The 144,179-nt window shown below is 36.8% G+C and overlaps 1 long non-coding RNA gene across 1 annotated transcript, besides 1 other annotated feature; it reads left to right on the top strand.

Moving 5' to 3' along the window:
- Positions 1 to 23,655: 23,655 nt before the first annotated feature.
- Positions 23,656 to 128,061, top strand: CASC17 (cancer susceptibility 17). Its single transcript, NR_104152.1, has 4 exons — positions 23,656 to 23,731; positions 40,180 to 40,239; positions 93,365 to 93,445; positions 126,217 to 128,061. It is a non-coding gene; the product is annotated as a cancer susceptibility 17 (long non-coding RNA).
- Positions 113,171 to 114,361: an enhancer, noted in NCBI's record as "E1 sequence from PMID:22665440". NCBI's record gives the evidence for it as "EXISTENCE:reporter gene assay evidence [ECO:0000049][PMID:22665440]".
- Positions 128,062 to 144,179: the final 16,118 nt, after the last annotated feature.

The following is a 144,179-nucleotide window of genomic DNA, read 5'->3' as shown; positions in this document are numbered from 1 at the left end:
AATGGAATAAGGGTGATTTCTTGTATTTTATGTTTACCACCATGTCAATAGCAAGTATATTCCATTTAAATAGGGAGTAAAAAAAAGCAAGTTCAATTTTTAAAAAAAGTCTTTCTGAGTAAGACTTTTAAGGCTAACTCCCAAAAGGATTTTTTTTTTGGTGGTTTTTTTGTTTGTTTCTTTGTTTTGTTTTGTTTTCCTGGGGAGAAAGCAAATTGACTAAAAGGATTTTTGAACAGTGGTGATTAGAAAGCAGTAGCTCCATGGGGCCGCTTTATAAAGACTGACTTGACCTACAGGACTTTGGGGAGAGATGACCTTGAACACCCCAGACAACATTAAACTCCAGGTTACAGCTGACTGGAATCCTGAGGTTTTATTGGCCAAGAGCCAGTCTGCAGCCTGCTCTAACCACCCTAGTATTTTATAACATTGTAAAGACTGTATTGTTTGAAACATTTCAAAATTTTACACACAACCTGGCAGTCATCCAAAGCCATTTCCAATGGGCCAAAACTATCAGCAGCCACCCACCTCCTTGGCCATGGCTGCCTGATTAATGATGTTCCACCAACAGGGTCCTCCATTAGGACATCTATGCTAGGAAGCCCCAGGACAAATATGCTCTTTGAGACTTGTAAATTGTCTATACATTTTGCAGCTGATTTTTTTTTAAACATAGATGGAACATTAGAAAGTAGAGGTCTGGTGCAGTACGGCTTGGATTGGCTGAATGCAGCATGCTTTAATTCAATAAAAAAAGCAAAGGATGCTCTTTGTCACAGACACTGTTCTTGCTTCAGGATATTTGTTACGGCATATAGCCTTTCTAAGCTACTCAAGTTCCACCTCCTCACCCCTTCCCTTTTTTTTCCATTCCTCCCTTATCCAGACTTATGGTTTATTTACCTTGTGGGCTGAGAACTAAAGTTTTCAAGAAGCAAACATAATATTAAATATTCTTCATTGATACTTTCATTTTTGAATGAATAATTTACACATTACTAAGTGTGTGTTAGTCCTTTTCATCAGAACCTTATTTAGGTAACTATGTGCCAGTTCTGTTCTAAGCATTTTACATACATTAACTCAGGTAATCTTTGCAACAAACCTAGTTTGTTGCAAATAACCTAGTAGTTATTACTGTTATCCTCATTTTAGAGATGAGAAAATGCAGGCAAAGAATGGTGAAGAATGTTACCCAAATTTATTCACGTGCTTTATAATCGGTAGAGCTAGAAAATGAGCCAGGGTGGAGAGAACATCTATGTGATTAACCAGAACTCTGTTATGCAGACACTTGTGACTTTCAGTCTCAAATTTTCAAATTTTCAAAAGCCTCAAATTTTTGTAACAACCTTCATCAGTGATAGTTAAAATTTTTATGTTCAATACCTACTCAATAGACCTTTACTACTTCATTATGATAGAAAGTCGAAGATAGAAATCACTCATTGAGAAAGAAATTTTCCCAAAGTTGTAGTTTAGAGGAGAGAATCTGTCTTCAGACTCTGATACTAGTTTTCTAGTCACTCTGGGGGACACAGTAGTTTTGTTTGTTTGTTCTTCTGACTTAGAATATATCTTGTCTTAGTTTCTCAAATTAGTTTTAGTCTAAATGCTACAGAAACTATCAGAAACACATTTATCATTACCATTCATTACATGAAACTTTGTTTTACTTCTAGCAATGTTATTTATTAGGTTGAGCTTGTAAAAATGAAGGAAAGAGAGCTGACTCATTCCCATGCACTATCTGGAGGGTGGGAAGTGAAATAAGATTTTACCAATGCCCACTGAGACATTGCAATCATCTCCGTCAATAGCTTTCTTTCAATTATATAAAGCTTGACTGTGCATTCTTTTAAGCCAAATTACAGTGTATGACAAAGAAAAAAAAAAAGAGCCACGAGGTTCACAAGGAAGATGACCTACCACCATAAAAGGCCCCGTATGAACCCTTTATGCAATTGATATGCAAAAATTCACTTTTTTATTTGTAACATAGTTAACATAATTCCTATGTGGAGACATTGTCTTAAGGGTTAGGAATAATACTTGCAGAGTACTTAATGCAATGTCTGGATAAAAGGTAGTGAGTATGTGTGTGTGTGTGTGTGTGTATGTGTGAATTTCCTTTATCATCAGTCCTATGAAGATGAGGATACAATGATATCTCAAGAGGTAACAGGTACCATAAGTGAAGACAATATTAAGTATGGAATGTTAGTGTTATAGATACTGTCATTAATAATAAAATGAACAACACTAGAAGTAGGAATATGATACATTGTAGTACCATTCCTTTGAAAAGCTCAGATTTCATAGGCCTGAGGGAAACCATGATATAGCTTGAAAAAAAATGTGTTACCTCACTTCTTTTAGAAGGTATTTTGTATTCTGTTTTCCCCTACACTCTTATGCAAGTAAACCATGTTGCTGATGGAGATGAAATGAGGATTAACGCCTATAGGCAGAATTTTATTGCTGAAGGCTTATACACATTGAAATATGGTAGAGTCTTTTAAGATACTCTGAGTATGGAAGGGATTATCCCAACATTCTTCAAATGTTGATGTGGTACCAGCTCTATAGAAACAGGCCAGAATTAATGTTACAAGTGCAGGCATAAGATAGTAACTCTAAATCTCTATTAACAATCCCTCATATTGTTTCAGGGCTACCATTACAAGCCAGTTAGGAAACCAAGCTTCAATTTTGGTGGCTGGTGTGATTCGTAAGTTGTTTTTCCATAGTGATTATTTTGTCAGGTTAAACATTACTGCTCAGAAATTTCTGTGCCATAAGCTTGAATGCATCTTGATGTGTTTGCTTGTGCTAGATCAGGGATCACCACTCACTAAATGAAAATCTTTTTGTTATAGATGGAGCTTGAGCAAGAAGCTTACCCACTTGTTTGGATAAAGAACACTTTGAACCTTTGCTTATTACAGCCGTCTCAAAACATTAGGGTGGGAGTTAAGCCCACAATTTTGTTTTAAATTAAGTGCTCCTAAAAACCGTGAGACTAATAGCACCAACTAAAGCCAGTTATTTTTCTGGCAAGCAATATGTGAGTTTCCCCTCATTGCTAAGCCAGTAAAATTCAGCATTACTGTGGCAATTTTCCTACTGTTCCAGTTATTGAACTGTGTCTATACAGTACCAAAATAGCTAGATGAAAGGTAAAAACTTCAGTTAGTCATTGGGATGTTGCCATATAGTAGAACATGCTGTATTATAAGTTATCAAGATGTTTCATTATATTTTCCTCCTTTTACTGCATATCCTGGCATTGTGTAAATGCCAATTTAAACCTCAATCCTAAGGACATTTCATGAATCCATAACATTCAGGGTGAAATAATAGGAAGAACATTAGTTATCTGTTCAAAAAGAGTAATGTCAATGCTGATCTTTGTTTTATTCCTTTTATTTTAAACTAAAATTATTTCCTGTTTTGAGTTTGCCAAAAACCATGTATTTTAGATTTTAATCTCTACCTCACACTTTCTTTAAGCAGCCTACCATATAATTATTTATCCATTTAAGATAGTCAGCTCTCAAAGGATAGAATATGTCCATCAATAATAAGAAACGTGTTGAATATTTAGTACATTTCAAGCACTATGCTAGATGGCTAGACATATCACAAAATGAGATATAGTTCCTACTTTCTAGGGATATATTCCACTGAGGAGAATGTACTTATACATATGACTAATAGATGAATTTTAAAATAGAATCGTATTTTCTAAAATAATAAACAAGAATTGCTATTAAATGTACTGACAACCTCATGGAATGTGGCAGAAACTCAAAGACTTTGCTGAAGATGTGAGACTGAAGTTGGATTTTATAGGAAACAGGGGTCCTTGGCTAGTAAAGAAGAAAACAGAGGACCTTCCAGCCAAAGGGAAGAGTAAGGTGAGGTTGTAGAATGACCACTCATCTTAGTCTGCCAGTGTTAATATTGATAGTCCTGTGGTCCAGGAAACCTTTCAATCCTAGGCAAACTAGGAGGGTTGATCACCCTACTAGGTAGTGAGTAACAGGACAAGTTCAAGAAATAATGAACAAGTTAAATTGGAAGACTTTTGTTAGGTGGAAATGGAAGAATAAATTGGAAAGAAGTGGTTCAGGCCATACATCAAGGACTTTGGCTCTCATATTGAGGCATTTGAAATTCATTCTACATTCGGCAGAGAAAATTGCAAATGATTTTTTATAAGGGTTTCTGAAATCCATGAAGAATTCTTATTGAGAAGCCAGTTAAATTATAGTATGTTAATGTATTTAATTAATGCACTTATTTAACAAATATTTGCTGCACACCTATTATATACTATTAATTGTTGTAGACATTTGAATGCAGGAGTAAGAAAAAATTTTTGTTTTCATGGTGCGTACATTTCTGCAGTGGGAATACAACTAACACAGGATTATATAATGATACCTCAGTATAACGCAGAAAAATGAAGTAAGATGAAAAGATAGGAAGTGATGGGCAGCAGGGTACTTTAGAGTGCACCGAAAAATACCTCTTTAATAAGGTAGCATTTGAGTAGGGAGCTGAATGCAGTAGAGGGATACATCATGTGGATAATCATAAGTGTGTTTCAGTTAGAAGGAAGGTATGCACAAAGGTCCAAAGATGGGAATATGCTATATGTGTTTGAAAAACACCAAGAGGGGTTGTGTGTTAACAGAAAAACAAGTGAGGGGAAGAGTGGTAAGCCATTTGGCACTTGTGGTATCCAAATTACTCAGGTCTATAGGCTTTGAGAACTTTTGTTTGATTTTCAGTGAGTCTGGGCAGTGAGCAGATTGGAGGCTATTTCATTATTAGCAATGTGCTGGAAGAGAACTCTAGAACAGAAGGTAAGGGTGAATAATATATTACAAACAGAATGTTGGTACGATATATTTGCAAGAAGGAATTAATTTATAAAACAATGAAATAAGGCTATGCTTCCAATGAGAAAACATATTACACACTCCAATGGCCCACCCATTGAGGGGATGAAAAATTACTTTATTAAAATGAAGAAGCCAAAATTGTTGCCTATCTTATTAATATCTTTGTAAAAGCTTTCCAGTCAGATAAGGCACAAAAAATCCAAGAACAACTAATTCTTATATGTTTGAAAATATTAAATTTATTTTGAATCACTAGGTGATTTTATTTAATATATCAGAGTGATAGCCACTCCATATTGCAGATTTTGTGTGTTTGATTTTTATCTGGGGATATTTTTAATTAGATCATGAAATAAAATTTTAAAAAGCATAGCTGCACACTGCTACCCCATATCCCATTCCATAAGTATTTTAACATTTAAAGACAATGTAAATATTTACTGCTTATTTTCATACGAGTTCCATAGTTTATTTGAAAAAAATTAATTTGTACACATAAATTCATCTTGCTTCATCCTTTCAAATATATTTATCTACATGATGACAGTTCTGCTTGATTCATGTTTTAAAAGGAATACCATCCTTTTCCCTTTGTTTGTGGAACCAGTTTATTAAATTTTAGACTCACATGGCAGTGCAATTTTAAGATTACAAATTTAATCATCCATAACTCAAGAAAGTGAAACATAGGATTTGCATAACAGCATTACTTTCTCAACATGTTTTCGTTTTTTGAGAAAGAGTCTTGCTCTTGTAGCCCAGACTGGAGTGCAATGGCGCGATATCAGCTCACTGCAACCTCCGCCTCCTGCGTTCAAGCGATTCTCCTGCCTCAGCCTCCAGAGTAGCTGGGATTACAGGAGCACACCACCAAGCCTAGCTAATTTTTGTATTTCTTAGTAGAGACAGGGTTTCACCATGTGCTCTAGGCTGGTCTCGAACTCTTGACCCCTGGTGATCTGCCCACTTAGACCTCCCAAAGTGCTGGGATTACAGGTGTGAGTCAGCGCGCCTGGCTTCCCAACATGTTTCATGCCTCATAATAAAGTGTACATTTAGAACACTAGCCAGCAGCCCAAGAATTATACCTAATCAATGTTGGGTAAGTTAGTGCTACTAGGAAGATCTGACCTTTCATATTGTTTGATTTGTTTTTTGTTTGCTTTGAATTACATTTTATTTTGAGATAACTGTTGATTCATAAACATTTGTAAGAAATAATACAAGGAGATCTCACCTACGCTTTCCCCAGTTTCTCACTAAGGTAATAGTTTGCAAAACCATAGTACCATGTCACAGACAGAATATTGATACTGATACAGTCAAGATAGAGAGTATTTCCATCAATGCAAGCATCTGTCATGTGACCCTTTTATAGCCATTCCCATTTCCCTCCCAGTTTCTCTCCTCTTTCACTCTGGCATCCAGAAATTTGTTTTCCATTTCTATAATTTAATTATTTCTAAATGTTATAGAAACATTATTAAAGTACAGTGTACAACCTTCGGGATTTTTTTTCCACCAAGCATAATTCTCTGGAGATTCTATATTCTTGCATGTATTTATGGTTTGTTCCTGTTTATTTTTATGTAGCATTCCAAGGTATCGATATTCTAGTTTGTTTAAGCATTCACCTGGTGAATGGCATCAGAGTTGTTTTCAGTTTGGGGCTATTAAGAATAAAACTACTATAAAAATTTACACACAGATATTTGTGCAAAATAAGTTTTTATTTCTCTGAGATAGATGCCCAGAAGTACAATTGTTGGGTCTTATGGCAGTTACACGTTTAGTTTTGTGAGAAACTGCCGAACTGTGTTTTAGAGCAGCTGTATCATTTTACATTCCTACTAGCAGTGACTGAGAATCCCTGTTGCTCCACATTCTCACTAGCATTTGGCATTGTCAGATTTTTGCATTTTTGCCATCTTAATAGTTGTATAGATGCATTTCATTGTTGTTTTAATTTGCAAATCCTTCCCTAGTGAGATGTGACATTGAGCAAAATTTAACGTGCTTATTTGCCGTCTGTATGTCTTCTATGGTGAAATTTCTTGTGTTTTGCCTAGATGTTTTTTAAACAGTTGTGTTTTTTTTAATTCTTAACTTTTTTAACTAAGTAAAAATTATATCTATTTATGACGTACAGCACAATATTTCTATACATGTATATATTATGGATGGCTGAATAAAGCTTTTGACATATTCATTACCTCATGTACTTATTTTTTGTGTGTATGGTAAGAACACTTAAAGTCTATCTCTAAGCAATTTTCAAAGATGTATGTAATACATTATTATTTACTAAAGTCACCATCATGTATAATAGATCTCTTGAAATTATTCATCCTGTGTAACTGAAATTTTGTGTTCTTTGATCAGTGTCTCTCCAATCTCCCATCAACCTCTGTCAACCACTATTTTACTCCCTGTTTCTATGAGTTCAACATTTTTCTGTTCCACTCATAAGCGGGATCATGAGGTATTTGTCTTTCTGTGCCTGGATTATTTCACTTAACATAGTATCTTCCAGGTTCAAACATGTCACAAATGACAGAATTTTTTTAAACACTGTATAATATTCCATTGTGAATATATACCACCATTTCTTTATCTAGTAGTCCATTGATGGACACTTATTTTGAGTCCATATCGTGGCTATTGTGAATAATGCTGCAATGAACAAGGGAGTAAAGGTATATCTTTGGCATACTAATTTTATTTACTTTGATACATATTCAGTAGTAAGATTGCTGGATTATCTGATAGTCATATTTTTAATTTTTTCAGGAATTACCATATTGCTTTCCATAATAGCTGCACTAATTTATCTTCCCACCAATAGTATACAAGGGTTCCCTTTTCTCCACATCCTCACCAATACCTGTCATTTTTTGCCTTGTTGGTAATAGCCTTTCTAACTGGTGTGAGATGATGTCTCATTGTGGTTTTAATCTACATTTCCTTAATGACTAATGATGTTGAGCATTTTAAGTGTTCTTTATATATTCTAGATTCTAGTCCTTTGTCTGACGTGGTTTAGGAATATTTCCTCCTAGTCTATTGTTTGTCTTTTCACCTTTTACAGAGTATCTCTTTTTTTTTTTTTTTTTTTGAGACGGAGTGTTGCTCTGTCACCCAGGTTGGAGTGCAGTGGCTCGATCTCGGCTCACTGCAAGCTTCGCCTCCCAGGTTCACGCCGCCATTCTCCTGCCTCAGCCTCCCAAGTAGCTGGGACTACAGGCGCCCACCACCACACCCGGCTAATTTTTTGTGTGTTTTTAGTAGAGACGGGGTTTCACCGTGTTAGCCAGGATGGTCTCGATCTCCTGACCTCTTGATCCACCCGTCTCGGCCTCCCAAAGTGCTGGGATTACAGGCGTGAGCCCCCACGCCTGGCCAAGTTTTTGATTTTGATAAAATACAATTTATCATTTTTTTCTCTTTGGGATCATGCTTTTCATGTCAACTCTGAGAACGCTTTGTCTAGTATGATCCATATATTTTCTTCTGTTTTATTTTTAAAATTTTATACCTTTATATTTTATATTTAAATTCATTGCCCATTTTGAGTTAATTTTTGTATAAGGTATGTCAACTAGGTTAAGGCTAATTTTTCTGTGTCCATCTATGGATTTCTTTCTTTCTTTCTTTCTTTTTGAGATGGAGTCTCGCTCTGTCACCCAGGCTGGAGTGCAGGGGTGTGATCTCAGCTCTCTGTAACCTCTGCCTCCCACGTTCAAGTGATTCTCCTGCCTCAGCCTTCCGAGTAGCTGGGATTACAGGCACAGGCCACCACACCTGGCTAATTTTTGTATTTTTAGTAGAGAGGGGGTTTCGCCATGTTGGTCAGGCTGCTCTTGAACCCCTGACCTTGTGATCTGCCCGCCTTGGCCTCCCAAAGTGCTGGGATTATAGGCATGAGCCACCATGCCCGGCCGCATCTATGGATTTCTAATTGCTCTGTTACTATTTGTTGAAATGCTATCATTCTTTCATTGAATTATTTTTGCCCCTTTGTTAAAAATCAATTGAGCATATTTGTGTGAATCTGTTTCTATGTTCTCTATTCTGTTCCATTTATCTCTAAGGCTAGGCTTCCACCAGTAACATGCAATCTTGATTGTTGTAGTTACGTAATGCCTTGAAATTGGGTAAAATTGCTCCTTTCATTTTACTTGACTTTTTCAAAAATTAATTTAAATACCTTATTTTTTATCCATTTTCAGACAAATTTTAGAACAGTCTTGTGTATGTCTATAAAAAAATCTTACTGAGATTTTTATATGTCTGTATAGCAATTTGGGGAGAATTTTTATCTTTACTATGGCTGAGTCTTTCGATCTATACATCCATTATGTCTTTCCCTTTATTTAGAGCTTTGATTGCTTTCAGTATTTTGTGGTTGTCAGCATACAATCTTGCACATGTCTCGAAAGCTTTACTCTTAAAGTTTTTTTAAAAAAACTTTTTACTGATGGTGAATTGTATTTTTAAGTCCTCATGTGTTCTTTGCTAGGTCATATAAATACAATTAATTTGTGCATGTTTACCTTATATCCTGCAAGTTTACCTTATATCCTGCAAGTTTGATAAACTAACTTATTATTCTTAGGAGGATTTTTATTTTGTAGACTCCTTGAGTTTTTCCATGTGGATAATCGTATCACCTGTAAATAAGAACATTTCTTTCTAGATCTGTAAGTCTTTTATTTTCTTGTTCACTGGCTAGACCATCCAGCCTATGTTGAATAGGGTGATGAGAAAAGATATCCTTAACTTGCCATAGGGAGAAACATTTAGCCTTTCAACATTAAGTATAATGTTAGCTGTAAGAAGTTTTTTGTGTCTTTTTAAAGATACATCTTATCAATTTGAAAAAATTTTTCTGTATCCTTTTTTTCTGAGGGTTATGAATTAGTATTGAGTTTTGTCAAATGCTTTTTCTCCATTGATTGTTATGATCATGTACATTTTTCATCCTTAGTTTGTTAATAGGGTGTATTACAGTGACTGGTTTTCAAATATTGAACCAGCCTCACATACCTGGTATATGCCATATTTGGTGATGGTGTACAATTCCTTTTATATATTGCTGACTTCTACTTGTTAATTTTTTTAAGGATTTTTGCATATATTCATGACAGGTGTTGGTGCTTAGTTTTCTTTTCCTTTCTCTCTCCTTCTTCACGGTTGTCTTCATCTATGTTGGTGTCAAGATAATCCTAACCTCATTAAAGCAATTGAGAAAGGTTTCCTCCTCTTCTTTACTGAATAGACTGTGTATAATTGGTATTAATTCTTCTTTTAAAAGTTTGGTAGAATTGACAAGTAAAACCATTTGGGCCTGGAGATTTCTTTATTTTTTTTCTTGAGAATTTAAAAATCATAAATCCATTTTCTTTAAGAGTTATGGAGCTAGCAAAATATCAGAATTATCTTTTTCATACTGGTGAATTGTCATAGTTGGTGTTTATTGTAATTTGTGTTTTTTGAGGCATTAACCTATTTCATCTAAGTCATCAAATGCATACAATTGTTCATAGTTTCCTCTCATTATGTTTATAATGTCTGCAGGGTTTGTAGTGATATCTCCTAACTCATTTTTCAGATTAGTAACTTTTGTCTTTTCATCTTGCAAATCAAAAATGCAGCCGAGAGAATCTTTACTCAATGAATCACTGGTGCTTGAAGTTGAAAACCTTGTGTTTGGCCAGACATGGTGGCTCATGCTTGTAATCCCAGCACTTTGGGAGGCCAAGGTGGGTAGATATCTTGAGGTCAGGAGTTCGCAACCAGCCTGGCCAACATGGTGAAACCCTGTCTCTACTAAAAATAAAAAAATTAGCCAGGCGTGGTAGTGAGTGCCTTTAATCCCAGCTACTCAGGAGGTTGAGGCAGGAGAATAGCTTGAACCTGAGAGGTGGAGATTGCAGTAAGCTGAGACTACACCACTGCGCTCCAGCCTGGGTGACAGAGCAAGACTCTATCTAAAAAAAAAAAAAAATTCTTGTGTTTGTGTATCACTTTCACACCAGTGTAATGTTGAAATATGATAAGTTGAACCATTATTAAGTCATGGATCACTTGTATTTTCATTTTCATTCAGTTCATTGTGTATTTTTCCTTTGAGATTTCCTTCTTCACATTTAGATTCCTTAGAAATGTATTGTTCAGTTTGCAATAACGTATATTTTGCAGCTGTTGGTGGAGTTTTTTTAATAAGTATTGATTAGACACTGTTGCTTGATGGTGTCTTTATATTTCCTTGCTGATTTCTCTTTAGTTGGAGTATCAGTTGTTGAGAGGGGTGTTAATATTTTCAATTAAAGTGTAAATTGGTCTGTTTTTCCATTTTAATTTTTTCAGTTTTAGATTCACATATTTTGCAGCTCTGTTGTCTGATGCATATACATTTAGGATTGCTATGTTTTATTGGTTTATTGAACCTCCTATCATTATACAGTTCCCTTTCTATCTTGGATTTATTTCTTTATCTGATATCAACATAGCAGTCCTTTGTTTCCATTAATATTTTCTTAATATATATTTTTCTTTTTTTTACTATTAACTTACCCGTAGTCTTAGATTTAGATTTTTTTTTGTAGACAGTAAATGATTGTGTCATTTTTATTAATCTAATCTGCCAATTTTCATCTTTTGATTGGTTATGTCTTAGTCCATTTTGTGATATTATAACAGGGTACTCAAGACTGGGTAATTTAGAAACAATAGAGGTTTATTTGGTTCATGGTTCTGGAGGCTGGAAAGTCCAAGAGCATGGCATGAGCATCTGATGAAAGCCTTCATATTGGGTCATCCCATAGCAGAAGTTATCTTGCGATAACTTACCCATTCCTGTGATAATCACATTAATCTATTCCTGAGGGTAGAGCCTTCATAACCTAATCACCTCTTTAAGATCCAACTCCCAACACTGTTACATTATGGATTAAGTTTCCAAACATGAACTTTAGATGACACACTAAACCACAGCAGTATATTTAGATCATTTGCATTTAAAGTAATTATTAATATGTTAGAGCTTCATTCTGTCATTTAATGTTTTTTTATCTATTTGGTCTCTCTGTTTTTTGTTTTGTAGTTTTCTTATTTCTGGCCTCTTGTGGTTTTCTTGAATATTTTTAAAAATTCATTTTTCATTCATTTGTAGGGGGTTTGAGTACATTTCTTTGTGGAAACTCTTTAGAGATTCCTCTAGATATTGAATTATATGTATGTAACTTATCACAGTTTACTGGTTGTGATTTTACCAGTTCAAGTGAGGAGTAGAAATCCTATCTCCCTTTAAATTGTTTTATCCTGTTCTGCTTATAATCATCCTAAATATTTCCTCTCTATATATTTAGAACTACATGAGACAACGTTATAAATTTTACTTCAACAGTCAGATAATTTATATATCATAAAAAGAAAAGGAAAGTGTATAATATTTACCCATTTTTTAATTATGTTGTTTCTTTTTTACTCATGTCCTAAGATTCTTACTTGTATTTTGTTGTTGTTGTTTTGCTTAATGAACTCTCTTGACCCATTATTTTAGAGCAGGTCTGCTGGTGACAAGTTCTCTTCATCTTTTTTCATCTGAGAATGTGTAGATTTCCCCTTCATTCCCAGAGGATGTTTTTTTCTGGGCATAAGACTCTGGGTTAATAGCTCTTTACTTTACTTGAAAAATGGTGTGCTACTTGCTTCTGGCCTCCATGGTTTCTGATGAGAAATCCACTGTCCTTTCACATGTTTTCTTCTATGGGTAAGATATAATTTCTCTCTTATTGCTCTTGTGATTTTTTTTCTGCACCTTTGGTTTTCAGAAGTTTAATTATATCTGTCCTGGATCTTGTTTTTTGATCCACTTTGAAAATCTCCTTCTTATAATTGATATATTTAAACCATTGACATTGAAAGTGATTGCTAATATAGTTGGATTGACAGCTACCATATTTGTTACTGTTTTCTAATTGTCGCCCTTCTTCTTTGTTCCCATTTATGTCTTTTACTCTTTTTCTGCATTTCGTGGTTTGAACTTAACATTTTAATATGACTCCATTTTCACTCTTTCCTTAGCATGTCAGTTATTCTTTTTTTTTTTCTTTTTACCTTTGTTTAGTGGGTGCCCTAAAGTTTGCAATATACATTTACAACTACTGCTTCATGTATAGTGTGAATATCTTATAATAACAAAAAATTGTAATTACTCCCTCTTGTCCCTTGTATAACTGATGTCATTCATATAAATACATATATGTTTATGAATAGATAAATAGATCTATACATATATGCATAGATACATAAGCATCTGTAATTGAATATATTATTGCTATTATTATTTTGAACAAAATATTTGTTAGATCAGTTAAGAATAAGAAAAAACAATTTTATTTGCTTATTTTTTCTTTGGTGTTCTTTTCTTTGTATAGATCTGTTTCTATCCTACATAATCTTCTTTCTCTAAATAACTTATTGTAAAATTTCTTGCAAAGCAGGTCTACTGGCAACAAATTCTCTCAATTTTGTTCATCTCAGAAAGCCTTTCTATCTCCTTCACTTAAAAAAAAATTCTATAGAGTACCTAATTCTAAGTTGGTAGCTTCTTTCTCTCAACACTTTATCTAACTCCACTCTCTCCTTACTTGTATGATTAGTGAGGAAAGGCTGGATGTAATTCCTATCTTGTCCCTCTCTCATTGGGAGGGACAGGAGTGCCTTGCTATTTCTTCATTCATGACCTCCACTGATACCACAGGGTAGAGGATGGACCAATTTTTGCCAGGTAATGATGAAAATCTTGAGTCTTTATTAGGCCTTCTTTTGACCTCCTCAGTGGGGAGTGGGAGGAGCACCTTTCATTACTATTCTTTCAGAGTAAAAGTCCAGGCTCTCCATGTGTTCTCCCCTGACACCAAGGGGAAGGCAAGACTTATGACTGCCTGATGGAGATGAAACTCTTGGTCTCCTACTCAACCTTCTTTGACATCACCCCAGAAAAAGATCTGGGCTCCGTGATTACATCCAGGTTGAAGTTTAGGCTTCCCACCTGTCTTTGCTTGTGAGACGAGGGGCAGAGGCATATTATTTTCTGTGAGTTTTTACTGGAGTATAATATCTATTGTCTAAAAGTGTGTTTGTTTTGTTTTTGTTTTTGTTTGTTGTTGTTTGTTTTTTTGTTTTCTGGGTAGGTTGCCCCTTTCCTGGACTTTTGGCTAGAGAGAGTGGGCTTTTATTTTGGCCCCTTTTGCCTGTATTCATTGGCATTTCTGGATTGCTAGCTTCTTCAGCCCCAAGTCTGGGACATATGAGACACAAAGAAAAGTGAGGGAACTCACTTCTTTCTGGTTTCTTGGGTCCTAAGTTTCATAGCCAGTCTGCCTTTTTCTCTCTACCTTTCAGAGTCTTCTCATGCTTGCATTATACATAATGTGCAGGATTTTTCATTGAGCTTAGAAGGAAAAGGAAAAAGTACATTCACTCCATCTCAGAAGTGGAAATCTCTTTTATTCCTTTGGATCCAGAGATACATGAACAAAAAATATTGAATTGTGTTATTATATAGATATTGTTAAATTCAAGACTAGAAAAATATCTTCTGGCCTCACATCTTCAAATTTTACTTCCTCAAATTCTCAAATCCTGACACTTATCCCAAATTTATGTACCACAGATACAAATATCTGATAGACATATTTACCTGGATGACCCATCACCACCTGAAAGGCATCACAGTTAACTAGGATAAACATCTAAAACTGAGCTCAGTATTTCCTTTCTATCTTCAGATCACAGTGATTTATTTTCTTGATATTTCATTTTCTGTTCTTAGTGCTACTCTTCTACCACACACTCAGCCTCAAAAGTCAGATCAAATCTCAGTGATATCCCCCTTGAATTTCTCCGTACACTTATGCATGGCTTTATATTTATAGTGCCACCACATTAGTTAAGATTCTTTGTCATCTAAATATTTATGTCACTCTCAGGTACCTGTTCTGATTCACTTTACAACATATTAGTCTTCATAAGTCAAATAATCAGCCAGTGGCCTTCTTATCTCCAAATGTTTAATTGTTTTGATCTTTTGAGGATCATTAAAAAACTCTTCTGCAAAGAGAAGAGTTTCTCTGATCCTTGTAGCTATAGGAGAGCACCACTGCCAACCATAATTCTGAAAGACACAGTCCCAAATGCCATAATTCCAAATGTTGCAATTCCAAAAGATTAAAATCTCTAACATCTAAATTCCCTAATATCTAAAATCTCAAGAATCAGAATCTCAAATTGTTAAAATCTCAAATATCAAAATCCTGAAAGTCAAATTATAAGAAAGGGTTTCCTTGAGGTTGTAACTGTGTGTAGGATACTGGCTTCATATTGGTGGCATCATAGTAGGCAGAACTGTTGCTTTCTTATTGCATTTGGTGGAAAATTCAGATGAGTAAATTGCATTTGGTGGAAAATTCAGATGAGTAAATTGGCCACAATGGCAATGACAAAAATATCAGCTTAAAAATGTGTCACTTGTCTACACTGACATCCCTTTCAGTTGATAAAAATTCAGGAGCTTTTATTGAATTAAAGCCACATTTGCCTGAAGAAGTCAGCAAAGTCACTGACTGGTTAGAAAATAATTATGTCCACAGTAGGATAAAAAGGTTTTAACACAATTTTTGCTGTTTGATTACTTGTACTGTTTCTGCCGAATTTGGGGTCTCTATATAAGTACATGGGAAATGGATTCCTGTATACCCCAAACTACATAGAACCATGACGCAGAAGACAGGAAAATTTAATAGGGAATGCTCATGTTGGTATATATTGAATCGTAGAAGAATTTCATAAAGAATAGCGTCATGTAGAAAATGAATGTGAATATATTCTCCCAGGAAAGCCATGCCCTCAAAGATAAAAAGCAGCTATTCATTGCAATGCAAGACTTATTAATCATAGTTAATGATTATCAAGGCTGGCCAGCCCTTAGGGACTACCTTCATGAAATTGTTCCTAATCTATCCCTGTGATATGCATTTACATATGTCAGATTTTATTTTTAGCCAGTTTTAGGGTTTTTTGTTTTGTTTTTTTTCCTGTTATCCCCGCTATTTTAAGTTGTTAGCATTATTTTGTATAACTTTTATGCTATGTATTTCATCTTCACACCATTTCCAATACTGGTATATATTTTGTAAAGACTCTTGAGAGTTCTAAATCATTTATTCTGTTTTTGGCAAATTTGACTCCATAAAAGTACAGTATGAGAACACTGACTTTGTGTATAAGCATTGTGCACGTATGTAAAAACATTGCCACATGCTAGATAAATGAAGAGATGTCCTTTTTGTACATCTGCGTTTGTGAAAAACAAAATTTCTTGAGATCTTGGCTCTTTGGGCAACTGCATATGCAATGATGACCTATCTTTTTTTTCAATTGATCTTGTCAAGAGACTTAGGATGTCTATCATGGTATCTCAGATGATCACAATTATAAAGCTGGGGGAACATAATTAACAACCATAATGATAGGTGTTTATACATTTTGCTCTGAGTTAATAAATAAGACAAAAGAAAATAATTTGCAAAGTTTTTCTTTCTTCGTTTACTGTCATTTCTGTCTCTTTAGTCTCTTTAAAGTGATAATACTCAACCCAAAAGATTTACAAATATATTAAACTACATGACAGGATATTTATCAAATGAATAAAATGCCCTCCCATTCCCCAAATGCCCATCAATGATAGACCTTATCCCAAATGAATAAAGAAAATGTGGCACATATATACCATGGAATACTATGCAGCCATTAAAAAGGATGAGTTCATGTCCTTTGCAGGAACATGGATGAAGCTGGAAACCATCATTCTCAGCAAACTAACACAGGAACAGAAAACCAAACACTGCATGTTCTCACTGATAAGTGGGAGTTGAACAATGAGAACACATGGACACAGGGAGGGGAACATCACACACTGGGGCTTGTTGTGCGGTGAGGGTGTAGACGAGGGATAGCATTAGGAGAAATACGTAATGTAGATGACGGGTTGATGGGTGCAGCAAACCACCATGGCACGTGTATACCTATGTAACAAACCTACACATTCTGCATATGTATCCCAGAACTTAAAGTATAAATTTAAAAAAATTGCCTAATAGAAATGAGGAAGGCAAAATCTAAAAATATCTCTTCTTTCGTCAGTGAAAAGGGCAAGTATATTTCTGTCCCTCTAAGGTATGAATGGAGCATGAAGTCTGAGATGATGTAATCAGTGACAAAGAACATCATCATCCAACTCACTGGGTTCCAAGTTGTCTCTAGGCAACCACAATATAGCCACATTAATATATCAATCAAAATATGTAATTTTAGAAGAGCACATAACCTTTAAAGAGAGTAGCAGACAAGGTTTTTGCTCAACAGTGACTCATCTTAGTAGATGACTTCTTTTTTGGATTCAACCAAGGAACTCTGAGTAAGTTTGCTTTGCCACGTCCCAAAGAAACCAGGGGTAATTCTCATTCAGCCTTTGCTGTGAACAGACACTATCGGGTCACCTAAGAAATAGCAATTTGTGGGTTCCTGCTTTATGCAATGATGATCTTGGCTTGCGCAACCCAAATAGAATGTGCCCCAACTCATGAAGTCAAGGCAATGTGGTAAACAGAACCTGTGCCAGCAGGACATCATTTCAACACCCCCTGGCATATAAAGCATGTTTGGGCAGGGGCATACACATCATAAACTCTATTTTGGTATGGACAACCTGGGAACTCAGTGATGACTATGTCATAGAACCATTAGCTTCATAGAGACAGCCTCTGATGTTACTTTAAGTTAGCCACTTATTAAACTCCTGAAAAGTCTCTGGAACAAATTATATTAAGACATGAGCAATGTTTAAAATCATCTAGAAACAAAGTAGATGTAAAGTGTTAGATGAAGGGGCTTAAATAAAGCATTTGTATGATATTGTCATTGTGGCGATGATGGTTGGCTTCTAATACAAGGTCTCCTCCGCAGTCCTGTCCACTTCCATAAAATCTACCTAAAAATATCCAGAATTGCCTTTCAGGTGTCGATAAACTCTTGCAATATTTGGTACTCTGCTACTGGATATTGCTTTGTAACAATTAGAATTATTTGACCTTATGGTTTTCCCTTAAGGCCCAGATGAAGTATCTTGAAGGTTTAAGAGAAAATGTGAGTTTCTTTCCTCAAGCACGTCCACAGGATATATTTCTATTGAGCGCACTCCAGTGTGGCTTCTAACAATATGGCTAAATGGCCATAACCTGAAATGCAACACATATATATGTGTGTATATATATCTATATATATATATATATATAGATATATATCCCTAACACTTTAATAAACGAGTATTTGACCTATCACATTATAAACTTGTTTGCCATAGTAATAATTTAATGCCTACATTTTGTAGAAAACTTTTCAATTAATATTGAGTGCTCAAGGGCAGGGCCAATGAATGACCTTTAAATCTGTTGTACTTAATACCATGCCAGACACATAAAAATGCTCAATAAATGCTTGTTTAAATTGGTTTGACACTGTGCTAGGCCCTTAGGAAAACCAGGTGGTTGCAAATTGCTGACTACCTTAGTTCACAAAATGTAGTTGTGCTTGGGGTTTTCTAATACTTGTATAGATTGGATTTAATTACTAGCTACCTTCAGCTCTTTCAGACTCTGTTTTGCATGATTTCTTGATTTCTTCAGAAAGTTCACAACCTCAGATAATTTGGCTAAATGGTAGTATATTTAGGGGACATTAACATGTTAAAAATCAACCAAATGACATGGTCTTTCAAACATCATTGTTGTTTTGAAAAATATTGAGAAATGTGAAGTCAAGAGCAAGTAAAGAGAGAACAGTAGTTTCGCAGAACCATTCATCATTTTTTACCCCACCTTTGGCCCAAAGTCATTGGACAGACATCTCTATCCAGTCATTCCTATGCATTGCACATTCTCCTTGCAGTCTAAGAGCTGTTTTTTGACCAAAAAAAAAGTGATTGTGGATCTAATCTGTTCACGTAGTTACATGCAAGAAATATGAACTTAGACACTCAGACTTTGTACCTTAGTTCTTTTTATGCTTTGATTCTCAGCTTTCTGTCTTCAGAGCAGCTTTTTAAAGATGATATTACATCTCTAGGGCCTAATTCATCCTAACATTAACTTGTGATGGCTAAAACAAATGTGAGATCTTATAATAAATAAATAGCGCCATTTCATATGAACCAGAACACTAAGAGACCTAAATACAAAATACAATATGCTCAGAAACATGGGGCCATAACTGCAGACTTAAAAGATGTGCCACAATGAGTTCAGGAATATGATTTAGCAAATGATCCAGACTCAAAGGCATTTAAAATAGAGAACATTTTTGCTAAAGCAATTTCTTTTTTTTTCTATTTTATTATTATTATAGTTTCAGTTTTAGGGTACATGTGCACAATGTGCAGGTTAGTTACATATGTATACATGTGCCATGCTGGTGTGCTGCACCCATTAACTCGTCATTTAGCATTAGGTATATCTCCCAGTGCTATCCCTCCCCCTTCCCTCCACCCCACAACAGTCCCCAGAGTGTGATGTTCCCCTTCCTGTGTCCATGTGTTCTCATTGTTCAATTCCCACGTATGAGTGAGAACATGCGGTGTTTGGTTTTTTGTCCTTGCAATAGTTTACTGAGAATGATGATTTCCAATTTCATCCATGTCCCTAAAAAGGACATGAACTCATCATTTTTTATGGCTGCGTAGTATTCCATGGTGTATATGTGCCACATTTTCTTAATCCAGTCTATCATTGTTGGACATTTGGGTTGGTTCCAAGTCTTTGCTATTGTGAATAATGCCGCAATAAACATACGTGTGCATGTGTCTTTATAGCAGCATGATTTATAGTTCTTTGGGTATATACCCAGTAATGGGATGGCTGGGTCAAATGGTATTTCTAGTTCTAGATCCCTGAGGAATCGCCACACTGACTTCCACAATGGTTGAACTAGTTTACAGTCCCACCAACAGTGTAAAAGTGTTCCTATTTCTCCACATCCTCTCCAGCACCTGTTGTTTCCTGACTTTTTAATGATTGCCATTCTAATTGGTGATTTAGATTTGTAAAGAATGCATATGAATTTGTGGGGTCCCACACTGGATCCCACAAAGTAAGTCTGCTAATGAGGTGAAAATATTTTTACCATACTTGACAAACATATGTATTCATATGTTTATATACAGTAGTAATAGGTGGTACCCATGTAGTATTATAGTCTTTAATGGCATTCTATTTCAGAACAAGTAAAAATGTTGAGATTATGAGGAACTTAAATTTTTAACCAGTATCATTCACATTTATAAAATGATATTAAAACCTCATTCATCCACAGGATCACAAGGGAATGAAAGGAAAATAATAAGCTTTCTAAATAGCTGAAGGTTATCTCTTTTGGTGAATTTTATTTAGATTTCAGGATACTTTCAATTGAAACCCTAAAATGTATAAAATCCTTTTCTGTTCTTCTTAAGATGTGTTCTGGACCACATATATATGCCTTCATCTTCGGGTTAAGTATCTTTGTAATATTTAGGCCAGTGAGGAAAGAAAGAAAATTCAGTTACCTTGTGTTACAACACAGCATGCTGGTTACATATGGGTTTATTATTACTTTATTCATTTAAAGTGTGCTATCTTGTATACAACTGATTTTAATAGAAATAGTGCCTACCTTACTGGTTGATGTGAGAGTAAAATAAAAATATCAACATGCAGTGAACCTAGTATATGCTCAATAAATATTAGCTAATTTAACTGCATATTTGTCACAGGCAGGGTTCCCTGGGAAGTGTCGTAAAGGTGGGGTTTAGTGTGCAGCATATATAGTCTAAAAATATATATATACACACATATATATCCTTTAAATATTCATACATTTTTATATATTCATATATATTCATATTTATATATATTCATATATTTATATATATTAATATATTTATATATTCATATTTTTATATATTCATATATATATATATATATATATATTTTTTTTTTTTTTTAAGACAGAGTCTTGCTCTGTCACCCAGGCTGGAGTGCAGTGGTGCATGATCTCGGCTCACTGCAACCTCTGCCTCCTGGGCGCAAGCGATTCTCCCGCCTCAGCCTCCCAAGCAGCTGGATTACAGGCGTGTGCCATACCCAGCTAATTTTTGTATTTTTAGTAGAGATGGGGTTTCGCCTTGTTGGTTGATCTGGTCTTGAACTCCTGACCTCAAGTGATCCTGAAGTGGCCTCCCAAAGTGCTGGGATTACAGGCATGGGCCACCACACCTGGCCTAATAACATTTTTAAAAATCAAAATTAATGCAAACAATTCCAAGATGAAAAAATATCCAAATTTTAAATAAAGACAGACATTTGTTTGTGTGATGGATCTGTAATGGCAATAGTCATTTCCAAACCACTGGGTATTGAGTCCCCACTGGGAAGGTTTATGAGAGTTGACAGTGGTGTTCAAATAAATTGAGCAATGCAGGACTCTATTTACAGTCTTAAGATTTGGGTTCATTTTGTCTATCTTTTTCACTTAGTTTAAAATATGAGAGGCTATTTTGGTAAGTGTATATGGGGGCAGACATTTTTCCTTTTGCTTTAGGCTCCAATGTGGCTACACAGGGTGTTGCTGAGAGTCTGACCCTATGCCAGCAGCATTCCAGCTTCTGAGTCAACCAGTTCATCACTGAAACAAGATCTGGGAAGCCCATTAGCATGTCCTCTACAACTTCCTATAATCTGAAAGATTGACAATATCTTTCAACGGTGAAGTTTTGATTTATAGTAAATAATAAATATAATTGGTTCTAGATTTCAAAATTTATCCCATTTAAAACAGTGACCAAACTTGTTTATCATTTAGCAGTGTCATTTTTTAATATATTCGATATGGCTTGATGTTAGCTTTAGGTGATAAATTAGTTTCCCTTTAAAAAAATTGATTGAATGTACGTTATTCACTTAGTGGTCTCTCAGAATTTCAGTTTTCTGCTTTGTAAAATGAAGAAACTATACTAGGTAATTTTTAAAGTCTTACTCTACAACTTTCAGTTTTAACTACTTTATTACTTACTTTTTTTTTTTTTTTTTTTTTTTGGACAAGTCTCGCTCTGTTGCCCAGTTTAGAGTGCAATGGTGTGAACACGGGTCATTGCAGTTTCAACTCCAGGGCTCAAGCAATCTTTTCATCTCAGCCTGCAGAGTACCTGGGACCACAGGCACATACCATCATGCCTGGTTAATATTTTGTTTTATTTTTTTGTAGAGATAGGGTCTTGCCATCTTTCTCAGGATGGTCTTTAACTTCAGGGCTCAAGTGATCCTCCCAACTCAGCCTTGCTGCTTACATTTTTGGAGGTATGCAAAGGTCACCCTTCATGAACAGAAATTCTTTTCTGTCATCGTGAACCCAGCGAAGAATTCATAACTGAACTTCATAGAATTGTTTACTACCCCAAATGTCCCCAAACCATCACACATTATGAACTACTGCTGTTTATTTTAGTTCTCTTATGATAGGGTCATCAGGATATCAGCTGTTATTAACTGGTGGAATAATTACTCCTAACTCTAATGATCTTCCCCACTGATCTACCTTATTTTCTTCCAAATGTCTTGAGATTGGTTAATCAGCTTCTTATAATTGCCTAAAAATGTGTTCACTAAAGAGGTAAGAGAGTTCTGGAGGGGAAAAAGATCCAAATGAGTTCTGAAACAGTAACTTACTAATATCCTCCCAGAAATGCCAGAAATGTACAGAGTGAAGCAACAAATTAAAGCACCTAAGAGGAGAAACTAAGTGGCGAACAGACCTGTTAAAATTTTGTTTAGTCTTTCATTTTCTGTGTGTGTTCTCCAAGTGGATTCTTTGCTAAGTGAATTCTTTGCTATTATGATACACATCAAGAGAATCTAGTATAAAGTGAAAATATATAACATTTGAGGGAGGGACTTGGAGGCTCTAATTTGAGTGAAGTATATGAAATTCATTGTGCAAAGAGTCATCTTTACTCCATATTTATTGGATTTGCTTAGGATCATTGAGATGACCTGAAAATTAGCCTCCAATTTTGTAAAATACACAGGACTCAACTGTCAATTTTATTATAAAAAGCTAAAGTATGAAAATCGGATTAGCAACAATTGGTGACTAATGCCTCTTGCATTACTTGTGTAATCTGTGCTTGTCAGAATTGAATACCCATCAACAAGAATTGCTGTTTTTAATTTTACTTGCCTCAAAATATCATCTTATAACTTATGAATGTGTTGACTCCATTTGTTCCCATTCCCTAATCTGAAGAAGAGGAAAAATGGTTGATTTCACAAGTGGTTTTAGAAGGAAGCGCAAGAGTTAATTGATGAACAGTATTGAGTTCGTTTGTAGGAGAACTTGTCCTACTCATTACTGTGCCTGAGTAGAATGCTTTGCAGAGAGACAGGCAAACAACAGACACATACACATACACACACCGACATACACACACTTGCATACACACACATATACAAGGAAAGTGTCACAGGGTAATGTCCACCAAGAAAATCATATTTGGGAGCCCACTGTTGTGACTTCACAGTCACATCATAATCTATTGTATGACTGTTCAAAACATGATGTATGGAGTATGTTTTTTAGCCCTGGGCAATTCACCTTTTCTTTAAATACTCATGTCACATTTGTGCTGTTGCCAATGCTTCTCAGACCCTCCAGATGAGGTAAGAAAATAATTACAATAGATAAAAATTTTTCTGTTTTATACAAATAATTTATTGTGGGGAAAGTTACAAAATTAAATATGTATGTATTTATCAGTCAAATACTCATTTCATAGACGAAAGCACTTGGGTAGATATATATGAATGGGGTTATACTTGAACATAGTAATTTTTTTTTTCTGTAAGGGGACACTTTAAGCACTGTGGTTTTAAAAAGCTAAAGCCTGAGCTAAAAATACCCTACTATATTAATAGGAGTCTATTGACTATACTTAGGAATTTACTGATGCCAAAATAGTTCACCAAAATGCCACAGCGTGTTGCAAGAGAAAATAATAATTAGAACTCAATGAGCAACATAAGTCCTACATTTAGCTGGAAATAAATTTTATTTATAAATTGGAAAATCTACATGAAATATATATTATTTAACATTGGACTATTTTTAAAAAATAATTCATTTGTTTACTTATTTGTTTGCTAGAAGCATAAAATCAGAATTTGAATGATATACTTTGCATTTGTGAGTTGTACAGTAGAAACCATTGAGTAAGTTAACAGTGGAATTCCTATGTCATATATATTTATGTGCACATATAATATACACATGTATGTATATATCCATATACATATTTATATGCATATATGTATATATATAAAATCCTGTAGCTTGTTTTGTCCAAAATGACCTTTCAATAAAAATATTAAAGTCCTGGCATGATAATCAGTTCAAATTAATATCATACCAAGTGAAAATAGGCAAATTTACTCAATTACTACAGGCTGACCTTTAATTATTCTGATTATTTCTTGTTACTCTCTGAAGTAGCCTATTCACTGGAGCAAATTTTACTAAGTTGAAATCATCATTTAAATCTCATTCATATAAATTTAATTTATGCCTGATTCTGAATCAATTCCTTCCTACTATCCCCAACCCCGCCAAAAAAAAGTTATTGAATAGGGTCATTTTATTTACTTGCTTTTTTATCATTTGGGCAATAAAATTAATACTGCAGTTGTACTTTGAGCTACTAAAGCCCTTCTCAACAGACTGATCTTTTCAACATCGCAGATGTGTGTAGAGTCCTGGGCTCACATTTTTGGAATCTATCAAAAAGATGGGAGCCCAGTCTGAGTGTTCCTGTCCTTTTATGCCAGGGCCCTCAATGAATCTCATCCAATCTGGGTTATCTGAAATGATTTATAGTAAAACTGACTATATACATGTGGGCAGAGTTTGGAGAAACCATCAAGAGAAATTGCAGTTCCATGGAGCTAGTTGATGTAATAGTTAGAAGTCATTTCTGTAACCAAGAGAAAGACATTTTATAAAGAGATTCTTCAGATAACATCAGTGGCTATCTGAGTCACCAGCAAGGAGGGAGCTGGTGGGATAAATATTTAAACCCCACTTTCTTTCCTCCTTCAAATCTCTTGTCAAGGTCTCCCATTGGTTGAACCCACTGGAAGCCAGAGGTCGAGGGGACCACTGTTACAATCCTTACAGGTCAGCCTTTCTGGGCACAGAATAGAGGGTCAAGGACAAAGAGAGAAAGCATACTGGGAGTGGAGGGAAGCAAAAGCTATCTAGCATATACAATTATATTTCACTGAATTTTATTAGAAACTCATCCAGAGATGGGCTGAAACTCTTTTGGAAATACAGAGACTAATCCTTTTGAATCCAGTTTTCACTGAATCACTTTGTACAGGTAGTGAGAATGTGGATAATGATGGAAGAGAGAGAGAGAAAATACTCTAATGGAGGCTTAGTAGCACTTTGAGAGTTTTGAAAAAGTTTCTAATGAATAGCATTATTTATTGGAAATGAAATGCAAAATTTTACTCTACCAACCAAGAAACATCATCTTTATAAAGCATTTTTACCCAGTAGAGATTGTCCTCTTGACTGCAGCTCAAATGAAGAACTGGCTCAGCTTTCTTTCACCCAGATGTCCTTGAATCACCTTCACCTCTCGGACTAAAAGTTTCTTTATCTAAAAGTAGATAATATAGAAATCACCTTCATTTCTTCAGAAACTTTTTGGGGAGTAAGTGAGACAATAAATAAGGCAGCAAATAATATCCTGCAAAGGCTATACAATTTAATCAAAGTTGGTAGACTAGTGAGTGATTCTTACTAGAAAAATACAAAGAAAAAAATCTTTCTTCCTCAAACCTTGGAAGGAAGGTTTGCTCCCATGAATCTTTTTACTTGGTTTGAATTTTTCAAGAAAAACCAACATATAAGCTAAAAACAAGAAAGGTGAAGACAGGCCCTCCTGCCATTACACAGTTTCTAAAGTCCCAATTGTAAAATATGATAATAAGTTATTAATCAATCTTTGTTTATCTTAATGAGATAGCTATTCTCTGTGGGGTTTGTTCATACCATACAGGAAAAATCCTTCAGAATCTCCCACATGAAGATTGCAAGTGCAAATAATGGCCAATATTTGTGGAGTTTCCTTCTTGGCCAGTTAAAAATTTCCTCTGGCTTTAAAGAGCATGAAGTCTTTACAGAAGGTGTCAACAGTGATTTATTATAAGCTGAGTTAATTCTCTCTCAATTTAAAAACCTTGCATACGACATAATCACTTTCTTTCCCCCCACACCGAGGGAGCTGCTTATTCCACAATTCTCAAGACAGCTTCATCCAGACACTGGTCATGGTGAAATTTCAACTGTTTTCTTTGGAAATTTTTTTGTTGTGGAGGATGGGGCATGGAGTATAATTAGCAAGTATGGTGCTCACCCAAGAAAGCTTCAATATGAGAAAAACTAGGTGTATGTATGTGTGTGTGTGCATGTGTGTGTGTGCTGTGAATATATTAATATGTTTATAACTCTGTGCACCTGTATGAAACAGGAAAGCTTATCAGCAGCAGAGCAGTGAGAGGCCATACATAAACTCAGCTTTCTGTGATGCTTAGCACTAGTTAGACCTTGACTTTATCCGGTTTGTTGTGCTCTTACTTCCTCTGGGCTCATGAACTGAATAGAGGGAATCCAGAAAGGGGTCAGAGATGAGCTCAGATAACTTCATAATTGGAAAGTGAGACCCAAAAAGCAGTATTTAGGTAGTAGCAAATGTGGAGAGAAGAGAGAGACCTAGCTGGAGGTCATGACACCGTCTTTAACCACATGAACTTCCTAGACACCAGTGATCTTGTCTCCTCCAGTTCTTCTAGAGATAATTAAATAGAAGTTGAGCATTTAAGACACAGTTGTTATGGCTTAGTTGTTGGTATTGGGAGTAATGAGTACTCCTGAACTGCTCTTCTTAGGATTGTGACCCTTGTACTACAAAAGCTTAATGATTATGCTCTGGGCCATTTTAATCTGTAACAAGACAAAAATGATGATTTATCCCAATCTTCATTCTGCACCATTTAAGATGCTCAGAATATAACCTGCTTCAACCCAGATATCTATAGGATTCTGTATTTATTTGAGTATATCTATGTTTAGAAATAAAAGACATGTTCTCCTCTATATGTTTCTATAATATTCATTCAATACCAGGCAGTTTTTCTCTTTCCTTCTGAAAACTTTCTGATTTACATGGACACTAGCTTTTTTCTCAGCATCATCTGACTACTTCACTCCAGAAGGAAATATCAATATGAGAAAAATAACACTCCTGATATGATTTAAAAAAAAACCCATTACAAATACTTAAGGCATTTTCAACAACAAAAGAGAAAACCATTGAAGGCTTAGCAAATGATAGAACACGCACATCTCTGTCTCAAGCCAGCAGTGTTACTGTATATATTGGAATGTTTAAGCAGGGACATGTTATAAGAGTACATTTAAAGAAGGGTTTCTCATTCTCAACACTATTGGCTATTTGGGCTGGGTTATTCCATACAGATGTTTCCGGACATGGCCAAATGCCCTTTGTGAGGCCAAAAGGCCCTTATTTGAGAACTAATGATCTAAGTAGACGACACTAACTACTCTTATTTTGTGACTAAAATAAAATAGAAAATTTGGGGCCCTAGGTCATGATGATATGTCTTTTTGCCTTGAAACCTTTGCATCAGCAGTTATAATTATTATTAGTATTTGGTAGGCACAATGAAAAGCCCCCAAGAATCTGGATGTGAGGGAACTAAGATTTTTTCCTTAGAGAGTTAAACCCTAATATGAATGCACAGATATGCAGTCACATAGTTGTTTAATTTCCGTCATTCCAGGCAGAAAGTCCTTAGCAATTCTCAATTAAATGAAAGCCTGATTTAGAACCTTGAAAGAAGTTTCTAAATTCAGAAAACTGACTGAAACTATTTCTAGCACATGTTGTATCTGGACATCTATAGAAGTGTCTTGTGTACTAAAACCTATTGGGAGGATCTTTTAAACCTCTTCCCCACTATGCAAATTTCAGGCTGGCAACAAGATTTGCAAAGAAAATTGACTTTAAACAACATATACGAAAGCCTTTTCTACACCTATTGAGACCATCATGTGGTTTTTGTTTTTAGTTTTGTTTATGTGATGAATCACATTTATTAATCTGTATATATTGAACCAATCTTGCATTCCAGGGATAAAGCCTACTTGATCATGGCGGATTAGCTTCTTTATGTGCTGCTGGATTAAGTTTGCTAGTATTTTGTTGGGAATTTTTGCATCTGTGTTCTTCAAGAGTATTGGCCTGAATTTAAAAATTTTCTTTTTGTTGTTGTTGTTGTTGTTGTGTCTTTGCCAGGTTTTGGTGTCAGGATGATGCTGGCCTCATGTAATTAGTTAGGGAGGAGTCCATTCTCAATTTGTTGGAATAGTTTCAGTGGGAATGGTACCAGCTCTTCTTTATACATGTGGCAGAATTCAGCGGTGAATCCGTCTGGTCCTGGGCTTTTTTTGGTTGGCAGGTTTTTTATTACTGATTCAATTTTGAAGCTTATTATTGGTCTTTTTAGGGATTCAATTTCTTGCAGGTTCAATCTCGGGAGGTTCTATATGTCCAGTAATTTATCGTTTTCTTCTGGGTTTTTAAAGTTCGTGTGCAGAGAGGTATTCATAATAGTCTCCGATGGTTTTTTGTTTTGTTTTGTTTTGTTTTCCTGTGGGGTCAGTGGTAATGTCTCCTTTGTGATTTCTAATTAAATTTATTTGGATGTTTTCTCTTTTTTTGCTTTATTAGTCCAGCTAACTATCTATCTTATTTTCAAAAAATGAACTCCTGGATTCATTGATTTTTTTGTATGGTTTTTCATGTCTCAATTTAGTTTAGCTTTGATTTGGATTATTTCTTGTCTTCTGCTAGCTTTGAGGTTGGTTTGCTCTTGCTTCTCTAGTTCCTCTAGTTCCAATGTTAGATTGTTAATTTGAGATCTTTCTAACTTTTCAATTTGAACGTTTAGTGCTATTAACGTCCCTCTTATCAGTGCTTTGTGTGTATCCCAGAGATTCTGATATGTTGTATCTTTGTTTTCATTGATTTCAAAGAATTTCTTGGTTTATGTCCTAATTTATTTGCCCAATAGTCATTCAGGAGCAGGTTGTTTAACTTCCATGTCATTATATGGGTTTGAGTGATTTTCTTAGTATTGATTTCTATTTTTATCGCACTGTGGCCTGACACTGCTGGTAGGAATGTAAGTTAGTTCAGCCATTGTGGAAAGCAGTGTGTCAGTTCCTCAAAGAACTTAAAACAGAATTACCATTCAACTCAGCAGTCTCATTACTGTGTACATACCCAGAGGAATATAAATCATTCTACCACAAAGAGACATTCATGCGTGTGTTTATCACAGCATTATTTGCAATAGGAAAGATACCGAATCAACCTAAATGCCCATCAGTAGTAGATTGGATAAAGAAAATGTGAGGCATATACACCGTGGAATGCTATGCAGCCATAAAAAAGAATGAGATCATGTTCTTTGCAGCAACATGAATGGAGCTTGAGGCCATAATCCAAAGCAAACTAACTCTGGAACAGAAAATCAAATACCACATGTTCTCCCTTATAAGTGGGAATGAAACAACAAAACCACATGGACACAAAGAGGGGACCAACAGCCACCAGGGCCTACTTGAGGGTGGAGGGTGGGAGAAGAGAGAGAATCAAAAACTACCTATAGAGTACCATGCTTATCACCTGTGTAATCTTTACACCAAACACCCAAACACACAGTTTACCTATATAACAAACCTGCATATGTACCCACAAACAGAAAATAAAAGTTATTTTTTTAAAAGTATACAATGTTGAAGCTTAGCATAAACCTGCCTAAACAAGTATATTTTGCCATCTTAATTCCACATCTGATTTCCTTTCATTCTCAGCTTAAATGTATGCTCTACTAGAAACTGTATCATCAATAAATTGAAACTTGCTCCTTTCCATGTATTCATCATCTCTAGGAGTGATTCTTTTACTCCAATTCCCTTCATTATGTAATTATGGATCCCACTGTTGCCGCTCATCATTTATTTTCACAGCCTTATTGAGCCATAACAATCACTTCTAATACTGCTTCTACCAGTTTTAAACTTGATCTCTTACCACGTCTTACCTTTTGATCAATTGTCTCCATTTCCTAATGGCTTGGGTCTGGGAAGTCCAAATATTCCCCCAGAAATTAGCAACAGCAAATTTTAATCCTAGATTTCAAAAGTAGGGGCAGTCTTTACCACAATGGTGGGGTTCAGGGATTAAAGTGGAACAAATGGCATTGGATGTTTCTTTATTCCAAAATAATAAACACATGATCCAAAATGCATGAAATGTTTCTCTCCAAATACATTATATAACTAAACAGAGACCACAGCCTAACCATTGTGTTGAATAAAAAAAAAATTGCTGTATGTGTGCTCCTGGCATTGCTTCATCAGAAAGAACCATGGCTGAATAAGACAGTGTGGATGCCCCTCCTCCTCCTCTGACTTTACAGCCAGAGACTTACTACTCATATTTTGAAGTTGCCAGAACTTTTCTGCTTAAATCAAAATTAGCTTTGTTACAAATAAGAGAAAGCACTCATTATATCTTAGGCTAAAGAGGAAATGTGGAAACATGCAAGGGTATTTCGTATAACCCAAGACAGGAAGCACCAGAACTGGAAGAAGCCTTCCAAATGGTAGATGCTCCTTCCCTATGCCCAGTTGGGGCTCCGTGCAGGATATCTTCCTTTGGTCCTCCAGGTCTACTCTTTCCTCCTCTTCTCGCAGCTGTCTGCCCCTAGAGCATAATCTATATGAATGCCGTCACATGGCTTTCGTGCCTTCTGGGTTCTCGTTAGATTCAGCCAAAGGAGAGGCTTGGCAGATTAGTGATAACGAGGAGAGTGAGAGTGCAATATTTGGCACCCTTCTGTAGGTTCCTGTCAGTTGATTACTTCCCTTAACCACAGACCTATTTTCCTGATCCCTATGCAGTTTCATATGATGAATTATTAGAATCTTGCATTTCTCATTACAGCTACTACTCCTTCCACTTATCCTGCTAACTAAGCCCTCCTTAAATTAGCTGTATGTGAGTGTGGCATCTGTTTCCTTCTTGGACTCTAATTGACATACTGATAGAAACTCTTCTCTTCATCTCTATCTCTGTGATTACTGACTCTCTCTAACTCTGTGTGTGTGTGTGTGTGTGTGTGTGTGTGTGTGTGTGTGTGTGTGTCTGTGTGTATGTTTCTGTCTGTCTGTCTCTCTCTCTCTTTTTCTGATTACCCCCTCCATCACTTTTCTCTATTCTCGTAGATGGAGGAGAAAGAATATCACTTTAGCTCCTTTATATCTTCCCAGTTCTTGTGCCAACAGGACTCAACTGTAATAGCAATAATTAATGTTTTTTTTTTTTTAGTATGGCCCATTCCCTTTTTCTAAACTTAAAATGTATTCTCTCATTAATCCCAACAATAAACCACTAGTTCTATTATCACGTAAATTCACAGATGACAACATTGAGGCATAGAGAAATTGAATAACTTAATTATTCAATAATTAAGTCACATAATGCACATAACGAGAGGAAGAACCTGAATTCTAACCTAGGCAGACATATTTCAGAATATATATTCTTAACTACCATTTTTGGCAGTTTGATATTTAACTTAGACCATCTTGGGTTGAATGGTCAATATTTATTACTCAACTTGACACTGATGGGTTGATGAGGGGGCAAGATACCATTATTTACTTTCCAATGAGCTGGACCTTTGGGAGAAAACTTCCTGAATGGGGTACTAGGCAAAACAATAAAATTGACTAAAACATTTCTTATATTTCACTAGCCTGGGTATGTTATCCATACTTTTTCATATCCCTTGGAAAAGTTCCCAAAGAAAATGTGTATTCTGTATCATTGTTTTTAGTGCCTAGTATGGTGCTTCGTACATAGTAGATGGCCAATAAATATTTGTTGAATGAATAAATAAGTATAAATATAAATATATGCAGAATTGTATCTCTTGTATACACATGTCTTTAACCATTTTCTCCCTCCGGTGATGATGGATATATTATGAAAGTTATATCACAGAATGTGAGGGTATTTTATTAATTTCTCCATGTTGGGTAAAATCCAGGTTTCAGTATAGAAGAAGATGATGCGCAGTTAGGGATTATGGCATTGCCACCCTAAGATTCTTATTTTGGATCAAATCTGGAAGTAATAATAAATGCAAGACTGCACAATTATCAACAAGGTAAGATTTTTCAAAAGTGTTGAAACTGTGCAGACTTGTTCTCTCATCTTCCAAGAAAAGATGTTTATATCAACTTAAAATGAGATGAAAATGCCCCATATTAACCTGTATTATAATGAGGACATTACTAACATTTTAGGCACCAGTAATTAACCAAAGATATTGGGAAGGCAGTAGAGATGGGTGCCCATAGTGATGGGAGTGAAAATCGGTGGTGGTGGATATTATTGTACCATTTAAAAGGCAGGTCCTCTGTGCTCCTGGGACCCTGGCTGGAGTAGTGGCCCATGCCAAGTTTTTTAAGTAAAGAAGGCCACATGGTAGTTGAGTGAAATTTGATGTTTTGCTTAGTTGTCTCAGACATGTTTACTTTAGTAAAGGGTTATGGAAAGGTTGAATCAATAAACACTTTCTTTTCAGTCAGCAGACTTGCCATGGACATCAGTAGTCATGCTTAAAATGAAACTGGTATTTCTCCATGAATGGGGAGCCCTTCCTTGTTTCCGTGGAGAAAATGAGATACCATAGATGCTAAGGATCCAGCTGGAGACTTTGATACTTTTCATTTGATTCCACATAAGATTTTGAGAAGCTGGTAAATGAGAACACAAAGAATAAGGTTGTTTTCTGGTCTTTACAATCATTTTCCATAAGAAATAATAACTATATTGTGTAAATATTTTATTATTTGTATCCACTAACTTGTTCACTGTATCAAAACAAATGAGGATAATTTCTATAATCTTATAGCCCTAGTTCAAAAATGGATTTTAGGTCTTTTGTTCTAGTTTTACTTTAATCTTTCCATATAGAAAGCCTTTATAAACGAACAAATTCAATTCTCCCTGATAGCATTGTCTTGCCACATGTCTCTAGTAAAAATAAGGCAAAAATAGATAAACAAACTAGGAATTTGGAGCCTTAAAATTAGCCATAAAAATAAAAAAACATAAGATGAAAGAATAAATTTTTTCTGCAAATGCAACTATTAGACAATGAAGATAAATTGGTGAAATGAAATATATTTTTCAAACTTTTCACTTTCCTACTTTCCCAGATTTACCTAATTGATTATGCTGACTGAGTAAAAAGTTCATTTATGTAACCTTAATTCTGAACGTCATATATAAACACATGACAGGCTTGGAATACTCTTGTCTTTTGTGGGCATGACTGGCTGCTGTAATGTACATGCATAACAAAGCCACTGAACAGGGAAGTTGAAAACAATATAATTTTATGGTGTTTGCAGTTTGTTTTTAAAGAACTTTACTTCTTATTATACCTTTGACACCTACTCACCATTATTAGCCTGAGAGCTTGGTTTTCGGCAAACAAAAGCTTTCAGACATCTTCTTGGACCTAGTTCAACTTGACTATAATAAGGTGTTTATTTAATTTCTTCCCCTGTTTTGCTTATCGGGTACCCACAACACACAGGTGCAGATCAAGTGCTATAGTTTTCCCCCTTATTCTTGAATTGGAAGAAAATTATGAGGAAGTATTTAGTGAATTGGAGAAGGCCCAAAAGCTGGCGGGAAAGCTGGGCCATGACACCCAGATTATCATTGCCAGTGAAACCAACCTTGGTGGAATCATCTCATTTGTGCTCCAGAGTTAGACGGCAAAGGCAGTGAAGGCAGAAGAGCCTGGTTATGGACCAGAGATGAATGGGAGGCGTCTGATTCAGGATATGCAGAAAATCCAACAGCTCTGTTCTATCAATACGAAGAAGAGACCAAGATGTTGCTGAAGGAAATATCCTAGCCACTTGGAATGATGCTATCAGAAGAAGTAAAAAAATGATCCTGTATTGCACATTTGAAGTAGGATATTAAGTACAGTAAGAGTGAATAAGTTGAGAATACATTTACAATTTAGTTTTGTAAGCAAATGGTGTTCTCATGATAATTTTTGTGGTTCTTTTAATATTTAATTTTACTTTTCACATTTAATTTTTCTTAGTATTGGCGACAAATTGTCATAAGCAGTCAACGTTTTAGTCTGGTCTTTCTTTCTAGCCTTTCCACTGTCTTTTTCTCCATGTCGCTTTGCGAACAGAGGCTGCAGTTTTGAGGGGTTTGGAAAGTTGATGATAATAACCTAGCCGAGGGGATATATATAAAAATAATCCTGGAAAGATGAATGTGCAAAGATGTTTATGACAACCTGATAGTGAAAAATTGGAAATGTTTTAAAGTTGAATTGCTGGAGATATGTCAAATAAATCATAGTACAGTTAAATAGAGCAACACTCTGCAGCTATTTAAAACAGTGAGGTAGAGCAACATGCATAGATATGGGAATGCACTTAAATCACATTTTAATTTAGCATAGGTTTGAGTATTTTTGAAAAAAAAATAACCAAAATGTTTATAGTATCACATTTCCTGGTGGTAGAATTATGAGTGACTACAAAACTGGCCACAAATTCTTCCAATGTGCGTCCTTCTATCAAATATTGGAATCTGTTTCTCTATTCCTTGAATCTGGGTTGCCCAAGTGAATGGGTTTTCCAATAGACTGTTGGCACCAGGGACACAATCAGAGGCTTGAAAAGAGCTTGTACGTTGGAACTTGCCTTCTTGCTTCTCCTGGGAACCCTGCTACTGCCACCATGAGAATGAAGCTGGACAAGCCTAATGGAGAATGAGACACTTATGGACCAGCCACCTCTAAACAGTCCCCAGAAATGGTGCCACCTAACTTCATAGCAGTAGAAAAATCTCTCAAGTGAGTCCAGCCTAAATTTCTGACCTATGGAAAAGCAAGCTAAATAAATAATTGCTATTATTTTAAGCCATAAAATTTTGGGATGGTGTGTTATGCAGGAAAACTAATGAAATGCCTATATGTGTGCATGTGTGTTTGAGTGTTTATGTGCATACACATGTTTCTGAAAGGATATAAACCAAAATGTTAGGAGTATTTTTCCATTATCCTAGGTAGTGAAAATATGGGTAAATTTTACTCTTCTCTATCTGGGCTTTCTACCTCCCTCCTTCAATAATCAGAGTTTACCCATGTGATTAAAAACAAAAAATTTTTTTTTTTTAAGAAAAAAACTAAAATTGGAACAATTGCCTTAGGAAAAGGAAGACTGATTAACATGGGTTTTTTTTAAGTATTTCCAAAATGCTTTTTCTTGATAGTCTTATTATACGCTGGCAGATGTTATTGTTTAAAGCATAGGAAAAAATAGATGCTGAGCCTACAGTAGTGCCAATTAAGTTTCTCTCTATGACTACGTCTCTTTATCTCTTTGCCTTCTTTACAACAATGAGAAAAATAAAAAACTAAGATGCCTAACACAAATGATGTTCTATAAGTGTCGATGCTCATATTTCTCATGCTTTGGTTTTGAACAATCATTTATTAAACATAAAACAAAAGTGAGAAAGAGTGAAAATGAAAAGCAATTTGATGCCTGATGGGCTTGATACCAGAATGATAACATAGGTGACTGGAGAAGGTAATGGAACATGAAGTGATATGGTTTAGATCCGTGTCCCCACCCAAATCCCATGTTCAATCGTAATCCCCTATGTTAGAGGTGGGGCCTGGTAGAAGGTGATTGTATCATGGGGGTGGACCCTTCATGAATGGTTTAGCACCATCCCCTCAGTGCCGTTCTTATGACGGTGAGTGAGTGAGTTCTCATGAGATCTGATTGTTTAAAAGTGTGAGGCACTTCCCCCCTCTCTCTTCCTCCTTCCCCGGCCATGTAAGATACCTGCTTTCCCTTTGCCTTCTGCCATGTTTGTAAGTTTCCTGGGATGCCCCAGAAGCAGAAACCACTATACTTCCTGTACAGCCTGCAGAACCATGAGCCAATTAATCCTCTCTTCTTTCTAAATTACCCAGTCTCAGATATTTCTTTGTATTTAGCAGCGTGAGAATAGACTAATACACTAGGCAATGGGTTAAGTGGTGAAAGAAATTTTCAGAAGCAGAAGGGACACTTGCCAGATAAGAACTGGGTAGACTTCTTTTGCACTGGGCCTTGAAAATGGATGTAAAGCTTATTACACTCATCACATTTTTTAAGGATGAGAGAGAATAAAGAAACCACAATAGAAACTCCAAGTGGCCTACCAGTGAACCACAAATATCTTCTGAGTGAATAAGTATTCACTTTTATACTTTACACAGTCTGATTATGACTGTGTTTTTTAAATTCCCTGAAGATTTGCTATCTCATTCTTCTTGCAAGCTTGATTTGTATCTTGAATGTCCAATTGCTACTTTACAGGCTGGATTATCAGCTCGTTGAGGAATAGTCCCTTCCCAAGGTAATTTTGAACAGATTTCTTCACTTCTGCCTGAACCCTATTTTTGTATTATCCATGAGGCTTAATCTTCAATTTATATAGAATATGTAGACTCTTTCAGAGTTTAGGAATGCACACTTACCAGGTGCAGGAGGCTGAGTCATTTGCAAAAAGATTGAGCCTAACAGAGAACATCCAGTAATTATTGTGTGGATAAGAGCTGAGGGCAAATCTAGCCTGTGCGGTTGGTTTTTCAAATCCTATTCTTAAATCTCACAGTTAACATTTCTACTTCTTATTTTGGTTATTAGGCCAGTATTGGGGGTTGGAGTATAGGTTCATTGAGCCAACTACTGTATGCTGCTCTGCTGGGAACATCTTGAAGATTTCATTGCATATACCTCTTATGTCACGGTGTTTGTTTTTCAAACAATTTGACATTTTAAGCCTTCAGCAGCCTGGAAAGTTTGCCTTCCAGATGCAATTTCTCTGAACGCCAATTTCCATGTGGTCAATTTCTGCCCCCCTTTCAAACTGTGGGACAAATCCAAATCCCTAGCTGACCATGCTGACTGTCTCTGAAATGCAATTGCCTATCAGGGTTTCACCCAGAGACCACCAAAGACAGTTTTCCACAAACTCACCTAGCCAGGCTGGTGGTGTCTAAAGGCTCAGCCAACAGTGAAACCTCACTTATTTTCTTACTGGTACCAAGCCTTTTTATTCCCCCTCAATGTCATATAGGATCCATCTTCGTAGGCTGGCACATCAATCTTTTAGTTCTTGGTTTATTTCTTTTGAACATGGAAAACACTAACTTACCACAAGAAATATCTCCCATGCTGTAGACATTAGGTTTCTGGAATCATATACTTCATGCTGTTGTTGTTGTTGTAATTTTATCATGATTTTCAAAGACATTCTGTTTCCTATACTGCTTGCTAATAAGGGAAATTTAATTCAGAACTAGGTGAACAACGAAGTCAAATTTACTCAGATGCAAAATGGGCATAACATAGTACGTGCTGAAAATGTATAGAGAAAGAAAGTAGGTTATTGGTTGCTTGGAGCTGGAAGTGAGGATGTACCTTGATTATAAAGGTCATGCATGATCTTACCAGGGTGATGAAAATGTTCTAAAACCATATATTATGCTGATGGTTGTACACAGTGCAGTAAATTTGCTAAAATCATTAAGTCGTACATTTAAAATGGGTAAATGTTTAGGTATATACATTATACCTTAATAAAATCATTTCATAAAGGGAAAGTTGTACCTGCATAAGATTCTTTTGATAATTAATCAAAATTGTCTATGGAAAATATCTTCTGGGCTTCAGCAAGTACCCAGTAATCTTAACCAAAATCAGTACCATGTTAATAGCAATAAAAGTCATAAAAGTATTAATAGTCCATAAAAGTCAACTCATTTTCAAGATTCCTCTGGCCCTTTGGCAACTATACGTCACACATGCATACTCACACTTACACATACCTTGACCTGTAGATGTGATTCATTTAGGTGCTCTTGGAGTTTAACTTGTTCTCAGCTGTCATCTCTGTTATCTGCTTTCTTATCACACAGTCTAGCACCAAAAGTCTATTATTGGAATGAAAAGGCTTCAATTTCTTCCTTTTAATCTGTGATGGTTAATATTGTATCAACTTGATTGGACTGAAGGATGCAAAGTATTGTTCCTGGGTGTGTTTGTGAGGGTGTTGTCAAAAAAGATTAACATTTGAGTCAGCGGACTGGGAAACGCAGACCCACCCTCATCAGTCAGGGTGGGCACCATCTAATCAGCTGCCAGTGCTGCGAGGATACAAGCAGGCAGAGGAGCGTGGAAGGACTAGACTGGCTTAGCCTTCCGGCCTCCGTTTTTATCCCGTGCTGGATGCTTCCTGCCCTTGAACATTTGACTCCAAGTTCTTCAACTTGGTCCAAGGGACTCTTGGACCTTCAACCACAGACTGAAGGCTGCACTGTCAGCTTCCCTACTTTTGGGGTTTTGGGACTCAGGCTGTCTTCCTTGGTCCTCAGCTTGCGGATGACCTATTGTGGGACCTCACCTTGTGATCGTCTGAGTCAATACTCCTTAATACACTCCCCTTTAGATATACATCTATCCTATTAGTTCTGTCCCTCTAGAGAACTCTGACTAACACATAAACCAAATCTTATCTCTTCAAGAATTGTGCATGATTTTTGCTAGACTCAGTCACCATTTTACCAACATACTTTAAAAGATGAGCGGCCCCTCTAGGTTATTTTTCTCACACTCAAAGCTTCAAAGATTTTCATAGCTTTAAACTCCACAAATGCGAAAGTGGATTTCTCTTCATTTCACCTATCCCAATGTTTATTAATATTTTTTTCTCCAGAGACCTCAGAATTATCTTTGACTTGTTTCTTGCTCCTGACTTACAGAAAGTCCCACAAACCCATTAAGTTTGCTCTTGAATGACTCTCTGTCTCCCTTTTGACTCCTTCCCCACTCTGTTTTTTTAACATCTTGTGTAAGGGTGATAGTGAGAAGAAAATGCTAATTTCATTGCTCTACCAATTTTGTCTACAATATCCTGATTCCCTTGCCAGATTAATGCTCCTAAATGACAGACTTTTGTCATCTTTCTTCTTCTCATTAACCTTACTTATTCAGTATTGTACTCAATCTACATTTATTAAAAAATGTTAAATCTAAAAACAAAGTCTGAAAACCCTCTTTCTCTCTCTCTCTCTCTCTCTGTGTGTGTGTGTGTGTGTGTGTGTGTGTGTGTGTGTGTGTGTTTGTTAATGTGCAGGTATACAATATTTCATCCCTCCCTCAAAACTCAGAGTTCACCATAGTAAGGTAGAGAACCTGAGACATCTGTGGTAAAGAGACGCTTTACATGCAGTTTCATACAGAATTTATTACGGTGTTTTGAACACAGAATACTTTAAAAGCATCTTCAGAATCATCTTGTGCAGGACTGTAGAGTGAAATATTAGGCTAAAAATTATTATCTAGGCTGGGCACGGTGGCTCATGCCTGTAATCCCAGCACTTTGGGAGGCCGAGGCAAGCAGATCACTTGAGGTCAGGAGTTCAAGACCAGCCTGGTTAACATGGTGAAACCCTGTCTCTACTAAAAATATAAAAATTTTCCAGATCTGGTGGTGGGTGCCTGAAATCCCAGCTGCTTGGGAGGTTGAGGCAAGAGAATCATTTGAACCCAGGAGGTGGAGGTTGCAGTGAGCAGAGATCATGCCACTGCACTCCAGCCTGGGCAACAGAGTGAGACTCCATCTCATACCCCCACGCAAATTATCTAAATATGAGACTCAGTAGGTGAGGAAAATGATTAATTTGACTTTTCTCTATCCCAAAGTGGAAGAATTTTGGTTCACCTCATTCAAATTTGCCCCTGTCCCTAACAGGTTTAAGTCTTTCGCCCTTATTCAGCTTGGTTGCATATTTTTTGGAAGTTTTATTTCCTTCTCATCTTTTGTGTCCTTGAATCATTTCAGGACATTTCCCTGAGGAGGTGGCTATGATGGTAGAACTTACAAGACTTCAGTGGACATAAGGTAAGTATTTTTTCAAATGATTGTTCAAAATTGATTTTTCCAAATGATTGTTCAAAAATGAGCCCAGGTAATCATGCCGGAGTGTGGTAATACAAATACAGAAAATTTCATTTTTGACCAGAGATCCACTCACTTTTTCTAGGTTGGCTACAGATAGCTTAAATTTTAATTAAGTTAAAATTTAACTTAAGTGTCTGCTCTACGCCCATTCATATTATGAAGGTAGCATCAATTGTGTAAATACGTGCAGCCAAGGCCAGGTATTGGCCAGATCACTGATGGAATAAAGTGATATCTCACACTGAAAGCAAGACGTCATTACTACTTAATCTTTCTAGGAAAACAGTGTCACACAAAAACATTTGAATCTATAATTGGCATCTTTAAAGATGCTTGCCATCTGGACCTCACTCGGTTTAATTAGTCATTGCAGGGTGGCGGTTCTCTTGTAAAAACCTTGCACTCCATTAACCTTGACTTTTCACACATTGACATTTCAAGCCCCTTCTTTGCTTTCATATGGTGGAGTGGACACGTTTCCATTTAATAAGAGTCCACCTCGGGATTCATGAGCCAGACGCTTGTTATTTGGCAAGGCCACTCAGCCCAAGTCTATAAATTCTGGCAGCCAGGAAAGGTTTCAGGCAGCTAAAAATGGCAAGAGAGCAGGAGTCATGGGATTCACCCCACCCTTCCTTTAGAGATTTCCAAATAGCATGGTGAGCAAGGATTGAGAAGGGTAGCCGAGAGAAATAACACATAGTAATGAACCTGAATAAAACCTAAGAGTGATTCATGCACTAAGGCAATTTTATTCAGCTGTGGACAGCTACTCCAAGATGGATCATTTAGAAATTTCTGTAGCTGAGACATTTTAGACTAGTATGCCTTTTTTTTTTTTTTTTTTTTTTTTTTTTTACCTTTTAAGTGAAGTACTGTTAAACTTGGGGATAAGGAAATAAGGTTTCCTATATTTCAGGACAGTCTGTAACATTCAATATTGTCCTTCTTATCATTTTTCGATTCCCTTTGGTGATTGATTATTTTCTGCAGGTAGATGTCAGGACAATAACCATGGTTGTTCAATAGAATATCTGTACCTGTTTTACACAGTGTTTTTGTTTGTTCCTTTGTTTTTAGTTGGAAGCTATGTAGTGGAAATGGCCATAAGATATGGTAAGAATGATGTCAAGGTAGTTACAGAAAGATTAACAGTCTTGCCTTTTGTGGTCCAAGGAGAATCTCTATTTGTAGATTGTAAGGGTTCTCTTGGGCCTTATTGAAACGAAAAATGTTTTCTCTTATACTTATCTTCTAACACTTTATTTCTAACATTATTTCTATGTTTTATTACTACATTTTTTCATCATGCCTAGTTATTAAAGCAAGTTATGTCTCTTATAGGACATAGAATTGTTTCTTTACATTTTTCCTTAATTATTTTATTCCTTTAATAACCACTTATTATGCTAGACTTCTGACCATAATCAAAGTTAGAAAATTTAAGTTTTAAATTTTAACTCTATTCACTGAATCCTGTATATGGAATAACATCAATAGAGACAGTTGCCAGTTAGCAATAGTGTGGTAGAAATTAAATTTGCTAAAGTATGCACAGGATACCTTTTTGCAGTAGTTCTCCAGTGTGCATGGTTAAACCTATCAGTATCCCTAAAACATAGCTATCGTGCTGGGCATAGATGCAGCTCTAGCAATAACATATTAACTAACCAGTTGATTAATTAGCTCTAGCTGTGGTAGCCAGTTGGGATATTTTAGAACTGAAATATAAATATACCATGGACCTCCTCAAATAGGCTCCGTGCATTATTTAAATCAAGAGGCTAACTACTGCCATGCACTAATGCAATATGACCACTAAGGCAGTATGTTCCATCTTTATTTTGTGGACATAATGGCCATGCTTGAGTACATTATGAGGTATAAGTACCTGAAGCAGGGTCACCAAGCAGCTAGGGAGAAGCATGTGAGCATTAGGTGGCTTGGAGTATGGACTTCAGTAAAATTGCAATCAAACCCTAAGATTATTAGAAGGTGTTGACACAAAAACCTCTTTACAACTCTTTACAGAGTGTATATTTTTATAGCAGCCGCCTATGAAGGCACTTTACTTTCAGTTTTATACCAGTTATCTATTGTCACAGCAATACTACATAGCAAATCATATCAAATCTGTGTGGCAAAAGAAGATAAGAATTTTCAAAATCGTGAGTCTTGGAGTTGATGGTTTAGTTGGGCTGGACTCACCTGGCTGGATCCCTTGCCTCAGATGGGATCACTTTCATATCTGGCAGTTAAGTGACTGTCAGCCAGGGCTAAGATAGCTACTGGGCCTGTTTGCTCAATCTCTAGCAGGAGAGCCAGGCATGTTTTTATGGCAAAGGTAGAAAAAGTAGAAGTGCACGTGACCTCTTGTGGCCTGGGCTCAGAACTAGTGAACCATCACTTCAATAGCATTCTATTGACTGAAACATGTCACGGATTCAGAGTGAGCAAATAGAATCTATAGACGTCACCTACTTAAAGAAAGAAATTGCAAAGTTACATGGCAAAGGGTGTGGGAACAACATGGAGTAAAGAACTGTGGCTGATAATTATATGTGTTTATTCTTTATCAGAAATACTTTTATCAGAAAATCTTAATTTTCTCCAACTGTAATTGATTAGGATGTCAAGCTACAGGTAGACATATAAGATGTCAAAAATATAGAATTAGAAAACTTATTAAAGAAGTATCTGTAGAGTTGACATACAATTCTGCTCATAGAAAGGGAGAAGAATGCCTTTTCTTAGCTCAATATAGTAAAATCTGTGCCAATTAACAGTAAAATATCAATCAATTTTGGAGATGCCTGGTATCATTTTTAAGAAGAATTGCGAATGTATGCTATGTTAGAACCACGTTCTGGCAGAAGGCTTCCTCTAACCTTGTCCTTTGCTCATTCTCTATTTTTTTTAACATCCTACATTGTTTTCCTTAAAGCAAAGTCCTGGTAGGACAAGTAGAGAAACGATCAATCAGTCAATGGGAAACTGGGATAACTTTTTCTATCAGCCATGAAATATTTTTCAGTGATATAGCTGCAATTTAAAAACTTGAACATGATGCATGAGTTAACCATATTCTAAGTCTTTTATACTAAAGACACCACACCCACTGGAGAAAATAGATTTCAAATATGTGGAGTCTATTGATTATAAACAAGTGAAGTAATGGCAAAATTTTCCTCAGAATAATTTACAAACACACTTTTATGAAATATTTTATAAAACAATGAGAATAAAGTAAATTACCTTCACAAATAGATAAGTAATTGTCCCTGTTTGCCCAGGGCTGAGGGTTTTCAGAAACATGGGACTTTCAGGGCTAAAACTTGAAATGTTTTGGGCAGACTGATCGTCAGTCACCCTATTCACAGTATGACTTTTGGAAGAATAGTTAATAATCTCATATTTTGCATGGGTCAAACAAGTTTGATTAAACTGGGTATTAAAGGTATCTATATATCTTTTGCAAATATAGTAGTTTTATTTCATTTTATATGGACAATTCTAAATTATTCTACTTTACTTTGTTGCCCAAGGTACAAAGTGCAATAGAGCATCTTTTACTTACAGGAATATTGACTAAAGGAATAAAAATAAATACTTTTATAGGTAAATAACAGAAATAAGATGTCATTATCTTTAGTAATTAAAAAACTCAGTCTAACCCATCTATTTTTGTTTTATTCTATGTCAAGTAGGGAAATTGTGCTGAAAGATTTCTAAGATGCTTTTGCTATGATGTTCTATAACTCTAAGCTTATATTAAAATGTATTCTCTATTAGAGGAAAAGGTACTTAAGAATTCAGACTCACTTTTAAAGAGTTAAATAGCACTGCAAAATGTTGCTATTTTAACAGAACATTTTAAACCAACTAAGTGTACTAACTACTGTTATTGTTTATTTTCTTTCTAGTCTAGAGATTTTTTTTTCATTTTAATCTGCCAGAAGGGACCTTCAGGATTTGAGCCTTAACATTGTTCCTAAGACTTGAATTTATTTTTTAATTAGGGTTAAAATAAAAATAAATGTTCACTTTCTAGAGCTATGCAAGTTTGGGGAAAAAAAGAAACTTCCTCATCTGAAAAGATTTAATGGTAATCTATGCTGTAAAAGAGCATTTTGAAAAATATAAAACAAAGAGCTTTCAAAGTGGTCAAAGGCTAATGTAAAGTGATATATTTCAGACCGGAGAGATGGTGTAACTTACTCCTGTCACTGCTGCCTGTTTATTGTGTTTGTCTGGTTGGCCTGGCAACCAGCTCATGCCATTTCACTCATTTTATAACGTTCCTGTAAATGTTAGGTAGGCCTGGATTTATTATACACTGTCAACACCTAAAATGGAACCCACTGCTTAACGTAGTTTATTTGGCTGGATGCCCCTGCCTCCTTGAAAAAAAATGGTGTGTGTGTGTGCGTGCGTGTGTGTGTGTTAAAAAAAAAAATCTGTAGTGCCTCCAAAAGAAATGTAGCCCAGGCAAAATTGAAGTTGGGTGGCATGGGCTGTGTCAAATGAGCACTTGAGCCCAGGAGCCGTTGTGTTGTTGGCTGGGAACATCTGACTCACAATATTTGTGTCTTGGGTTTACAGGGACAGAGGACCAAAGCCATGTTTATTGCTGAATTTATCATCCCCAAAGAAACCAGATGGCAATCACTGTTGTCCAGAAAGGCCTCTGAGCCATTGGAGGGTGAATCATAAGACTATTAGAAGTTGGACAGATTTCTCTTCTTCTTATTAACATGCTAGTTTCTTCTACTTTATGACAAGGCAGTTTTGATGGAGGCTCAAGAGATACAGTCCTGGAAAGGCTGCATTTCGGATAGCCTTAATTAACTTTATATAAGCTATTGAGATGATAGCTGGAGCATTAAGGCAGAACCGATAGGAAGCACCAATCTGATTCAGAAATATTAAAGTGAAATGTGGTCCTCAAGCCAAAACCAGTGACGGCTGACTCAGCCCAGCAATGATGAAAATCACAGACAGGTACCTCTGTTGCTTTGCTCTTGGTCAATCACACATTGAATTAGTGTCCTATTCATTTATTACCCTGCAGGCAGAAGGGGTTCGCTGTTAGCTAGAGTGGACATTTGTTGATAGCTCTGTTCAGTACAAGGGAACAAGTCATTGAATTTTATAATCTTTTTGGCTACCTAGGATCAATATGGTCATTCAGTCTATTCCCCTGTCACTGTGCATTTTAAACAGGATGATTGTGTGTCTAAGTCAAATCGAAGGTTTGATGGAAATTGTGACACCCTCTTGTTAGGCTTTGCTTGAGGTAATAGTTTTCCAATTTCCTTCCTAGTTGTGCATCTGATCATTATTTAAACATCAGAACAAATGAAAAAGATTCTAAGGAGAAAAATTACCACAAGCATTCAGGCAATTTGAAACCAAAGCTGTTCCAGGTAATTGTTTATTTTTATTAGTTGAATAATTATTCTGACATTGCTCAATATAGTTTGAGATTATAAATCATCTTTTAGAAGAACAGCTTAAAGCTGATTATATCAATTGTTTAAACTGCATTTTACTCCCATCCCCACATCCAGCTTACATGTTTTATGAATTAAATAGTGAAGGCAAGTTTTTCCTATAAAAGAACATTTTTCCCTCTAATCTCCAGTCTCCAAACCTAATGAACGTGGCATAAACTTTCTGAAGGAAAATTGGAAAATTTGTGTTTAGAGCTCAAAAGAGTATATGTGCCCTTTGACCCAAGACAAATAGACTTCAGGGAATTATCTTAAGGAAAAAATAATAATGTGTGTATGTCTCATATGTGTGATATATGTATGTATGTATTTGTAATATATGAATCTATTTTATTATTCCATATGTCAAGTAGGTTTTTCAAAGTATTAATTACCTTAGACATATATAGAGAGATTTTTCTTTTTACTTATTCATATGACGTGTGATACTAAGTTTTTACTATAAGTCTAGTTTAAATTATTGGGATATACCTTGCTTGTTCATGGTCATTGGTTATTTTCATGAGGATGTAAATCTTTGGCATTTGTTTTCACTAATGTATCCCATAACCCAGAATGGTAGCTCATAGTACGTGCTCAATGAACATTTGCTGAATGTGTGAATATTGACTGAATTTACAAGAAATGCCCATTCATGAATGGATAAAATATCATCCTGTATAAAGTGAATTTTTTTATAGGTCATACATAGTTCGATCACATAAATTTCTATTGTAAAATTCAAAAGTTTTGTTTTGCTTTATTTGACCATATTGGTCTTGCAGCTGTTTTTTGTTTGTTTGTTTCTTTCTTTCTTTCTTTTTGAGATGGAGTCTTGCTCTGTCACCAGGCTGGAGCGCAGTGGCACGATCTCGGCTCACTGCAACCTTCACCTCCTGGGTTCAAGCGATTCTTGTGCCTCAGCCTCCCAAGTAGCTGGGATTACAGGCACACACCACCGTGCCCAGCTAATTTTTTTTTTTTTTTTTTGTCTTTTTAGTGGAGACAGTGTTTCACCATGTTGGCCAGGATGGTCTTGATCACCTGACCTTGCGATCCGCCCGCCTCAGCCTCCCAAAGTGCTGGGATTACAGGCGTGAGCCACCGCACCTGGCCGTGGCTGTTTCTTCTAAATGCTTGGCCCACCATCACCTTTAGTCTCAATGCGTTGTTCCCCGTCTGACTGGGATACTGTACTTCTGGATATCCACATAGTTAACCCACTTCCTTCATTTCTGCATCTTGTCAAGGAAGTCTCCCTTGACCACACTATTTGAAATTGTAAGTTCTTCCACCCAAACCTCCAGGCCTTTCTTACCATCCTCTATTTTTTCCATACAATGTATCACTTTCAAGGCCTTTATTTAATGGACTTACTAGTTGATTGTTTGCTCTCTATCTGATTTTATTTTATTTTTATATTGCCCACATTGAGAACAGTATGTGGTATATCATAGATGCTTAATAAATATTTACTAAACAAATAAGTTTTGGAAAAAATACTTTAAGTATTGACTGGTACTGTAAAGTATAAGAAAAATGAAAAAGTTCTGTCAACAGAAAACTAGTTTAAATATTGGTTCTAATAGTAACATGACTTTGGACAAATTATTTAAACATTCTCAACCTTGTTTCTCTAATGCCCACAATACAAATAACAATCCTCACTGCATAGAATTCTTGTAAGCATGAAATAAGGTGAATGGATGCCCATCATCCAGTGTAATGTCTTGTGCAGAGAAGACACACAATATATATAAATTAATTTTTACTCAACATGTAATAACATTACATTTAATTCCTTTAAAAATGTCATACTTGGGGCTGGGCGCGGTGGCTCACTCCTGTAATCCCAGCACTTTGGGAGGCCAAGACAGGCGGATTGCCTGAGCTCAGGAGTTCACGACCAGCCTGGGCAACACGGTGAAATCCCGTCTCTTCTAAAATACAAAAAAACTGGGCGTGGCGGTGTGCATCTCTAGTCCCAGCTACTCAGGAGGCTGAGGCAGGAGAATCGCTTGAACCTGGGAGGCAGAGGTTGCAGTGAGCAGAAGTCATACCACGGCACTCCAGCCTGGGCAACAGAGCGAGACTCCATCAAAATAAAAATAAAAAAAAAAGTCATACTTGGAAGAAAAGCATAGCATATAAATTAATAAAAAGTTACAAATGGGAATGTACAGTAATCAGATAAGACATTTTCATACATTAATATGAGAGAAGATCCCTACATATCCTGAGAGATCCATGGAATATGACTGATCCCCATCACACGTTATTGTTTCAAGTATTTGAGGCTAACTGGCTTGTTTTCTCAACCTTAAACAATTCTATGACTTCGAATTTATTTTCCAAGTAATTTTCCCTTTAAGTTATTCACCATTCTGGCCAAACATTACCTGTTTTGTTTGTATCCTTCTAAAAATCATGGACATCAAGGGTCATTTGAATAATCTTGCATGTGCAAAAATTTGAAATCAAGGAATCAATCAAAGTTATAACTCCTTCCCCTTTCCGGGTGGAGATGCAATTTATCCTAAGTACAACAATATTACCGATTCTTTCGGAAAGCTCATAGGATGGCATTGAAAATACGTTCACTTTAAGAAAGAATCTCGGAAGGCTGAGACAGGAGATTCACTTGAACCCAAGAGGCACTGAGCCAAGATCACGCCACTGCACTCCAGCCTGGGAGACAGAGCGATATTCCATCTCATTAAAAAAAAAAAAAAAGAGAGAGAGAGAGAGAATCTCATTACATCCTATCTTATCTGCTGGCCCATTCCATTTTGGTTCTTTGTAATTTCTTCAATAAACATGATAAAGAAATTTCTGCAGCTCTACATTAACGACCACCTATATAATGAGATCAAATCTTAATTCTTGGTGACAAACAGAGTAAACATATGGGTAGTTTGTTTAGGCTTTATTTTGAAATGACTAAATAGCCTGCGAAAACAAAGTTTAACAGGCTCATAAAAGTATGCCGTCTACATAACTAATGTGGACTTTGTTTTTATGTTGCCTATTACAGACTATAAACAGTAACAGTGGAGTCTATCTTTTATTCCACACTGTTGTAAAATATTCTGGCTGTGACAACATATATACTGAACACACTTTGCAAAGATGTTGCATTTATTTTTGTATTTAAATGAAAGCAATACACTTAAAAATGTAAGATACAGATAAACTTACATTTGAAATGTACTGGAAATAAAATAGGAGTTCTAGGTTCATAAATACATTGCTACTATATACGGGAACATTCTTGCACCAAAATTTGCATGTTTCAATTTGCTCTTTAATTGGTCTATACACAGAAAATCTGACAGCACAGTGGCAGGGCAGTGTCAAGGGAGTAGTGACTGCTCCTTTTAAATGACCTCACAATTTGCTCACTGGTTTTGGGTAATTGGAACAATTTGCTTGGAGAAACCTGTGAGGAATCAGATGTTAATTGACTTTGTCTTTCTTAATTATCCCCTCAAAAAAACAGGCCTCATTTTCCTGACTGTTTCTTAAGCTGTGTTCTGTGTCCCGTGATACAGTCAAAAGAAAACACACAGGCAGTTGCCTTGGTATCAACTGGCCAAATCTGATTATGACTCTAACTCTGAATGGAGAGATTCCAGGCATTAGCAGAGGGGTTTTTAAAAAATACTCATAAAAGTGAAATGATACTAAAAAAGTGATTCTATGATTTACTTACAAAGCAGTAAAAAGGTAACACACATTTAAAATCAGGGTTCAAAACATATTCCGGTTCCATTACTGTGATCTGGAACCATTCAAATATAATATCGAGCTCAAGTTATTTGAAAGACCCTTCTGTTTGAGTCTTTTAGATCATGATGTGTATCAGAATTAAGCATGTTTGATATACCTTGTCACTTGACAATAGCTTCCAAATTTCCGCTTTCCCTTTTTGTCCTGCCCCTCTCAAAGCCCAACAAACAGAGTTAAAGACGTTCTACATTGTCTAGAGTCTAGTAGATAGATAGATCACTTATTTTAGGCCAATCCTATAATTAATATTCTTCCTTTTTCCATACCTGTAATGCTACAAACCCAAGAGGTTTGGTGAAGGATGAAGACAGGAGAACAGGGGAAAATATAGACTAGTTTAAATAATACTGTTTTTTATTCTAAAATAAGTAGATTATTTTGCATATATCGGCCAGTATCCCTTATGTAATTTATTTCATGTAATTTTCGTCTTTCTCGTGTGAGACAGTTACTATTTTATCTTTCCCATGTAAATCCCACTTCGGCCACTCAGTAGATCCAAGTCTCGGGGCAGCTGCCTTAGCCTCTCTCTGTCTCAGGTACTTTTAATTCGTATTGTACAGTTAGGTGAATTTACAAATTTCAAGATGTTAAACAACCCTTTCCATTACTAGATTAAATCTAGTTTGATGGTAGTGTGATCTCTGTTATGCAACGTCAGATCCAGCTGGCTAGTACTTTCTTTGAATTTTTGCATCCATGTTCATGAATAAATAACTTTTTCCTTTCTTTTCTCCTTCCTTTACTCTTCTTACATGGCTTTAATATCGAGATTATATGGGATTTGTGGAGTGAGTTGAGATTTAGGCTGTTCTTTGGAAGATTTGAGTAAGAGTGTTATAATCTTCTACTTGAAATTTTGGGAAAATTTACAAAACACTGTTTTCTTGGTATTTTCTTTGTGAGAATATTTTAATATGTACCAATTTTAAAGTCTAATTATAAGGCTTTTCCAGATAGTCTCCTTAAGTACCAATATTTGCAAAATTATCCATTTTATCTAATTCTCAAATTTATTGAAAAAGAGTTGTTGGTTGCATATTCTTTTTAAAATTTCCATTGTATTTATATTTATGCATTATTTCCATTTATAATTATTATTTTTGATTGATCTTGAATTCATACAACAATGTGACAACCTTGTAAGGACCTGATATCCTCCAATTTACATGCTATCAATTTCCTGTGTTTTACTACCACCCTTTAGAAATTACTTATTTTTATAAATGGTAGCATTAGTATTATTGCCTCAAACCAGATACTGTTTGTTTAGATTTAATACATGTTCACCTTTTTAAAAAATATATATTTGTTTTTACATCTTGAATTTCCTCCTAGAAATATTTTTCTTCTCCTTGAAGTATATTTTTAATTTAGTCTATTAGTGGAAAATTTGTTTTCCTATCTGCAAATATTATTATTTTATCCTTGTTTCTTAAAGATGGATTAATTTAGTGGAGTATTCCAGTCTGATGGGTACTTTCTCAATCCGTTTATTTTGAAGATTCCACTGATTTCTGACCTCTATGGTTGCTTTGAAGAAATCTGCTCTTGGGCTAATTCTCTTTTTTTCTCTCTCTCTTTGCCAATTGTGCTACAAATTTACGATTTTAAATTTTGTTTAATTTAGGGAAGCTCATCTATAATTAAGGGTGCATTTTACTTTCCTTCTCTGTTGATTAGTAAGAAACATGCCATTGTTGAATAACAATAAAGAAACAACTTAAACCCCTGTGAAAAAATAATGATTACATGCCTTGTTTAATTTTATATAACTAGATATTAAATATGTATTTAGTATAGTGTATATATACACACATACATATATGTATCTTAACTATTTTTACTATATTTACTTAAGCAAATAAATAGTGGAAATCATAAATAGCTTTAAAATACCTGGTGCTGTGGTGGACGTACTTATTTGGGGGTTTCTGTAGTTTAATATTATGCCCAGAAGAATTTTTAAAAATCGTCACCCTCATGTAATGCTGTATGAACAGGCCATTAAAACACTTTTGAGCCACAGCCAAGTTTTGTGCTACAGGGTTGGGATACTCTGAATAAGTATTTGTGAGTTGGGTGCTTAACTCAATCAAACCTCACCACTTGGTATGGTTGTCCATGACATTCCTCTGCTGTTTATCCAGCATAGTAACTAGTTGTAGAAGTAAGTAAAGAAGGGCATGGAAACTTCGGAGGGAGTTCAAAGAAACAAAATGATGATTAAAGGCTTAGAAAATCAGACCTCTGAGAAAAGCTAAAATGAACTGGGTTTATACAGCCTGAAGAATGAGTAATTGAAGAGATATTTAATAATAGTTCTCAAATTGATCAGGAAACTTAATTAATAATGATGGTGACTGAGAGTCCCCTGCCTCATGAAGCACAGTCAGGGAATATAGCTTGTGAGTTCAGCACGGGGATATCATTTAACCGTAATGAATTGTCTAATGGTAACCATTGTTTAATATGTTAATTAAATTCAAGGCTGGCTCAGAGACCCCCTTTCTGTAGTTTTATGTGAGCCACCATCCCTAATTCCCAAACAGAATAAACTAGGTTTCTCTAGTACTTTGTATATTACCATTATAGCAATAGCTGCAATTCTACAAATACCCCATGAACAATTTAGTGTGGCACATCCTAGAATTTATTTCCTTATCATAAGTGCCTTGCAACCAGAAGATACTTAATAGACTGTTGCTACATTGAGTTGAGTGGATTTGGAATTACTCTACTAGTGTTATAACTACTGCACCCCACATGTCATAGGAGACTGATCCACCGTTTGAAGCTGGAGCTTTACAAAGTCTTCATAAAAGAGTTGGCAATTGGTGGAAAGGCAAATTAGTAAAACCACTAAGAAAAACAGTATGGACATTCCTTAAAAAACTAAAATTAAAACTACCATTCAATCCAGAAATCCCACTACTGGGTGTCTACCCAAAGGAAAAGAAGGCATTATATGAAAAAGACCCATGTACGTGCATATTCATAGCAGCACAGTTCACAATTGCAAAGATATGGAACCAACCTGTATGCCCAACAACTAAGTGGATCAAGAAAATGTGGTATATATACACCATAGAATACTACTCAGCCATCAACAAGAATGAAATAATATCTTTTGCAGCAACTTGGATGGAGCTGGGGGCCATTATTCTAAGCGAAGTAACTCAGGAATGGAAAACTAAGTATTGTATGTTCTCACTTATAAGTAGGAGCTAAGCTATAAAGATGCAAAGGAATAAGAATGATATATTCAACTTCGGGGACTCAGGGGAGGGGGGAAGGTTGGGAGGGGATTGAGGAATAGAAGACTACATATTGGGTACAGTGTACATTGCTTGCATGACAGGTGCACTAAATTCTCAGAGATCACTGCTAAATAACTTACCCATGTAAACAAAAACCACCTGTACCCCCAAAACCATTGAAATGTTTAAAAAAGAGTTGGCATTAAATTGATTCTAAAAGGATGAAATATGATATTTTCTTAAAATTAATGAATAAAAGTTATTGGACTGGCACAGTGGCTCAGCTCTTGGGAAGCTGAGGCGGGCAGATCACCTGAGGTCAGGAGTTTCAGACCAGCCTGACCAACATGGTGAAACCCTGTCTCTACTAAAAATACAAAAAAATAGCCAGGCATGGTGGTGGGCCCCTGTAATCCCAGCTACTCGGGAGATTGTGCCACTGCACGATCCACTCCAGCCTGTGACAGAGTGAGAGTTCATTCAAAAAAAAGTTAATGGAGGGATAGTAAGAGTGGTCAGAGAGAATAGACTGAAAAGTGGACGGGCCTTCCTGGGGATGACCATGTCCACGGAGAAGTAATGGAATATAAGACTGGACAGCAAGGACGTGATTATGAAGAAATGTGTCAGGCTAAGGAGTGCGAATGCTATGATTCTCATGAATGTTTCCCAAAGTATGTATGTTATTTAAAATATTCAATCTGAGAAATGTTAATAATGTTTACATAAATTAAAAAAAAAAACAGGTTTTCGTATTCAACTAATTTGAGACATGAGTGTGTTAAGTAAAATGAAGCAGATTTTTCTATTGGGAGATTTATTCAAGTCATTGTTGTGCTAATGAGCATTGTGAATTTTTTTAAGAGGCTAGGGCAGGCAGTCATTTCAAAATGTATTTAATCACATGACCCTTTGGTTGTTGAACTCACCACCAGCTTGTTTCACATGGATAAACGCAAGGCAGAGACTCTGAAGACAAATAACAATGATCAAAATGATGCTTAAAGAAGGTTGATCTACTGGTGGAATGCAGGGCCACTTGGATGGAAAAAGAGTCCAGTTACAAGGATCCTGCAAATGAACATGCATGAAAGGATAATGGGTTTGAATTAGGGTCTTGCAAAGGACAAGCAAGATAGGCTTGGATGGGAAAGATATATAAAAGGATTGAATAGAGTTAGCAAGTGACTGGGTTAAGCTGTAGGAAGCCAAGAGAATGAAAAATAACTACAAAATTTTGAGCCTGGGTGGCCGGAAGAATGCTGGTACCATTGACAGAAAGAGGGAATCTAGCCAGCGAATACATTTAGTTATGTGTTTGAGGTGATAGCAGGGAATTAACGACAACATTTCACAGACTCACAGGGTCATAAAAGACCTCACAGGGCTTCCAGTTCATTTTCCTGTAGGCTAGTAAGCCCTCGGTTAACTTACCTCAACTGGTCATGGACCTTTTTTACATTATTCTCTGAAAAAACAGGGATTGTACAATATTGCCTTGGGTAAGATTTTGTCATGTCATCTAAACTAACATAATTTTCTGCAATTACTCAAGGTCTTCTGTTTGTTACTTACAGTAATTTCTGCTTTATTCAGGATGAAGAGTTAGTTATTACTTTTCACATATAAACTTTGGATTGAAATTGGAGGCAGTTATAATTTTTCTCTCTTCTCCCTCTTTTTGGAATCATGGAATTTCTCAGTCCTTTCATAAGTTGTCATTGATAGTTGTAGTGATTAAAAACTGAGTCATATAGAGATCATATTATGAATAACATACTAAATAGGCTAATAAATGGAAATCTGTTGGAAACCAACACTGAGAATGTAAGTGCTCCTCTTAGTTCAGGAAATTCACACCATTTCATTAGAGTTTTACAAAAATATATTCCCTATCTTTGTCAATGGTGATCTAGAGACTAAAGGTTTCTAGACAGATTAATAACAGATATCTTTCTCATAAAGTATAGTAATCACAGACATCTAATATACTTAATGATGAGAACTTCTGGGCTCACGTACATAATATATGAAATAATTGTATAATCAATTCATTTTTAAAAAATGTTCTAAGTGTTACTGAACACTAACCACATGAAATAACAATAATAGGATTAAGTAAATTAGATGGTTAAATGTTTTATACCTGCCTACAAGGTTTACTATTTTAAAGTACAACTTTGAATCACATGTGTCCCAAAATTGACTAGAAAGTTTATTGAAACTGGCCAAATTGAAATCGAACACTTAGCATCACCAAAGATAACACATAAAGAAAATGTCAAAGATAGGACTTAATTCCCTACTTGAATATTCAGTCAGTATTTAAGATTTTGAAATAAATCATCATTATAAAATGTGTATACAGTTTGGAGTTGTTTGAAGAAATTATCTTTTTTTTTAATAAAAGGAGGGGACTATCTTAGTAATTTCCATGACTTCAGGGATAGGATTCATAGCCACCTTGGGCCTACACCTAAGGGCACATTTTGCACTTGGAATCTTTTCTGGTCCTCTCTCCTTTCCTTCCTATTGCAGCAATGCTAGATCTGCCAAAGGTAACTAAATTTTATCCAGAACTAGAACCAATAAAAGAGAGCACTGTTGGATGCAGCTGGAGGAATGCTATCTGATATGTCTGTGAGCACATTAAACTTTAGAAACCTAAGAAAGCATCATGCTTCAACTTTCCACCTTTTCTCAATAATGGGTGACCCATGTGTTTAACTGGACTTTGTACCTGGTTTCTGGCTTTTATTGCCTTCCACCTTTGGCCTGAGACCTATTCCTGAAACCTCATCTCATCATTCAAGGTTCTGAAACTCTTGATTGGTGCCCACCATACTCCTTTCTACCAAGGCAATCTGTGTCTTCTATCCTTTTTATCAACTCATAGGGATTGTCTTGGTTTAAAACTTTCATATACCAAACTCAGAAAATCAGTTCAGTAACACAATAGGGTGTCTATAGTTAATAATAATTTATTCTGTATTTTTAAATAACTAAAAGGATGGAATTGGGATGTTCCTAACCCAAAGAAATGATAAATACTTGAGGTGATGGATACTCCAATTTCTCTGATTTGATTATGGCATGTACCCTATAAATACGTAGAATGATTCGTTGTCCATTATAATAATTTTTTTTTTTTTTTTGAGGCAGAGTCCTCGCTCTGTCATCCAGGCTGGAGTGCAGTGGCGTGATCTCAGCTCACTGCAAGCTCCGCCTCCCGGGTTCACGCTATTCTCCTGTCTCTGCCTCCCGAGTAGCTGGGATTACAGGTGCCCGCCACCACACCCAGCTAATTTTTTTGTATTTTTAGTAGAGATGGGGTTTCACTGTGTTAGCCAGGATGGTCTCGATCTCCTGACCTCGTGATCTGCCCACCTTGGCCTCCCAAAGTGCTGGGATTACAGGCTTGAGCCACAGCAACCCCTTCCAAAAGTTGGTCCCTTCCAAAAGGCACTGTGGTGAAGCCTACCATATCCACTCAGATGGACTGTGTTCCTTAATTCAATTATCCTGTTATTGGAGACCCACCATGAGGCTATTAAATATGAAAGTCAGCCAAGTTCAAATTCAAGTAGTTTGTATTGGCCAGGTGCAGTGGCTCACACCTGTAATCCCAGCACTTTGGGAGGCCAAGGTGGGAGGATCGCCTGAGGTCAGGAGTTTGACACCAGCCTGATAAACATGGTGAAACCCCATCTCTACTAAAAATACAAAAATTAGCTGGGCGTGGTGGCATGTGCCTCTAGTCCCAGCTACTCGGGAGGCTGAGACAGGAAAATTGCTTGAACCTGGGAGGTGGAGGTTGTAATGAGCCAAGATCATGCCACTGCACTGCAGCCTGGGCGACAGGGCAAGACTCCGTCTAAAAACAAAAATAGCTAGAAGAGAAAACTTCGCATTCCCAATATGAAGAAGTGATAAATATTTAAGGCAATGGGTACCCCAATTACTTGATTTGATAATTAAAATTTGTATGCTGATATCAAAATATCGCATGTACCGTATAAATACGTGCAACTATTTTGTATCCATAAAAATTAAAAAAATATGTAAAAATCGAGGTTGTTGGGTCTAATGTATATTCTAGATCTTTCCTCATCATAGGAAAAGAGAACACTGGAAGGCTGAATTACATTATAATCTTCAAGAGTTGTACTTCTGTTTTAAGAAATAATATGCCTTAGTGGCAACAAAACATTAGAAAAAAATACCCTTATACTCTGGCTCTCTGTGGTGTCCAGATTTATAACTTTGGTTCCAATATTTTGATTTTCTAATCTGGCATTCTTTTATAGTACAAGTATCACACAAAGACATTCTGGAGAATGGCAGAAAAGTGAGCGAAGCCAGAAAAACAACACTTCAAAAGGTCTGTGGAGGTAAATGATAGAGAAAACTGAAAGCTGCAGAGTGCATGTGATTACCAAGAGAGTATTTGGCATTGTGCCATTCTGGAGGCAGAGTGAGAAATGGACCCAGGCAGGTCTGTCCTGCAAAGTCTTGGTGGGACACCTCAACTCTGGGTCCAGATGACAGAGCAGTTCCTTTGAAAGTTAACTAGAAGAAAACCATGCCCTCTTTTCCTTGCAGAAAGATTTTTAGCTCAGCAGTTTTCTACAGTATAAAAATCACCATGTACCGTATGTGCTTACAGGCACACACACACACACACACACACGCACACACACACACACACACGCACGCACACACACACACACACACACTCTCACTCTGTGAAGCACACCATGCTATTGCACTTAAATCCCCTCTGATTAAGCCAATCCAGTGACACAGAAAATGCTACCAAATTAACTCAATTGAAGAGCAAAACCCATTAAGAACTCAACAGACAGAAAATGATGCATTTTTTTTCATCAGCTTGCTCCATATCACCACTGTCTCTCCTCATTTTTTCCCCTTTGTCTGTAGTTTAAATGAGAATCTTTCTTCCTTTATATAAGAAAGCGGTAAAATAAAAAGTTTTAGGAAAAAGTCAGTTTGTTGGCAAAAACCAACAAGACTTCTGCAATACCAGGGCCAGCCTTTGCATAAGCTCTTTCTTGTGCCCAGAAACGTGTAAAACAACAGAAATCTCTGACAGAGTCCAGTCCTGGGTGAATAAATGAAGCCCTTTTCCCAGAGGGTTAGCATAAAGGGTGGCAAGAAGGGAAGACGAAAGGTTTGCTACTGTGAGAATGTTAGGTTGGGCGATATTTTAAGACTTCGGAAAGTGTGAAGAAAGACTGTTTTTTCCATTTCTTCTCCTTCTCTCTCCTACTCTGTTATTTCTCCTTTCCATTGCTTTGGGTTTGGGGGAACAAAATAAACATTTAACAGTACAGATGTTGCAGTCTTGAAAGTTAGTGCTCAGCAGATGTTACGCTTTTACGAAATTTATCTAGGGAAAAAAGACAAAGATCACCTCACAGACAAAGCTGGACCTGAATATCTGTGGTGAATTTTAAGAGAAGTTCCTGATTAATTCGTCTGTGTCAACATATTTGAATTTTTAAGTGTCAACAATGTTCTTCAGTTTTAACTTTGACTAATGGGTGAATTGCAGACAGTAATGTATTACTGGAAAATAGTATGGAAAATTAAGTCTTTTTTTTTCAAATTAAATCCTTTTTCTCCATTAGCTCACTTTATTATTCATGAGATGGTTTATCTTTTATGTCTTTTATCATTATTTGTCCCTACTTGGCATTGACCACTAACAATCCAAGAGTAAACCATTCTATCTCTTTCTACCCTCTCCATCCCAAGTTGATCTATAAGAAAATTCTTATATATACTAAAAGCAAACAAATAAAAACTAGGAATCCAGCAGAGAATATTTGGCCAGAAGAGTCATTCTGTGGTGATAAAAGATTCTTTACTTGCTCACAGTTTAGACTTTAATATACTCTCAATTAAGTATTCGAGCTTTTTTAAAAAAATATCTTCCTGAAGGTTTTATAATAAAATCTGATGATGAAAACATCATTGAACTTAATTCTTCACCCTCTAACTCCAAGATCGAAGTAATAGGAAGAAAAAGTATTCTAAAGCACTTAAAGGAATTGTATTGTAATATTTTTAAAAATTGTATTCTCTGTTGTATTTGCTCTTCCAATTTGAACCTCGCTCTTACAGTTTGTTTTACATCATGATTTTGAAATTATTATTATTATTAATGTCTGAGGAACTGCTTAGCAGATGTGTAACTGAGACTTGCTTTTAGTAGACACGTGTCCTGGTGGCCTTGTTTTGGTATTCATAAATATTACAGCCAGACTTTTAATAGACATTCTAAACGAAAATAGAACTCAACTGCTAAAATTTAATTTTCTGTGTAAAATAAAAGAAGTAGCAAGAGACTAAAACATTGGCTGGGGCTTGGGGTTCATTTGGGGAGCTCCCATAGGCTATATATCACCATGTGTGGCTTTCATTTTCTTAGTGCAAATTGATTTAATGTGCAACATTATTAGATTAATCAAGTCCCTTTGGAAGAAATGATCTTGCCAAAGAGATTTTGTTTAACTCTGTTCCTCTGCTCCACTCTGACCTTGGCAGTAGTTTTTGATCATTAAGAGAAGAATGGGAAAATGGCTAGGGCTGTAGCCATCAACGTCCCCTATTCTTAGTAAGGAAACAAGTCTCTATCCACCTTTACCCATAAAAAGTTGAAGATTTCCCTGAAAAGCCATATGCTTCTTGAGTTCTAGGAATGATTCATTGCTCCCTTTTGTTTTCTAAATTGGATTTCTTCTCTGTATATTCAGTAATAATACAGCTGAAAATCTTGCTCATTCTTGCACTCATTAACTTCAACAATCAGTTCCTCTTCAAGTTTAGACACCGAAAAACACCTGTTTATCCAGATAAATTTTTATGTTTATTTTTATAACAGACGGATAAACCTATATAACCAATCACTCCCTGTTTACATTGAGAGAGAGTAAACCAAGGGCAAATTCTAGTTTTATTTCTTGACAACCGTCCCTACAGTGCAGTGCCTAAAAATGCAGCCTTTGGAGCCAGACTGCCTGGGTTCAAAACCCAGCTTCTCCAGTAACTAGCTAAGAGCTCTTAGGCAAGTTAGTCAACCCTTCTGTGCCTCAGTTTCCTTGTTTATAAAAGGGGAGTAATATGGCAACTTCATTGCATGGTATGAGGATTAAATAAGTTAATATATGTACGATACTCAAATGAGCACCCAACAAATGGTAAGACTATTATTATTGTAGAACTTCATTTCATTCACTTTTCATCTTTTTTCATGTTATTTACACCTATCTTAATACTATAGGTTGCCTTAAACTTATCTTGAATGGAGATTTGATTGCCTGAATTATCTTAACACATAAGTATTAATCTATTAAAACAATCAAATGGCAAATTTTAGCATGTAAAATTTGAAATGATAGAAAATCATAGAGAAAAAATGAAATAAAAATCACCTATAATTCCACTGAGTAGAAATAGGTTTTTAGCTTTTTGTGTATATATTTATTTTAACCTCTTTATCAAATATTTTATTGTAAGATTTAAATTATATATCCTGATTTTTTTCACTTACAATATATCAAAACTTTCTTTAGTCATTAAATATTCTTCAAAAACATGTTTTTATGGTCTTCAAATTTCTTTATATAAATGTACCGTTAATATGTTTAACAAGAAGATATTATTGTAAGTGAATTAATAACAAAAACAAATCAAAGTTGCAACTTCCAGTGAGAAAATTATGTGGCATAATATACCTATAAACTGAGTCAAATGAACACTTCTTCAATATCAGGTTTCCTTTTTTATAATGCTGTAAGTGGTTGTGAAAACAAAAATAAGTGCTATCAACTGCCTCTGACTCTCCAAATCATCAGGTTCTCAAGCTTCTGATCACATATTTTTTCTCCACTCCTGAGAGAATTTTATATTGAGCAAACCTTGCGCATAAGAACAGATACTTGTATGTCCGAAGACAGCACAATGCAGAATTGCTTAAGGCTGAGTTTTCTCTGCCATTTACAGTTTCCAGGAAAAAAGAAAAAAGAAAAAATCTCATCACTGTGGCTGACCTGTCTTTTATTTCTCAAAATATAGACTAGCAGTCTTGAACGTGGTGTTCATCTCTTCTGCCTATACTGCATTGAACAGAATGCAGTTACAAAGAGACAGGGCTTAGCTGTTGGCCCAAGAGATGACAGAAGTGATGTGATAGGCATTTAGCAGAATCTCTGCGGCAAGAATGAGGCATTTTCGATGCAAATGATATACAATACAGTCTATTCCCAGGAAGTGGAATTATATATTTTACATTTCATCCTCCATTTGAGGAGCAAAAACAGGAATGAGAGAGAAATAAGGATGGAGATATTTCTATGGTGAATTGTTATATATTTGACATTTCTATGGGCTGGTTTTGGTTTCTTTCTTTACATATTTATCTGTTTGGAATTCCAATTTATTTTTAAATTTTACTTCCTGAAAAAGAGTTTTAGGTCACTTTCTCAGAAACAAGATACTAGTGCATTTTCTCTATGATCCCAAACTTGTAGATTTCCTGGAATTTATATTGAAAATCCTCTACATTTAGTGTTAGATGAAATACAGGTTGGTCTTATCCAAGCAAATGATTTATCAACCTATTGATGAACTAAGTATAAGAGCACATTTATTCTTTAAAGGAAAAGAAGGAAAGATAATTTCTGAGAATATAAGAATGAATTAAAAATTGTTCACTCATCAAAGGACATTTATTTTAGATGATACTTCTTTATTCTAAAGAAGTAAATTAAATAAAGAGTTCAGAATAACCTAAAGGTTTATAATTATTAATAGTTTATATGTGAACTCTGCTTCTTACTTTAAAAGGCAATTGTTTCTTGCAGATTGCAGAAGGGATAAAGAAGTCTGTATATAGAATCTATTTTTCTTTATTTTTCTTTTTCCTGGATGATACAGCGTGTAATTCATGATCTAAGGAACAAGTGAAAAGTCGAGCTGTCTGTTTTCTGGCCTCTCGGGTTAAAATCAAGATCTCTAACATTGCTTTCATGAAGGGTGTTGTTATGTTTTCTGAGGTGAGGCAGGGGAAGAAGTGGTGGACGGTTAATATTTCAAAAAGGTAGCAATTACCTGATAACAGAAAGCGGCGTGGACTGTGTCTTGTTACCGCTCGTTTCAGAGGTGCCAAATCTGCTGTGGACATCATCGTCATTATAGCTTCAGTTGGCTGAGGTCACCTTGGTTCATGTGTTTTATACATTGGTAGCCTTCTCCTTATTACTTGCCAAACAAACCTTTTTATTTTTGCACACGTTTATGTTGATTTTGTGGTTTCTGAAATTGGATTCTGGCTCCTGGAGGCCTGAGTTTCCACAGCAACTGGAGGCCTTATCTGCTACTGGTTTTTGGCAGGCAGACAACCAGGTCTTTCAGTTTACTTTGGATTTTTTTTTTTTTTTTTTTTTTGCTTTTTTTTTAAAAAAAAAAAAAACTTTTTCTTCTTCTCTCTTATTTTTCCTATACCCTGTCATTTAAGCATCACATAATTAATTGTGTACATCCTGTGCCACATGCAATTGCCACAGCTTTGAAGTCCCAATAGATCATTTTATAGAGCAGTGGGTGCCATTTTAAAGAAAAAGAAAGAAAAAGAAAAGCAAAGGCCTGGCGCCAGGACACGGCTGTGTGGATTTGAACATATCCTTCTCCAGGTATGATAAAGAAACTCGTGCACCTTCTGTTTGTTTTTCTGCATTTCCTTTCCACACTGGCCTTTTCAATATATAGGAAAGACCTCAGGACTGAGTTTGTTATTTTTCTCTCTGGAGCTAATTCCTTTTCCAAAACCAGCACGAACTGCCTCATTTGGTGCTGAGGTGAGGTTTGCTTTTTTTCTTTCAAATTTGGAAAAAAAAAAAAAAAAAAGGTCTGATTGAGCATCATGTCATTTAGTGGCTGCTACTGACCCAACAGGAACGGAAAAAACAACAGCCCAATAAGAAAAAAAGTGCCAAGCCCCTTATCTAGACACCATTAAAGTTTAACAACAATAAATGACCTCATCATCTTCATCTTCTTAATGTTTTTAAAAATATATGTACAATTATTTTTTCAGTGAAAAGAATAAATTAACACAAACTTTCAGCGTCTTTTTGGAAAAGATATACTCTTTGGAAGGCGGAAAATATATAGGTTTTGAGAAAAACATAGAGTCTTTTGTTGAAAGTTTAGTTAGCCTTCACTTTTCTTTACAGAGAGAAAAATGTATGGATATATTTTATTGGCAGTTTTGGTGTCTTCTTAAGGGAAAATCACCCTAACAATGATCTGTCTAGAAAAATAAAGTGAGTCCCATTTTCTTAATAAAGTAAATGTTGCCAGATTCTTTTATTGGTAGACATAAACATTTAACATAGCTAGAATTTAATATTCAGTATGTCTACGTTTTTATTTTAGTATCTTCTTTTTTATATTAGCATTTAAAGAATCTTTTCCTCTGTGTAGATTCTGGATTATTAGCCCTTTGTCAGATAGAGAGATTGCAAAAATTTTCTCCCGTTCTGTAGGTTTCCTGTTCACTCTGATGATAGTTTCTTTTGCTGGGCAGAAGCTCTTTAGTTTAATTACATCCCATTTGTTAATTTCGGCTTTTGTTGCCATTGTTTTTGGTGTTTTAGTCATGAAGTCTTTGCCCGTGCCTATGTCCTGAATGGTACTGCCTAGGTTTTCTTCTAGGGTTTTTGTGGTTTTAGGTCTTACGTTCTATTTCATGGAATAGAAAATTCCATGCTCATAGCGTGAGATGCTCACCCCGTATGCTCATAGCATGGGATGCTCACCCCGTATTCTCATAGTGTGGGATGCTCACCCTCTATGCTTATAGCCTGGGATGCTCACCCCATATTCTCATAGTGTGGGATGCTCACCCTCTATGCTTATAGCCTGGGATGCTCACCCCATATTCTCATAGTGTGGGATGCTCACCCTCTATGTTCATAGCCTGGGATGCTCACCCCGTATTCTCATAGCACGGGATGCTCACCCTTTATGCTCATATCTTGGGATGCTCACACCCTATGTTCATGGCACGGGATACTCTCCCTGTATTCTCATAGCGTGGGATGCTCTCCCTGTATGCTCATGGCATGGGATACTGTCCCTGTATTCTCATAGCGTGGGATGCTTTCCCTGTATGCCCATGGCATGGGATACTCTCCCTGTATTCTCATAGAGTGGGATGCTCTCCTTGTATTCTCATAGCATGGGATGCTCACCCCCTATGCTCATGGCATGGGACACTCTCCCTGTATTCTCATTGCGTGGTATGCTCTCCCTGTATGCTCATGGCATGGGATGCTCACCCTCTATGCTCATAGCATGAGATGCTCTCCCCCTATGCTCATAGCATGGGATGCTCTCCCCATATGCTCATAGCATGGGATGCTCACCCCCTATGCTCATGGCACAGGATACTCTCCCCGTATGCTCATAGCGTGGGATGCTCATGGCATGGGATGCTCACCGCCTATGCTCATAGCATTGGATTATAGCCTGGGATGCTCACCGCCTGTGCTCATAGCATGGGATGACCTCCCCATATTCTCATAGTGTGGGATGCTCACCCCCTATGTTCGTGGCATGGGATGCTCACCACCTATGTTCATGGCATGGGATGCTCACCCCCTATGTTCATGGCATGGGATGCTCACCCCCTGTGTTCATGGCATGGGAAGCTCACCCCCTATGCTCATAGCATGGGATGCTCATAGCATGAGATGCTCACCCCACATGCTCATGGCATGGGATGCTCTCCCTGTATGCTCATAGCATGGGATGATCTCCCTGTATGCTCATAGCCTATGGCGATTCCATGGGCAGGCTCCCTCACTCCCTTTTTTGAAAATTTTTAAACAGGTTCCTTATCCAAACTTATTTGCCCACTGTCTCATTTCCTCAGGGAATTGCTTCTTTCTTCCAGAGAGAATATAACGAACAGATTATTACTTATTAGCAGTTGGCCTTTGACAAGTTATTAAAATTCTCAGAACCTCAGTCTTCTTTCTATAAATGGAAAGAAATAATGGGTCATACTTCAGAGGGCTCTTATGAATATTGATTATCTTAATGCTCATAAAGTGTGTGGAGTATTGCCTAGAACATCATTTGTGATAGTTAAATATTCAGAGGAACACTGATGAAGTTATTTTTAAGAGTTAAATACTTAATATTTCCTTAATATACCTCAGACATCATTATAAATACACTACCTTCCATCTATTGCCGATAAAAACCCTAGAGACTAGTAAGTTCTATTACTTAATCAGCTATTATTATTATAATTATGTATCACATTTCTAAAAATCATTTTAACCTAGATAACGGCTTAGTGTTAGAATTCAGGCTTTATGACAAAGCCCAATAGACATAAACATTATAAACACGTAACACAAATGTGCCATCACCCAATGGATACCTACAAATTTCCAATTATAGTATAGCATATATCAACTATGTATCAACCAATTCAAGAGATCCCAGAAAAATGAGGATGCATAAAATAACAATAATCCTTTGCCATCAGATTATCTATTTTCTAGAGACATAAAATTATGGAAGAGTAAAGGAGGGTCAGGGAATTATAAAGACAATGGTAACATGGCTTAATAAGTGTTAGAACATAATAGTTGCAGGATATGATGGGCAACTGGAGCCTTTCTGGATCAGGGAAAGCTTAAAGGAGAATAGGATGCCTAAGCAGAAACCAGAAATGCAAATAAAAATTACCCAGGTCAGAATTGGGGAAGATGTTTCAGGTAAAGAAACTAGGATTTCTAAAACCTCCAATCCCAGATATAAGGGAGTAAAAGAACACTTTGGTTAGTTCAAAAGGGCTAGAACAGAGACAGTAGGAAGGGACTGGTAGTCAGTGAGGCAGCGAGCTATGTAATGAAGGTTCATTTATCCCAAGCTACAGGGACCCATTTAATCTATTAAACAAGAGGAAACCATGATCAAGTTTGTATTTTGGAGATTAATCAACAAAAGATGTTTTGAAAGAAGAAAGTTCTAGAGGCATGGAAAACAGGCATAAAGGAAAATAATCCAAGAGAGATAAAATAAAGGTAAGACTCAACTAGGAAAGAGGCTGTGGAGAAAGAGGAAAGAAATGTATAAATGTTAAGAATGATTTGGGAAGTATCATGGTGCTCATTAGAGATGAGAGAGCAAAGAATCTGATGGCTTAGAGTCCTCATTGAGTTATGTTTATTCTATTGACATTAGGGATGGTTTTCAGAATCCTATTAGATAATCCATACTAATATCAATTTGATTAAACCAAATACCACGTTAAAATATAAGGTAAGAAGCTATAGAACTGTCTATAAAGTAGCACTTGCACTTTATTAATGAAAGAGAAGTAGGCATTCCATTTTGTTAAGAGCTAAGAAAAGAATTTGACATTCCATATTAAGAGGCATTTTTGATGTGAAAATATGGAAACGTAACTGTTTTATTCCATTTTCACACTGGTAATTTATAAAAGAAAGAGGTTTAGTTGACTCACAGTTCCACATGGCTGGGAAGGCCTCAGGAAACTTACAATCATGGTTGAAGGGAAAATGGGCACCTTCTCACAAGGCGGCACAAGAGAGAAGAGAAAAGCCCAGGGGAAACTGCTATTTACAAAACCATCAGATCTCATGAGACTCACTGACTATCATGAGAACAGCATGGGGGAAACCACCCCCATGATCCAATCACCTCCCACTGGGTCCCTCCCTTAACACCTGGGGATTACAATTCCAGATGAGATTTGGGTGGGGACACAAAGCCAAACCATATCAATAACCTTCCTCAAGCAAATATAGATGTTTGATTTTTAACCAGTGTACAAAACAGTTAACTGCTTTGTATCCTTGTCCCTATTAAATCACTTAGAAGAGGGTAGATCAGGGACGGTGTCAAGTTTTAACATCATGTTTGATACCATAATTTATAAGAGGTTAATGGATTCAAATTTGGGTTATCAAATAATTTTCTATTCACAATAGGGCACTTTGAAGTGAGAATGCATGCGATTAATAGTAACACCAGGGCAATAGATACAGACACAGTAATATATATGATCGTCCTAGTGGGTGTTTTTCATAGTATATAAAGTAAGATAACATTTTTAAGTTTTTCACTATCCGTGACGTTAATTGTATATGTGAACCTGACCGGGCCACAGGGTGCCAAGATATTCTATTAAACATTATTTCTGGGTGTGTTTGTGCGGGTATTTCTGGATGAGATTAACATTTGAACTGGCAGACTGAATAAAGCAGATTGTGCTCCACAGTGTGGGTGGGGCCTCATGCAATCTGCAGAAGGCCTGAAAAGAATGAAAGGCAGAGTCAGAAAAAATTCTCTCTCTCTGTCTGGGACATTAGACTTCTCTTGACTTTGGGCTTAGACTTGGTTTGGAACTGACCTCATTGGCTCTCTTACTTCCTAGGCCTTTGAACTGGGGCTGGAACTATCCTGTTGACTCTCCTGGTCTGGATTTCTCAGCCTCCATAATCACATTAGTAATTTCTTATAATAAATATCTTTCTATTCATTGTATTGGTTTTGTCTCTCTGAAGAACACTGACCAATTCAACATCCTCCCTGGCACCTAATAAGTACTCTCTAAATATTATATGAATCAAAATAGCTGCCACAAAGTATTTGCATCTCTGTTGGATATAATCTTGAGAGTGGAATTACTGGGTTACAGAATAGGTGAATATTTGACACTATAAGAGGCTGATAAAAATTTTCTGAAATAATTGTACCATTTTAAATTCTCAGCAGCACTGCATGAGAGTTCTATTTTCTCCATATCCTTGCCACACTTGGCTTTATCTGTCTTATCAATTTTAATGGGTGTATAGTAATGTCTCAATGTTGTTATAATTTGCATTTTGTGGGTGATGACCACTTTCATATGCTAATTGGTTATTCCAATAACTTTTATATTAAAATTGTCAGCTTTGGAATGCAATGGATTGAAGGAAAATCTCTGCCTTTAACCTTCTCATTTATAAAACAGAAATAGTGCTTGTGTTTTCTCATAGTTTTCTTGTTAATTTAGTAAATGTAAAATGTCTAGAACCTAACCCATGGGAACCTGGCAAAAAATACTAGCTATGATTATTATCATTAAACCAAGAACCAAGGATAAAATATATTTAACCAGTAGAAATACCATTAAGCAAGAACCCTATGGATATAGTTTCTGGAACAGATATTAATGACTTGCATTTGTTCTTATTTCTTGAAATAGAGAATAAAACCATGAGCTCTGAAGACATCAGGCAAATACCTCTGGTTTGCTTTCCCAGACTGCTACTTCCTGACTTTTTAACTTTGAGCAAAGTACTTAACCAAATTACTTAACTCTAGTTTCTTTCTATATAAAATGTGAAAAAAGAATCTAGCCCAGGAGGTTGTGAGAATTAAATGAGGTCATCCATATAAATCACTTGAAAAAGAGCTTATCTTTTGGTAATTTTAGCAAGCATTTTTTATATGCTTACTAAATACATATTAAGCCCCGTGTTAAGAGTCAGGGACATGGTATTCAAATTTATACAGTCGAGTAATTCTTAATTTCTCTCTGCCTCTCACTCTCCAATCCTATTAGCTATACCTCTAAAATATATACCAACTCCAGCAATTTCCCTCCATCTTCACGCTTTATCTTGATCTCAACCAACATCTTATTTCACCAAATGACTAGAGTATCTCAACCATCATTTTATTTCACTAAATGACTAGAATAACCTGAACAATTTCCTGTTTTTTTTCCATTTGGGGGCCTCAACAGTTCATCCACCTACTTAAAATTCTCCAATGTCTTTCTCTTTTGCCCTTGGCTTGAAAACTCAAACTCTTCACCTTGGCTCAGAAAGACCTCTGGGATCTAGTCCCTTGACTCCTTTTTTTACTTCATCTTATTCTATTCTCTTTTTCTAAAATCATCTTCTTCTATACTCTCTTTTTAAAAATCATCTTATTCTTTTATCTCCTTTTTAAATCATCTTGTTCTATTCTGTCCTTTTTAAATAATCATATTGGCTTTATGTTGTTCCTCTAATATACTAAACACATTCCAGACTTGGGGATTTCACATTTTCTATTTCCTCTGAAGCCCTCTTCTCTGAAATTCACACCTGTCTGACCCTTTCACATTAATCATGTCTCAGAAGAAACATTGCCACCTTAGCAAGGGCTTCCACAAATATCTCATATAAGGTAGTACCCCTCAATCCCTTGCCTCTCTCTTGCCTGCTAAAGTTATGAAAAGAGCACAGCTAACACATCTTGGGGTGTGATCTCTTCTCATTTCTATTACTTTGGCAAAAGCCATTCATATCAAGGAGTAAGTACATGTCAATTACTTGTATTCACCAGATAAATTGGTGATTGATTGGGGTGTGTGTGTGTGTGTGTGTGTGTGTGTGTGTATTACACTTCTACATTTATGGACTTTCCAACCACTAAGTAAGGTCAGTATTACAAGGTACATCAGTGGGATTCGATTTTATTAACTTTGGCATATGGATGGTTAGCATGTGGCCATATGTTTCTCACAAAATGTAACTTATAATCTGAGCATTATAACTAAACAACACACGTCGTTGCAATAATTTCTTCCCAGCAACAGTCCATATCCCATTTCTTTCTCAGAGGGTCTGCTTTCATTTCTGTTTCCACCCAAGGTTCACTTGTCTCTAGCAACACCTCTTTTTTTAAAAAAAACAACCTGGAAATATGGGGTGTTATCCTGAGGCTGAAATATTCCATATTTTTTCTTCCACGAAACACTGATTGGCAACAATCTGTGATTGTCTGTCTTTTCCAACCTAGCCTTGAGCCAGGATCAAAATCTTCATGAATAATTCGCAAATAATTAAATTCTTTAGGTTTTGTTCTTATTCAAAGGAGCAAAGTAATTTTGGTCTCCTTATGGATTAGATTATCCATAAAGGTTGTGATTTAAGCAGTCTCTTTTCAAATGTGATTCCTTTGAATGTGTGGACTGATAGGACTCTGGGCAGAACAGGGTCTTGTTTTCTCTGTAAATAAAAACCTATGAAATTTCAACAAGTCAGCCCTTTTATGCCACACGGAGAGATTGATGACAAACCACATTATATTTCACCTTAATACAACAAGTCCAAAATCACAAATGCACTTTCTTAAAATACTGATTTACTTTTTATTCAGAGCTTATGAGATGTTAGATGACGAGTCAGTTATCTCCTGAATGAGTTCAACCTTCACAAAGGACAATTGTTTTGGTGTAAGTTATTGTTTTTTAAAATCTTCCAATAGAGAGAACATTTTCAAAATAAACTTTACTAATTTACATTAATTAAAGCAAAAATAACATAGACAGTCAATTATCTACCTGTGTATACACCACTACTCACACATATTAATATCAATACAATCATTTGCATTGTGCCTCTTCAGAATCACACATAGAGAAAAAGAAAAGCAAAGACAGAGTTTAAAATATAAGGGAAGATAAGCAGATAATTACATTACAGAGGTGATATTATTAGCAAATTCATAATATCAGGTTTGAAAAGGATCTATGTTTCTTTTTCTATAGTAGCGTATTAGTTTCTTCTCACATTGCTATGAAGAAATACCCAAGACTGGATAATTTTTAAAGGAAAGAGATTTAGTTGACTCAGGGTTCTGCAGGGCTGAGGAGACCTCAGGAAACTTACAATCATGGCAGAAGGCAAAGGAGAAGCAGGCACCTTCTTTACAGGGTGGCAGGACAAAGTGAGTACAAGCAGCGGAAATGCCAGACGCTTATAAAACCATCAGGTCTCATGAGACTCACTCATTATCATGAGAACAGCATGGGTGAAACTAACCCCCTGATCCAATTACCTCCACCTGGTCCCACCCTTGACACATGGGGATTATGGAGGCTACAATTTGAGGTGGGATTTGGGTGGGGACACAGAGCCAAACCATACCAAGTAGTGTTTTAATTTGTGTTGTCAGACTTAAACAGCTGCCAGTAATGTGTCCTGCTTTAATCAACCACTCATGACCTTACAAAAATGACCTATACTTTTATCAAGTCATTAAGCCTTTACCAAACCTATGTATTCACAGACTCTACCAATACTTTTACCAACTGACACCTATAATCAAAGTAAAGTTTGAAAGTGCTATCTAGGATAGTTTTATCTTTTCTATGTTTTTGAAATTAAGTTATTAATCTTGGAATATTAGTGAATCATGGTTCTGGATAAAATATCTCTGTGAAGAGTTATCTTTACAGCAAATGTAGGCTTTAAGGTACTTCTACACAAAATACATCCTTCATTGTCCTGCCAAAGTTCTCCAAGTTTCTACTTCTTTTCTACCATCCTTTTGTCTTCAAGTATCATATCAAATGATAACAGAAGAGTTCCACTGATGTCCTAGCATGAATGCTTTTATCAGATTAGTTAAATCTGAGGAAAGAAGAACACTGAAGAAGTTTAATATAGGGTGGAGATGCTCTGATTACAAAGAAAGTGATTCTGCAACTAGAAAATCCTGGCGTCTGACAGTTGACAGGGTCAGGGTTTAGACACAGATGCTGATGTATATGCTATAGACATAGACATAGGTGCAGACATAAATGCAGACATCAATATATATAAGAGAAGGAGTGTGTGTGTGTGACAGAGAGAGAGAGAGTGTGTGTGTGTGTGTGTGAATAGGTGTGAGTGTGTGCATTTGTGTGTGTCGGGTGGTGGTAAGAAAATGGCTGAAATTAACAACTATAGCAATTTCTGCCTAGCAAGGAGACCAAAAAGAATCTACAAAATTAAAAAATACGTCGACATACTTTGCTCTCCTGCCAAGTCTATTAGATGGAGTTTGGCTTTCTTTAGAGACAAACAAATCATAGAATTATTATTGTGATTCTGGGTTGTAACTATTACGACGGGATTAAAAACATTTTCATGCGGTCTGTTACATTTCTTGATTTCATTTTACATGAATACTTTCTAGAATGTCTTCTGAATTTTTTTAAATGAACTCTAAATTTTATATAAATGTTTGCCTCATATTTTCTTAAAATGTACTAACATTTTGAACTTGTTGAGAAAAATAATGTTCCACAGAAAACTAAAGGTAAATAAATGTTCAAGAAAATATATTCTATTTCCCACAAAGCTGCTCTTTTCTTATGTGCCCAGGGAATATTAGTAGTGAGGTCATAAAGTTTGGAGCCTCACTGACTGGATTTGAATCCAGGATTGGCCATTTGCTAGTAATGTTAATGTTGGACAAGTGATATTATTTCCACATGCCTCCATTTTCTTATGTGCTTTAGGGATATAATGGCGATACCTATTTCATAGGAAGTGTTATTGTGATAAACTGAGTTAATATTTGTAAATTGCTTGCCATAGTTCTTCCCATACAATAAGGGCTACTTCAGTGTTCGTTAAATAAATCACAGCATGTTCTAGGCCCTCAGAGCAAGAAAATAGAAATCTGATCATTCTTTCTAGATTTTTCATTCTAAATTATCTCCCATATCAAATGGCAGTAGCTGTCACACTTTTCCTTCTCCATTTCACTTCTATTGCTTTAGATCAGGCTTCATTATTTTTCACGTGTAGTATTAAAATCATCTTTTTCTTTTCTTTCTTTCTTTTTTTTTTTTTTTTTTTTTTTTGAGACAGTCTCATTCTGTCACCCCGGCTGGAGCTCAGTGGTGCAACCTTGGCTCACTGCAACTTTCTACTCCCGGGTTTAAGCCATTCTCCTGCCAAGGCATCCCAAGTAGCTGGGATTTACAGGCAAGTGCCACCATACCTGGCTAATGTTTGTATTTTTAGTAGAGACAGGGTTTTACCATGTTGGCCAGGCTGGCCTCGAACTTCTGACCTCAAGTAATCCACCCTCCTTGGCCTCCAAAATCATCTTCTAATAGGGCTCTCAGTCTCCAACCTCACCCACCTCAGTTGTTAATAGTCCTGCCACCAGTGTGCTCTTTCCATAAAAAAACATCTAACCATATAAAGTTGATTCCATCTTGGCCAATAGCATATCCCTGACTCTTAGCACGGGGCAAGGTATGTGTTAGTAAGCATGCAACACATGCTTGCTACAATTACCAAAAGATAAGCTCTTTTCTAAGTGATTTATATGGATGACCTCATTTAATTCTCACAATCTTATAGACTAGATTCTATCATTTTCCACATTTTATATAGAAAAAAAGTAAAATGATTTGGTTAAGTATTTGCTCAATGTTAAACAGTCAGGAAAGCAAATCAGAGATAGTTTGCTTCTGACTTCTTCAGGGCTCATGCTTTTATTTTCTGTTTTTGGAAATAAGAATAAATGCAAGCCATTAGCATATTATTCACTTGACAATGTCTAAAGCCACTTTTGGTTTCCATAGCTTGGTGGGCGCTACTGTTATCTGTTGCTAAAGATTTATCATGCACAGGACATTTCTAATGGCAAAGAATGATTGGACCCCAAATGTCAGCGGTTCTTAGGTTGAGAAACCTTCGTCTGTTAAAGTAAATCTCTGAGACACCAATAAACTCTCTCTAAGAAGGCATGTTATGAATGCTGTCTCATTATCTGCCATTCAGTGTTTTTCCTGACTCACTTATTTTTTATTTGTGATATGTTGTGAACATCAAGTAACCAACTAAATGTCTAATATCTAGAAAAATCATATTTGGGCCAGGTGTGGTGGCTCAGGCCTGTAATCACAGCACTTTGGGAGGCCGAGGAGGGTGGATCACGAGGTCAGGAGTTCAAGACCAGCCTGGCCAAGAAGGTGAAACCCTGTCTCTACTAAAAATACAAAAAATTTAGCTGGATGTGGTGGCAGGCACCTGTAATCCCAGCTACTTGGGAGGCTGAGGCAGGAGAATCGCTTGAACCTGGGAGGTGGAGGTTGCAGTGAGCCGAGATCATGCCACTGCACTCCAGCCTGGGTGACAGAGCAAGACTCCATCTCAAAAAAAAAGAAAAATTATATTTGGCTATTCATGACTTTCAGAAACAAGTCAGCTTTTGAATATATTCTCAGAATTATTTTGTCCAGTGTTCTGATGAATTAAGGAATGGGTTAATATTGTGTGGACCCCAAGTGTATTTCAGCCCCCAAAACTGTATTTGTTTTGTTCCTGAAATTGTTTTGTGACTAATATTCTCAGATATTAGAGCCCAAAGTTGTAAACTGAGCATGCAAGTTTTTTTAAGTGCATATAATCAAACATTTTTCAAAAATTGAAATCCTTGATCGCCCAGAGTAGTCTAATCTGGGACCTCCACCTGAAGACTGTCTTGTTATTGTAGAAGAGACTTGCAGGAAAGGTAGTGAGATGGAGGTTTTACTCAAACATTCTGCGGAATACTAATGTGAGTCAAAGGAAGGAAAGATCTGTGTTGTGCTTCTTTTTCCGCCCCCCCAAAAAGAAGGGAGACTAAAAAGCAATAAAGCAGAAGGCATTTCCTACAGGTAGCCTTAAATCATTCAACACAGAGGTCTTCAGGGAGCTACCCGGCTCCTCTTTCCCTTCCAGAATGAGCTTTTTGGCTAAATACTCCTCATCCAATGCTCAGTGTCTTCACCTGGCTCTCCAAGGGTTTTCATACAGACTTATCCTGGCATAACAGCATCCCCACTTCGTCAGAAATAGGTCTTGACCCATGCATCACATTCAAAGACTCTTTCAATTGCTCCCCAGTGGCGGAGGCTGAGGGCTCTGTTTTGCTTGTGATAATGTGCTAATCTCCAAGACCCAACATAAATTCTCTTCTTGCATTGTCATTTGTCAAAGTCGCAATAAGGGGCTGGGGCAAAAAAGGAGCAGGAAAGGAGAGGGAGGAAAGTAATGACAGAAAGAAAACTTAGCCTTAGTTTTGTTTTCCCTTGTGCAGAACTTTCCCCTCCAGTCTTCTTAATCTGTAAAACATCTGATGGTGCAGAGAGGGCATGGCAAACACAAATAAATAAATAATCATCCATGAGTCTCCCTTATGGTTTTGTGTTGGGTCAACATTTTAGACAATTAGTTAAATATAAGCAGGAATGAAGATAATTTAAGTCCCAAAATGGATGCTTGAAGCTTTGTGAACCTGCGTTCTCCACTCGTCATTTGCTCCAATACTATCAAGCTGAGAGTCACATGGTTGTGTGAGGATACTCCATAAGCAACAGTTCAACAAATCTGATATCACATATATGCCTCTAATGACTAGTGCTTTCCTTATGATTTGCCTTTTACAAGTTATCCTGTTTTGCTACTACAAAAATATTTAGGACAATGATGCTAAACAAGGTAGTGTTTTCTCTCATTGGTGTTAAAACTGAAAAAAAAAAAAAAGAACAAATGTGAGATTTTCATTGCTGTTGTTGAACAGCTTTATTAAGGCATATTTTATACACCATAAAGTTTAGAAATTTTAAGTTTCCAATTCAGTGATTTTAGTAAATCTATAAAATTCTGCAAGCATCACTGCAGGCTAACTGTAACATGTCCATCATCCCCATGAGATCCCTCGTGTCCCTTTGCACCCACTTCTTTCCACTGCCCTTCCCAGGCAAGCACTAACTTACTGTCTCTGTAGATTCACATTTTCTGAATATTTCATGGAAATGGAATCCTGCGCTAAGTACTCTTTTGTGTCTAGCTTCTTTCACTTTGCATAATGATTTTAAGGGTTATCTATGTTGTTCCATGTATGAAGTAAACGAATGAAGTAAAAAGGTATTTCATTCCTTTTTAAATTAACAAATAGTATTTTATCATAATACCTATTATGCTTAGCCATTCATCAGCGGGTGGGCATTTGGGATAAAGCTGTTTTGTAAAATGTATGCAATGGCAACGTGTCAACATGATATTAAATCAGAGAGCTTGTTTAAAGAAAAACACTTTTAAGCTGCTGAGGCAGAAATTGTTCACTGCGGAAGCCAGCAATCCCTCACCTCCGTTCTTGGCCTGTGGGTGGAGGTTTCTCTGAATATACATTTCCAAGAAACCCAAAATACTTACAGTTTAGTTAGTACACAGTGAAAACTAAGGATAGTCCTAGCTCACAGTCCCAGCTCATGGTTGTTGGCACCAAATATCAGTGATACGACCAAAGTCTGTTTGGCAAATTTTACATGGCAAATATTCTCTTACTGCCTGTTCAACACTCTTCTGGGAGTTCTAAGAGTATTACATAAATAAAAGAAAGGGATTCCAATCAAATTTGAAGCCAACCAAATAGAACTCAGGAAGTTCTATGCTTAAGCCCTCATTTTTATTACACTTAGAAACCAGACAGTTTGTCATTTATTCTAACAACAAATATTATTGTGATAAAAACAGCTTGCTCTAGATTCCCAACACAGAACTTCTGATGGCATAAAATGATTATTACAGGCATTTACATTTTTGTTATTAATATTGCATTAATATTTCTAATATTGAGATACAGGCATCACTGAAAGACAATATACCTTCTCAACTGTACTGGGGTAAGAACCTGTCTTCACTGGGGTAGTGAGTCTGTGACTACAGGAAGCTGCTTCTGGAAAGACGATTCTATTTCTCTTCATATATTCATAGAGACAACAGACTAAAAATTAGATTCTTTTTTTATTCTTAATCCATGGAGAAGTCCTTTAATGTCCAAGCGACATTAGGTGTTTTAGTACAGAGAAAAAGGATCAAACTCAATTTCATTACATACTGAAAAGGCCAAGAATAGAAATAACCCCGATATCATGGTCCTTGAAGTCAATTCTGCTTCCAAATCCCTGATACTCCTACTATTAATAGCACTTACATTAATTTTCTCTTATGGAAACATTGAGAATTCAAGCCTTAATATCTAGAAGTTGCCACTGCAAAGACAGATGTGCCAGGATTATCTCTGTTTTGTTGCCCAGGCTGAGTGTAGTGGTTTGATCTCGGCTCCCTGCAACCTCTGCCTCCCGGGTTCAAGTGATTCTCGTCCCTCAGCCTCCAGAGTAGCTGGGATTACAGGCCTGCACCACCATGCCTGGCTAATTTTTGTATTTTTAGTAGAAACAGGATTTCACCATGTTGGCCAGGCTGATCTCGAACTCCTTGCCTCCAGTGATCAGCCCGCCTTGGCCCCCAAATATTTTGGGATTACAGGCGTGAGCCACTGTGCCTGGCCATGCCAGGATTGTCTTTGACCCTGTCTGATGGAGTTTTATACAGAGTGGAAAAGTAAAAATAAATGTTTTCTATGTAATTTAGTCTCTATTCGCTCTTTTAATCCTCACTAGTGTTGCATAATTTTTTTACATAATTTTTTGTAGGCTAAATATTTACTCCAGTCTGGTTAAAAAACAACCTTTTTAATCACTGATTGGTTTCAGGCATAATATACCATTGAGTGTACAGTGCTCTTTTTTTTGCTAAGAAAGCATGGGAAGCTGCTATTTGCATCTCTTCCTATGTCTTCTATTTAACCATGTTTGTATGCATCATATTACCACAATGGAAACCCAGTTTGTGAAACATAATTTAGTTTATACCGTTAAATGGATGGTTTTGTAGCTCCTGTTGGCAATACCAGAGCTTCCAATAATGAACAAAAGGCAGCACAAAACTTTGAAGTCAGCTAACCCAAGCAGTCGACGTCTCTCTAGCAGGAACCTTTGTTACATTTTGTCATTCAATATATGGCTGTTAATGCACATAAATGTGATATTTGATGTTGGTTAGTTCCTCTCTATTGAGGAAACACAGTTCTATTTTCTAATTCTTAACAACCACGGATGCTTTATCATCAGAGCTGAGCTGAGCACATGGTATCTTAAATCATGGTGTGAAATCGAGCCTCGGCCCTGACGGCTTGCCATGTATCAGCCTGGCGGGCACAACTCCTCGCCTTTGGCCTCATTTTTCAGGGGCCAACGTGCCAATAAGATTTTTACCTCAGGTAATGATTCAAAAGAAAAGCCTAATCATGTTAATGGGATGGGCGACATCTTAGGGGGAAAAATAACAAAATTAAAGTTGATTTTAACCTGCAATGAAAAACAAGCCATGGGGTGTTTCCATGTGAAATCTTGGATGTCATACAACAGATGAAGGGAAAACAACCAAAAGCCAGAGAGGAAAAAGGGAGGAGGGAGGAAGGAAAGTTTTCGGCCAAGTCTGCTTCTAAGTAAAGGTTCATGGAATGGGTTTAGAATTTCATAATGCTGTGAACAATCAGCTACACTTGGTGTTAGGGCCTTGAGAAGAAAACCCTTAGAAAGAATCCTTCCTTTTTATTCCTTAGCCTATCTTAAAGGTCAAGTAATCATATCAACAATATTTGAAAGAAAAATGTCACTTCCCTTATTTTTTTTCTGTTGTAATAAAATCATTTATTCGTGGCAAAGAACCTAAAGAGAGAGACAGGACTCCAGTGTTCAGGTCTGCAATGTGATTTTTGTGGTCATTAGAAACATAACTTTTCTTTTAAAAAGGAGGAAAAATGGAAAGAAATAGAAACAGAGAGAGGGAAGAGGAGAAAGGAGAGAAGAGAGTAACAAAGACGGTAAGAGAGAAAAGAGAAAGGGAAGAGAATAGATTGGGAAGAAGGGAGAACGTGGGGAAGAAAAAGAATAAATAACGTGGAAAAAGAAGCCACCAATACTGTTTCTAGATTTATTATTTTTCCCTTTCATTTTGACTGCTATAGGGGAAAGTGTGTAAAATTATTTTTCTCTCCTTGGTGTAGAGTACAGAACAAGGCGTCTTCCGTCAAATGACTGATTTGTGAAACGCAGAAGAAAAGAATGCAGAGACAAAAGAGTGTTTGTTGAACTAATTTTACAATCAATAAATGAATATTTTAAGTTCTTTGGGATCCAACCAATTCAACTTTGGAAAATGGAAGACTTTAGGTTTTAATTCACTTACACTACAAGGGAAATCTCTCTTTGGTGATTTTATTTTACATTTTATTTCTAATTTTATGATACGATTTTCTGTTGAATTGGCATGTCTTACAATGCTTGCTATGGAAAACACTTGGTGGAAATGTAAGGAGATTTGCCTGTTCTTATTATGCCTCCCATAAACTATTCATAGAGGGAAGCTTCTGCTGAATTCACTTCGTGATTCATAAACTCCACAACACAGCTGGTAGCCTATGCTTGCCGACAGGCCTCAACTTTTTATCACCCAGAATTCTACACATGTGTTCTTTGGATGCCCTTTCTCTGGTTCTCATTTTGACCTTTCCCCTAAGTGAGTCTGAATTTTAATTTCCTTAATTCTATTCTGGTTCCATGCAATTAATCACATTCAAAATAAGAATTCTCTAAATGGACCCCTTAAGTTTGTATCATTGCTACAAGCAAGTGTGCTTTGTTCTTTACCTATGAACTGTGTTCACTTTGTGTGCAGAGATATAGAAAAAAAAATCCGGCTACTTCTTTAGAAATCAGCTGTCATCTGGGATAAACCATTGAAAAGCCTTTTATTTTGGCAGACTGAAACAATCATGGATCTACGATGGCTATCCTTTCCTTGGTTTTGGTCTTTCTTGATATGATTTGCATGGAGACCTTTTGCCTTAGTAGCCCATCTGTTCTTACTGCTTATTCCCCACTGAAGTCAAGCTTAATGAAGAATGGCTCTCCATAGGTTCATAAGTTTGATTTGCATAGCCATTCAGAGTTTGGATATCCATCAGAATTTCTCTGGCCTGGAAATCAGGTTAGAAATATCAGGAGACTGTGTTCTCATTTCTCATGGGAGATTTCTCCAAGTCTCTCTCTCTCTCTCTCTCTCTCTCTCCAGTCCAGCTAGAAATAAATTACAAGAAATATCTCTTATTTCTCCTTTATTTATTTCATTGGAGTTATCACTCTTGGATGAGACTTGTTTAAACATTTAACTTGATTAACCTGATTATAAATGTGTTAGAGCTTATTAAGTGCTGTCAAATACAGTCAAATATTGACTTTGAGTATCATTTGAGGTCAGTTTTATTCCACTTATTTTGGCCTTACTTTTTTGGGAAATGCAAACAAAATAAATTTAAGTTATCAAAGAAGTCCTTTATGTCTACATAACCAATTATCTTAGAAAAAACAATTAGAAAGGCAAGTCATGATTTTACTAGGTATTCAAAACCTTGGATAGCGTATTCTTCCCTGGCTCTCTTCCTGAAAAATTAAACCAAAAGTATTGTAGGAATTTTGAGGACTGACTTATGAGTTTATAGACACAGAGGCTCTGATTTTCCAGAAAAGTCCTTGTTAGGCTAGGTATTATTTGGAACCACGATAGGTCATTCGAGTTATTTTTTGTTGGTTTGTTTTGGCTTTCTCTTATGCTAACTTGGGACTACATGATTGATGGTTTTTAAGGAAAACTAAACAATTATCAGTTATTTGTATTAGTGATTAACTTTTTTTCCACATATGATTATAGGACTTAAAGAACCAACAGGAAGTTCATTGTGATTCATCAGGAGTGAAAATTCAGCATTTTTGTCTTAAAGATTAGCAATAATTTTTAAAAGCCATCATTACATCAATGTATATGTTTTGATTAATAATAATGCTAGGTCAGGTGCTATGGCTTATGCTTGTAATTCCAGCACTTTGGGAGGTCAAGGTGGGAGAATTGCTTCAGGCCGAGTGATTGAGACCAGCCTGGACAACATAGCAAGACCCCAGCTCTACAAAAAATTAAAATATTAGCCAGGTGCAATGCTGCATGCTTATAGTCCTAGCTACTCGGGAGGCTGAGATGGGAAGAGGATGAGCCCAGGAGTTTAAGGTTACAGTGAACTATGATTGCCCCACTGCACTCCAGCCTGGCCAACAGAGTAAGACACTGTCTTAAATAATAATAATAATGCTAAATGTTAGTTCTGATATTATGATTATATTTAGTAAAATTAAGAGTAATAAAATGATCAAAGTAAATTGTATAAAAATTTTATCATTATTATTATTTTTGAGATGGAATTTCACTCTAGTCACCCAGGTTGGAGTGCAGTGGTATGATCTTGGCTGATTGCAACCTCCGCCTCCAGGGTTCAAGTGATTCTCCTGCCTCAGCCCCTCAAGTAGCTGGGATTACAGGCACCTGCCACCACATCCAGCTAGTTTTTGTATTTTTAAGAGAGACAGGGCTTCAGCATGTTGGCCAGGCTGGTCTTAAACTCCTGACGTCAGGTGATCCACCCGCCTCAGTCTCCCAAAGTGCTGGGATAAAGTATAAAGAAATAATTCAATTTTCCTAAATGGATAAACAACAACGACAACAACAAAACTCAAAACAAAACAAACACAAAACAAAAAATTTTGTTTTCCAAAACCCCTTCTCACCTTGGTTCTGTCTTGCCCCTCAAGCCAAATAACATCACTACAGAATTATTTTCAAATAAGCTTTTCTTCACACACTAAAATAGAGACCTGTCGTTTGTCCTTGATTTATGATTAATTTTGAAGGAAGAGTGCTCTAGGATAGCTTCCTTGTTAGGGTTCTAGATGGAAAAAAGTAAATAAGTACACTGAAAATTGCCCTGAGGATATCCTTGTCTGGTTTCAGACAAAAGCACGTATTCTATGTATTTTCTTAAAAGTAATTTACTTAAACAAATTATATAAATGTACTGAATTACATGTTTACATAGTAAATTAAATAATAATACTCAAATTCCCAGATAAGATGTTAATTGCAGCCTCTAAAATATAATTTAAAATAATTATTTTCTCTAACAATTATTATCAAATTATATGGTGCATGCTCTATCTCATATAACAGGAAAAGTAAAACTTAAATATTGCTAAACAACAACCAAAAAGTATCATATCCAAATAACCCTTATAACTTTGTAACACAGGAGCTGTTTCAGTCTGTTAGAAGATGGTAGTACCTTAAACTGACATAAACTCAAATAATGTTATGCATTTTGTTTTTGTTTTTATTTTGTAATCATCTATAAGAAAACTCTTAACTTTTTTTTACAGCCCATTAAAAATGTGTTACATTTATAGTCGTTAAATGGTTAAAGAACAATAATAATACAAAATAAGTAAGCTATAAGGAGCTGAATTTTGGTTTAAAACACCAAATTGAAATAAGAAGGTATTTGTAAAAACCAGTGGTGTCTCGTCTTTTGGCTTCCCTGGGCCACGTTAGAAGGAGTATTGTTTTGGGCCACACATAAAATACACTAACACTAGCAATAGCCGATGAGCTAAAAAAAAAAAAAAAAAAAAAAAAAAAAAGAGTCACAAAAGAATCTCATAATGTTTTAAGAAAGTTTACGGATTTGTGTTGTGTCACATTCAAAGCTGTCCTGGGTCACATGCAGCCCATGGGCTATGAGTTGGACAAGTTTGGTATAAACCTAGATACTGGGGACTAATGTTTGTAGTGGGTTCTGAAATAACATACCTTAAGCAACTTTGTGGCTGAAGTCCATTAGTATTTTTTCTTTTTTCTTTTTTTTTTTTTTTATGAGATGAAGTCTCACTCTGTTGCCGAGGCTGGAGTGCAGTGGCACAGTCTCGGCTCACCACAACCTCCACCTCCCAGGTTCAAGAGATCCTCCTGCCTCAGCCTCCTGAGTAGGTGGGATTACAGGTGTGCGCCACCACACCCAGCTAATTTTGTATTTTTAGTAGAGACGGGGTTTCTCCATGTTGGTCAGGCTGGTCTCAAACTCCCGACCTCAGGAGATCCGCCCACCTCGGCCTCCCAAAGTGCTGGAATTACAGGCGTGAGCCATCGTGCCCAGCCTAGTATTTTTTTAGGCATAATAGTCTTGCTTTCCCCTGACCTTAAAAGAGATAGCTTAATGTTCCGATGTGGCAATATTTCCTCAATTAAATGCTTAATTTAATGAAGTCTCCTTAAAAATTAGTTAATTTATAAGGAGTTAATTTATCATCTAGAGTTACAACTCATATCTAAGAGAGCTAATATTATTTTTTTCAAAACTCACTGTTTTATCAATGGATTTCACTCTACACAGTAAGTAATGCTATATTTTGTCGACTGTGAAAAAATTTTCCTCTGTCTATACTGCACATATCTTTAGCTTTGTAAACACATGCTTCATTCCAACATCTGTATGGCCAGCATTGCAGAAGCAAATTGACTGGAAATGTGTAATCACCTTTTGTCCTGCATAAAATCTGTGCGCTCATTAGGTGTGGGAGATAACTGTGCAACCACACCACATATGGGAAGAAAGAAGCATACACACACTTTCCACATTCTGACAGTGTCCTGATGAACTGGGAACGGGCCCTAGGAAAAGAGTGAAGACAGAAAAATAGTTCCCCATGGAAGAAGTTAAGAATTTCTCTAATAACAGAATGAGTGAGCAAATCAAGAGAACCACAGCTCTGCTACTGTTTAAGAGACTGTAGATAACAATGTAAACACTTCAGGGAAAGAACCATTTATTTCCTCTATTATCTTACTGGGTAATAGTTGTAGTTTGGTGCAGTTAGCAGGAGTCCTTTCAAACAGCTTATTTTTTTTCTTGCATTCTACGTCTCTTAATCAATGAAAGAAATTTACTATATTTCTCTCAGTGAATAAACTGAATTTTAAAAACGTTAAATACTTCCTGATAAGAACCTTAGAAAGTTACAATTCAGGAAAAATGGACTATCTTCTTTCCTGGGAATATTTATTTTGAGAAGACACCGACAAGCGAATATGCATGTTACTTATTTGAAGGAAGAAAAGGAGCTTTTCTCTCTGAGTTACGGATCCCAGGTTTAGCTTTGAATTTTATCAAAACTCATAAGCCATAGTGTGCCTAAAACAGACATCATGTTGGTTAATGAATAGTTCCTGAATCTGGGGATCAGTGGACATTAATTAGAGTCCCATTCAACTGCTAACAAGTTAAAAGGCTTTAGATACATTATTTAATCTGTTTAAGCATCATTTTAATAACATGAAGAAAACAAATCTCAGAGATGAAGTGTGAGTAATATAAAAAGAGAAAGCTATTTTGAAAAGTTAAAATGCCTATATCTGTAATCTATGTGCAGACTATTACAGGTTTCTAAACCTGTAATACTTTAGAAATCTAAGACAGTAATCCATAAATGTGTTTATGTTCTTCAACTTTATGTAGACAAAGCTTTTCCTCATCTGGGTGAATTTCACTACCATGTAATGCAAGACACGTAAAATTCATGCCATAAATACATGGTATATTGCACAGGAAAATTTACTTTCATTTTTAACTGAAAAATATTAACATAAAATCCATATACTTATTAGACAGATTCGTAAACCCCAGGATTTCAATATATCTGTTGGCCTAATAATCACAATAAGAAAAAAAGTTGTAATCTATTTATCCCACTGGCCCTATCTAGCCCACCCAATGATTATAGCAGATGTGAATTAAATATAGATATATTTGCAATTAGAGTGAAAGACGACACTGACCATATATGAACACAGACCCGCCAGCTTCGTAAACGTTAATGCCATAATAGTCTCAATTCTGCAGTCACCATTGCTGGGATAACATTCGTTTGCTGTCAGCACTCCTATGTTAAAACAAATTAGCCAGATGATTAATGAATATCAAAATCAGCATGTGGATTCTCTGTGCTGAAGTCTTACTCAGTGTGAAATCCACTGGTTTCCAACTTAGTGAGATAATTTCTGGATCAAAATAATTCCCCTATGAACCTCGGAAGCATGTGGAAAAATGCTTCCAACCAACCACGGAATTGCATGGGATTGCGGGGCAGAGTAAGCCCCTTTCTTCGTAACAGAGATGAGGGTTTTGTTGTTGTTCCCGTGACGTTTTTCGGACAAAACAGAAAGGGGTTAGTTCATCAAAAAATAAGCAGATTCAATACAGAGTTAAAAAAAAAATTCTGAAGAGCAAAAAACTGTAATCTTATAGAATGTTTTTCAAACAAATCATATTATGGGCTTTATTAAGAGCTAAAGGCGAAAGTTCATGGATGCCCCATTACCCCACTTGCACTTGCCAAAAGCCAAAGCCTTTTCTTTTTTTTTTTGACTTGGAGTTTTGCTCTTGTTGCCCAGGCTGGAGTGCGATGGCGTGATCTCGGCTCACGGCAACCTCCGCCTCCCGGGTTCAAGCGATTCTCCTGCCTCAGCCTCCCAAGTAGCTGGGATTACAGGTGCACACCACCACGCCCAGCTAATTTTGTATTTTTAGTAGAGACAGAATTTCTCCATGTTGGTCAGGCTGGTCTCGAACTCCTGACCTCAGGTGATCCACCCGCCTCAGCCTCCCAAAGTGCTAGGATTACAGGCGTGAGCCACCGTGCCTGGCCAAAGCCAAGCCTTTTCAATGTTCTTCTTTGAAACCAATTAGCATCCAGAGATATAATATAAAAAGGCAAATAAAATTAGCTTTGAGATAAGATTCATAAGCCTATATTATTCACATTTATTAAATAGACATACACACATATATATGTATATGTATGTGTGCATATACAAAATTTTATACATATCAAACAATAGTATATACATAATTATAAAATTATATATTAAAATAAAATTATATATAACTATATATAATTTTGTTTCATATGTATAAACTTTGTATATGTACACATACATATACATATATAACCATATATAACTTGTTATATATTATTACATAAACATCTACATAAATATTGTTTTATATATGTATATAAAACATTGTTATATATATATAAAACATTGCTTTATATATGTACAGACACACACAAAATTGGTTAAGGTTATCCATCAGATATCTCTACTATGATTACTGTATTTCCTTTTACAACAAATAAGTATATTGTGGAAAAATAATTTGAGACTATGCATATATCCTGTTTCTCATTATAATTTTCCTATTATTTTTAACATCTATTAATGATTCTTGCTTGTAACAGTTGTTATGTGTGTGCACGCTAAATACTGATTTTATATTTCCAACGTTCCTTCTATGTTTATTAATTGGAGTTCTAGGGTAATTAAGAGCTTTTCTTTTTCCCTTGGTTATTTATATGTTCCATTATTTATATTAGTTTGAACTTACCCACATTTATTGCATGGGTTATAATCCATCACTATTTATTTTGTTGTTCATAATGCCCCACATTCTACCATTGGGAGCTCCCTCCAGTTGGCTCCTGTGTCATTAGACATGCCTCTAAAATTCTTTGAAAACCTCTGTATTTTTCAGCCCAAGAAGACATTCCAGGTTCATCTTATACTTTCCCTATCCCACTCCCTGCTCCAAGGAGTCTTGGTCCATTTTACTTGAAAAAGATATTTAAAAACCAAGACTTGGGCTTTAGATATTTAAAAACCAAGACTTGGGTCTTTGACATACTCCTTGGTCCTGGGATATGATTGTTTTGAGGCCCTCTTAGTTGGTGGAGCTAGGAAATATGTGTATGTACATGCATATTTGTCTGTCTAGATTTTTAAAATAAATTCACACACCTCTGATTTCAGTCCACCACAAGGCTTATTCTTGCCTTCCCAACTTTCCTTACTTATAACCTATTTCTCCAACAGTATGAAACCTGGCTCCCATGTTCCACAACAAATTAACCTATTTTTCTGAATCCTATAATACATATAAAGTAACTTTTGTGTTACTAACTTGTTTACTAACTACAGTACAATATTTGCACAAACTTCTTTTGTCTTCAGCCTTACAGTACAGGTACTGGTTACTGAAGTTTGTTCTCTTCTTCCCACCACATTCATTGTGGTTATGTCATTTATTAGTAATAGTTATAGGTTCATTTGTTACTGTTTGTATTCCATTTGGGATTCTTCCAAAAAATATGGTTGGTTTTATTTGTTAATTCATTGGGTGTGCATATACAAAAAGGCATACTCAGAGAACTGTCACTTTGTCATCTCTAACGCCCTCTCCCTAGACCCCAATCTTTCCATGCTGTTTAAACCCACCCTCTTTAGGTGATCAGATAAGAATGTTAAAATAGTGATTAAAGCACTCAAGAAATGAAATGACAAAATGGTGAATATCAGCACAGACTGGAAGTTCTAGCCAGAGGAGAATAAGTCATTATTTGAAAAAGATACTTGCACACACATGTTTATAGCAGCGCAATTCACAAATGCAAAATCGTAGAACCAACCCAAATGCCCATCAATCAACGAGTAGATAAAGAAAATGTGATGTATAAATATATATACATATATATATGATGGAACATATATACACACACATATATATGATGGAATACTACTCAGCCATAAAGAGGAATGAATTAACAGCATTTGCAATGACCTGGATGAGATTAGAGACTATTATTCTAAGTGAAGTAACTCAAGAATGGAAAACCAAAGAATGGAGAACATCAGTGTATGTTCTCACTGATATGTGGGAGCTAAGCTATCAGGATGCAAAGGCATAAGAATGATACAATAGACTTTGGGGACTTGGGGGGAAGAGTGAGAGGGGGTGAGGGATAAAAGACAACAAATATGGTGCGGTATATACTGCTCGGGTGAAGGATGCACCAGGATCTCACAAATCTCCGCTAAAGAACGTACTCATGTAACCAAATACCACCTGTACCCCAATAACTTAAGGAAAAATAAAATTTTTTAAAAAAGAATTAAATGGGATTATAGAACCAAAAGATAGAAAAACTGAAATTAAGAATTCAAAGGCTGAAGGGATTTCACTACCGATTAGGCTGTTGAAACTGTGAAACATCATTGTTTCTGCCCAAACAATGATGTTAAACTAAAAATTCCTCTTCTTTAATGACATTGAAGGTCTGTAGACACAATGAGGTCTAAATGATTGATGTTGCAGATCAGGGCAAGCTCTTTCCGGCTGAGGAATGCCCAGCAGTCATTTTCACGTGAGGGGAAGGGGTAGTTGTCCTATCTGATGGCATGTGTGTGCCCTGCAAAAGCCCCTTGAAGTAAGACCTGTTGGTGCAGCGGTTGGGAATGCCATCAGATGACAGATTTTGGCTATTAATCCCTTCAGGGTTTGCTTCAGCTGCAGAAAGCCAACTCGCTCAAAAGCATGCTTTTCTAGGGGTGGTCCATATCCAATGACTGAGACATTTTGGCCCAACCCAGGAAAATTGTGACTGGCCATTTTATTCTCGAACTCTTTGTGGGGTTGGTTGAGGCTATTGGGTCTACATTGTAGGTTGACTTCCCTTTCTGCCTAAATCTGCTTTTTCCTTCTCCCTTCCACGGATGTTGGTTTCTAATAAACATTCTATCCATTAGACTGTCTCAGAGATTGCTGCCTGGGGAACTTCACCTGTGGCAGTTAATGCCTGGAGTGTCCAAGAAAGCGAATATTCAAGTCGGGTTTTGGAGCTCAATTGCCTTCTTCCCAGGTGGCAGTGAGGACCCTATCCTTGGTGATAAGTGGCACGTAGCTTGTGGCACAAGGTGACAGTCCAGTTGTGAAAACTTTCACTAGTGATGAATGCTGATGGTACACACAGAAGGGAAAGTTCTAGCTGGTGAAATGCATCAGCCAGCCTTTGAAAGGACCAGAGAAATAGTAACTAAAAAGACAATGGTTGGGAGGCCAAGGTGGGCAGATCACCTGAAGTCAGGAGTTCGAGACCAGCCTGGCCAACATGGTGAAACCGCATATCTACTAAAAATACAAAAAAAAAAAAAAATAGCCAGGAGTAGTGGTGGTCACCTGTTATCCCAGCTACTTGGGAGGCTGAGGCAGGAGAATCGCTTAGACCTTGGAGATGGAGGTTGCCATGAGCTGAGATTGCACCACTGCACTCCAGCCTGGGCGACAAGAGCGAAACTCTTTCTCAAAAAAAAAAAAGACAGAGGGATTAGATGTCTGTTGCTAAACTCATTTGACACTTAGAAAAAGATAAGGAAAGACTAAAAGCAGTTAACTGGCAATTGAAAGACCAGTGTAAACATCAGGGTATTTTTTTGTAGGAAGCAAGGAGGCTCTGCAAAGTAGTCTGCAGTGAAAGTGCAGAGAAAGCTGAAGATGGGGCCCAGGACTTAATCATCAGAGCAGCAGAGCACCTAAAGTTAAACTTCCAGCCATGCAGGCTTGAAATGCCAAGGTCAGAAGAATGAGACACTGACATATGGGATGAGATATCTACATTGAAAACCCTGAACCCTGAAAACCTTAAATATGTACACTTCCCAGAAAGTTCTGGGCCTTCAGAAGGGGCCCATCCTTCCCCATGAAGAACCCCTTCCCCATAAAGATCCCCTTCCCTTGTAGACAATCCAAAGGCCTCTCCCTTGTGAGGCAGGGATGTGGCTGAGGATCCGACCCCTCCCTCCTCCCTTGCCATTAGGTGTATCACTAGGGAGAGGTCACAGGATGTCTTAGGCTGAAAATACAGACAATACAGGGCCTGAAAATGGAGGAAAAGGCCTATACCACAAAGGATTGCCATTCCCAGAGAGTGCGTTCTGGCAGGAGCCAGGGGCGCATGTGTGGGGCTGGATTCTGAGTGTGCTTGACAAGGGGAGCTCTGAGCGTAAGACTGGATAAGGGAGAGTTTATAATTTATTTGCACTCTTCCAAGATACAGAATTTACTACCCTGCAAGGACTCCTAGAAGCATGGACAAAATGATGTCCTGCACCTCCTCGCTTCCCTAGGCTAACTGAGGGAAAATGCCAGAACTACTGTAGCAGACAGTGGAGGAAGGGCTAAAGAACTCAGGGTACAGGGCTTGCCGGAGTGGATATATTATGTAAGGATAAGAAACTCAACAGATGATCACGTTGGATATAAGGCATGGAAGTTCTGCTATTTACTGAGGTCATCAGGAATGCACTGCATCACTAAGAAACTCAGCAGTGTCCCCTCTCTGCAGACCATGGCTGGTGGGAAGCCATTATAGAAAGAGGCATGGCTAGCATTGCGGATGATAAGGCTCTAGAAAGACAGATGGCAGGTCAGAAGCCTGGTGCATGGTACCATAATGAGAGGTAAGGTTGGAGGAGCTGTTCCCGACTGTGTATGAAGAAGCAGATTTTAGCAGCTCAAGAGTAGATTCCAGTGAACCTGGAGATGTAACGTCCAGATTCCCTTTCAAAGAAGCACTGCTGCTCCTGTTGTTGGGAGCACTGTCAACCCTCTAGAAGTTGCTTCAGCTACAGTCACCTTGCCCTTCCCAAAGCAGCCACATTTTATGACTGACTGAGGCAGGAATATAAAGGTCTGGGCATTTTTGCACGATGTAGGAAAAATCTAACAGGCATTTCAGTCACATAGCTCTCTGTGTGGCTTGCTGAGGCAGTTGGGCCTGTATTGCAGCTCGACTTCTCCTTCTGTCCAGTCCTGCATTCCATCCTCCTGTACTAGATTGAATGGTCCCTATCCCCCAATCCCCCCAAAAATGTAAACTCACTTCCTAATCCCTAGAACCTGTGAATGTCAGCTTGTTTGGAAAAATGGGTCTTTACAAATGTGACAAAGTTAAGAATTTGAGGTGAAATGATCCTGGATTATCTGGGTGGGCCCTAAATCCAATGATATGTTCTTATGAAAGACACACATGGGAGAGACACACAGGGAAAAGAGCAGGCCATGTGAAGGCAGAGATTGAAGTAGCAGCCACAGGCCAAGGAATGGTGGTAGCCAGCAGAACCTGAAAGTGGCAAGGCACAGAGTGTTCCCCGGAGCCTTTGGAGGGAGAGCAGATCTTCCCACACCTTGATTTCTGACTTCTGGCCTCCAGATCCATAAGACAATAAATGTCTGGGGTTTTTTGTTGTTGCTGTTGTTTCTTTGTTTGTTTGGAGGCAGAGTTTCACTTTTGTTGCCCAGGCTGGAGTGCAATGGCACGATCTTGGCTCACTGCAACCTCCACCTCCCAGGTTCAAGCAATTCTCCTGCCTTAGCCTCTGAGTAGCTGGGATTATAGGCATGCTCCACCACACCTGGCTCATTTTGTATTTTTAGTAGAAACGGGGTTTCTCCATGTTGGTCAGGCTGGTCTCAAACTCCCGACCTCAGGTGATCTGCCCGCCTCGGCCTCCCAAAGTGCTGAGATTACAGGCGTGAGCCACCGCATCTGGCTCAAATGTCTGTTGTCTTAAGCCACCTGGTTTGCGGTACTTTGCTGCGGCAGTCCCAGGACACTAACACACCTCCCTCCACAGGTACGAGCCCAAGGGCACGTCCAATGAACATACTGCACATTGGGCTCCATCTCAGAGCCTGCTTCCCAAGAATTCGACCTGTGGCATGGGTAGGGCAATGGCCAGCCACAGTCACAGAGATTTTTCCATAATGAGAAGACTCTTGTTGAAGGTTTACCCTAGGCTGGAATGACAAGAGAGAATCTGGAAGGTACCAGGGTAGGTAGAACAGTAGCCCCTCAGGGATATTCAGGTTCAAAACCATGAAACTTCTGAATATGTTAGGTTCCATGGCAAAGGGGAATTTAGGTTGTTGATGGAATTAAGGCAACTCATCAGCTGACCTTAAAATGCAGAGATTATTCTAGTTAATTCAATGTAATAACACAGGTCCTTAAAGGTTGAAGAGAGAATTAGACAACACTAGAGAGATGGCAGCGTGAGGACACACATTGACATTGTCGGCTCTGAGGAATAAGGTAGGGGCCATCAGCTAAGGAATGCAGCACTAGAAGTTGGAAAAAGCAAGGAAATGGATTTTCCCTCAGAGCCTCCAGAAACAAGTGCACCCTGCTGACATCTTGATCCTAGTCCAGTGAAATCTCCATCAGGCTTTTGATCTACCAAACTCCAAGATAATGAATCTGCGTTGTATTAAGCCATGAAGTTTATAGTAACTTGTTATAGCAGCCAGAGGAACTGGCTCTGTAAAGTTAGCCCCAAATGTAAAGCTAGACCCTCCAGATTCAACAATTCTTTCCTACTTTTTCTGAGTTAGTGGTGATTAGAACTATCTCTTAGTCCCACTGTGCCTGTGTCATGGACTGGAGAGGTCAGACTTCACCTCCAAAACACTTGAAACTAAAAGATAACTCAAGTTCATTAAATCAGAACCCCAAATACCACACAGATGACATCCTGAGGAGATCAAAGAGCCTGGAGAAGCTGGAAAGGAGAAATATATCTTACAGTCTTTAGGAGCTTGGTGAAACATTTGTAGAGCCCTGATGGAGGAATGGGTCTGACCTCACTCTCAAGAGAACCAGTTCTGAGCTGGAACTAACCAAAGCTGCTACTGATCCACTACCCAGCTTAACTCCTAGTGAGATAGAAGAGATTACCCCTTCACTTTAGCTGTTTGACACAAAAAGGTATACCATTTTGGGGACAATTGTTATTTGATTCAGTCTCTTCTCTTTTGTCCATAATATATATCATAAAATATAAAAAGTATAAGACATGTGAAGAAGCAGGAAAATGTCATCTATAATTTAGTTTTGAAAAGCATCCATAGAAGCAGACCTACAGATGCACATGACATAGATTTTGAAATTAGAGACATGACCTTTAATAATCTCTTTTCTTAGAGAGATATTTAGGAAATAATCTCTTATTTATTTGAAGCTTGTAATTCCCTCAGTTTTTTTTCACCTATCAGATTGACAAAAAATCCAAAATCTTGACAAGATTGGCAAGATTGTAAGGCAACAGGCACTTTCATACATTGCTGGTTGAAATATAAAATGCTATTATCCCATGGAGGACAATTTGGCAATACTGAGCTAAACTACTAATGCATGTATTTTTTTTTTTTTACCTGTGGATTTCATGTTTAAGAATATACCCTGAAGACACATGTTTAACAATGTGGAAAAGCATATGCAAAAGTTATTCATTGCGGTATTGTCATTGTAAAATATTGTAAACTACCTAAAGTGTAGAATGAAAAAGACTGCTTTCACTGGCCAAGTCTGAGATAATTTAAGCATTAAGGTAGATAAGAAAAATAATAGTTGGTAGAATAAACTATGGTACATGCATACTATGGGGTACTATTAACTGATTTAAAGAATGAGAAACATCTCTATGAACTGAAAGAGAGATGTTTCCAGAATTTATTTTAAAGTGAAAAATGAAAAGGGACATATGCAGTATGCTACCTTTTGTGACAGAAAGAACAGAAAAAAAGAAAATGTACACATATCTGTATAATTTCGTAAAAAAAAACAAGACTGATAATATACAAATGAATGAAACTTGTTACTAATTAGGGAAGGAGATGAAAGGGTAGGGCTGCAGGGGAGGGGAGGAAATGATGTTTCTTTGAGTATACCTTTCTATACAATTTTGACTTTTAATTGTATGCTCATCCTTTACATATCCAATAAAATGAAATTACAAGGGTGGGGGAAAACCCCAAACTAAATGCAAACAGTAACAAGTGAACTTCATGGCTTTCAATGAGTAAAGTAACTTCCCTAAGGAAATTAAAAATTCTTTTTATTGTGGTAAAATATACATAACATAAAGCATATCATTGTAACCATTTTAAATCTCTATCTATTGAAAGATTTTTCTTTTTTAGGAGACGGGGTCAAGGTGGCAGGCAAGATGGTCAAATAGAAGTAGCTTCAGTCTGCAGCTCCCAGTGAGATCAACACAGAAGGCAGGTGGTTTCTGCATTTCTAACTGAGGTACCCGGCTCATCTCACTGGGACTGGTTAGACAGTGGGTGCAGCCCATGGAGGGTGAGCTGAAGCAGGGTGGGGTGTCGCCTCGCCCGGGAAGTGCAAGGGGTCAGGGAACTCCCTCCCCTAGCCAAGGGAAGCCACGAGAGACTGTGCAGTGAGGAATGGTGCATTCTGGCCCAGATACTATACTTTTCCCATGGTCTTTGCAACCCACAGACCAGGAGATTCCCTTGGGTGCCTACACCACCAGGGCCCTGGGTTTCAAGCACAAAACTGGGCAGCCATTTGGGCAGACACTGAGCTAGCTGCAGGAGTTTTTTTTCATACCCCAGTGGCGCCTGGAATGCCAGGGAGACAGAACCATTCACTCCCCTGGAAAGGGGGCTGAAACCAGGGAGCCAAGTGGTCTAGCTCAGCGGACCTCACCCCCACAGAGGCCAGCAAGCTAAGATCCACTGGCTTGAAATTCTTGCTGCCAGCACAGCAGTCTGAAGTCGACCTGGGACACTCGAGCTTGGTGGCAGGAGGGGCGTCCACTACTACTGAGGCTTGAGTAGGCAGTTTTCCTCTCACAGTGTAAACAAAGCCACTAGGAAGTTTGGACTGGGCGGAACCCACCACAGCACCACAAACCTGCTGTAGCTAGACTGCCTCTCTAGATTCCTCCTCTCTGGGCAGGGGATCTCTGAAAGAAAGGCAGCAACCCCAGTCAGGGGCTTATAGATAAAATTATCACCTCCCTGGGAGAGAGCACCTGGGGGAAGGGGCAGCTGTGGGGGCAGCTTTAGCAGACTTAAACATTCCTGCCTGCCAGCTCTGAAGAGAGCAGTGGATCTCCCAACACAGCGCTTGAGCTCTGTTAAGGGACAGACTGCCTCCTCAAGTGGGGCCCTGACCCCCATGCCTCCTGACTGGGAGACACCCCCCAGCAGGGGCCGAAAGACACCTCATACAGGAGAGTTCTGGCTGGCATCTGGCAGGTGCCCCTCTGGGACAAAGCTTCCAGAGGAAGGAACAGGCAGTAATCTTTGCTGTTCTGCAGCCTCTGCTGGTGATACCCAAGCAAACAGGGTCTGGAGTGGACCTCCAGCAAACTCCAGCACACCTGCAGCAGAGGGGCCTGACTGTTAGAAGGAAAACGAACAAACAGAAAGGAATAGCATCAACATCAACAAAAAGGACATCCACACAAAAACCCCATCTGAAGGTCACCAGCATCAAAGACAAAGGTAGATAAATCCCACGAATATGAGTAGTCCAGGAATTCTAAACAAGCCTGGGCAACATGGCAAAATCCCGTCTCTACAAAAAAATACAAAAATTAGCCAGGCATGGTGGTGTGCACCTGTAGTCCCAGCTACTTGAGAGGCTGAGGCAGAAGGATTGCTTGAGCCTGGGAGGTCGAGGTTGTAGTGAGTTGAGATTGTGCCACTGCACTCCAGCCTAGGTGACAGAGCAAGATCCTATCTCAAAAAAAAAAAAAAAGTTATACAAACATACAAATATTAAACTCATTCACACCTACTAACAATATATGCCACACTGAATGTGTGCTTTAGCTGTATCAATGTTACAATATTATGTAACATTACTACACCTCGTTAAATATCTCATATTGCTTGTTCTGACACATTATTTTACACCCAGTATTTTCACTCAATTTAGCCTAAAAAGTGAAGGTAAAAGATAATTTCATTTCTTTTATGCTTGTGTTTATCTGCTATAAAAACCTGCTAAATTAATAAGTAAGAAGAAAACATAGTGTATCTTTTTTTAAATTCCTGGATTAGCTTTCCATCTATTTTATTTTTAGGCTGGAGTGCAGTGGCACCATCTTGATTCACTGCAACCTCCGCCTCCCAGGTTCAAGCAATTCTCCTTCCTCAGCCTCCCGAATAGCTGGGATTACAGGTGCTCACCACCATGCCCAGCTAATTTTTGTGTTTTTAGTAGAGACGGGGTTTCACTATGTTATTTGTTTTTTTTAAAAAAAGTCAATGCATACTCATTGTAGGAGATAAAACCATCTCATTGCAACATTGCCTTCTTAAATATTGCTCCTGGTAACTATACCCTGGTGCCTATTAGGTGGCCATGATGTTTGGGCTAAAATCTCAATGGTGTCACGAGTGAAATGAAATAAGAAAGACATGTGTATTTTCTCTGCTAATGAAATACCCTAAATACTTAGGCCCTTTTCATCAAAATATCTCCATTAATAGACAGAAAATATGCATATGTCCGGCTGTTCCTTTACACTTTCTTCTTTATTGCATTTTACTTTTTAAACATCTATCTTTTACTACTTCCTAGATCACATACCTGAATGGAATCAGAGTAAAATTCAACCACAAGTCACTGGCATCTGTAATCCAAATATACCTCTAGAGGTTTCTTGTTTGTTTTTCTATCTGTACATACGTGGTCTAGAGACTTGTGGTATTTAAAAGCATGTATGGGTAAAATACCCAGCTCAATCATTTTTGCAAAAACATCTCTGTATTCCAGAAAATACATTCAGCTCTATCCATGAGGCAATCTATTTGCATAAATGTTTTGCTTCATCCATAAACACATATTGCAAATAAACAAAAACATATTTAAAAAACATAAAATTCATCAGCAATGGTGAACATCCTAGATCGGGCAAGTTGTTAAGAATCAGTTTTTATTATTAACTGAATTATGTGAATTCTGAGTCCTCTCTCACTGTCAGAACCCTCTAGAGTATTTAAAAAAATAGAAATATATTTTTTAATGAGGACAACCAGCATTTCTGCAATCATAGCACAGTGTAATAGTTTGAATGATAATGCCAGCATATCTGTATCCTAGTGAGAATATAAGATGTAAGCCACTTATTTAGATACCTAGTGTAATATGATCAACTCCAATATATCTTTTTTGCTAGGGGGAAATCAAGTTCCTGTTAATCTTCTTTCAAGGCATAAAGAATGAAGAGAAAAACAGTCTTCCTAAGACGTTAAAATTTTAAATCGTATTTAGTAGGTTCTACTGTATTTGAAATGCCATATTCTCCCTTCCCACACTTCACTTGAAGTTAGGAAATAGATTTACAATTTTCAGTGTTTATTAAACTAATGCTGGTCAAAGTTAAACATATTCTTTGTAAAATATAAGTCCCTGGTTCCTTCTGAGTGATTACATAAAGAACTCTTTGGTCCTTTTAAGACATTAGCTTCCATTGTAGCAAAGGTTTTACTTCTCAAGGCCACTAAAGTGTGGATTGACTGTTCAGTGGATCTTAAGCCAAATTAGTTTTAATTTCTATTTTATCTTAAAGTGTACACATCCAGAATGTTGTATAGGAGCATCCCTTATAACACTGCCACCACGCACATAAACACACATTCAACCCCACACACACCAAACCTGCTATACCTAAGAGGTAGCCACAATCCAATGTTTTTCCTCCCACATTCAGTGTTCAGCTAGGTCTCTGAGACTTTCCTAATTTCCACTACACACCTTCCTCACTTCAGCTTGTTTCTGATTTGGAGACACCACAAAATCTTGGGAGAACCGTGTTTGTGTACAGGATTTAGTACTATTTTGCTAGCATTCTTTTCCCATCGACCAAGACACGTTCATTCTGACAAACGCCACCATCCCAACTTAAAGTACATAAGATGTTGTTACTGTTGAAATTTGTTTCCTTAAAATAATATTTTACTATAATTTAGGCAAACAATAAATATGCCTCCTCCCAGGAGTAACACACCAAAGTTATGCACAGAAGAAAACTGATGATATTCTCCTCGGACTCTCTGTCTGTTTCACACCCTCTCTTCCTATAGTCTGTGCTACTTGTGCCTTAATTTACACATTTGTCCTTAGGAACTGGTGCTTGAGAGTGCCTTTTAATATTTTTTATCTTAATTAATCACATTTTTAAATCAAGAAAACCTAAACTTGCCAAAGAAAAAGCAGAATTTAAAAGGTTATGAGGTCTGCAAAGGTCTTAACTAACTTCAGAGTTTAGGAGAGATTAGATTTTTTTTTTTAAATTTGATTATTATACTTTAAGTTTTAGGGTACATGTGCACAACGTGCAGGTTTGTTATATATGTATACATGTGCCATGTTGGTGTGCTGCACCCATTAACTCGTCATTTAGCATTAGGTATATCTCCTAATGCTATCCCTCTCCCCTCCCCCACCCCACAACAGTCCCTGGTGTGTGATGTTCCCCTTCCTGTGTCCATGTGTTCTCATTGTTCAATTCCCACCTATGAGTGAGAACATGTGGTGGTTGGTTTTTTGTCCTTGCGATAGTTTGCTGAGAATGATGGTTTCCAGTTTCATCCATGTCCCTACAAAGGACATGAACTCATCATTTTTTATGGCTGCATGGTATTCCATGGTGTGTATGTGCCACATTTTCTTTACAGAATATTGCCGAATTCCAATACAGAAAGTGTTTTTGTTGAACTGTCTGATCACATAAAAAGGAATGTGCAGGGATTTCAACATTAGCTATAAGTTAAATGAGCAATTAGACAAAACTCTTGAGAATACTGTTTATCTCTGTTTCCTGACTTTGTTACTTCGAGCACAGTACTTTATCTCTGTGGTTAGGATTTGTCTCTTACCAAAATATAGAGCAGGACTAGATAAACTACAAAGACTTTTCTAACACTAAGACTATAATACTATAATTTACTTTCAGCATAGGCATATATACGACTATACATGCTGCTTACCCAAATGACTAATGACATAGTAAATGCTGATATAATCTGGCTTATTGCCTGGATTTGGAAATATGATTGGTCTATCACAATATATTAGGTATCTAGAGAATTTATGTGGGCATACTCATATAGCTTAGTTTTATTTTAAAGCAGATGTCAGTCAATTCTTAATGCTATTGGGAGTAAATGTCCCATCCTAAAGAAGAAGCTGAATTAAATGACAAAGCAGCTCTCTTGATTAGTACGGTTCCCACATGACACCTAAGAAACCTCCTCCACTCTATTTATTTGGACTGGATTAGTCTCTACTAAAGTCAGAAATGCCTGAAACTGTGTGCTTGCTCTTGAATGATCAGTTTTTTTGAGTAAAAACTATTTCCCGTGCATTATATTTCACTCAGTGACTTACACGCATTGAGTGTGTTTTGAATCAGAAACTTTCTCAGAATAACTACCATGTTTTTAAATTTCATTAAATGAGTATCATTATTTTAATGTTGAGATAGAAACCTGAGTTTTAGAAATATTAGGAACCTACGTTAAGGCCATGCAGCCGTAGAATGGTTGAGCCGGAATTTGACACTTAATCCTGGGTTTCCTCTATCTCACTACACTACCTTTAGACACACAGAGGCTGACAGTCTTCTTTGCTCACCAGGTAGAGACTAACAGTCATGTTCTTCCATTGAACTTACCAGACTAACTCCACTTGAGGGACACACACACACACATGCACACACACACACGCAACAAGCAAATTTGTTTATCTTTCAACCCATCTGGAAACACCATGTTATAAGTAAAAGAGAGTTATCAAAAGTTACTAAAGATATGTCTTGCAATAAATCCCTTTAAAATCAAATGTGTTTTTATTGAATTCTGTGTTGCGCACATTGAACAACATCAGAGCCATTCTTCAATGCAGTTAGCTTTTTTGGTGTTGCAAAAGTATGTTTTAAAGAAGAACCATTTGGAAACTTTTATTAAAGCAAAGCAAGCAAGACTGGAAATTGAGGGGAAGCAGGTTGCAATGTTGAGGTAGAAAGGTATCCCATGTAAGCTCATTTATTTTTTATTTGTTTTAATATTTGTTTATCACAAAATCTGGAATAATGGGGCTTTGAGGGCCTATGCTAAGGAAATAGAAGGAAATTAGAGTGCATTGTGTCAGGGGCACACATTGCCACCCTCACCAGGAAAGGAAAAGGAATCTGAGAAACCTCAGGACAATTAAACTTTGATTTCCACATCCTTACTGACAATGTGCTACTTACCTGCTATGGGAGTTACGGCTCTTGTCATATCACTGCTCCTACAGAAAGAGAATGGACCAGATGTATGCAATTTAATAAGTTTACATAGGTAACTACTTGGTTATTGATGGCTGGGTGGTGCTGTGTCATTTTGAATAATGAAAAAGCTTGCATTATAAATTAAGGTAAGAAAGAAAGTTTGGATGCATAAGGTAGTAAAAAGAGGTTGAACATTTTTTTGGCATTTATTGAGTTAATTGTGTTTTTCCCCTTAACATACCCTGAATAGTTATATAATATAAAAAGCTCTTTTTCATATCCCTCAGTGTGTGTTGGGACTCCACATATAGAATACCCCCACCCCCTGCAAAAAAAAAATTTAGTCGGTGCCAAAATCTACATTTTCATTTGGCGAACTAGTTAAATCTATTCATAATCTGGTGCCTGAATCAAATTTCAGAGCCGACTAGACTGCCTTGGCTCCTGGTTTCTGTTGCTCGACCTGTCTCCAACTGAATTTAGCTATGATGTTACATCTTTAGCTGTAGAAAATTTCTAATAAGGGTGGCCTGTTTTCCTTTGCCACTGAAGGGTTCATACACGAGATTCAGCATTTCCGAGTAGGGGCCCAGTTGGAGCCACCATGAAGCATTCTTTGGAAAGAAACTCCCTGTTTCTTTAACTTTTTCCCCTTTTTTTCCCCCTCTAAATGTTCACTTTAACGGCTCTAACACTACATAAAACTTATATACTACATAGTGAACAAATTGTATAGAGAGTGTGGTCAGGAATTATGAGAGAAAGCATAAGGATCCAAGGAATTTGTTGTGAAATTGTGCAGGATTTTTATGTTTGTAACACAGGAAGTGCAGGTGAAGACCGATCAGGAGCGAGCTGGGGTGTCCTCTTATCTAGAATGCGAGTAACTTTTTCCTCAAGACAGATTCAGATGAAGATGGAAAGAGAAGCAAAGTAGAGAAGAGGGAGAAGATTGGAACATCAGTTGCCAGAATACAATGCATTTGGAGACTTAGTTAAAATGAGAAAATAATGAATGGATTGTTGAACATTAAGAGGGTTACTGTAGATCTCAGTTTATTGCAGACAGTCCAGATATGGTATTGTTATCCTGTCTGGTTTATACATTGGAGATAGATCACATGATCATCCTACACATTGGTCCTCTAGGAAGCCCATGATAAGTAATTATGTTCATGTATTTTTTATTTGATCATAAAAATATTGGCGAGTTTTTTTTTTTCTCAAAGCAGTGGGAAGTTTTGTTATTCCAGGAAAATATCAAACAGAATGTCACATCACTATTTGTTTAAATACTTTTGTGGAATTCTGTTTACCATCATGTTAGACATAGTTATTAGAAATCAGAAGTCGGCAAGATGATAAATGTTTTGGTCTCTGTCACAGTTACTGAACTTGGCCAAAGCAGCTAGCAAAAGCAGCCACAGATAATATGTTAACAAATAGGCATAGCTATGTTGCAATAAAACTGTGTTTATGGTGGCACAGTGGCTCATGCCTGTAATGTCAGCACTTTGGGAGGCCAAGGTGGGAGCATTACTTGAGCCCAGGAGTTTGAGAACAGCCTAAGTAACATAGCATGATCTTGTCACTACAAAATTTTTTTTAAAAAAATTAGCTGAGCATGGTGGCACAAATGTGTAGTCCCATCTACTTGGAAGGCTGAAGTGGGAGGATCACTTGAGCCCAGGAGGTCGAGGCCGCAGTGAGCTATCATTGTGCCGCTGCACTTCAGCCTAGGTGATGGAGTGAGATACTCTCTCTCAAAACAAAAATTTATTTACAAAAAAGATTGGCCAGGTACGGTGGCTCAAGCCTGTAATCCCAGCACTTTGGGAGGCTGAGGCTGGTGGATCACCTGAGGTCGAGAGTTCGAGATCAGCCTGATGAACATGGAGAAACCCCATGTCTACTAAAAATACAAAATTAGCCAGGTGTGATGGTGTGCGCCTGTTATCCCAGCTACTTGGGAGGCTGAGGCAGGAGAATCGCTTGAACCCAGGAGGCGGAGGTTGCAGTGAGCCGAGATCGTACCATTGCACACCAGCCTGGGCAAGAGAAAAATTCTGTCTCAAAAAACAAACAAAAAAAATTACAGTCCATATTTGGCTCGTGGACTATCCATTGCTGACCTTTGATTTAGAAGAACATTTAAGGTCATGAGAATATGTTGAGGATATATTGATAACTGCAAAAGCAGACTGCAGTGCAATATGAACTATGTTGTTAGTATGTTTATATGAAAAAAACTAAATAACCCACAGTAGCCTAATATATTAAGAGAGATTTCCTAGGGTTGTGAAATCACTAGTGATTTAGCTGTGCCTGTGTGCACCCATATAATTTTCTCAGCTTTCTGGGTGTTTAGCACTGAGAGTTTTTTAACTCTTGTACTAGGGATAAGGGGGGCAAGGAGGGTATGGAAAAGTACCCCAGGTCATGTTGTCACTGTTGTGTACTGATTATCTCTAGAACATGTTGTTATACCTAAATACCTAAAAATAGGCACCCAGGTAGGGGATTCAGCCTCCAGCTTTAGCCATCTGGGGTCCTGATACTGTAATTTAACCGCTTCTTGTCTCAGTGTCTTCTTCAGTCTAAGAGGATAATAAAACTTTGTTCATGGAGTGCTCATGAAGACTCGGCTGCTCTATGTAAAGTTTCTAGAATAGTTTCTGACACATATTCAATGAATACAATTCTTTTTATAACCTGTACTGGATAAGAGTATCTGATATTCCTCTCACTGAAGGTTTTAGTGGTTTCCTGCATACATTTTGTAAATACTTTGATTTTCCCAATTGATAACTATTAAAGAGATACCAACCATGTATTGTTATTTGTTGATGTTATTAGTATTTCAAATTCCCATAAAGTTGGCCTGGTGATAACACTGAAAGAAAAAAAAAACAATCAACAGAAACAGAGTAATTCTCTATTGTTTATATAATGACATAAATCTTAAATAGCTAAACTTTGAAGGAAGACATCCATGGAGTACTAAAGAATACACTCTTAGTATGATTTCAGTTTTAGTACATGCCATGGCTAACTTTTTGTGTCAAAATGACTTGGGCCAAGAGGTGCCCAGATTAAACATCTGCAGGTGTGTCTATGAGGATATTTTCAGATGAGATCAGCTTCTGAATCAGTGGACCCAGTAAAATAAGATTGCTTTCTTCAATGCAAGTGGGCTTCATCCAATCCACTGGGGATCTGGACAGAGCAAAAGGCAGAGGAAGGAGGAAGACACTTTTTTTGTTGTTGTTGTTTGTTTCTTTTCTGCCTTACTGCTTGAGCTAGAACATCTCATCTCACCTTCTTCTGCCCACAGACTGGGATTCAGACCATGAGCTCCTGCCTTTGGACTTCAGTTGAATTACACCACCAGCTTTCCTAGGTTTCTGGCTTGCAGATGGCAGATCATGGAACTGCTCTGCCTCCATCATCATGGGAACCAATTCTTTGTAATAATCTCTCTCAATCTCAATCTCTCTCTCTCTCTCTCTCTCTCTCTCTCTCTCTCTCTGTCTCTCCCCTCCCCTCATTGGTTCTGTTTCTCTGAAGAACTCTGATTAATATAGCACACTTATTAAAAATGTTTTCTAAATGCTATTTTATAGCAAACCTATCACCTTCCTGAGGATTGTAGCCTATGTGAGACTTTTTCACTATATTCCCATATCTGCAATGCCTGGTATCTTACCCTATAAAAAATTGAAAAGGAGCACACTTTTTTCCCTATAACCACAAATATGTACCAGTAAACCTACTATGAAATTGCTTTCATATTTTGAGCGATGATTTTTTTTCCTTCTTACAATTTCTCTACGAATATTGTCAGAGAAAATGCATTAGCACCACAAAAAGTAGAAATAGTAACCATTTTCTGCTGTATGCAGCAAATGAGTGCGACGCAGAATACTGGGAGTGAAATAAGTGATAGAAAAGTGAAGAGTGGTTAAGAAAAGCAGATTCTCATTTGCCAAGGTTAGAATCTCTGCAGCAAGGATAACCCTTATAGAAGAGATTTTTGAACTTTTCTGTTTCAGTATTTTTTTTAAAAAGTCATTACATTTTTTCTTGCTCATTTTTTATGATAAAGATTTTTTTAGCCTTCTCATGGCATGTCTCACATTTGCTCTTTTTTGTTACAATTTTTTTCCTTATAAAATGCCACGACATTCATGTGAATCCGTTGGTCAACCTAAACCCTAAGGGCTATAGTAAAAGGTCATAAATGATTCTTCCTGCCAATAAAATTTAAGTCAATTTTCTATAAATTAGGTATCCATGCTGCCTTTTCTATTCTCAGCCACATTCCTACTTTCCATGTAATTGTCCTTTTCTTCCTCTTTAACATCCTAGTTGGAAATCTTTTGGGCATTCTTTTTTTAAAATCATCACTGTGATAATATTGGTATCTTATATTAGATGAAGAGAGCAAGGGTTTGTGTCTGTCTTGCTCATAATTGTTTCTGCTATGCCCATTGCCTAGCACATGGCACATTATAGATGCTTGATATAGTTTGGATGCAAATCTCATGTTGAAGTGTAACCTTCGATGTTGGAGGTGAGCCTGGTGGGAGGTGTTTCAGTCATGGCGATGGATGTTTTATAAATGACTTGGTGCCATACCCATGGTAACGAGTGAGTTCTTGCTCTAGTAGTTCATTTGAGAGCTGGTTGTTTAAAGGAGCCTGGCACCTCCTTCTCTCTCTTGCTCCCTCTCTCACCATGTGACATGCCTGCTCCCCCTTCACCTTCTACCATGATTGTAAACTTCCTGAGGCCTCACCAGAAGCCAAGTACATGCCAGCACCATGCTTCTTGCACAACCTGCATAACTGTGAGCCAAATAAGCCTTTCTTAATTTATAAATTACCCAGCCTCCAGTATTCCCTTATCTGCAAAACAGGCTAATACAGTGCTCAATAAATATTTATGAAATAGGCTATACTGACAACCTTTAAAAACTCATTTATTCAGGCTTAATAATCATTAGGAAATATTATTTAGGGCAGCAGTATTGTTGAGACATCCCAGAATGGCCATCAATTACTGTAAGTTTCTCAATTAATTTGACAGTAAGAATTTTTTGATGAAAAGCACACAAGCAAACCATAAAAACACATTAAAAAAGAAAAAAAGAAGCTGACTGTACTGTTTTCTAACTAAACGTGGTAGTCTCTTCCCAAGTTTTTTTTTTATTTGTTTTAATGAAAAGAATGGCTGGAATACTAGTGTAACTATAAAGATGACTGATATTGAGGGTTTACATAACATTTTCACCTGTCCATTTCTGACTGACAGAAAGAAACATCAAAAAAATAATCCACGTGTAATGAAACAGAGATACGTTATTTTTCTTAAATGTTCTTATCCAAATTTCTGGTTGTTTCACTAGGGTCCTAGGGAAATCCAACAGTGCTAGTAAAATGTGGAGCTGAGGAAAAGGAGAGAAGAATATGCATTTATAGTTATGGCTGCTTTTTAAGTAAATCTTCTGGTCCCTTTTTAGAAAACATAATGAAGGGCAGAGGGCCAGGGAATGACACTATCTTCATATCCCTCATGGTGCAGGTCCAACATCACCATTTGACAAAGCATTACTTAATTTCTTTAATTCCTTTCTTTGTTTAGCACCCTGCCCTTGCCTGTTGTTTGCTATTATTCAAATACCATTATAGCTATTCATGTAAAAGCCTGTCTCCTCTACCAGAACATCAGCTCTATGAGGGCAGGGACAGTCACTTTAATTTTCTATTCAGAGTACTTAGCAAATTACAACATAAATCTCTTTTGAATAAATTCAACTGTGTAAATCACATGCAAAATAGGATTTCCATATATTGAAGTGATCTGTGAAAGTGTCAGTTGAAACACCTACAGCTCTCCTCTTCTATGGTGAGGCAAATCCGTGCTCCTCATAGAAGTAGTTGGCACACTGTGTTTTGACATGGTACCCCATGCCCACGTGAACCTCATCTAGGTTTTAAGGTTTGTGTGTCAGCAAGTGGACCCCTATCACATCCCACACACTACCTCCTGACTTTGTATCATGTCCAATGTGGTTATAGTGATCCCAGGAGCAGCCTCACCTGGCTCTCACGTCTTGCTCTCCAGGGACCTACTTAGTTTTCTACCAAGAGGCCATCTACCTAAATGCCATCTTGGAAATGTGTGTTTACAGAGTTTGGACATAAATTCCTTGGTTGTTTGATGCAGTTCCCAAAGACTCTGGGACTTTTGAGGCCATTTTTCTCACCTGGAGATGTCAACCATTCTACCCCATGAGCAAAGTTGTCTTTGCTGTTTGTCTCATGGAGTTGATACAACACAGCCCCAATCTAGAAGACAAGAAAGGCCCATAGTCCAAACCCAATTTTTACTAATTTAAGCACATTTAACCTGGAGAGAAAGCCAAGAGGCTGGATTGGTTGGGGTCATTTATTCTGCCAAGTTTGGGTGGGTTTGCACTAGCTGAGTGTTCAGTGCCAACCCTGATCAGTATGAACTGGCACAGTAAATTAAGCTACCACACCTTTAATGAACTTAATTCCCTTATTTTGACAGAGTTCCCATTTCCAGTGATTCACTTTACATTTTAGACACTTCTCCTATAGGTGTTTGCCAAAGGCCCTTACTGGCAGCCAAACACTGAATTAGTTAGAAACTAGAACGAAAAACCATCAAAATCATCATTGCATGTTCTGTAAGCCAATTTTGAGCCTTAGCTATTCAGGGTCAGAAGCACTTAGGGTAAGTTTTGAATACTTGCCCCATGTCTTTTCTATTTTTCAAGATTCCATTGCATTTTGTAAGATTCAGGATCCGGGGCTTTGGTCAGGGACTGTGAAGAGTATCAGATCTGCACAGACTCAGCACACTAGGCATTTACCAACTGCTAAATACCGTCATCAAGAGTTTGACTCTACTGAAAGAGAAGGAAACAGAGAGGAGTTATTTGGAGAAAGCAGGTTTGCCAGAATTAAAAGGAGGTACATTTATTCTCCACCGTTTGTCTATAATTACAAAATATTTTCGTTTTTGAGGATTAATGAGAGTTGAGGAAATTATCTCAGTTTCTCATTGAGTTTACACAAGAGAGATAGTAATGAGTAATATGATTTCTGTGTATCAGCAGGGTGCTAAGTGTTTTAAAAGCAAGGCCTACATTAACCCTTACAATTTAGTTAAGGTCAAACAGCTATTAAGTGTTAGAACTGAGACTGAAGTTTATATTTATCTGGTTCTAAAACCCATGTCCTTAAATGCTACTCCAGAAATCATCACACTTTTCATGGTAAGGGCCAGTTAGTAAGTCTTTTAGGATTTGTGGGCCTGGTGTTATGTGGAAAACACATAGTTCTGCAGTTACAGCACATGGCAGCAGCCATAGTTGATTTGTGAATAAATGAATGTGGTTGTTCCAATAAAACTTTATTTGCAAGAACAGGTGTTAAGCCAGAATGGTCTCATGGATCACAGTTTGCTGACCCCTGTTCCAGTCTATATTCTAAACTTGATGTTTCTCAAAATGTTTCCTTTTCTTTCAACAATTTCTGGAGTACTAGATCATAGAATATTGCATTTCATCAGATACTCTCTTTTCTGTCCTTTCATTCATTCATCAAATATTTATTGATTACTAATTTAAAATATATATAAATCAATCCCTAAAATTTTCCCTCACTCTCTCATTTTGTGTTTTTTTTCTTAATCAATTGTTTTATCCATCCTTTCTTTCTTGAGAGTAGATCAGACTTTCTGTTATCTGCCCTATGCTGCCAAAATTTCAGATTATCAAAAACCTTTTCTCCTTCTTTCTAAAAAAAAAAAACACACTTTGAGTTTAAGACATTAGGTGACCTTCTTTTGATATAAAGCAGCCAGTCACCTTCCCTTAGATTTCTTCTCAGGTTGTGTATAATCAGCAGTTTGGGAATCTGTAATGGATTTTCCAGGAGGCAACTCTGATGAAAATGTCAACTTTCTAAACAAAGACAGTTGTCAGAATGTTCTTTCAGAAACCCAGGTTATTCACTGTTTTTGTCATGTTGAGCTTTCAGCTCTTCAATAGTAAGAGGGCATTGCCACCTGGTGGAAAAAAATATTGAGGGGGTTAGATGGTCACCTGGGGAAAACATGGATAAGCACACTCGACATGAATTGGAGAATTTTATCCTGGAAACGTCATTTCAGTGTCGAATGATAGGAAAACAGACCTCTTCTATGTTCAGAACCTAAAACAATTAAATGAAAGAAAACACAGTTAACAATTGCGTTTAAATGGATACAGGTAATCTTTTTCTGGAATAAAATGACTTGAAAGGTTGTATGTTATTTCTAGTTATTAAAACTCCCCTGGAGCCATTTCTTCCTCATTTATAGAATTTTCCACTCTTTTTCTGTACTTTTCAATTACTTCCTTTACATGGTTTTGTTGTTGTTGTTCCTATTCTCAGTAATGCTCAGGTTGTCTTCGAGCTACTTTTTAAACTTTTATTCTTCATTAGTGACCTATATCCGCTGTCCCTAAGTTGTATCTGCCTACTTGCTGTCAGGCACTCTAAAATCTCTCCTTTATTTCTCATTGTCTTCCTAAATCTGCTCTCCAAAGTGTTAAATTTGATTTACTCACGTGGGTGTCTTCAATCCTTATGCTCATTGACCTCTTCATGACCTCAACGTCATCCTCAAAATTCTTCGTTGGTTTCCAACTGTGTGGTTTCCTAGTTGGATTCTTTCTGCTCTCATCTTTCCTCCTGTATTCATTGAATATGATCACTTTCTCTCTTTGCCTGGCTTTTTATCTGTGAGTCTTAAAGCTAAAAATGTTACCATCAGATTTGTCTTGTTCATAGTCTCACTTTCTGGATACATTCATTGATTCTCATGGCTTCCAATAAACATCAGATTAGACAAATACCTGCTTTCCTAGGCCTGTCCCTGGACTAACTTTTCTCCCATTCCTATTTTTTTTCAGAGGTACCCCAAATTCAACATGCCCTCACATCAGCTGAAACCCCGTCTTACCCAAACTGGGGGGAATGTATTTCTTATCATAATATTATTATTTCCCAATTCCTTCATTTAAATGAAGCCACGCTTTTCCTACTATTTTATGTTAGAAATCTTAGAGCAATTTAAAAATATCCTCTGCTTTACTGTTTTTATTTCAGTCTGGCATCATGGGTTCTCTTTGCTTTTTTTATTTTTAAATTTTGTGGTTGCATAGTAGGTATATCTATTTACGGGGTACATGAGATGTTTTGATACAGGCATAAAAAGTGAAATAAGCACATCATGGAGAATAGGGTATCCATCCTTTTAAGCATTTATCCTTTGAGTTGTAAACAATCCAGTTACACTCAAGTTTTTTTTTAACATAGAATTAAGTTATTCTTGACTATAGTCACCGTGTTGTGCTATCAAATAGTAGGTCTCTTTACTTCTTTAGGAGGTTTTATCTTGAGTGTAAACTTCATGAGTAGAAAAGCCTTCCCTCTTTTACTCACCATTGTCTCCTAGCACCCAGCACAGAGCTTGGAATATTATACATGGTTAATAAATATTCGTAGATAAATAAGTGGACACATGTCCTCTAAGCTTTCTGTTTTCTATTGCCGCTGCCAGCTTCTGTGTCCTGATTCTTTTTGCTTCATCCCAGGATACAGGAACATTCTTTATACTGTAGCCCTCTACTTTGACTATTCATCAAAATCACATAGGCAGCTCGTTAAATACTCAGTTTCCGAGGCCCCATTTCCAGATATTATGATTCAGTAGGACTGAAATCTCGATATTAAACAAGCACAATACTGAACTCATAGTCCTGGATCTTCTCATTCTCTTCTGTCTTATTTTGTTCTTATAAACTTCTATGCAAACAGTAGCATTCTATTATAGTCAGTTTACACCCACATTTTCCTCTTTGGCTTTCATTCTTATTGGTCTTCATTTCTCAAACAACCTGGATGCTTCTCAGGATCAGAATTAGACCTGTTTTCAGAGTCCCAGATTTATTTCCTAGCTCCTTAATCTCTTCAGTCATATCTATATCCTGTGGTTTCTGTGACGATCAAATGAGGTAATTCTTTAATGAAATTGACTTGTAAATGCAAACAGTCAGGATGCTTGTCAATTAGGCTGTTTTTTAGGTATTTTGTAAGTATTGTAACTACAACAATAGCTACCACGTACCTGCAAGATTATAAATTCAGTGGAATGGTTCTCTTTCATTCCAGAACTCCCTGATGTAGCGTATCCTTTATACCTTTTCTAAAACATTAATTAGTGCTTCTCGGAGCATCAAAAGGGAACCAATACCTGAGTATGGAATTTTGTTTGTTGCCTCTGAAAGAATAAATGTGCAGACAAGACTTTGGAGAAATAAAGCTGATGAAAGCTAATATAGGTTTGTTTTTTACAAAATTTCTATTCAATAGAAGAATGATTGCTGCATTGAGAAATAGAGTGTTCCTCCCTGTATGAAGTAAGCGTCTTAGAAAGGACACGGATGTTGCACACTAATTTCTTAGATTATGAAGTAGTAAATTCATGGAGATCACATGGTTTTTTCAACACTGTATTCTCTAAGTCTGGCTTATGGAAGAAGCTCGATAAACATCTGTTAGTTGAGAAATCCAGTCTTCAATTACGAAATCTTAATCATATGAAAATCTTTCGATGTCTTGCTTTTCATCCTGGTTCTCTTCCAGGGCTATCTGTTCCCTACTTTTTTCTTAATCACATAATCCTATTGCCAGGTAACAATTTACAGTTGCAAAGTGGAAAGCTAATTATAATGAGCTTAAGCTGGCCACATAGCCTTCCTTGGAGGCTTCATTTTATTCTAAACCCTCCGGTGGCTGCAGGTTGCCATGTGACTAAATTTTTACTAATGGAATGTGTTCCAAGTAACTAGAGCTGTGGTCAGCACAAATTGGTGTTCAAATATTGATTGAATGAATACAGAAACAAGTAGAATGGAAAAAAAGTGAAGTGTGTAACTTCTGCCTCTCGAGGCTGTCTTGTTGAGACTTTGATCCAGCTTTGAACATGCAGATGATCACAGGGCAGAGATTTGCAAACTTTTTCTGTAAAAGGTCAAATAGTGAATATTTTAGAGACCATAAGGTCACTGAGGTACTCAACTCTGCTGTTGTAGCATCAAAGGAGTCACAGACAATACAAGAACAACTAGGTGAGGCAGTGTTCCAATAAAACTTTATAAACAAAAACAGCAGGCTGAATTTGAGCTTTGGTTGCAGTTTGCCGACACCTGCTCAAGGGGATAGTGGGTGAATAAAAGACAGAAAAAAGTGGAGCGCGGGACAAACCTCATACAGCCAAGCCATCACATCAACCTGAACTGCTCAACTCAGAGAAGTGATACGGAGGAGAAATAAATATCTCTCTTTTTTTATTTTTTGAGATAGAGTCTAGCTCTGTCGCCCAGGCTGGAGTGCAGTGGCACAATCTCGGCTCACTGCAACCTCTGCCTCCCAGGTTCATTTGATTCTCCTGCCTCAGCCTCCTGAGTAGCTGGGATTACAGGCACGTGCCACCATGCCTGGCTAATTTTTGTATTTTTAGTAGAGATGGGATTTCACCATATTGGTCAGGCTGCTCTCGAACTCCTGACCTCGTGATCTGCCCGCCTTGGCCTCCCAAAGTGCTGGGATTACAAGCGTGAGCCACTGCACCCGGCCAATATCTCTCTTCTTTAAGTCACTGTATATTGATTTTTTTTTGTTATAGCAAAGCTAATTAACCAATGCATACAGGATACATTAAAATGAAGGGCTAGCTAAATTCATTGTTTATTATGTTTCATAATTATTATTCTTCTTCTTATTATTTTAAGCCCATAATACTCCTGGGATAAATTGCCTATGATTAAACATTGGAAGTAGCCATTGCAAGGGTAGGGACACTCAAACCCTATATTGTAGTATTTGATTAACTTGCTTACTTTAGTTATTATCACATTCCAATGAATGGGACATTTTAATTCTATTTTGGCAGATGAGGCAACAAAGGATGAGATACTTTCAATATCTCATCTAAGATCATAGAACCAGAATGTCTGGAGACTAGGATGTCAACTCAATCCCATCTGATTCTAAAGCCTTTGCTTAACATGGGTAGCTTTGCTACTATTTTGTTTGGATACATGCATTTATTAATATTTTCAGGCCTACTGCAGACTTGAAGGGAAATCTAAGTACCAGGTGTTCTTTATGTTCACCAAATACAAAGTATCTGTAATAATATATAAGCAACCCTTTATCTGGTGTTCATGTCATTTGTACCAGCCTGCTAAAGTGTTCACAAAAAGAGATGAGAAATTGTGAGTGATTTCTCTGTTCCTGCACTGTCCAGAATGATGGCCCTTGGCTGTATGTGGCTATTCAAATTAATCGAAATTATTTTTAAAAACTCAGTTTTGCTCCAAAATTTCAGCTCCTCAGTTTCACTAACCACATTTAATGTGCTCACTAGCCATCTGTGATGAGTGGACGCCACTTTGCACAATGCAGATTATAGGATGTTGCCTCATTAAAGAACATTCCACTGGACAGCACGGCTTTCTCCTCTGTCACTAGATTTGACTCTTTTGGTTTCTATGTAAATTCAGGATCTCAGTACTTGACCTTCGGGGCACCCGGATGGCTATTCCATTCGCAGCATCCAGAGGAAGGTGCCCCTGCCTCCAGCTGCCTTGATTTAGTTCCCCCATGGCCCCTTCCGTTTTTTCTTTTTTTGCTTCTCATCCTCATGGCCCTGCCACTTATGTGCTAGAGTTGTCATTCCTTCAGCACTAATTACTTCCCAGCAGGATGGAGACAGGGTCATCAGTGGTGTAAAAGCAGAAAGAATGAGAAGGAAAAAGAGTCAAGACAATGTGTGGAATCTGCCCTCAGAGTGTGGAATCTGCAAACCAACTGAATGTTCACACTGTCCATATGAACAATCACCTTAAGTTATTATGCTCAGAGAATGTTTGTATCTCTTTACTATCCCTGCTAGGATCCAGAAGGAAGGGAAGATGTGAAAAACATCCAGCTACCTCAATCTTTAATATTATATGCTTGTGTATATGGTTGTCTTTGTGTGTGTGTGTTTGTGTGTGTGTGCATGCACACGTGTGTTTTCCTGCCCTATAGGGAATGGGAAAGCCCAGATTAACAGCAAATACTCATCAGCTAGACCTGGTCACCCACCTAGTGCTTAATTAGTTACGGTTTAGAAAACAAAAAGTGTGGCTTTATGCAATGTTTTTGTTAAGGTTGAGCTCACTTTTATTATGGAAACACAACCTCCAGAGTTTATGAAAGTGAAGCTTATGAAAAAAACCAATACTTGTTTGAACAGGCTGAGCAACTATGATACCCCTGGTAGCATCCATAATTGTGATCCGAACTTGATTCTGTGTTCTTGGCTGCTAACAGTGTGAAGAATCCTAAAGGCAATTCTAAATGCTTGGCTCACGTATAGGATGCTGGGCTGCTCCTCCCAGTGATATTTCATTAATGAGCCCAGTGGGCTAACCCAGATCGATACATAGGTTCCTACTATCCATCTCTCATCTTCAGGAATAGGCATTCCAAAGATGAAGACTCATACAGAGATTAGAATTTGTACAGTTCCTTGTTACTGGATTTTTTAGCAGAAAAACACATTTTGGGAAATTTAGCCCCATTATTAGAAATCTTGGGACCTTTAAAGTGTTCATCCCACGGGCAGGGATTTGGAAAAGTCTGCAGCCTCTTATTTATATCAAGAACTGGTCCAAGGTGTTCTTTGTGATTTGAATGTTTAATGAAATAATTGTTATTTGCCTTCCGGGGTGAGAATTTACTTTCTTTGACTCTCCTTTGGAGTTCTTCGGTTTAAGATAAGCTCAAATATTGACAGAACTGGAACTGAGATTAAAGACATATAAAATACATTAGTGCTATACCAAAGGAAGAAGAGGAAAAACCAAAGCGCCTCTCCCACAGTAAATAAGGGCAGCAAAGATTAACAAAATACTGCTGAATTTTACTCCTGTATATGATGAAATGGATTAAGTTTACAGTGGTCTACAGAACAGTATGGATTCTTCACCTTGACACCCCCAAGAACAAACTAGAGTATTAGCAGAACTCCCTTTGTATTCATTTTGACCATTTTCTTTTTGTTGTGTATCATAATCTGATGCATAATGAAAACCAGCTGTTGTCCCTCGGAGAAAAAGAGGAAAGGCTCGGTCAAATATTCTAAAAGCAGAGTAGGCAGAGAGTCCACAGCCTAGGATGTCACTTATTTAGTCACTTAAAGAAAGATGGAATTTGATGAGATGGAAGAGAGAAAAGAATGAATATATTGATACCCTTGTCATCAGAGAATAAATTATCCATGTGCACTGTATATTATTTAAGTCTTCTGATTTTTCTCAGTCAAGTGTTGCATGCCTTGTTAGCTGATTTTCAGATCTATCACAGTCTGCCAAAAAGAAATCTTATTTGTGATAGAAGCAGGATTCAGGATTCAAATGATGACTAATTATTGACAGGGGTAAATAGAGAATTATATGTTTCCAGTTAATATAAATTAATATGTTTAATGTAAGGGAAGGACAGAGAAAAGGGGAGTTCCTATTTCCTCTCATAAAATATTTACTATTCAGGTTCTCACCGGTTCTACCATTCAAATATTTACTGTCAAAGTCCAGGAGCAAGGTGAGGCATGTGGCCATTCACAGTGTTATGGGCTAAACTGGCCAGACTGAAGTCAGATCCCCTAAATTTTAGTCTTTGTTTGACATTCTGGCTGTCTGTGTTCATTGAAAAATAGATCACTGAAAAATTTTCTGTCCGCCAATGAGTTGTTAAGCAGAAATTAAATGTTTTATAAAGGCTCTTGAAAAACTATGCATGTATATTTGAGGCCTTCAAAAGTCTATGATGAAAGTATGATGGAATTGTTCACTTGGAATCCTTCTTTCATTTACTTACCAAAATCACATTGACATTGCAAAACCTATCTATTCAGCATCTTCAATATCAACTTGGAGTACAGCAAAAATAGATAATGTAGCTTTAAACGTTGTTCATTTTTAGAATATTTTTACCATTCTCAGTATAAAGGTCACATTCATTTTAGAGTTTAAGGTACACTTTCTCCAACAAGCAAATTGTATGATTTACTCGATGAGTTCATGTGGAATCCTAAAGCTCCCCATTGATTCCTTCTAATGGATAGAAGTGTGAGGGGAAGGGGAAGAGTAGGAATGTGTAAGATAGCATGGGATGAGCTAGGCGTGGCAGCTCATGCCTGTAATCTCAGCACTTTGGGAGGCCAAGGTGGATGGATCACTTGAGGTCAGGAGTTCGTGACCAGCCTGGCCAACATGGTGAAACCCCGTCTCTACTAAAAATAAAAAAAAAAAAAAAAATTAGTTGGGTGCGGTGGTGCATGCCTATAGCCGCAGCTTCTTGGGAGGCTGAGGCAGGAGAATTGCTTGAACCCCAGAGGTGGAGGTTGCAGTGAGCCAAGATCATGCCACTGAACTCCAGCCTGGGCAACAGAGGGAGACTCCATCTCAAAAAAAAAAAAAATGTTAGCACGGGATGACAATATTAAAAGTGCAGAAAGATATTCTTCTCTGGCCTTGTGCTGTTTTCATCCATTTCATTCTACCTTCATTTTCATAATCAATTCACATCTAATTTTTTTACATCTAATGTCTTTCTTTCTATAACTATTCAAAGTAAGCAAATGTGTGCTGTTTGTTGCAACAGGATTGACATGTCTGAAATGACTCACCTTTCAACACTTCCTAAAGATTTGCGACCTGAGTCAACTTCTTAATAAACTGACCAAAACACCTAACTAGAATCCATCTATTCCTCAGAGGGGTATAAACAAAGCCTTTGTGGAAAGAATATATCAGTTCCGTTACTTCTGTTGGGTAAATGGGAGTTTTTCTCCTGAACATTTCTCTTCTGTTTTAGTGTTTTCAACTGCAGCAATGCGCTAAACAGAGAAAATCCATTCTCAGGACTTTCTGGGATTTGGGTCAAATGTCCCTTGGTTGTCATTCTAATCCTAAGGTTCTTTAAACAAAAGAGCTTTGTCTCAAAACATGGATCAGTTATTTCCTAAATTGGGTGAATAGCTTACCTTAGCTAAGACAGGAAGCCACTTTATTAATGGCATTCAGGACAAATCCACAACATTAAAACATTTGATATTGCACATAAATACAAATGAGAAATAAATCTGGCTGAGAACAAGGAAAATGCCTATGTCCGATCTCTCTTAAATTCCTTAAAGTTAGGAAAACTATTTTTCCTGATGCTCCAGGTTTTTATAATGTTCTTTGACTTTTTTTTTTAATTCCTTACATTGTTTTTATTAAAAGCCTGTGTCCTAAATACTCCACGCTCTACTTAACTTTTCATTGCGCAATAGCTGTTTGAAGGAATTTTTTTTTTAAAAAAAACTCACCAAAAGACATGAATAAAATAATGAAAATATACCTTAGCAAGATTTTTTTAAATTCTGGTTGCTCATACTTCTTGTTCCAACATTGACTTATTTCCACTGGGGATATCAGGCTGGAGAGACTTCAAATATCTCCTTGTTTCAGGAACACTTGGAAGGACTGAAAAATAAACAACATTCCCTCAAAGTTAATCTGTACATTTGTCTCTAAGCATTTTCCCATATTCGTAGCTTGTTCAGACAAGGAAGCCCAAAATAATGATTTTTTTTTAAAAAGACAATAATTCAATGAAGGGCAGTCCTCTGGTCTTCTGGCCAATGGTGATTCCAATATGGTGCACTGCAGTAATTCCCAAAGTGTGTTTGCAGATCACCTTGTATGACTTTCTATGCTCTTGCGCACCTTGGAACTCCTGAATCTTCAAGAAAAAGTGGCCAGAGGTTCAGTAATTTTAACAAGCTCTTCGTATTATTGTTAATGCGTGCTAAATATTGAGAACCATTGAAGTACATAAAAACATACCAAAACACAATTGCAAGCAAAAGGATAAAATAAAGCTTAAGGCATAAAATAAGAAAATAATAAACGTGACTATTTCAAAGTTAAAAAAGTTGTATAACCACAGATATCATAAGCAAAGTTAAACCATAATATACAAGCAACAAGAGATTACTATTCAGTATAAAGACCAACAAGTCAATGAGAAAAATGGCAAATAACTCAGGAGAAAAATTAAGCAAAATATTTGAAAAAGCTTTTCAAAAACTAAATCCAAATATTTAAAGAATGGGAAAAGATGTTCAGTTTCATTGGTAATTGGGGAAATACAAGTCAAATTAAAGTAAAATGCCATTTGTGAAACTAAAAATTAGGAAGTATGCTATTACCACTTGTGATCAGAGAGATAGGTAAACAGGAATTTTCATAAAACTCTTAAGGATATTTTAGAACACTTGCTGGAAGGTATGTGGTAATAACTAGCAAAACTAAAAATGTGCATGTCTTATAACCCAGAAAGTCCATTTCTAAGTATATAATTTATTTAAAACCAACAAAAAATGAAACTCTGAGCCATGTCAAAACGATGCATGCATGAGGATATTCATGATAGCTCTGACTGCAATTGCCCTAAGTCAGAAATGACCTAAAAGTTCATTAAAAGGAAGAAGGTAAATGAAATATGGGATTTTTATGTGACAGAGTAATGAATAACACTCAAAAGAAACGAGCTAGAGCCGTATGTGTCAGGATGGATCATTTTTAAGAACTAAATTGACATCCTAGGCAACATGGTGAAACCCCATCTCTATGAAAAATTTAAAAATTAGCCGGGTGTGATGTCATGTGCCTGTAGTCCCAGATACTGGGAAACTGAAGTGGGAGGGTCACTTGAGCCAAGGAGGTCAAGGCTGCAGTGAGCCATGATTGTGTCAATGCACTCCAGCCTGGGCAACAGAGTCAGACTCTGTCAAAACAAAACAAAACACTAAATTGAGTGAAAAAAACAAGCTAAGAAGACATGAATATTTTCTTACTTATGTAAAAGTTAAAGCACAACATGTGTGGGTACATGCACCCATGCAGACCTGAATAAAGGCACCAAAATGTTAGTATTTTCCATGTAGACAGTAAGGTTGTACATCAAATTCACCACAGCTGTTGCTTCTGGAGAGGGAACGAGAAATGGGGCACAGGAGGGTACTTTAATTTTGAAATACTGTAAATAATGAAGTAATGCTAGCATGCATTTATTTGCTAAGTACATTATGTATAGTATTCCATTTAATTTCATAACAAGTCTATGGGGTAATACTATTAACATCCCTTTTTTACTTTTTTCAAATGTTTTATTTTTGTATAAGTACACACACAAACGCATTTTAAATCTGAAGCTGATTTGGAATAAAACTTTAAATTTTTTATTATTTATGTATACTTCTCTATTTTTATTTTTATTTTTAACATATATAAGATTGCCTTACAATGCTGATGCATTTCTTCTATGGAAAACACCACCGCCATCTAGGTTTTCTCCTCTGCTTCACCTCATGTGCACTATTTGTTACTTACCTTCTCACCCCTACCCCCATTCTCAAAAAAAAATCTTTTTATTCTAGGGACAATTCATTTTCATACCTCACATGCCAATTATCTAATGGAACTTAGCTCTTTCTAATCTGATTTGGCAATACAGACAAAAATTAAACTCTTTTAAAGTTTTAAAAGATACCCAAAGCAACACTTTACTATTCCTCTGCAAATCCCCAAAGTTAATAGACACTAATATGCATCTCTACTCTGTGTCTGCTTTTTAGCAGGTCTCTTAAAAAGAAAATAATATAAATTAGGTTTAATTTCCTAAGCCATGTTATCAGGAGTCACCACTTTTCACTTAGGAGGAATCCCTACATCATATTCACAAAATGACTTATCTGTTCAAATAGATAAACCCTATGCAAGACTTAGTTGGATTCTATTGGGAATAGGATGATTCATTTTACACTGCACGATTGGAAAGATCATCACAAAGAACATGCTTGGCTAGTTATCATATTGGGTGAAATTTGAGGTTGCATCACTGGCAAGAAAACTCTATTCCTTCTGAACTTTTGAAAGACAGTCACAGAGCTGCAACTCTCTATACTGAACATGTTTCTGAAATACTGATTGGATTGTAGACAGGCTCAATAAAAATAAGAATTTGAAGTAATAATAAAAAATGCCTTTTTTGTTTGTTTGTTTGTTTGTTTTTGTTTTTGAGATGGAGTTTCGCTCTTGTTTGTCCAGGCTGGAGTGCAATGATGCGATCTCGGCTCACTGCAAGCTCCTCCTCCCGGGTTCAAGCGATTCTCCTGCCTCAGCCTCCTGAGTAGCTGGGATTACAGGTGCACGCCACCACACCCAGCTAATTTTGTATTTTTAGTAGAGATAGGGTTTCACCAAAAATAATTTCAACTTTTAGATTCAGGGGTACATATGCAGGTTTGTTATATGAATATATTGTGTGATTCTGCAGTTTAGGATACAAATGATCCCTCACCCAGGTACTGAGCATAGTATCCAATAAGTAGTTTTTCAACCCTTGCTCCCTTCCTTCTCTCTTTGAGTGGTTCTCAGTGTCTACTGTTACCATCTTTATGTCCATGAGTATCCTACGTTTAGCTCCCACTTATAAGTGAGAACATACAGTATTTGATTTTCCATTCCTGCATTAATTTGCTTAAGATAATGATCTCCAGCTGCATCCATGTTACTGCAAAGGAAATGATTTCGTTCTTTTTTATGGCTTGTAGTTTTACATGATGTATATGTACCGCTTTTTTTTTTTATCAAATTAACTATTGATGGGAGCTTAGGTTGATTCCACATTTTTGCTATTGTAAATAGTGCTGTGACAAATATTCAAATACATGTGTCTTTTTGGTAGAACAATTTCTTTTCTTTTGGATATATGCCCAATAATGGGTGTTACTGGGTCAAATGGTAGTTCTGTTTTAAGTTCTTTGAGAAATCTCCAAAATGCTTTCCACAGTGGCTGAACTAGTTCACATTCCCACCAACCATGTATAAGCATTCCTTTTTCTCCATACCTTGCCAACATCTGTTGTTTTTTGACTTTTTAGTAATAGCCATTCTGACTGGTGTAAGATAACATCTCATTGTGGTTTTGATTTGCATTCTTCTGATCATTAATGATGTTCAGCATTTTTCATATGTTTTTTGGCCATTTGTATGTCTTCTTTTGAGAAGTGTCTGTTCATGTCTTTTGCCCACTTTTTAATGGAGTTATTTTCTTTTTGCTTCTTCAATTGTTTATGCTTCTTACAAATTCTGGATATTAGATCTTTATTGGATGTGTAGTTTGTGAATATATTCTCCCATTCTGTAGGTTGTCTGTTCACTCTTTGGCTAGTTTCTTTTGCTGTGCAGAAGATCTTTAGTTTCATTAGGTCCCACTTGTCAATTTTTGTTTTTGTTGCCATTGCTTTTGGGGACTTAGTCATAAATTTTTTTCCAAGACAGATATCCAGAATGGGGTTTCCTAGGTATTCTTCTAAGATTCTTATCGTTTGAGATCTTACATTTAAATCTTTCGTTCGTTTTGAGTTAATTTTTGTATATGGTAAAGGGTATGGGTCCAGTTATTCTTCTGCATACAGCTACCAGCTGTCCCAGCAACATTTATTGAATAGGGAGTTCTTTTCTCATTGCTTAAAAAATAACCTCTTTTCAATACAGACAAGTATTTTATGCTATATGATAAATTGATTTTGACCTAATTTCTTCCCAAACTTCAAAAAGACAATTTTAATAAATTTCCAAGCAGTGGTGCATAATTACCCTCTATAATAATAGGAAACAGAGAAGATATGGATGTATCGAGGCTTGCAGCTCCCTATTACTTTGGATTATAGTCAATGTTGGTCTAAGTAAAGAAGGGCAACTGCTTTCTCCAATGCAGAGAAAACCCAGCCAGCTTTTAGTTACCATTTACTGAAATCATGCATTATGATATACACACACCTGTGCATACACAGAAACATTTGTGCATGTATATATATGTGTATATGTACATAGCTGTATGCATGAATATATGTGTATGTGTGTATTCATATTATTTTAATTCTCCCCAGGTATGCTTTATATCTCTCTTTTTACAGATGAAGAACATGAGGCTCAAAAGTTTGAGATCACAAAGCTTAGTAAGCAACAAATGGAGAGTTGAAACTGGATCTGTCTGACTCCATAGCCTGTTTTATCCTGTACATTATTTACATTCAAGCATTATATCACTACCTAAAACATAAAAAATGCATGCAAGCGTATGGTCAAGAGAACAAGCAAGAATTGTGAGATAGATTGAGAGAGATTTTTAACCTAAACCCCTTATTTAGTATTTCTGCCATGAAAGAAGTAAGCTAATAAATTTTTCAGAAAAATATTGTAAACATGGCTCTAGACATCACTGATTCAATAAAAGCCAAGCTCCACAATTAATCTGGCCTAGCTTCTTTCTTTCTGCCTATTCTGAGAGCTCCATTTGCTCTCAAAACTTTGTTCCAACAGATGAATGCTGATTTTTTAATTTCAATTTTTGTCCCATTCAAAATGTCTTTGTTCTTCTTTCAATCTTGTAACCCATTATTAGAATAAAAATTCTTCCATAAGACAAGAAGACATCAAGACTTCCTCACCTTCACATAATATCTAGTATTTGTATATGTCTTGAGGGCTAATGAAATGCTCTCTTCAAGAATGCTCTATTTCTCAACTTACAGAGCCTACTCTATAACAGCCATTCATCCTTCTTATCCTTTCCTATTAGTTGTTCTTTGCTTTTGAATCTGATCACTGAATCCTATTATGGAAATTACTGACCACTTTGAATGTCTTAATCCCTGGAGGCTGGTCAACTCCTCCCAACATTCAACAGGAAGGAGAAATGCACAAAGAAAGAAATCTGAGAGCCTCTACATTTTTTTGACTCTCTTTGGAGTACTACAGATGTATCACTTTGCAAGCAAAAATCAAATGTCCCAGGTCCCTATATTAGCTTTGCTAGGGGAGTTGGTGCAGTCCATTCTGTACACCCACATCATATTCTAGCTCATAGCAATCCAAATATGTGTAGTGTTGAAAGAATAATTGGTTTTTCCACGGTGCTGTTTTCCAAATACTTTTTGTTTCTGTGAAAAAATCTAATGGGTACTTATGCAGATAAGTACCCATAGCTTTGCTAATTTCTCTCCAAACATGAAGCAATTCTTTTAAGGAGGTGCTGCCCTACTGTTGCTGTGGATTCAAAACTCAGGTCAGGTGTGTTAAGTTTAACATATTGCCTAAAAGCTGCAGCAGATTGCTGCAGAGGTGATGAAAGATGGTCCAAGTTCTCATAAGAGGCAAATGCACATGGAGAATTAAGTTGCACACAACACGCAACTGAAGTTGCCTCCATTCATGGGACTCATCAAACTTGTGTGATCCCTATTCTTCATGTATTTATTTTTAACTCTGTTAGGCAAGATTGACAACATAATTATACTACTTAAAAAATAGAGTTTATTTTAAAGATACACGTGGGTCAGAACTACAAAACCAACTCTCCATCTCTTCTCGGTTTGGATGATCTCTCTTTATGCTATCTCAATTGCTTTTAGTGTGCCTGTTCCATCTTTGTCTTAATACACAGTGGCTGATTGTCTCTATTCCTTCTATCCAACTCCCAGAAAAAGTTAACCTTACCGTTGTTCTAGCTACTTAGCATTACCACACTTTGTCAGTTCTCTATGCGTTTTGGCTATCTCCTGGGCTTTCCTAGGGCCAGATACCTGTCTTCCCGATATGACCAGTAGCCAGTTCTGTGCAATTTTTTTGTTATTGTTGTTATACTTTTAGTTCTGGGGTACATGTGCAGAATGTGCAGGTTTGTTACATAGGTATACACGTGCCATGGTTGTTTGCTGCACCCAACAAATCAACCCATCATCTACATTAGGTATTTCTCCTAATGCTATCCCTCCCCTAGTCCCCCACCCCCCAACAGGCCCCAGTGTGTGATGTTCCCCTCCCTGTGTCCGTGTGTTCTCATTGTTCAACTCCCCAATTGCAGCACTGTTCACGATAGCAAAGACTTGGAACCAACCCTTTAAATGCCCAGCAGTTTTTTTAAATGCAAATTTAAAAAAAAAGGCCAGTTTCCATTTGCATAAAACATAAAAATATAAAAAAATAAAGAGTTGAGTAATGATATAAATGGTTTATGTTCCTGATCACACTCTCTTTTCACCTCTCCCACTTTTTTTACTCCCACTGAATGTGTTCTTAACAATGATTGAAATGTCTAATCATTCAACTTCTCTTTCCTCTAGGCCTTCTGGCCCTCCTGAGTCTCATGTGGCTGTTCCCAGCTGTGATCCAGTGACACATATTTCAAACATGCTATCATATCACCAGAAGTCTTGATTTATTTCATCTTTCCCTCCCTTGATTATCTCATTTCAATTTACTGACAAAATGAAATCCATCCATTATGAAATATTTTTATGTATCTCCTCTCCATCTCAGAATTTCTTTCTTAAACCAACTAGTCTTTTCTAGTTCTTATTTTTTAGTTTATGTTTCTTGTTTTAAATATACATATACCTTAATGTTTTTTAAAACCAACCTTTAGCTTGGCCATAATCTCTTTTTTTCCTGTTAACTACAAGTTACACTCTATTCGATTACCTCCTATTAGTTTCTACATAACTTTTCTCTTACAGACTTCTGCTAAGTGTACACACATGTTCTAGTCTAACTAATTCCTCACATCTATTAGAGTTTAAAAAATCCTTCCTGGCGGGGCACGGTGGCTCACGCCTGTAATCCCAGCACTTTGAGAGGCCAAGGCGGGCAGATCACAAGGTCAAGAGATCGAGATCATCCTGGCCAACATGATGAAACCCCGCCTCTACTAAAAATACAAAAATTAGCTGGGTGTGGTGGCACACGTCTGTAGTCTCAGCTACTCGGGAAGCTGAGGCAGGAGAATGGCTTGAACCGAGGAGGCGGAGGTTGCAGTGAGCCGAGATCACGCCACTGCACTCCAGCCTGGGCGACAGAGCGAGACTCCGTCTCAAAAAAAAAAAAAAAAAAAAAAGTCACATTTCTTTCTTAGCCTTTAAATCCAAGTCATCTATTATCTGCCTCTGACATAAGTTCTCAGAATCCTGTCCCATTAGATCTTACCATGTGAGTGCATTTTTGCTATGCTGGAAAATTTGTAAGGCTGAACACAACATTCACTTTCTCATTCTGGAAATACACTGATCTTTCAGCCGGAAAGTCCTTCATCTCGATTTATAAAACTCTCTCCACTTTTCAACGCTCAGATTGATAGCCAGTTCCATTTTTATACTACAGTCATGCACTGAATAATGATGTCTTGGTCAATGATGGACTGCATATGTGACAGTGGTACTATAAAATTATAATACCATATTTTTACTTTACCTTTTGTATGTTTAGATACACTAATACTTAGGTTTGTAGCTTAGGAGTGATAGGCTACACCACGTAGCCTAGGTGTGTAGTAGGCTGTACCATCTAGATTTGTGTAAGTACATTCTATGATGTTTGCAAGATCATGAAATCACCTAACAATGCACTTCTCAGAATATATGTATATCACCATCATTGAGGAATGCATGACTATGGTTGTATCTTCAGTGCTAACAAAAATAACCAGGAAACTGAGGACTGCTCAATCCTTTTCTCACAATAAGGAAAAATACCATAGGAATATCAATAAGCCTCAGACCCATTAGGATTTGGAGATAGGTCTATATCAGCAACCTGTTTGAGAGTAGAAAGGACAGGCATTTTCATTTCATAACTATGGCATTACCTATGTGAAAACCATTTTTTCCCCTATGTCAAGTCTTATGAAACTTAGATTTCTTCATCTTCCTGTAGTGGGCTCATTTTTGCTCCTGAATCAGACCTCCTGATTCCCCAGGCACTTCGTAAAGGCTTTCGTCTCTTTAATTTCAATCAGCTTTCAATTCTAACATATGGATATTTTCTTTGTTTCTCTCTACCCAGGTTTTACAGAATTCTGGAAATTAGCCTAAATTGGTAGTAATGTTATAGTCTTTAAATTGCAGTCTCAAAAACTTGACCCCATTGACTGGGTTAGTGATATGGTTTGAACGTTTGTCCCCTCAAATCTCATGTTTAAATGTCATCCCCATTGTTGAAGGTAGGGCCTGGTGCGAGGTGATTGGGTCATGGGGATAGATCCCTCATGAATGCCTTGGTGCCCACCTCATAATAATGTACGAGTTCTCACTCTGAGTTGATAGGAGATCTAGTTGTGTAAAAGAGTGTGGCACCTGACCCAGCTCTCTCCTTCTTGCCATGTGATATGCCGGATCCCCCTTTGCCTTCCACCATGATTGAAAGCTTCCTGAAGCCTCACCAGAAACAGATGCCTGCATCAGGCTTCATGTACAGACTGCAGAGCCATGAGCCAAAATAAGCCTCTTTTCTTTAAAAATTACCCAATCTCAGATATTCCTTTATGGCAATGCAAGCAGACTAACACAGTTGAATTGTCTCCCAAAATTCACATCCACATGGAACCTCAACTGTGATCTTACTTGGAAATAGGGCCTTTGCTGATGTAATTAGTTAAGATGAGGTAATACTAGGCCCTAAATCAGTGGCTGGTATCCTCATAAGAAGGCCATATGAAATGAAGGGAGACACAGGGAAGAATGCCATGTGAAGATGGAGGCAGAGATTGGAGTTATGTGTTTATAAAGCCAAGTAACACCAGAGATTGATGTCAACCAGCAAAATCTAAGAAAGAGATGTGGTACAGATTCTCCCTGCAGCCACCTTGGTTTTGAACTTCTAGCCTTTGGAACTATACAGAAATTTTTTTTTTTAATTTAAGCCACCCACTTAATCCATGGCATCAAAGACTTGACACCTAGATTAAATCAGAACACATCTTCTGCAATCTTGTTTGAGTTTGTGTGTGTGTGTGTGTGTGTGTGTGTGTGTGTGTGTGTATGTGTGTGTTTTATTCCTGACACATGCCAGAAGATTGCAGCCTTGAACCTTTGGTAATAGACTGAGGAAAATTCTCTGAGAGCCTGCTTTCCTATCCAGCTTCTCTTTCTCACTGCAGAGTTCATATTTCCTATGTCAGAATGACCCTCAAACTATTCCAGGAGAATATTTATCTGAAGCTTTAATGAAATTCAATTTGGACATCAAAAGCCTGTTCCTTCATTATCAAACCTCTTGATCAAAACACATTTTTCTGCCTGTTGTAACTTCATAGTACCCTCTGCCTCCACTATATCATGTTCTGCCTTAAGCTGGAGCTAGTAGCCCAAATATTTTGCACGTGCCTGCCTGCACCCCCAATACAAAAGCCCAATTAAACTCTTAAAGGCAAATACCAGCCTTCATTCATATTTGTCTACAACACAATGCCTTCACTAATAAAGTCATTCAATACCCATGTATTTGCAGCCCATATTATAACAGGAACATTTCAAAGTACTTAATAGGTGTTTGGTCAACATGCTTTGGATCAAAATGAATGATATCTAAAGCTTTCCTTTTCTTCATTTTAGCCTGTTGAAAAATGAGCCTGGACTCACTTTGCTTTAGCTTAGCTACCCTTCTGGTTAAATTATTTGATATCAGATACCACTGACATCCCTTCTTTTTCTTTGAAACAGGAAACAATGCCAAGAATACGTTAATCTAAACCCATGATGTTTCTACATCTCAAAGAACAGAGAGAAAAGGAAACTGGAGAGAGGCCAGAAGTGACCAACTCTATTCCCTCATTTCTGTGTTATACTCCCTTTGTCTAATCTTCCCTACCCTACCAGGTGGTTTAAGAATTTTATCCTTTCTCCAGACTAGAAGAGGAAGTGGGGGCCGGAATTAGGTGTATACAAATTGTTGGAAAGCCTTTGTGTGGATTTGGAGGGCTGAAGTAGAGTATCATTTTTACAAAGCAGCCCAAGCCTCTAATCTGAGCAGGAAGATTCACACTCATTCTCTGGCATGAGTCCTATCAGGAGGATCAATGAAGCCAAGGCTGTAGAAATAAATAATTAATCTCTCCACCCAAGGAGGCTAGTAAACAATATTCAATACGTGAATACTGAGTTCTGCCAAGAGGAAGAAGCATATAAACCAGGCAACTGCTGAACGCATTGCCAAAAAGGGAGACTTACGCATCATTCACTAAAGCTTTCCAAAAACTAAATCAGATCCAAGAACAGATAAACTCCTGCAGAATGACAATGGTGGAGAAATTGACCTCCCAGCATTGCAGACTTACATCAGTTGTTCTGATGTTCTTAGTTATATCAGATTCCTTCCAGAATCTTCTAAATATATCAGACGGTCAGACACAACCCCAGGCCCTAATAAAAAACCCTGATGCTGGCCTACAGATGTGCAATTTAATAAACTTTCTCCATGATTCTGGTACACATCCAACATAGAAGAACCACTTAGTACTTCTCTCTGGCTCATATTTCTTCCACTATTTACTAAATGTCGACCTTAGGCTAATTTCTTAAATCCGTGTCCAAGGGTTTCTTTAAATGGAGATAATATTACCTTATCGTCAATCTATTGTAAGAATTAGATAAAAGGGTGCATGCGAAGGACCAAGCAGTGTAGATGTCACACTGTAAGTGCTTAATACGTGTCTCAGCTTATTATTCTGCAAGAGAAGTTAACTACCTAATAAATTGTGTAGATATCAAGTGCCCCTCATGGCACTTTAATCAAAGAAATCTGTTGTTAATTCCTATTGTAAACCTCAGTTGCTACATCAGCCAGCTCTTCAAAGGGATAAATATGACATTATTATTTTCTAAATGACTTTTATTTTCTAAATGCTCTTAGAGTGTTTGATCCCCCGGAAGCTATCATCATTAATGATTTCTCGAGTATACTGAGAGTAATGTTTAGGTGTAAAGGAAGTGAAAAGTAAACATGAATGCTTCTTTGCTCTTCAAAGATGAAGGTTCTGAGATCAAAGAGCCTGAGTGATGTGACCACATCCCTAAAGATGGTGCCAAATGCCGCCCTACTGATAAGGCTGCTGTGGGGACCGTGCACCTGTGTTCTTCTCTTAATACTTACTCTGGGTCTCTGTTGACAAGGAACATTTTGAAGTTTCTAAGAATTATTTAATAACCCTAATAATCATTGTTTCTTTAGTGACTCAAGTCTACACCTGTAATGCTCAGGTTTTTCTTTCTTTTTTCAATCGGGGAACGTATTTTTTTTTTCTTGTAGTCTCTTAAATAACAGATTATATAATAAAAAAGAGAAACTTTCTCAAGAAGGAAGCTATCTGCACTGCTCTGCTGAACTCTAAGCCACCTCTGCTACTAAAACAGATAGTAGCCCCTGTTGGGGTCTCTGGAGCAGGGAAATCCAAGCTGTCATGGAGCATGTATTCAGTAACCAAAGAGGATTCTACAAGTTTTGTTTTTCTGGCTAGGTGACTTCAGCCCATCAAAGACAAAGATGAAATAAAATAATCTGAATGATCACTCTCTCTGTTCATTTTTTTACAAATAGATTTTATTTTTATGGCAATTTTAGGTTCAAAGCATAATTGAGCAGAAAGTACAGAGAGTTCCCATATATCCCCTGCTCCTAAACAGCACAGCCTCCCCCACTATCAATATCACACCCCAGAGTGGTACCTTTGTTGCAATCAATGAACCTACATTGACACATCATCATCAACCGAAAGTCCACAGTTTACATTAAGATTCATTCTTGGTGTTGTACATTCTATGGATTTTCACAAATGCATAATGACATTTATTTAATATTGTAAATATATTGTTATCTACAATCTAGACACCACTGTCATGTCACATAGAATAGTTTCACAGCCTTAAACATTCTCTGTGCCCTGCCCATCCATTCCTTTCTCCCCATTAACCTCTGGCAACCACTGATCTTACTGACACCATATTTTGTCTTTTCCAGAATGTAATATAGCTAAAAACATTCAGGATGTGGCCTTTTTGGATTGGCTTCTATCACTTAGTAATTATGCATTTAAGGTTCTTTCATGCCTTTTCATAGCTTGATCGCTCATTTCTTTTTGGTACTGAATAATACCTCAATTGTCTGGATGTATCATAGTTTATCCATTCACCTCCTATTCTATTCAGTTTTTATTTCTTTTTCTTCTTCTCCTTTTTGTTTTTTTGTTTTTTAGAAACAGATTGCCTAATAATGCCAAATGCTACTCTACTGGTAAGACTACTGAGATCTAGATTGTAGATAACAACCTATCTACAATAGTATGTAAATGTCATCATGCATTTGTCAAAATCCATAGAATGTACAACACCAGGAGTGAACTCAATGTAAAAATGCCTCACTCTATTGCCCAGGCTGGAATGCAGTGGCACAACCTTGGCTCACTGCAACCTCAAACTCCTGGGCTCAACCGATCCTCCCACCTCAGCCTCCTGAATAGCTGGAACTACAGGCAGGAGCCACCATGCCCAGCTAATTGTGTTTTAATTTTTGGTAGAGACAGGGTCTCACTATGTTGCCCAAGCTAGTCTCAAACTCCTGGGCTTAAGCAATTCTCCTGCCACGGCCTCCCAAAGTGCCGGGATTACAGGTGTGAGGCACCATGCCGATCCTCTATTCAGTTTTAATGCTTAAAATTCTCTTCTCTTTTTCCTCCACTGCTAGGTTTACTAAATTTTGCTTTGCCTTATGTGGTGACTGTAGGAGTGCATGACTTGAAGCTCTTGTGACAGGGAACATTATCTATTGACAACTATCTTGATCCAACCCTGTGTTTGCATGGAGGTGATGTTGCTGTGGGCTGCCTTCAGCCAATGACTGTACACAGAAGGGGCTAAGGGACTCATTCCTACCAATAGTAGGGCTCTACAGAGGGCGACTTTTGTGTGAGAACTTCCCAGTGGCTTGGCCAAAACTTCCTTGAAACTGAACTGCGGTAGAGACCCTTCTTGCCCAATTCTTCTTCCATTCTTGTCTCCTCCCACAGATGTCAGACCTGTTTTGAAATTGGAAAGCTCACCCTACATTCATCTGCTTACTTCTACTATAAAGCTCTTGTATATCTAATCTTATCTTGCTTTATGCTTCCCAGGGCACCTGAACTCTCCTAGGTACAATAATTTGGTCTGTCTATGCAAAAGAACAAATACTTTTCAACATCATAGATTCCACAGACTAGTGTTTCTGCAACTTTATTGTATATACTAGTTCCTAGGAGTCTTGTTAAAATATATAATCTGATTCAATCAGGATGAGGAACGGCCTGAGATCCTAACAAGCTCCAAAGTGATGTTGATGTTGCTTGTCCTTGCACCACACTTCGAATAACAGAGTTCTAGACATGTAAGTTTCCTGTATTATAAATTATTCCTTTTGCTCCAGATACTTCAGTTTAAAAGCAATATCCTTAAAGTGTTAGTTTCAAGCACATCTTTTAATAAACAAGGGGAGATATCTAATTGAAGTTATCATCGTGAACACTTTCACACACAATCAAAAACTTTTGCCTAGACAAATTTACTGGGCTTAAGGTAACATATTGTATTTCAAAACATAAGGAATAAGTCCTTACTGTAAATAGACACAAGTCCTTGGAAAATTTAATCACAATAGTGATTAGAACAATTTTTCTATCCGCCTTAAAACACACACACACACACACACATACACAGACAAACATACACACTAAACCTCCCTTTCTTCCTTTTTTTATTATACTTTAAGTTCTGGGATACATGTGCAGAACGTGCAGGTTTGTTACATAGGTATACACATGCCATGGTGGTTTGCTTCACCCATCAACCTGTCATCTACATTAGGTATTTCTCCTAACGCTATACCTCCCCTAGCCCCCCACCCACTGACAGGCCCTGGTGCGTGATGTTCCCCCTCCCTGTCTCCATGTGTCTCATTGTTCAACTCCCACTTATGAGGTGTTTGGTTTTCTGTTCCTATGTTAGTTTGCTGAGAATGATGGTTTCCAGCTTCATCCATGTCCCTGCAAAGGACATGAACTCATCTGCTTTTATGGCTGCATAGTATTTCATGGTGTATATATGCCACATTTTCTTTATCCAGTCTATCAATGATCGGCATTTGGGTTGGTTCCAAGTCTTTGCTATTATGAACAGTGCTGCAATAAACATACATGTGCATGTGTCTTTATAGTAGAATGATTTGTAACCCTTTAGGTACGTACCCAGTAATGGGATTGCTAGGTCAAATGGTATTTCTGGATCCTTGAGGATTCGCCACACTGTCTTCCATAATGGTTGAACTAATTTACACTCCCACTAACAGTGTAAAAGTGTTCCTATCTCTCCACATCCTCTCCAGCATCTGTTGTTTCCTGACTTTTTAATGATCGCCCTTCTAACTAGTGTGAGATGGGATTTCATTGTGGTTTTGATTTGCATTTCTCTAATGACCAGTGACAGTGACTTTTTTCCATATGTTTGTTGGCCACATAAATGTCTTCTTTTGAGAAGTGTCTGTTCATCTCCTTTGCCCACTTTTTGATGGGTTTGTTTGCTTTTTTCTTGTAAATTTGTTTAAATTATTTGTAGATTCTGTATATTAGCCATTTGTCAGATGGATAGATTGCAAAAATTTTCTCCCATTCTATAGGTTGCCTGTTCACTCTGCTGATAGTTTATTTTACTGTGCAGGAGCTCTTTAGTTTAATTAGATCCCATTTGTCAATTCTGGCTTCTGTTACCATTGCTTTTGGTGTTTTAGTCATGAAGTCTTTGCCCATGCCTATGTCTTGAATGGTATTGCCTAGGTTTTCTTCTAGGGTTTTTATGGTTTTAGGTCTCATGTTTAAGCCTTTAATCCATCTTAAGTTAATTTTTGTATAAGGTGTAAGGAAGGGGTCCAGTTCCAGTTTTCTGCATATGGCTAGCCCGTTTTCCCAACACCATTTATTAAATAGGGAATCCTTTCCCCATTGCTTGTTTTTGTCGGGTTTGTCAAAGATCAGATGGCTGTAGATGGGTGGTGTTATTTCTAAGGCCTCTGTTCTGTTCCATTGGTCTATATATCTGTTTTGGTACCGGTACCATGCTGTTTTGGTTCCAGTACCATGCTGTTTTGGTTACTGTAGCCTTGTAGTGTAGTTTGAAGTCACGTAACGTGATGCCTCCAGCTTTGTTCTTTTTGCTTAGGATTGTCTTGGCTATACGGGCTCTTTATTGGTTCCATATGAAATTTAAAGTAGTTTTTTCTAATTCTGTGAAGAAAGTTAGTGGTAGCTTGATGGGGATTGCACTGAATCTATAAATTACTTTGGGCAGTATGGACATTTTCACGATATTGATTCTTCCTACCCAAGAGCATGGAATGTTTTTTTTTTCCATTTGTTTGTGTCCTCTCCTATTTCCTTGAGCAGTGGTTTGTAGTTCTCCTTTCTTCCTTTCCTGTGGTCTTTGTATCAGCTTGTTGGAAATGAGACTGTGGAAAGCAATGTCATTTAGAAATAATTAATACATTTGCTCATAATTTCTAAATCCTCACATTAGCTGTGAGAGGGTGGAGCATTTTGTTTCCTATAAGAGCTTTCACAAAGCAACTTATTGCCATCCTTTGATGAGGGTGTATTTTACAGGCCTTATCTTATAACTTTCCCAGGTCTGAATAGTCCAAATTCCAGATTTAAATAGGTTTTAAGAAATAGTTGAACTATGCAATATTTTTTCATAAAACTTTTTTCATCTTCCTAGTAATTACGGTTGTTTTATTTTCACTGTTTTATTTTTCTATGCTATCAATTTGGTTAAAGTTTAGTTCCATGGTAAATATATAGAAATCCAAATTAAGAGAATGTTCATATGTCATTCTTTGAATATCATGATTCATGCCACATACACTATGCCAGAATTTCACCGTCACATATATGTTCATATGGCCTACATAACTTTCCTTTTACCATGAATTATTTTATCAGGAAAAAAATCTCATTTGCTGATCACTTGTAGGGAGATATGTTGACATTTATTAATTTAATCACCAAATACATAATATTTAAAGATAACTTTATTTGAAAAAATTCCATAAAATTACATTAAAATATGATATTTTCTCAAAGGAAAATGAATAAAAAGTATTCATCACAGGATGTCTCTAGAAAGTATTTAGTAGTAATAGTAGTGCTGTCCAATAAATATATAATGTAGCCCATATGTGTAACTTTAAATGTTCTTAGAGCCAAATATTTTTCAAAAGTAAAAAAGGAACAAGCAATGTTAATTTTAATAATGTGTTATTTAACCCAATATATAAAAAGATTATCTTTTAAAAATGTAGTCAACATAAAAATCACTGATCAGCTATTTTACATTTTTTTTGGAATTACATCTTCAAAGTCAGCTGTGTATCTCATACTTGCAGGATGTCTCACTGTGAGTCTGTCACATTTTGAGTGCTCAGAAACCATACTTGACTAGTGGCTACTGTATTCAGCAGTGGCAATCTAACAGATGAGATAAGGAAAAGTATGAAAGCCAGAAAAAAAAAGCCAAAAATGAGTTAGATGATGACAAAAATTTTAGCGATGATAGCAAGACTGTATGTATGTGTATATATATGTGTGTGTGTGTGTGTGTGTGTGTGTGTGTGTCTCAATATATGGATATATGACATTTGTGACTATTTTTAAGGCTAGAAGAATAAGAAGACAAAGAGAACACACTCATCAATATTACAACGTTAAGCTATAAAATACAATTACAATTATGCTTACATTGGATAAAATACTTTTTATGATTTATTATTCTTTTTGGAAATAATGTATCTTCCCTGCCATCATGAACATGTGTTTGTAGATCTAATTGGAAGTGCAATTTAGAACATAACAGCAAGTATTTTTTGAGCACGCACTTTGGGCTTAGCACTAGGTTAGAGTTGTGGGAATTTCCAAAACATCAACACATTTCCTATCCAGCAAGTGTGATGTATTGGAAGGAGTCAGAGAGGGCTAGATTTGAATCCTTATGATCAACTTGCTACCTTCTCTAAACTTCATTTGTTTCCATAAAATAGGTGTAATAATACTTATCTCACAGTGTATAGTATTTATTAAATGAGTGCAATGCCTGTCTCACAAAATTGACCTTACGGAAACAAGCTGCTTTTTATCTCCATGACTCTATTTGATAGTAGATTACCATCTACTTTGTGCAGGGAAGATAATGTCTCAAGTACTTCTCAAGCAAGTCAAGACAGCCTTTAATGAAAAGCTTAAATATGTAAGGTATAATAACAGACCCATAGAAGTTTAGAGAATAACAATTGAAGATTATCCAAAGGGAAGGGCGTTTGAATTTTCTTTCGTCATCATAAAAATTTAAGGAAGAAAATTTGGGGAAGAAAAGATGAGGGGAAGAAAATTCTAGAGAAGAGGATCAAGGCAATAGCTATGCAAGTAGTGGGCATGGTAGGGTAACCAACTAGGCCAATTTGCTTAGTACAGAGGAGGTCCCCAGAGTGCAGGACTTTCAGTGCTAAAACCCAGACAGTCCTTGGAAAATTGGGATGTTTGGTCACCGTAGCACAAGGTAAAAAGTTCAGTAGGTGCATTGGTAAAGAGAATGAAGAAGCTCAGCTTGATGGTCACAAGATTTTCATATTATGAGATGAATAGAAAATAGAGTTAAATGGCAAGACGGAGCAAGGTTTTGATGGATCTTGAAATACACGTAGGGCAATGTGAAAAACACTAGGGAGTATTGGCCAAACACATTTAACAAATGTGGAAGAAAAAAATGGTCTATGCATCAAGAGAATTGAGTCTTAGTTCTGGTTTTGCCACCAACTCTGACTCCCCCTCAACTTTTACATCTGGGGACTCATTTTTTTTTTCACCTGTAAATAAGGCGGTTGGAGCAGATGACCACCATAGCCTAGGGTGGCTGCAATCGGTTGCGATTCAACTGATGGCAACAAAGCTCTAATATCCAGAATCTGTAAGGAACTTAAACAAATTTACAAGCAAAAAAACAAAACCCCATTGAACAGTAGGCAAAGGACATGAACAGACACTTTTCCAAAGAAGACACACATGGCCAACGCATATATAAAAAAACTCCCAATATTGCTTGTCATTAGAGAAAAGCAAATTGAAACCACAATGAGAAACCATCTCACACCTGTCAGAATGGCTATTATTAAAAAGTCAAAAAAATAACACAGGCTGATGAGCTTGTGGAGAAAATGGAATGCTTATACACTGCAGGTGGGAATGGAAATTACTTCAGCCATTGTGGAAAACAGCTTGGCAATTTCTCAAAGAACTAAAACAGGATTACCATGCTACCTAGCAATCCCATTATTGGATATGTACCCAAAGGGATGTATATCATTCTACCTTAAAGGTACATGCGCACGTATGCTTATCACAGCACTATTCACAATAGCAAAGACGTGGAGTCAACTTAAATGTCCATCAACGGTAGATTGCATTAAAAAACTATGGTACATATACACCATGGAATACTATGCAGCCATAAAAAATAACAAGATAATGTCCTCTGCAGGAACATGGGTAAAGCTGGAGGTCATTATCCTAAGCAAACTAACATAGGAATGGACAACCAAATACTGAATGTTCTCACTTATAAGTGAGAATTAAACTTTGAATAGAAGTGGGCACAAAGAAGGGAACAATGGCCACCAGGGCCTACTTGAGGGTGGAGGGTGGGAGGAGGGTGAGGATTGAAAAAGTACATATCCTGTACTATGCTTATTACCTGGGTGACACAATAATCTGTACCCCAAAACCCTGCACCAGGCAATTTACCTAAATAAGAAACCTGCACATGTACCCCTGAATCTAAAATAAATGTTTTAAAAAGCATCATATTATATACCATAAATATATAGAATTTTTGACAATTGAAAAATAATTTATAAAACAAATAGAAGAAATTAAAATGAAATAGTTATTTCTAGAACAACAAAAAAGGAGCCATTGAAGACTTTCACCATACTGGTGGTCCAAGAAGAAAAGCTGTATATTTAGGTGAGAACACTAGAGTATCATTGGTTTCCCTATCATCTGGGAAGCTTTTCATACATTTCTCCAGCACTATAACTTGAAAGTCTCCTAGCAATACAGATTGATAACATGTCCTCCCATTTCTTCCATGAATAGCAGTAAAAAACTGTAGGCAGTGGGTTCCTGAATTCTCTAGGGAGAAGTGTCCAAAATCCAGTTAAATTGAAGCTACTTGTTCATTACCTTCAGAACATTAAGGACATTAAGATATAATTATTTCCAAGAATTCAGAAGAAAGATGGCAGTGTAGAATACCTCCATGAGCACTTTCCTTGAAAACACACTTTTATGAGTTACTGCCTCACTAACAGAACCATCATGCTAGAATTTTGTGTCACTTTCAAAAGGCAGTTTTGACTTCGGAAACTGGAAAGAGAAAGAATGATCAAGACGGGGAAATGAGGGTGACAACTAGAGACAGACTCTCTAGGGCTAAATAACTCAGTTTTTATCTCATCTGAGTTCACTTCCTTGACTTCTATAAATAGAAGAGATTATAAGACTTTTAGCTACTATCTCTTAAGAAGCTTATCTGTTGACTTCCTAGATCTCATTGGCAGAAATACTACTCTATATTTAGCATTTATAAACATTAATTTAGCCAATAAACATTTAGTGCTAGAACTTAATTTCTTGCCAGAATAAAAGTATCATTATAAATTGTCATGGAAGAAAGAGAAAATAATAATAATGCTTTGGAAAGTTCAACAATGAGAGTAGTCATGCAAAAAAAGAGTGATTGCTTCTGCTCTCCATGTTTAAGGGAAAAAGAAGGAACATCTTAATTACACTAACGGCTTAATTTTTTTCATGTAATTACAAGTTTAAAGTTTTTCTTTGCTGCTAATTTTGTATGAAACATATTTGTGCTAAATATTGCCTTACCATATACCTAGAGATGTTTATTTACACAGATGCAGGATATTTTAATTTAGGGGGAGGGGGTCATTGAAACCAGTCCCCAAAGCCAACTGCTCTTCAATTCCAATGGTAATTTGTGGCTTTTCTTAGATTTAGTGGTTACAAAGGAGCCTTAGACTCTGTTGATCATAACCGATACTACACCACTATTTTAAATGAAATTTAAAAAAACAGAGTTCTTACTCTCGTAACCCATTAAATATTTTAGCTCACTTTAAGTGGATAGAGCAATGGCGGCAAGGAAGAGGTGGAGGGAATCTGGGTGGTATCACACAAGTGAAACCAGATTTCCGCAGAAGGGAACTACTTGTCCGGTTTCTTTATCTTTGCCAAGAAAACAAACTTGGGTCTGCATATAAAATAAAATAAGGTAGTAATAAAATAAATTAGGCAATGAGCCAAGTTTAGAATTCATTTTCTTCTCGTTTTATTTCCATGCGAACATCTATGCAGAAATATTTACGTGAAGACAAAATATTCCATTGTATATGTAACATATAATTTATTTAATGAAATATATGTAAGTTTCTGCAAACAGCGACATTCATACAGATGCTGTTCATGTCACAAATCATAAAAAAAGAAATATTGATCAAGAATAAGGGAATGGGCTCAGAAATGTAAACTTTCAGGATGTTTGAAAGTCTCATTTGAATGATATCCTAGCGATGAGATCTTTCATACGTTATCTTCACTCTCCTCCACAACTAGCTGAGTATTCTATGAAAATAAGAAAAACATAAACAGAAAAATCTCAAAATAGTGTCAGTTTATATTCTGACGAAAAGGAACAAGGTAAAAAAAGGCCAAGAAAGTAAGTCTTAGATAGGTGCACATATGTGGGGAAGAAAATTCCCTTTTATTGCAATGACAGCTTAATCAAGGACTTGATTTGATCATTAAGATTAAATTTTTCAATTTAAATTGAGAAATTTTAATTTAAAATTTTAACTATGGAGCACAATTTTCTATGAAATGTTGTCTGAAAGCAGTGGCAAGTTTAATTTCATACAAAAGTCTTAAATGTCTATGAATGTTCAGCCTTTTTCTATAGAATCCCTAGTAGAGACTTGGGAACTTCTGTGACTTCTTTCGGATGAGGATTCAGACAGTATGAATATGACAATGTTTTATCAGATTTTGTTTTCAGGCTGATATAACTGGTATCATATTTTAACTTCCTTTAAAGAAATCATGTTTGACTCCATGGCTGAAGTATTCAGAAGCTGCCTGGCTAATTTTTTGGCTGAAAGAATCATACTTTATTTCATTTATTTTCGTTCAGTGTACAGAAAACATTTCTTGCCATAGCTCTGTCACTAGCTTTCCCCACTTAGCTAAGAAGGAAAAATAACATATTGTTATAACTGGCATATAGTTGTAGCTTTTTTAGAACTCCAAATATTAATTAGACTTGACTAAAACACAAGAGTTCCTGAAATGAAAATTTTGTTGGAGTCGAGACAACAAAAAGGTTAAAGAGTTAATAAGCATTAAGATTTAAAATAGCCCAGGACAAAATTTCTAAAATGCTATAAAATATTTAAAATTATATGTTTAAAACCTATTGCTTAAAATCAGTATGTTGAAGAGTTATCTGCACCCCATTTTCATCACAGCACTGTTCACAATAGCCAAGACATAGAACCAACCTAAATGTCTATCAATAGACAAATGGATAAAGAAAATGTGTATATACATAATGGAATACTAGTCAGCCATCAAATAATGAAATCCTCTCATTCATGGAAACATGGATGAGCTTGGAGAACATTATGTTAAATGAAATAAGTCAGGCAGAGAAAGACAAATACTGAATGTTCTCACTCATACATGGTAGCTTAAAAAAAAGTTATGTTCATAAAAGTAGAATTGTGATTATTAGAGGCTGGAGAAAAGAGAGGTGTTGGGGTGTTGTGGGGGCAGGGGAATAGAGAAAGGATGCTTAACAGATACAAAATTACAGCTAGACAGGAGAAATAAATTCTAGTTTTCTATAGCGCTGTGGAATGACTCTAGTTAACAATAATTTATGGTATCATTTCAAACAGCTAGAAGAGAATTCTGAATGTTCTCAACATAAAGGATAAATGTTTTAGGTGATAGATATGCTAATCAATCATTACACATTGTATACATATATCAAAATATCACTCTGTACCTCCTACATGTGTGCAATTATTATGTGTCAATTAAAAAAATTAAAGATCCGAGCATCCAAAAAAAGTTAAGTAGTATGATATCACCATGGTAACCAGTGAGCATGAAAAAAAACCTACCTACTTCAACTGTATCCTTTACACATAACTACAGAATGGAGAGTAATCATATTGAGAAAAAAATGGAGAGATGAAATTTCATATAATTATACACTTGCTTGGGCCAAAGACAGTATACTGCTTGATAACTAAAAATGACATGTATAAAATATTTAAATGTTGGGTATAAAACTCTCTCTAAAATAGAAAATAAAGTCTGATTGTACATTGATAATATTCAGCAACATATACATGAGCCTGTAATTACATGTTTGTTTCTAAAAGTTCCTCTTACTGCATATCAATATTACTATTTAGACCCTTTACAATGAAAATCAAACACATAATTCCTATGTGAGAAAGGGATGTTCTAAAATTACTCTTCCATTACCTGATGCCCTAAAATGATTAAGGGTAGGGATAGACATACAGAATTACTAAAACACATCAAGAGTAATAGCAAAGAAATTTAGTGGTAAAATGCAAATTATTCTCTTTGAAATCAGGTAGAGAAAGGAAGTCCATCACAACCACATTTGTTTAACATTTTTAGTACAGTACAAGTAAGACAAGTTGGAAATATGCAAGGTATACAAATTAGAAAACACTACAGAACTATCTTTCACACACATATGTCCAAAAATATAGATGAGAAAATTCACTAGGAGTAATTGAGCTTAGCAGGTTTGCAAGATTTAAGATTCATGTGCAAAACCCAATTGCATTTCTAGCCACTAGAAACAAAGAATGAGAGAGTTATGAAAAACTTACCCTATTTACCTAAAAACCTATAATTATTCAATCAAAAGATGCAGAAGACCTTTAATATTAAATTATAAATCTTTATTGAAAAAAGCTAACTAAAAAGAGAGTGAGGAAAACTTAATATTGTAAAGATTTCAAGTTCCCCCGGATATATACAAGATATTTTCAGTCAAAATTTCAACAAGTTTCATCATAAAATGTGACAATCTGACTCAATGGCATTAAAAAAAGAATCGAGTAACAATAATAACACAGTAGGAAAAGGAATAAGTGTTTGTCATGCAAGACATATAAACTTATCATAAAGCTACATTATTTAAGTGTAAATTTTTTTTTACACTACATTATTTATGTGTAAAGGATACAGTTGAAGTAGGTAGGTTATTTTTTCATGCTCACAGGTTGCCATGGTGATGTCATACTAAACTTTTTGTTGTTGCTCGGATCTTTAATTTTTTTGAATGACACGTAATAATTGTACATATTTAGGAGTCACAGAGTGATATTTTGATATATGTATACAGTATGTAATGATTGATTAGCATATCTGTCACCTAAACATTTATTCTTTCTTTGTGTTGAGAACATTCAGAATTCTCTTCTAATTGTTTGAAATGATACAATAAATTATTGTTAACTAGAGTCTTATTAAGTAGGGTTTGGGGAAATGGTTGGTTTACATGTGCCTGTCTCAGAGCGCATAGCCTTTTGCAGTTCTATATTGATGGTGGAAGTTCTATTCGACTTTTTACCTTCAGCAGGCTTTGGGCTTTGACTTCTGACTCAATTCTGACTTCTGACCCTTCTCAATTTGACTTCTGACCCTTCCCTGCCCCCTTGTGGTTGCCAGAGCTAGAGGCCAAGTTTGCCAACATAGGTAAATACCATCAGCACTGCATTCCAGTGCTTTGTTGATAATTATCTTAGTGCTATCTTCCCTGTGAATTTTGGCACAGTCACTCCTTAATATCTTGACAGCACGGCAATGTGCTGACATATTGTATTAGTCTGTTTTCAAGCTGCTAATAAAGACATACCCAAGACTGGGTAATTTATAAAGGAAAAGGTTTAATTGACTCACAGCTCCACATGGCTGGGAGGGTGGGAGGGGGCCTCACAATCATGGTGGAAGGCAAATGAGGAACAAATTCATGTCTTACATGGCAGCAGGCAAGAGGGCATGTGTAGGAGAACTGCCCTTTTATAAAACCATCAGATCTCCTGAGACTTATGCACTATCATGTGAACAGCACGGGAGAAAAACCCGCCCCCATGATTCAACTACCTCCCACCAGGTCCCTCCCATGCGGACTGCTACAATTCAAGGTGAGATCTGGGTGAGGACACAGAGCCAAACTATATCACATATGTTTCAGCAATGGAGCAACTAGAGTGAAGAAACAAACCAACTTATATATGGAATCATGATATTTGACAAAGATGACCTGGCCAATTACTGGGAGAAGGAGGAATTAGTCAATAGACAGCACTAAGCAATTGGCTTCCCATATGAAAAATAACAAAACGGTATTTCTATTCTATGCCATATGTAAAATGTTGTAGTAGAAACATTAAAGATTTAAATGTGGACTTCCATTTTAGTATTAATAGGCTATGTTGTTGAGACCAAGTCACTCCCTGAAAGCAACTAATGAAGCAGAAAAACTATTTTAGTTGTCATTGAAAACCGAACAGCAATGATAAGATAATAAGGAGTGACACTGCCAAAATTAATGGAGAAGCAGGAGCCAAGACAGCTAAGCAAAGCACCAGGACACAGGAACCACTTTTTTCCTGATGGCGATTGCATACATTGGCAAACTTGGTCTCTAACTTTGGCAACCACCAGGGGGCAGGGAAAGGATATTAACTGGGTTCGATGTCAAGGCCCAGTAGCCTTCCCACTGCTCCCAGTAGGAAGTCAAATACGGAAATTTCTCACATCAATATGGAACCTCCCAGGCTATACAATGTGGAGCAGCACTAAACCCCTTTCCCAACCCCTAGGGAACGGAATAGATCACCTTAGGAAGAGTGGGGTGGTTGTTATTGAAAAGAAAAAAAAAATTCCTGCAATAATGTTGCCATGGGTCGACTCTCACAGAACTTTGCGATCCAGCTTCTAGATACCAAGGTGGAGAAGGGTCCTTAAGCTGTGCATTTAGCTTGAAGCTTTCTGGGGCTACAATGTCCCCAGGTGCAGAGCAGAAGCAAATGCAAATCCTTACCCATGTGGTATCTGAGTTCAAATTTTAAAAAAGGTTCTTCTCCCATAAGACGTTACTTGCATCTACCCAAAAATTTATGCGACAAGTACAAGAATTTAAGGCATCTGTAAAGTGCTTGGTAGTCCATTTAGATGTGCTACCTGGAGGCAGTGCACAGCCTGGACAACTTTGTACTGCATCCCTAAAGTGGAATCTCATCCTATTTCTTAAGAATGCCCACAAATTGTGTTTAAAGGACAAAATAAGGTGCTATTTTGAAATTCAAATATAACAATAATCGCAACTAGGTAAATAAACTAAATGTTTCAGTTAAAAGTCAAAGATAATCAGGCCAGATTATAAACATAAACAAATTACATATTGTTTTCAAGGCATATACTTTGAGTATAAGAACACATAAAGGTTTAAAATAAAGGGGAGAAATATGTAAATAAATAACAAAAAATAACAGAAATAGACTAACTTTTTTTTATATTAGTAACACTTTTTGTGTTAAAGAGAATCACTTTACAATGATACAAGCTTCACTTTGCCAGGAAAGAAACACCGTAACCAGTTTAAATGATTATGGCTTAAATGACATAGATTTAAGATACATTAAAACCAAATTAAACAGAGATAAAATACACATTATTTACAATTGCATCAAAAGTTGGAAGTACTAAGGAACAAATCTAACAAAAGTGTAAAATATCTCTAAGAAAAAAATATAGAACTACTGAGAAATTTAAATAAATAAATAAATAAATGGGATGACAGACAATGTTCATGGAGTGAAACCTTAATATTGTAAAGATTTCAACTCCTCAATCTGATCTCTAGGTTTAATTCCATCCCAATAAAAATCGTAATGATTTTCCCATTGGTAGGCCTTGACAAGTAGATTCTAGAATTCACATAAAAGTGCAACAAATTATAAATAGACAAAAACTCTAATAAGAATCAAGTTAACTTTCTGTTCCTGTTATTAAGCCTTATTTTGAAGCTATAGTGATTAAGACAATGCAGAATGTGTGCAGATAGGTATGTAGATAAATGCAAAAATTTGTGATAACTCAGAAATAGACCATATTGTATATACTCATTGTATGACAGTGGTGGTACTGCATAGTTAGGTTAAAAAGTACACATTTTAAAACATTTTGTATTTTAATTTATCTTAATTAAAAATTATTTTATTTCATTTTTATTTTTAGTTATTGATTCTAGACTTTCAGAAATGTTGCAATATTAGTACTTTTCTAAATAGCCTTCACCCAGATTATCCAAACATCAAACTTTTTAGGATACACACCCACACATACACACACATACACACACACACTGAACAAAATAAAGATACAAAAGGATGTGCAGAATAGGACTCCATTTGTATAAAGTCTAAAGACAGATAAAATTGAACTCAATTTCTGAAAGGTAAATAGATAAAACAATAGAGGAAAAAAAGAAAATGATTCTCATCAAAGTCAGGATAGCAGTTACCTCAAAGAGGCTGATTATCATCAAAGTCAATATAGAAATCACCTCAAACAGGTGAAGCTATCACAGAAGAGGTATGGGTGATTTTTTTTTTCTTCGAGTGCAGGTAATATTTTATTTCTTTAATTAGATGATGTGGCTTACTTTACTGCACATATATGTTCAATTCATTTCTTCATGTAAAACACATTTCACCATAAAATTTTTAAAAACATTTAAACCAGAAAGAGTGGAACTTGAAACAAAAGGTAACTTTAGTTTTATCAATTCCATAACAATTTAGTTTTATCAATTACTTTAACAAGTAATTCTTTAATACTGGTAAGTTCTACTTTATTAAAAATTTCTTTAGTGAATACCATTCTTAAGATTTTACAGGAACCCTTCTGGCCTGAAGTTCGGTGGTACAGTACCCCTTTGTCATGTTATTTATTCAGAGTTTCATAAACAATTATTTGTTGCTTGGCTAAATAAGTGTCAAAAAATACATAATGCAGTTTTTGGCCTGGAGAAATTTACAAATAAACACAATATTAATTGATTATTAATTCATTAATAAGAAACTAATTAAAGGTAGGACCTAAAGTACAACCACTACATCTTCACCAGGCCACTCACCAACCTGTTGACTTTTGTACCCAAATACTTTACCCTCTTGACAATGGAGGGGAATTAGTTACACTCCTGTCTAAAGTCTACCCCCTCTAACCTGTGCTGCAAGAGCATTACTCAGCAATTATTTCTTTGGCTACTATATTATCAATTTTTTCTTTCAATTAGAGTCATGCTCATCATAAATCAAACATTTTGTTATTTCTTGCATCCTAAAAAAGCCCTGTATATCAAAAGTCCAGGAAAATATTCATTGTATTTAATTCTTACCATTTCACATCTTTTCAAACTCACTT

This window comes from Homo sapiens, chromosome 17 (assembly GCF_000001405.40).
Source record: "Homo sapiens chromosome 17, GRCh38.p14 Primary Assembly".
In the NCBI taxonomy this organism is placed as follows: Eukaryota; Metazoa; Chordata; class Mammalia; order Primates; family Hominidae; genus Homo; species Homo sapiens.
This window is presented reverse-complemented; position numbering and strand designations above follow the sequence as displayed.